The sequence below is a fragment of the Eleutherodactylus coqui genome, chromosome 6 (genome assembly GCF_035609145.1).
Source record: "Eleutherodactylus coqui strain aEleCoq1 chromosome 6, aEleCoq1.hap1, whole genome shotgun sequence".
In the NCBI taxonomy this organism is placed as follows: domain Eukaryota; kingdom Metazoa; phylum Chordata; class Amphibia; order Anura; family Eleutherodactylidae; genus Eleutherodactylus; species Eleutherodactylus coqui.
This window is the reverse complement of record NC_089842.1, coordinates 83,895,040-84,039,218: the sequence shown is the minus strand read 5'-3', so window position 1 is coordinate 84,039,218 and position 144,179 is coordinate 83,895,040. Positions and strand designations below refer to the sequence as shown.

Here is a 144,179-nt window from a genome sequence, read left to right as displayed (position 1 = left end):
GTTCACTCACACGGGCGTAATTGCATTTCGGTCGCACAAATACGCTATGTATTTGCGCAATCGAAAATGGCTTATGCCTGCGTATTTGGGCATGCAGAAAAGAACACAGATGGGCCCACTGAGATGGTGCGCAAATATGCAGTGAATACACAGGTTTCCTGCGCATTCACCACGTATTTGCGCGGCCCATTCACTTCAATGGCCTACTGCGGTGTGTAGTACGTAACAAAATAGGTCATGCTGTGTGAAAATCTACATCATGTGAATGAACTCATTGGAATCAATGGCTTCTATTCACTGCATATTATGTACGCAAATACGCTTGTGTGAACGAGCCCTTACTGTACTGTCTTACAATTACAATCGGCCCTTTGAAGGTCCCCATAAGCCTGATGTGGCCCTCAGTGAAAATGAGTTTGACACCCCTGGTCTATATCCTCTTCTTTGTCTCCGTTGTCTTTTCTGAGTCCTACCCCTAGGGGGTCCAAATTAGTCCACTCTGTTGCCTCTAGTTCTCTGGAACTGCCAGCTGAATACCATACCCGAGGCGTAGACCTTTTCATCTCGTATCCACTTTATGCGTTTGCCATCCTCAATCTCTTGTTTGTGAAGTTGTAGGGAGTTGGTAATCCTTGAACGTTTCTTGTCCCATTCGGATTGAGAAATTTTCTCAAGGAGCTCCTGCTCAACATTCGTCCGTTGTTCGGTATACTGTCGAATCTCAATCTGTAAGAACTCGATATTAAGTAATATAATATCAAAAGCAAATTTATTAATAATTCCCTCAAACTTCTGACAAAAGAGAGGGTTGTTTGCCACCATATAGTGAATGGTCGAGACGCTGATCGGCAGTGTTACTGTGGTTGGCTGTGACGCAATCCGCGTACGCGCGGTGCGCCGGGAAGATTCACCTGACAGTATATCCGGCTGAACATATGAATGGAGACATAGTGGAACGCTGTGTGGAGCAGCCCAACACATGGATGCAGTCCAGGTTTTACCTTAATGTATATGTGTAGAGAACCTTGTCTTTTGTATAGTCCATGTCTGTTTTTTGTTTCATGTGTGTTGTATTACTTACTGATTAAGGAGTTGGAGGAGTGTCCTCCTTGTCTGTCCTCACTATATAAGATGTGTGTTCATGGCAATGTATTAGGCTTGAAAAAGACTTAGATTAAGTCGAAACGTCGCCATTTTATGGAGCAATAAAACCCTTTTTTTATAATCTCTACACCGTTGATGCTGCCGCCTCCTTGGATACCATTGCATTTATTTGGGGTTTGGTTCATGACCCCACAGGTGGCTTGGCATATACAGACTGGAACCTCTGCACTGAAATGCATGTGTTAGGTGTGCTGCGGGACTTTCCTATTTCTAATGATGCAAATGTGAAACCTAGCCAAACACCAGTTTCTGACAGAGTTCCTGTAAAAATCTGTATGAACGCTCCCTCTAGTGGTGACTATATGAAAGCACTAGGATTGTAAGGAAAAAAAGGGGGGGGGGGAGTTCAGTGACAATTTATCTCCAACCCAGGGGCGTAACTATAGAGGGTGCAGGGTATGTGGTTGCACCTGGGCCCATAAGGCTTCTCTTCTCCATATAGGGAGCCCAGTACTATGAATAAAGCATTATAGTTGGGGGGGCTCTGTTATAGGTTTTTGCATTGGAGCCCAGAAGCTTCAAGTTATGCCTCTGTGCAGCATGGTTTAGGTATGGGTATGGGTACGGGTACAGATAGAGGGGGGGGGGCCATCTTACCTTTTGCATCAGGGCCCCTGAGCCTTTAGTTACGCTCCTGCTCCAACCATAGGCCTACAGTTGCCAGCTGGATGCTTCTTCCTTCGTTTGCACACCTTAAGCGGTTAAGGCCTCCTCTATACTTGAGCCTGAATACCACCCTGCAAAGTTGCTGCGGGGACCCTCAAGTTGGCGGACACAGCTGCAAGCCTCCTGCGTCCTCCAAGGCTGGAAGGAATCCACTATCTTCTTCCTCCTTGGCCTCCCTTCCGAGTTCTGAGTAAAATTGCCAGTTGCCACCCATCTAGAAAACCACTGGTAATTTGCTTTAGAGGTTAGTGCCAGTATTTATTTTTATCTGCCATATTAACGAAAGTCAGGAGGCCCCTGTTACTAGCTATGCCAATGAAGAGGGGGTACCATTACTTTTGGAGCTACTGAGAGGGGCTATATTACTGATTGAGACCACTGAGAGGGGTGCTATTAGTTGTAAGCACCATTACTAATTAGGGGGACTAACTTTGTGGGGCCACAGAGGGAGCTATTAGTTCTATGGGGTGATTACTAAGAGGTTTATTAGAGGTAGTGAGAAGATGGGGTGGTACAAGTTGTGGCTGCAAGAAGGCTTAAAGGGGTTGTCCCGCGCCGAAACGGGGTTTTTTTTTTTTCAACAGCCCCCCCGTTCGGCGCGAGACAACCCCGATGCAGGGGTTAAACAAGAACACCGGACAGCGCTTACCTGAATCCCCGCGCTCCGGTGACTTCTTACTTACCTACTGAAGATGGCCGCCGGGATCTTCTCCCTCGGTGGACCGCAGGGCTTCTGTGCGGTTCATTGCCGATTCCAGCCTCCTGATTGGCTGGAATTGGCACGTGACGGGGCGGAGCTACACGGAGCCCCATTGCGAAAAGAAGAAGATCGGACTGCGCAAGCGCGTCTAATCTAGACGCTGAAAATTAGACGGCTCCATGGAAACGAGGACGCTAGCAACGGAACAGGTAAGTGAATTACTTCTTATAACTTCTGTATGGCTCATAATTAATGCACAATGTACATTACAAAGTGCATTAATATGGCCATACAGAAGTGTATAGACCCACTTTGTTTCGCGGGACAACCCCTTTAATGATGTCTGCGTCCTCAAACAGAAAAGCAGATGAAATGTCACCTGTGATCACTGAAACGGACTGTGTAGAACTGGTATACGAATATTATATGGTTACTGCATCATTTAGAGGTGCACTAGTGCTGAGTCAGTGTATCTAAGCCTGCTGTATCTGAGCCCATCAGGATATATTAAAAATGTTTTTGTTGGGGAAAATTCTATGTACACCCCTGACTATAATATATCATATTAGTCCTTGAGCCACCCATGCATATTTATTAAGGCTTCAGCAGCCAATGCTCCACTATGGCAGGTGTCTGATTAGTGCCTCATTACAAGGCCATCACCAGCTGGTCTACAATACAGGAAGAATTGGCAGCTGGCAATTTTTAGTACAAGGGGCCTTAAAGAATAGTGCCACAAAAGAATGGTGACAGTCAGTTGTCAGTCTATACATTTCCAGGTGGAATAACCGTGGTAAAATCATACATTGTGATAAACCATGCCCTAAACTATACCCCGTTTTACCTTTGGTCGGACTTTTTTGGGTGACAGAGGTGGCAACCAGATATAGCTCCAGTGTGCCACACACTGGTTTGGCTTATGGGCAAATCTGGAGGGGACACCTGAGGTACCTCCGGTCTTTACCCATTAACCCTACCAGTAGGCATGTGGGCTTTGCTGCGGGGTCCCCAGGCTGTTGTAGCAGAAGTAGTTTTCGTAATGTGGCAGCTGACGCTACCATAGACCAGGGAGCACTACCTAAGGGTGTAAACTGGAGTGCAACCAAATAATCCAGGTTGGAGTAGGAAGAACTGCAGAACAAGCCAGAGATCAGGATACACCAAATGGTTTAGGACATAATATAGCGGACAGTAGCATGATCAGGACAACAAGCCGGGGTCAGGAGCAGAGACAAAAACACAAGAATAGTTAAAGTCATGAATCAGAGAATCGGGACACCTGAAGTCGCACCTTAAGTAGAACCAAAGGACCACAAACTCTTGACACCTTCCTTAAAGACAGGATGGCTCTTATAGCCAATGGTACCAGATGATTTGGCAGGGAAGGAATTTGTAGGGTGCACACTGGCACTTTAAAGAGTACAGTCGTTCGTGAATGCACGCCTTCTGGACCACTGTCAATAAATTGCTAGATTAGGGGGTCTGCTGAAGAACAGCACTGTGTGCATGCCACAGCAACCAGGAGGGATAAGCTGGCAGCCACAGATGCAAACTGTAGCACAACCCTACTCCATCTAGTGTGACTTACAGCACAACTGCCTTACCTGGTGATGCTCCAGTCATGGAAGGGTGTCCATTGTGGGAGCTCCAATCTGCAAACCCTCTTTTGTTCCTCCTGCTGGTATGGGCCATGCCTCTTGATTGGGTCAATGCCTGTTTGAGGTGCCTGTGGCTCGTTCCACTGCTGTTTGCATAAGCAGTCTGGCTCCCCTTACTGGCTTTGTCCACATTTTGAGGATAAAGAGAAAGTCGTCCCTTAAGGGTCTTCTTTGGGGCCCATTCCTCTTCAATTCATCCCTCTTTGCTGGCAAATGTGCAACACCCAGGATCAGGCCTTGAGTTGGGGAGACAGCAGAGAACAAGATGGTAGGCCATGATGGCTCTACTACCTTCTATACATGTAAGTGCGCTCTGGCCCGGCTGCACGCAGAGGTAAAGCGTTAGCAGACGTGCTAATAAGTGACAATTTATCTGTTCATGTGACGCCAGTGCCTCTTCCGAGATATGACTCATCCGAGCCAAATAAGAGTCCAAAGTGAAGGGTTGTTTAAACAGGAGGCACACTGTATTACTCAGCATTTTCAACTTTTGATTTTCCAAGCATAAACTGCGACCATTCTAGGTAACAATACATCTGGTGTATTCTTCCCATTACAGTTTCAAATGAACTTGCATTACACAGGCACACTGGTCCCGGAGTCCAGTCACCATCAGTTCCAATTATCTGATGGGGGTATTCTTGGTAGAATGTTCCTGATGTGGAAGCAAAAACAGTCCTACCCTAGTCCTTAAACCTTTTCCTCGCTGACTTAGCGGCATTTTGTTGGGTAGTCGCTCATGCCAGAATTGTCCTCCAACTTGCGCCGGCGAAGTCGGTACTCTCCCCCAAACTCTGAAGTTAGAGGGGTTGTCCCGCGATAGCAAGTGGGGTTATACACTTCTGTATGGCCATATTAATGCACTTTGTAATATACATCGTGCATTAATTATGAGCCATACAGAAGTTATTCACTTACCTGTTCCGTTGCTAGTGTCCCCGTCGCCATGGTGCCGTCTAATTTCAGCATCTAATCGCACGATTAGACACGCTTGCGCAGTCCGGTCTTCTCCCTGGTGAATGGGGCCGCTCGTGCCGGAGAGCTGGTCCTCGTAGCTCCGCCCCGTCACGTGTGCCGATTCCAGCCAATCAGGAGGCTGGAATCGGCAATGGACCGCACAGAGCCCACGGTGCACCATGGGAGAAGACCCGCGGTGCATCGTGGGTGAAGATCCCGGTGGCCATCTTGGTAAGGTAAGTAAGAAGTCGCCGCAGCGCGGGGATTCGGGTAAGTACTAAATCTTTTTTTTTTTCTTAACCCATCCCTTGGGTTTGTCTCGCGCCGAACGGGGGGCCTATTAAATTTTTTTTAAAAACGTTTCGGCGCGGGACAACCCCTTTAAGTATGGGAGTGTGCACCATTCTCAGACCGGAGTGGCAGAACCTCTCTCCTGCATCCTCCTCCACAGACTACATCTCTCTCCTTGGCCCCGCCCCTAACCTATCTATCCACACATCACGCTACATCAAGCAGGTTAGGGAGACTGGCATACAGACACCACCAAGTTTGGTGACACCAACATGGAACATTGACCTTGAAGAAACTAGGTAAGCTCAACACATACACCAGTGTAAACGCACACATACAAACACACAAACAATCCACATGCAAGTAGACAAACACAAACTAGAGGGACCCCAAACTCTGGGGTACTACAAACGTTCACTACTCTGGCCTTTGTGATTCCAGGACCATCTGGTGAATCTATATCCACAGCTGACTGGGTTCTTCCCCTCGCACAGCCTAATAAGTATGAGTCTGTTCTCCCTGTAAACATTTAGGTTTGCCTGGTGTGAATGTTCAGCAGTTAGTAGCTTGTGGGGCCCATGGGTTCGTTTCCATGGATCTTAGTTAGGTAGTTGCACAGCTGGTGGCAAGTGTTTGAGAAACATTAAGTCCTGCTGTTCCACTTCCTGTGACAGCTATCATTTTTACTGTGGCGATATAGCAGGAGCTACCAGCCATGAGTACATTATGGGACTGCAGTGTCAACTTTTGGCTACATGAGGGCGCCCACCAGTAAAGAACTGATTTCTCAGACAGCCTGTAAGAGGATACTTGTGACACTTGCTCCTGTATTACACAGCACAGGAGCGAGCATCACTAGGAGATGCTGTCGGGCATCGTTTGCCCGGCAGTTCGTTTTTTGTAAAAAGGAACTTCTGCCACCCGGCTGACATCTGCATAAGTGATTAAGGCAAAATGGCCACCACAGACAATCAATTTTCACATAGTCAACACAATGGACTAACAAAAGAAAAAGGTTAGCGTCATGTGGCTTTAAAGGAAACCGTTCATGTCCATTGCGCAAATTTTAATGCTTAACTTCTGGTAGGTGTATCCAGTGTCCTGGTCTGGATGCATAGGTGTTGCAAATAGTGGAGCAAGTGGAAGATGCAGATTAAGAGGGGACATCAGTGTTGTAAACAGAAGTGGATGATGATTTGGAGGGACAGTCATTGGGAACTGGAAGCCATACCCAAGCATGTAGTCCATAGTGTAGCCAGCTTGATGTGAAGGCTGTGCAGTCTGATTTTATATCTTCATGCAGTTGGCCAAGCAGCCCTTCACTGCTCTGCTCTAAAACACTCTTGTATAAACTGATGCTCCAACATGCATCTCAATGTGAATGCCATGCTCTGTGCAATATGATCAAACTCATGTGGTTGGTATCCTAAAAGTTGTTTGGCCATTTTCTATGCTCTCACTTCTTTTCTTCTCTGCTTTCTTGCGGCGTCTGCTGGTGTGTGTTGATGGCCTTGAGGAATTGGTGTGCTGGTCTCCTCTTGGGTGTGGTTTTCTCTCATGAGTTGTCGTGTTCTGTTGAAAATATTTAAACACATTAGTTTGGCACATGAATCGCTTATGAAAATGATAATACTAATGTACTTTGAGGTATAGCTAGTCATGTATTTCCGCTGTCCAAGGCTTACTGGCTAGCTTGTGCTAAGTGCATGTGTAGTGGTCAAGATTTAGGGCCCCCACAGCACTTGTTTGGCTACCTCATGTGAAATGTCTGTGTACGTCTGTGTCGTGCATTGTTGCAGAAAAGAAGAACCAGGCAGCATTCATTAAAATCCTCTTCTTTATTGGAACAACATGAGGAAGCAAGCAGCCACGTAATGACCCTGTGCTCGAGTCTTTATCAAGCTTGATTAAGACCCGAGCGCAGGGTCGATACGTGGCTGCTTGCTTCCTCATGTTGTTCCAATAAAGAAGAGGATTTTAATGAATGCTGCCTGGTTCTTCTTTTCTGCATTGATGACCAACGGTGGACCCGGGGAGTCAGGACCCTAACTGGGCTATTGCATAGTGCCTTGCACCAGCGGTGTGACTGAACTCTTGGAGTGCTGCTGTAACTCTTTTTCTTCTTGTGGACTGTGTCGTGCATTGTGATGGAGTTGTGTATTGGCCTGCCCAGGTGGCTAAAAGGTCGTTTGTCTGGTGTCAGTGTCAACAAACTTGTATTTGTCTGTACCCCTGTCAACCTAAATTCCTGTGTCTTGTCAGTTGTCCATGGCTGGGTTAAGGAGCGGAGTTAGGTTAAGTAGAGAAGGAGAAGGAAAAATGTAGTCTGAGAGGAGGAGAAATCAATATGATAGAAGAGAAGCAGCATCCACGGATCTTTATCTCAACACTTTAATTATCCAGCATAGACAAAGACCTTTATAAGGTTGAAACGTTGTTTTATGCTGCATAATTAAAGTGTTGAGATAAAGATCCGTGGATGCTGCTTCTCTTCTATCATATTGATTTCTGCTCCTTCCGGTTCAAGTGGATCCAGGACTGGCAAAGAAGCGCGCATTTTGTTTGCCCGGTTATTTCCTCCCTCTCTATATTGAGGTTTGGCGTGTGCTGTCGTCTCTCGTCCTCTGGTGGCGTAGTCTGAGAGGAGGGACGCAAGAGGTGAAGCTTAGGCTCAGACCAGCCAGTCTGAGCCAAGCGCAAGTCAAGGTCAGCCTAATCCTAGGTTGAAACCCCTCCAAGGAGAAAGTGGGATGCAAGTCGTGGAGACAGCTGTCAGTCTTTTTCCTCCCTGCATATGTAAAAATATAAGTCTGGGCAGACCCTGCAAAATCTGGAAGAAGACAGGCCTAGGAATTGTGAGTTTATACTATCGCAGCTAGGCCAGAAGACAGTGTGTCTTAGAGAGAGTGTGACCGTTTTGCTTCTCTTCACTTTTTCACAAATAACTATCCGGAGTCACCCCCACCCACCAGATAACAGACTGGCGGCCGCATCTTCCCTAACAGAGAAAGAGGGAGGTAAAGAATCAACGTTTGTTACTTGTGCTGTCAGGAAATCTGCTGAAGTTATCATTACTTGAGAAACTGCCCAGTGTGAACTGCTTGTGAATTCTGCCAAACGTTGAGTAAACCATGTATCTACAATTTGCCCAAAGTTCTTTGAGCCTGGATTCTTTATTTCAACATTACATCATATTCTGAGGCACTAGCATCACATGGAACTTTTGCTACTTTAGGTAACGGCCATTTTTGTGTGATTAGTCTGCTCTGCAGGCTTTCGTTCTGCTCTCCAGTACAACTTCTTCAGCTCTGTTCATAACGCTTTGTTATGAACATGAGACCCCCTGGTCCCTGGTGAGAGAGGAGGTTATAGTACCATAGTTTGGTTGGTAAATGTCATCTACACTAGCACCAGATCATTTGCTGTTCTCCCCATTTGTTGAGCTCCTTCTTGTAGACCTTATGCAGACTATATTTTGGCCTTCACAACTTGTCGATCTGCTTTTCAGGCAAATGTTTTTGTGCAACTTCAATCAAGTTTTTATAGGCTAAGCCCTCCTTCATCTGGTTACTGTAGTTTGGGCTGGTCACCTTCCATAAGCAAGGGAAGGAATGGTACAAATCCTTAATGTATTCATCACGGTTCATAATTCCCTGGTGGAAACAAAATCAAGAAGTTTGAACAGTCAAACCATGGGGCAGATATTTTTTAGTTTGCGACTTTGAAGGACACTTTAACTTAACACGAATACTGTGCAGTTTTAGGAACTTTTTAAAGGCCAGATTGTGCTGGAGCTGACTAGGTGTACTGCAGAGGTGTTTGTCCGAGGGTGCTGCTCCAGAAAGCAGCTGTGAGAAGCAGCAAGAGACCAAAGGTGCTTTTTAGACAGAACAATATCATTCAAATAAGTGAAAGTGAATAATTGTTCTAAAGCGAGCCAACGACTGAATGATTAACAATCGTTCACTTTTTGTTCTATGTATTATGAAAGAATGCGTCTTGAAATCCTTTTTGATCCAACCCCAACCGTTTTTCACAAGACCATATAACCGTTGAAATTTGGTAAACAGTTACTGGTGACCCCAAGCCGTGTACCAACAGTTGACCTTCCTCAGGATGCTGGGTAGCTACTTGTGCAAAAAAAAAACAAAAAAACACTAATACCACTCTGACCCCAGTGCATTTTATAGACAATAGAGATAAGTGAGCACCAAAATGCTCGGGTGCTCGTTGCTCGAGTCGAACTTTTCGTAATGCTCGAGAGCTTGTTTCGAGTAAGGAACCCCATTGAAGTCAATGGGCGACTCGAGCATTTTTCTATGGGACCGATGCTCCGCATAGCCGATGACTTGTGAAACCCCAGAAAACATCAGAAAGTCATGGAAACACCACAGAAACGGATAGAGAAGGGCAGGTGCAGCATCTGAGGCTCCCAGGTCCCACTATTAAGCCAAAATGGGGGCAAGAGTCTGGCGGTCACTCCCTTAACAATTTATTTGGGACAAACCCTCATTAGCAAGGCACACGCACTGGCACATCTTAGCCAAGCACCACACTACATGCAACCAAGGACAATCACTGCCTGCGGGTGACACCGCTGCCTCTTCTCCTGGGTTACATGCTGGCATTGCTGTCCAAACCCCCGCACGACCTTGCGTCCACAGCGCACACAAAATTTTCCCTGCGCAGTTTTCAGCTTGCTTCATGCCACACGCTTGCTTCATAGCCACACCACAATCATGTCTATTTAAGTAGTGCGTACTGGATGAGGAAGAACTGGAGGCACACACTGCAGAGGGTTGGCAGGGCCAGGCAGCGACCCTCTTTGAAAGTGTGGGCGATAGCCCACAATGCTGTTGAGAATTGATGATAAATTGAAATACGATCATCATTCCAATCCCATGCCACCTCCGTCACAAAATTATCAGGAGCCGCAAACGTGGGCATAAAGGGGACTCAGGTGCCAGCACTTCTACACATCTCCACAGTGCAGCAGCACATACAAAGATTGGTTTGAAGCAGGAGATGTCACAAAAGTAGCCACTACAGGTATACAGTGACCCTGTGAAAGTCTCATGAAATCACTAACGCTTCCTGTGAATGCTCCAATCCTGTATCTCGGATAACTGTGGTAATTTGTAGCATGAGAGATAATACATGCCAACTAACGCAGATCCCCAGACCCCGAGGAGGAGGTGGCATAATAAGCCAGAGAAACCATGACCGAGCTAGGACCCACAATACTCTGTGTGGGAAGCACGTGAGCAGGCCCTGGGTCAGGCTCGGTCCCAGCCTCCACTTTGAGTGACCCAAAGTGCCCTGAGTTACATAGCAATGGGAAATCCATGTGTCCACACACTATTCATTCTGTGTAGGTGTCAGATAGCTCAACACCGCAAGGGTAAGTCTTTGAGTTCCTTGGGCTCGCCTATGCTGTCAGTGCACAAAGATGGTATTACACAGGAAGAAATCAGAGTGCCCAAACATGGCAGAGCTTTGCCCCTCCAAGGACCTTGGCCTCGGCCCACATTTCTGCCCTAGTAAGTCAGTGTATCTGTGCCAGATAGGTAAAACACCGCGATGGGAAGTTTTTGTGCACCCACAGTATAGGCAGACCCCTGTAACATTTCTGTTGCAAAAGTATAGGCAGACCCCTGTAACATTCATGTAGTAAAAGTATAGGCAGACTCCACTAACATTCCTTTAGCAGAAGAGTAGGCACACACCTGTAACATTCCTGTAGCAAAGGTAAAGGCAGACCCCAGTAACATTTCTGTAGTAAAAGTATAGGCAGACCCCAGTAACATTTCTGTAGTAAAAGTATAGGCGGACCCCAGTAACATTTCTGTAGTAAAAGTATAGGCGGACCCCAGTAACATTTCTGTAGCAAGAGTATAGGCGAACCCCTGAAACATTGGTGTGCAACGAGTGTAGGCGCAGGCTGGAAAAATTAGTTAGATAACAGTATAGGCGAGGGCCAGAAAAATTGGTGTACCAAGAGTACAAGTGTACCCCGGACAAATTGCTCAACCGCGAGGGCAGGTGAAACCCATAAAAAAATTTTAAACATACAGCTCGCTGTTGCTTAATTTGTAACAGAGCCTGGAGGCAGCCCTGCGAAAAAAAATTGGCAGTTCAGCGTGATGACATGCTGTTTTAGGAGGAGGAGTAGCAGGAGGAAGAGTAATAATATCCGAGAGTGATTGATAAAGCTAATTCCCCTTTTTTTTCCGGTGATAGAGAATGCTTTTTTCTCTGGTTGCAGCGAAAAGAATCATTAGGTGCTGCTGCTCTCCTCCAGTGGAGAAGAAAAGTCTGGGGAAATCCAGCCTTTGTTCATCTTTATGAGTGTAAGCATGTCGGCACTGGCAGTTGACAGGCGGGTACGCTTATCCGTGATGATTCCCCCAGCTGCACTAAACACCCTCTCTAACAAGATGCTAGCAGCAGGGCAGGCCAGCACCTCCAGGGCGTACAGCGCAAGTTTGTACCACGTGTCCAGCTTTGACACCCAATAGTGGTATGGAGCAGAGGCAGCACGGAGGACGGTGGTACGATCGGCTACGTACTCCCTCACCATCTTTTTACAGTGCTCTCTTCGACTCAGCCTTGACTGGGGAGTGGTGACACAGTTTTGCTTGGGAGCCATAAAGCTGGCAAAGGCCTTGGAGAGTGTTCCCCTGCCTGCGCTGGACATGCTGCCTGATCCCCGCACCTCCCCTTCTACTTGGCCCTCGGAACTGCGTCTTCTGCCACTAGCGCTGTCAAATGGGAACTTTAGCATCACTTTTTCCACCAGAATGCGTCTAACATGAAGTGAGCCAAGTGTGCCAGGGTACCAGTACGCAACACATCGCTGTCCTCTTCCTCCTCCTCCTCCTCTTCAGCCAATACATGCTGAACAGATGAGAGGCACGCAGCATGGGTACCCTCTGCAGTGTGTCCAGCTGTCTCTTTCCCCTCCTCCTCCCCCTCCAAAACGTGCTGAGATATAGACATGAGGGTGGTCTGGCTATCAAGCGATATACTGTCATCCCCCATCTCCTGTTCCAACCGCAAGGCGTCGGCCTTTATGCTTTGCAGCAAACTTCTCAGCAGGCAAAGCAGAGGGATGGTAATGCTAATGATTGCCGCATCACCGCTCACCATCTGGGTAGACTCCTCAAAGTTTCCAAGGACCTGGCAGATATCTGCCATCCATGCCCACTCCTCAGTAAAGAATTGGGGAGGCTGACTACCACTACGCCGCCCATGTTGCAGCTGGTATTCCACTATTGCTCTACGCTTCTCGTACAGCCTGGCCAACATGTGCAGCGTAGAATTCCAGCGTGTGGGCACGACGCACCGCAGTCAATGCTCTGGCAGCTGAAAACAATGTTGCAGGGTCCTTATGGTGGCAGCGTCCGTGGTGAACTTGCGGAGATGTGCGCAGACACGGCACACCATGCCGAGCAGGTCAGACAAGTATGGGTAGTTTTTCAGAAACCACTGAACCACCAGATTGAAGACATGGGCCAGGCATGGCACATGTGTGAGGCTGCCGAGCTGCAGAGCCGCCACCAGGTTACGGCCGTTGTCACACACGACCATGCCCGGTTGGAGGCTCAGCGGCGAAAGCCAGAGGTCGGTCTGCTCTGTCAGACCCTGCAACAGCTTGGGGGTCGTGTGCTTCTTGTCACCTAGGCTGATTAGTTTCAGCACGGCTTGCTGACACTTGCTGTGCTGCTGCGCCACGCGCTACTGACTGCTGGCGACATGCTCACACTTCTTAATTGAGAAGTAGAGGTGGCGGAGGAGGAGGAGGAGGGGGGGGTTTGGAGGAGGTGGCATAAAACGCCGCAGATACCAGCACCGAGGTAGGACCCGCTATTATGGGTGTGGCTAGGACGTGAGTGGTCCCAGGCTCTGACTCGGTCCCATTCACCCAATGTGCTGTCAGGGAGATATAGTGGCCCTGCCCGCCAGTACTTGTCCACGTGTCCGTGGTTAAGTGGTCCTTCCCAGTAACCGCGTTGGTGAGGGCGCGTACAATGTTGTGGGAGGCGTGCTGGTGTAGGGTTGGGACGGCAAACCGGGAAAAATAGTGGCGACTGGGGACCGAGTAGCGCGGGACCGCCGCCGCCATCATGTTTTTGAAAGCCTCCGTTTCCACAAGGCTGTACGGCAGCATCTCCAGGCTGATTAATTTGGCAATGTGCACATTTAAAGCTTGTGCATGCGGGTCGGTGGCGGCGTATTTGCGCTTTCGCTCCAACGCTTGTGTTAGCGACAGCTGAACGCTGCGCTGAGAGACATTGCTTGATGGAGTGGAGGACAGTGGAGGTGAGGGTGTGGGTGAAGGCCAAGAGGCGCTCGTGCCTGTGTCCTGGGAGGGGGATTGGATCTGTGTGGCAGGTTGGGGCATAGAGGAAGAGGCAGTGGTGTGACCCGGAGGTGGTGAATGGCCTTCATCCCACCGTGTGGGGTGCTTGGCCATCATATGCCTGCGCATGCTGGTGGTGGTGAGGCTGTTAGTGGTGGCTCCCTGGCTGATCTTGGTGCGACACAGGTTGCACACCACTGTTCGTTGGTCGTCCACGCTCTCACTAAAAAACATCCACACCTTTGAACACCTAGCCCTCTGCACGGAGGCTTGCCTCGAGGGGGTGCTTTGGGAAACAGTTGAGGGATTCTTCGCTCTGGCCCTGCCTCTACCCCTGGCCACTCCACTGCCTCTTCCAACCTGTCCTGATGCTGCACTTGCCTCCCCCTCTGAAGCCCTGTCCTCAGTAGGCTTAGCAAACCAGGTGGGGTCAGTCACCTCATTGTCCAGCTGCTCTTCCTCCGAATCCTCTGTGTGCTCCTCCCTCGGACTTACTGCCCTTACTACTACCTCATTGACAGACAACTGTGTCTCGTCATCATCCTCACCCACAAAAAGCTCTTGAGACAGTTGCCGAAAGTCCCTAGCTTTATTACCCGGACTCCGGGAACTTTCCAAAGGTTGGGCATCAATCATGACAAACTCCTCAGGTGAGAGAGGAACCATTTTTTCCCACTCATGGCAGGGACCCGAGAACAGTTCCTGTGAGTCTGCCTGCTCATCAGAATATGGCATTTTCATGGAGTGAGGAGGCTGGGAGGAAGGAGGAGCAGCAGCCAGAGGATTCGGAGTTGCAGTCCCTAGGCTGGGAGTAGTGGACTGCTGCGAAGACTGGATGGTCGATACATTGCTGGACGCATTTTCTGCCCTCCACGACAGGACCTGCTCACACTGCTCTGTTTGCAATAAAGGCCTACCACGCGGACCCGTAAATTGTGATATGAAGCTGGGGACCCGAGAAACTTGCCTCTCTCCTAATCCCTCAGCAGCTGGCTGTGATTCACCACGACCAGGAACTTGGCCTGTGCCCACACCCTCACTTGGACGTCCACGTCCATGTCCTCAACCCTTACCCCTACTCCTCGTCATAGCGGATTAAGAATAGAGCAGGGCCCAAATAAATTACCCCACTGTACAGCACTGACAACTGTGGCTTAATTCACCACACACAGAGACTTGTAGATAGCGGAGGCTCTATGCTGTGACTTGAAAAAAGTAACCCGCTGTCTTGTGCTAATACCTAGGGGTAATTTACAACTCGCAGAGACTTGTAGATAATAGAGGCTGTGTGGAGTGGGAGAAGACTGTAAAGTTAGTGGATAGTGCTGGTAATTGCGGCTATCTCAACCCCCCCAATAAAGGGTATTGTGAGATGCTCTGCACAGCGGCAGAGCTGAAATACTTTGCAGTGGCCCAGAAAATATTACAGTACCGTTTACCGGTAACACCTCTGTCTAATGCACTGCAGACACATGACTAGGTACAACGGAGTCGTCGCTGTGACCACTTACCCCCCCATTACCCCTTTTAACCTAGCTTATCTAAAATAAACACCGACAACTTCTTTTTGGATTAAATTTGGCCACAGCAGCCAATTTTATTATAACATACAACAATAAATCCTGAATAACACTTTTTTAACCCTGATCCTAACTACTATGGAGAGATCCTTGGAGTTCCCCACAAAATTATCTGTCGCCTCACCCAAAAAACAAGGAAGATAGGTGTAACTGTCTCCCGTCTCCTAAAAATCCTGACTCGGGAAACCCTATCTTCCAAACTACGCCTCCCGTCTCCAATCACCTGACTCAGGAGACTCGCCATTTACCTCGAGTCACCAACCTCCCGACCCCGAGGCTATCTAGCCATACCCCGGCTATTAACAACCACAACTTTAGCAGGTAACCCCCTGCCAAACAAGAGGCGACAGACCCACCTACAATTTAAAACTAACCAGAGGGGGGAGGAGGTAACTCTATTAACCCCTGCCTCCCCCCTTACCCCCTCTTATATTGACTCCAAGGACCCCTCCCTAACCGCTGCTATGACGATTTACCTAACCCCCTCCTACCCCTAACTCTAAGGGCGGGTGGGTGGGACTCTTCTCCCCGTCCAGGTTCCAGGTCCTTCTTCTTCCTCTGCTGCTCCCGGAATGACTCCTCCCCCTTTTCTTCCCGGTCTTTCTATCCCATAAACCTTTTCTCCCCCTCATTACACCCCCTCCCTTTTAACCTCCACCTCACCTTATTTTCATTTAAAATATTAACCCTTTCCTCCCCGTTAACCCCGTCATGATCGCCTTCACCTACGGCCCTGCGGGCCCCGGTTCCGGCCTCCCTTGACTAGGTACAACGGAGTCGTCGCTGTGACCACTTACCCCCCCATTACCCCTTTTAACCTAGCTTATCTAAAATAAACACCGACAACTTCTTTTTGGATTAAATTTGGCCACAGCAGCCAATTTTATTATAACATACAACAATAAATCCTGAATAACACTTTTTTAACCCTGATCCTAACTACTATGGAGAGATCCTTGGAGTTCCCCACAAAATTATCTGTCGCCTCACCCAAAAAACAAGGAAGATAGGTGTAACTGTCTCCCGTCTCCTAAAAATCCTGACTCGGGAAACCCTATCTTCCAAACTACGCCTCCCGTCTCCAATCACCTGACTCAGGAGACTCGCCATTTACCTCGAGTCACCAACCTCCCGACCCCGAGGCTATCTAGCCATACCCCGGCTATTAACAACCACAACTTTAGCAGGTAACCCCCTGCCAAACAAGAGGCGACAGACCCACCTACAATTTAAAACTAACCAGAGGGGGGAGGAGGTAACTCTACTAACCCCTGCCTCCCCCCTTACCCCCTCTTATATTGACTCCAAGGACCCCTCCCTAACCGCCACAGCCAGCACGGCTTGAAACCTCAAGCCTGCGCCGCCCTCCACAACAACAAGGCGCGCTCCACTCCCTCCTGAACTGCCTCTAACCACAAGTCCAAACCTATCTCATTTAAATGCACCCCATCTTGTCTCCAATAATTCCCCCTGCCAGACTCTAGGTCTATGTGTCGCACCGCGACCCCCCCATTCCTTCCCACAAAGCGAGATACTTCCCTATTAAGCTTTATTCTCGCTTTGTCTAATCCTCTTGCAGTCCGCACAAACTTCCATACCTGCCTAGGCACGATCTCTGACCAGACCACCACCATCTTCTTATGCGCCGCTAACAATCTCAGGATATCATACCTGATATCCCTCGATAGATCCCTGAAGGGCCTTTTCCCCAAATCATTCGCCCCTGCATGTATAACAACTATGTCCGGGGCCCTGTCTAAACCCACCATCCTCTCAAACTCCTCCAACACTTTGCACCACGACATCCCTCTAACTCCCATCCATCTCAGGACCGCCTCTGACCTAGGAAACCTCAACTGTCTCCCGTCCTGCCTTACACTAGCCCTCTCCGCCCCCCAATACACATAAGAGTGGCCCATAATCCACACTAGCGCCGATTGTGGACCTGAAACAAAAAAGGAGAAAACAAAATTGACCAACACCCCTTGATTATCATTATACCCCCTACCCCCCTAACACTGTTACAGCAACTGGGGACGAACATACAATTTATATCTCCCAGATTGCCACCTACCGATTTTTCTAATCGACTCGCCCGACAAACCTTGCACCTGTGCCTCTGTAGCCGCCCCCACCCTAAACGAGTGTGTCCCAAATTGCGACTCATCTAAACCGAGCTCCCTCAGCGCCTTCCTAAAGATCGCTGTAAACTGGAAGCGTGACAAAAACTGGCCCCCCTCATGCTGCAATAAAGGGCCTAATCTCTTACCCGCTACCTCAGTATAACTAACCCATGCCGACACGGGGCACATTATTGACCCGTGAACCCTACCCAATCTAATCAAATGTCCCGGCCCAGCCTGATCTGTTTTTGATCGGCGTATGACCAACTCTAAATGGTCATCAACTTTTCTAACATCCCCCCCCTGTAAACCTCCCCCAACTGATTTACTAGGGGACACCAACTCCCCCACCCTAAATGCCCCAAAAAATGCCAGTGAAAACGCTAACCTGAATAACGATCTTTCGAACAACGTATCGCAGAGGCCTTCCAGTACCCCCCCTAACTTTTCTAACAACTCAAACGAAACTGGTCTACGTAAGTCCACACTGCCTTTACCTTTTCTAAAACCCTTCAACGCTTGTCTCACTAGGAAATTCTTCGTTATATCCCCCACCCCCCTTAACTTACACCCAAATGCTACCCCTGCCATGAACCTGTTCGCTCGTGACACCGAAACATTATCCTGCTCTGCCTTACCCAACCAACTTAACAGCGCCCCCACTCTATCTTCCTCCGCCTCTCCTATCCCAAGCTGACCTACCCAGCCTTCCCACTCCTGCCACGCTGCTATATACGCAGCTCTAGTACCCTGAGCCAGTGACCTCTCGACTAGATGCCCCACTGCTCTCTTACCACACTCCAAAGATGAGACGGGCACGTCCTCCCTCGGTCCTCCGCCTGAGGGGCCAGGGTCCTGAATCGCTCCCACTGAAACCGAGAAAGAGCATCCGCGATTGAATTCTCAATCCCCGGCACGTGCACCGCCACTATCCAAATATTCATCTTCAATGTTTCCAATACCAGGTGGCGCAACAAATTCACCACCGGGGGTGATGAGGCGGTCAAAGCATTGATCACCTGCACCACCCCCATATTGTCGCAATGGAACCTCACCTTCTTGTTCTGAAGGCGATCGCCCCAAAGCGCCACGGCCACCACTATTGGAAACAGTTCCAACAATACCAGATTCTTCGTCAAACCTTCCTCCCGCCATCTGACCGGCCATTCCCCAACACACCATTGCCCCTGGCAAAATGCCCCAAATCCCGCACTCCCTGCCGCGTCTGTAAACAACTCGTAGTCCACATTCTCACTCACTTCCGAGATTATCATGGACCTCCCATTGTATTTGTTTAAAAAGGAAGCCCAGACTGCTAGGTCCCCTTTTAAACTCCTCCCCACTCTGATGTAGTGATGCGGGGCTCGAATTCCCGCCGTGGCCGACGCCATTCTTCGACAAAATATTCGCCCCATAGGCATTATTCTGCAAGCGAAATTCAACTTGCCCAATAATGACTGAAGCCCCTTCAGCGTGACTTTCTTGACTTTCCGTGTCTTTTCTACCTCGCATTTTAAATCCCGCAACTTATCTTCCGGTAATTGACATACCATCGCCTCCGTATCAATCCAGATGCCCCAAAAACTGAAGAGAAGTTGCAGGGCCCTCTGTCTTGTCGGGAGCCAAAGGCACCCCGAACCGATCCGCCACCCACTGTAACGTTCCCAGCAGAGTCGCACACATCGGCGATTCCGCTGGGCCAATACACAAAAAATCGTCAAGGTAGTGAATTACTGACTGCTGCTTTGCAGTGTCTTTCACTACCCATTCCAAGAAAGTGCTGAAGGCTTCGAAGTATGCACATGAGATTGAACATCCCATGGGCAGACACCGATCGGCGAAATACTTACCTCCCCAAAAACAACCAAGTAAGCGAATACTATCTGGAGAAACCGGCAAAAGGCGGAACGCCGACTCAATGTCGGCTTTCGCTAACAGCGCCCCCCTCCCATACCTTCTTACCCATTTTAGTGCCGCATCAAAAGATGTATAAACCACCGAACAGAGCTCAGGGTCTATACCATCGTTCACTGATGCCCCTTTCGGATAAGAAAGATGGTGTATTAACCGAAACTTATTCGGTTCCCTCTTAGGTACTACTCCCAGGGGAGACACTACGAAGTTCCGGAGGGGAGGCTCCTGAAAGGGGCCTGCCATCCGCCCTAAGCTAATTTCTTTTGCCAGTTTCTCCGAAACCACTTCCGGATTCCTCATGGCCGAGAGTAGGTTTTTTGTTGATAACGGAATCTCATGTTTTGGGGGAGGGATGTGAAACCCCCCCCCCGAAAACCTTCTTCCAACAATTTCGCCTTTTCCCTGTCAGGATACCTATTTAGAAACCTGACCATCTCTTCCAGCCTCACCGGCGTCCTCCCTTTTTCCACCCCCTCCTGCGGCCTTTCCTTTTCCTTTCTTAAAGCATTTTGATGCTCCATGTGACCTGCCATTGCAGTGTGAGCAGACATGCTTAAATCTGCAGCCTGCTCCGAATTTGCATTGGCTCTCATTAAATTGCCAACACAAACCGACTCTATTACCCCCTGACTGACCCCCCTGGTTTCCCCCCTGTGAGGTTGAAGCCAGGCCTGATGGCCCGGCTCCCCCGTGAAAAGGCTGCTCAAATCGACTAGGTGCCATGACCCGAAGCCACAGACCAATATCTTTTTGGTCCCAACGGATTGACGGCCTCACCGCCTTACGTTGCCTAAACTGTTCGTCGTACCTTAACCAGGTTTGACCCCCGTAAACCCGATAAGCTTCGCCTATCGAATCTAGATAACAGAAGAGGCCGGAACAGTTCTCCGGCGCCTTCTCCCCAATTACGCTGGCCAATATAGCGAACGCCTGCAACCAATTATTAAATGTTTGAGGAATTAAACGCCATCTGCGTTTTTCTTCCTCCTCCTTCTTGTATTCGGTCCTTTTGCCTTTGTCCAAATTAAATTTCTCCAAAGGCAAGAGGGAGAATATCTCTACAAATTCGTCCCGCCATATCTTCTCCCTCGTTTCCTTCTTAAGATGTGCTCCTAACGGGCCCTCGAAACACACGTATACCTCCCCTTTTGCCCTATCGTCCAACCGCACTGCTTCCCCGTCCCTTTCCGTTTGTACGGCAACCGTCACCCCTGACGCCGTTTCATCTGCCCCCCCCGAGCTGACCCCTAGAGTACTTACCCTACTGGAAGGGGTTGCCATTGAAGTACTCCATGCAGCCACCGGCGATGGCCCCACGTCCGGCCCTCCCGTTCCCCCTGCCTGGACTCCCCCAGTCGCCCCAGCGGGGAAGCCCTCCCCGCCAGACGACACACTACCTGGCGTGTTAAACGCCGTTCCAGGCAAACCGACCGACCCCATTTCCTGCCTCCGCAGGAATTCCCACATACAACCCATAAGTGCCCTCAAATCGTTATCCCCCCCATGCGCACCAGCAAAACTGACCGCACCACTACCTATACCCCCCCCCCCTACAGGCACAGATCTAGCAATAACATTTACAGTGTTTTGTGTGGTAGACTCACCGGGCTGCACAGGTGCTGTGGGCCCACCAGCCGCCGCTCCGTCTTCCTGGCGTCTCATCCTGGGATCCGTCCATGTTCCGCCCGATCCGTCTGATTCCTCCGCCGACTGCCGCCTCTCCGCTGCGCGCGCAGCCGCCCCGCTGGAACTCAAAAAACCGGCATTAATAAAATCCTCCGGACCAGCCTGCTGCTGTCCCCTTCTTCCGCCGAACACCTGCTCCAGCTCCCCTCCCCTGGTCCCCCGGCTAACCCTCCCGCTGGGTCCACACTGCTCCCCTCCAGCAGCTCTGGACCCTCTGCTCTGTCCTGCCACGGATCCTCTCGCCGAACTGGGACAAGGGCGCTCCTCTCTGCTACCCTCACCGCTGGAGCGCCCCCCCCCCCCTCTAACTGCTCCTGGAGCCGACTGTGCAGTCGCAGGTCCCGGCCCCCTCGCAGCCCGGGTACCTGCGCTGCACGCAGCGCCACGCCGCCAATTAGGATTCCTCCCAGCCCTGGCCCCCCCCTGCCGCTGCGGGGGCTGGCCCGGCTGGAGGTTCCACAGATGGGCTCCCTGTGCGGCGCCGGCGCACAGGCGCGTGCTCGGGGCTAAGCCTCTCCGGCGCACGCGCCCGACGCGGCCTCCTCTCCCTCTCTGGAACTGCCGCCGCTCCCCCCTCTCCCTCACTTGCCAGTCTTTCGAGCCACCCGATTCCTCGCTCAGCTGCCGCTGCCCGGATCCTCTCCATCAGCGCTTCCATCTCTTCAGGCTCTTCTTGAACTGCAGTACCTCCGATCTCCACCGGGGGCAATCTTCCTGCTCAGGTCCTGTCACCAACGGTGTTTTGTGCTCCGGTCTTCTGAACAGCGATCTTCCTGCTCCGGTCTTCTCACTAACGGTCTTCTTGCTCCGATCTCCTCACCAGCGGTCTTCCTGCTCTGGTCTTCTCACCAGCGGTCTTCCTGCTCCGGTCTTCAGGTAGGTCTTCTAATTTCTTCTGTCTTCACCCGATCGTCCTCTGCTTCAGGTCCTCCCGATCTTCCTCAGCTGCCACGCTTAAATTCTTATCCTGCTGTCTTTTTTCTTCGGTCTTCACTCTTCTCCCCGTCCAGGTTCCAGGTCCTTCTTCTTCCTCTGCTGCTCCCGGAATGACTCCTCCCCCTTTTCTTCCCGGTCTTTCTATCCCATAAACCTTTTCTCCCCCTCATTACACCCCCTCCCTTTTAACCTCCACCTCACCTTATTTTCATTTAAAATATTAACCCTTTCCTCCCCGTTAACCCCGTCATGATCGCCTTCACCTACGGCCCTGCGGGCCCCGGTTCCGGCCTCCCTGAACAGTATAAATGAAGTCGTTCGCAGTAGGCTAGGAAATATTAGAGAGCAGTTTCATGGTGAGAGCTGGTTGTATGGTACTGCAGCCTGAGAACACTATTGCTGACAGGCTGGGAACAGGCCTAGGCCCTTGATGTGTAATACAAAAATGGATGCACTATAACTCCCAGCAAGCCACAACTATAATGCACACGGTCAGATTTAGCCCTAAGAAGGAGCTTTGGGGTTTTTGCATGGAGGATCAGGAATGTATAGTGTATAACTTTCCCTATAGAAGTGGCTGTGCCCCTACACTCTGTGTCTAATTCACTGCAGACACAGAATGGTATAAATGAAGTCATTGTTTGCAGTAGGCTAGGAAATATTAGAGTGCAGTTTCACGGTGAGAGCTGGTTGTACGGCACTGCAGCCTGAGAACGCTATTGCTGACAAGCTGGGAACAGACCTAGATGCAAAATAAAAATATGGATGCACTACAATTCCCAGCAAGCCATAACTATAATGCACACGGTCAGATGTAGCCCTAAAAAGGACCATTGGGGTTCTTGAAGACAGGATCCTACTCTAACACTTTCCCTATACTCTGTATAATAGACTGCAGACTGAGAACGCTATAGATGAAATGGCCTGCACAGCCCGAGATGAAAAAAATAAAATAAAATGGTGCACTACTGCTTCCAGCCAGCCACAACAGTAATGCACACGGTCAGATGTAGCCCTAAGAAGGACCGTTGGGGTTCTTGAAGACAGGACCTATGCTAACACTATCCCTGAATAAGCAGCAGCACTTTCCCTAACCTCTACCAGCATGTGTCTGAGGCGAGCTGCGGGCGGGACCACTTTAAGTACTGGGCGGTCACCTGATCTCGCCAGCCACTCACTGCAGGGGGGTGGGATAGGGCTGGCACGTCACAGGAGGAAGTGGTAATGCCTTCCCCGCATGTCTATTGGCTAGAAAATGGCGCTGAACATGCGGGGAAGGAAATGCAATTGACTCGAGTACCGCATGGTGTTCGACTCGAGTAACGAGCATCTCGAGTACCCTAATACTCGAACGAGCATCAAGCTCGGACGAGTGTGCTCGCTCATCTCTAGTCTGAGTATAAGGTAGGATAAGGGGTTTTTTTTAACGCTGCGATATCGCTGCATTTTTTTAACGCGATTGTCAATGGGACTTTCTAATGTTAAAGAGATGCATCACGTATGCGTTGTATTTTTAACGTTAGAAAGTCCCATTGACAATCGCGTAAAAAAAAAAGCAGCGTTATCGCAGTGTTAAAAAAAACACAAGTGGGTAGCAGCCTTAATGGTGCCTGTCCACAGGAGTGATTTTGCCGGCGGTTTACCGCCGTCGAGTTACGCCCTCTGAAGCTTTCCATGGCACTGCTATGGAAAGCGCCGGCACACAGCATGCTGCGAATTGCCCTGACTCTCTGCGGTCAGCCTATCTATCAGATATGGCTGACCGGTGGAAATTCGGTGGCGGCGCCGCTGGATACCGCAACGCCCGTGGACAGGGGGCCTTATGGTGTATTGATTAACTTGTTTGCTCATTTAAATTTGATGTGAGGTTAACTTGTGCGTCTCAAAATGCACAAATCTTGCGCAAATTTAGTGCCCCTGTGAAGGCAGCCTAATGCTTAATAAATTGCGGTGGCCTTTTTCATTATATTGATGGTGTCTCTGTGCTTATTTATGTGAAATGTGTATGGAGGTCTAAATTTTAGTTGACTGATGTGCTCTCATGTGGTCCTCAATCAAAGGGACCTGGCAGGAGTTTGGCTTGGGACCCATGTAGCATACACACTTGCCTTACTTGAGATGAATAAACTGTTCTTTACTAAGCGGGTGGCACAACCGGGGAGAACTGAATGGTGATTAGTCCCATTAATCCATCAATTACTAGATGGGATTCTGCTCGCCACAGAGATCCATAGAATTATGTGTTGTGTCTGTGCATATGTATGTATTCTGGTATGATCCATAGTATAGGTTCATACACCATATTGTCCTATTTTGGGGCATTACCCTTTAATAAGTTTCTTACATTTAAATAATCACACAGCCACTGATTCATCATTAGATCTTTATTAGCATACAAAAGATTACATTTTCGGTTTCTAAAAAAAATCTCTCTCTATAGCCGTGGTGGCGAACCTATGGCACTTTTGCCAGAGGGGGCACTCAGAGCCTTCTTTGTGGGCACGTGCATCAACGTCTGGTCACCGTGACAGTGATTACCAGCCAGGGTGCTGCAGCCCCCTGGCTGGTAATCACTCAGCAGCGCTGTTACGGGTACACAAACTGACAGCAGTGTGTGCACCCAGGATCCTCCTTCCCTGACCTCTCCTCCTAGGTTCCACAGTAGAGGAAAAGGGAGCAGGCGTCCGTGCTTTGAAGACAAGGAGGAGGTAAGTATATGGATTTCAGGGGACGCTATTACTACTAGAACTGATATAGGGACATTATTACTACTGAGTCTACTGTGGGGGGGTCATTATAATTACTGGGGCCGATATAAGGGACACTTTTACTACTGAGGCCACTTTGCACATGACAGCATACCTCAAGCTGACTTAGGGTATGTTTACACGTGGCGGAAATGCTGCAAAATGTCTGCAGAGGAGATTTCCGCAGAAAATTATGCAGCATTTCTACATCCAAAAAACAGTCAAAAATTACTGGAAATCTTTTGCATTCCCGCAGCTGATTTCATACTATGCGGTGCTCCCCTCACCTCCTCCATTGGCTTCTTGCTGTCAGCGCTCTCTGGCCTCCGTATCCCAGCAGCCTACTCAGGTGTGGTGCCGCTGGTCAGGTGAGGCCATTATAAGCTGCTGGGAACCAGAAGCGGGAAGCCTATAGAGGAAGTAAGGGGGAGCGCCGCATAGTATGATATCAGCTGTGGATACGCACCAATGGTGCTTCAGCTAGGCAGCAAGCACAGTGTGTTCCTTCCTGTCTATTTTGAAAAAGCCCTGTCCTTTTTGTAACAATAGAGGTAAAATCATACATTTGTGATAAGCCCTGCCTCCTGACGTGATAGCACTTTGCGATGGATAAATGGGTTTTAGGTTGCAGTTTAGGCACTTAATCTCTAAAAGGTTTGCCATCACTGCTTTATAGCATACCCCACCACCCTCTATAGTCTACCATCCGGGGCACTGGCACCACGTAGTACCTAAATTCAGAAACCTTGCTGCTTGTTTGTTTGTAGGTTGCATTAGAACTCTGGTACTCACCATGCAGGAATCCATAGAGGAGATGGAGTTCTGAATACAGTTTGAGTAGTCTGAAAAGACAAGAGCACAGAAGATTCACCAAAAACAGTCATGAAACAATCAGTATGTAAGTATAATACTTAGATGTAAATTACCTCAAAAGTATCTATTGCTGAAACGGTAGTTACCATGGAGCATCCAACGGCTATAACATGTCCACATGAAGGACACTTATAAAATGAACATTTATTTGCATGATGCCAATGTAATTAAATTTCAGACCCAAAACTTAGATGTCTCTAATGTTGTCTCAATATCCCCATCATTAATACACACAGTCCCTGTTCTAGACTATTTAAATAATGTTTGAGACTAAAATACTTCTTACTCGATTTGCTGTTCGGTTCCATGAGATTTGTTCCTCTATTGGAGGGCTAATAGTTCCATCAGAACTAGAATCTTCCCCACTGTCATCTTTAAAATATTGAGATGAAGAAAAGGATGAACTACAAGAAGAACTGTCTTCTTCTGAAGTGGGTGAAGCATCAGCAGCACGAGGAGTTTTAGGGTCAAAGCTGGCCACTGTGTACGGATAACCCTCTTCCCCCAACTTATCCATAGATAAATTATTTAGAAATGGTTATCAGTATTGAAAATCATTCAAAAAAAGCAGACCGCCCCATTGAGTACAATACAAATTGTGACTACACGTTATTTTTTTTTGCCTGTAGACACTGTGTGATTATCACTCAAATTTGATAGTTTGAACGAATTTTGAGCCATAATCTTTAGGTGTAAATGGGCCATTAGCAGAAGAAGAATACAACGGGAATTTATAAATGCAAGGGAAAATTGTTGATTTACATCAATGCAAAAACAGAACCAAAAACAGTCATAAAGCCACCATCGCCAACATTTCATTAGCTACAAGGTTATATATATGTATTATTACATTTTACTACATTGTAACACCTAAAAGCACCATAGATTTTGGTTCTTGAATTACTTGGCTGTGAAGAAGAATAGCAGGTCAAAATGATAATCCAGAGAAGATATCTGAAAACCAAGTGTTGCCCAAAAGTAAAATAGTTTGTACATTATCTAAATAATCACAAATCGCATTACAAGACTAACAAGTAGATAATAGCTACCAGTCACAGAAAATAATAAACTGAAAGAGTATGGCCGCCTGCAGACGGCCGGGTCGGATCCCGCTGCAAGAATTCTCGCAGTGGGACCCGACCTGAGCCCCTGCAGGGACCAGTGCGGCGCTCACCTCTCCCGCGGCTCCGGCTCTGTGATGTGCTGGCTGCTGGCGCATGTGCAGAGCGGAGCCCGGGCACCGGGAGAGACATTTCTGTGCGGGGCTCTGTGAGACCTGCACAGAAATAGAGCATGCCGTGGTTTGTTTTCCGCGTGTATTTTCACGCGGACAAATCGCAGCCATCTGCATAGGATTGGGTTTTGCAATCCAATCCTATGAAGGCGTCCAGGGGCGGAAATTCTGCGGCAAATCCCGCCACAGAATTTCCACCTGTGTGCAGGGGGCCTAAATACGTCAAATAAATATAAATGTTTATCAAATATTAACATTGTAATTTTATGTTTAACTTTCATCTGTATGGGTTGGGGGTTGGGGAGGTAGGTGGCTTCCATCTACATCATTGTATTATTTAGGTAAGCTAAAGCCTGGTTTAGACACAATGATTGTTGATCAAAAAATCTTTTGAGAGACTTTTGAGCGATTTTTGAGTGAAAATCGTTGTGTCTAAAAGGGCCTTAAATCTAATGTACATAACAAAGGTCTATTCAGCAGATACAATCTACACCCAGTACATCACACCAAAGGTTCTCCCAAGTTTCTCTCTATAGTATTCTCATCTTCCCTCCAAAATAGTATGGATTAGAGTTGAGCCAACATGCTCATTCGAGTATTAGCGTACTCGATGGTGCTCGTTACTCAAGCGAGTGCCACCCCTCCCCGTTTTGACCCCTCACTGCCTTACCACTTCCTGCTGTGACGTGCCAGCGTCTGCACGTCCACAGCAGTAAGTAGAGAGGGAGAGAGAGAAAAAGAGAGAGAAAAAAAAAGCTCGGCACCTGGCAAGTCAAATATAAAAATGCTTGGGTCTCCCATTGACTTCAATGGGGTTCATTACTCGAATAGAGCTCTCGAATATTACGAAAAACTCGACTCGAATAACGAGCACCTGAGCATTTTGGTACTCGCTCATCTCTAGTATAGATCCGTTTCTGACTATTCATCTGTTTGTCCATGTGAAGGTAAATACTCCTGTATAAATAATAGTGAAGTGTTATAGAGATGAAACCTTGATTAGCCAACCCCCTCCATAACACTTCTGTCTTTTTACACAAGAGTATTTAACATCATATATATCTTTTGGTTTAGACAGTACTATCTATATAATATCTATAATTGGATAACGGCGATGACGTGACCAGACACCGCTCACCGCGGCTCTTGGTCACTGCTGTAGGCTTTCAGCTACCTTTAGTAGCCAGGAGCAAGAAGATTTTAAATTTCCAGGGCCCTCCCCAGCTTCTGCGCTTAAGGCCACCATGTTGCCAACCGACGCATGCGCCGAAGTTGGGGAAATGTCCATGAATAAGGATCCCGTGGGAGGATATCACCAGAGGCCTTAGGTAAGTAATTTCACCTTCCCTCGAGAGTTGGATCCATGACGGGAGGTAAAATTTTAACTTTTTTTTTTACTTTACATGATCACTTTTATCCATTGGATAACAGCGATCATGTGACCGGAAACTGCTAATATAACTACTAATATAATGAGATCTGATTGTTAACTAATGGGCCATTTACAAAGCATGATTATTGCTCAAAATTCGTACAAATGAACAAAGTTAAGCGATAATCGTGCAGCTTTTGAAAGCTGACTTTCAGTGAGCTTAAAAACCACTGCTGGATTTGGGTTTATCATTCTGTGTAAACGCTCCCCACATGACTTAGAGGGTGAAGCGCTGAGCGAGAAGCCCACGACCCAGCGGTGAAGTCTGTCAATGTAACTGCTCTGCACGAGCGCTGTCGACCCTAGCGGTGACGTCAGCGCCTGTGCAGTTGTTGACCCGAATGTTGGCCCATGTTAGAGGGCCATAAGCCACAAGAACAGACAAATATAATGTAATTAGGCTAACACAACATCAGCTAATTGTTCAGGACTTTCACTGAGCACATTAATGGCCCTTTTACATGATTGGCCCTTTTTACTGCACAGTTCTCGTTAGCCCTAGCTGAGCTGATGATGTCATTACCATGTTCGCACTCGTGCAGCCTGATTAAACAGGCCAATCATTGTTGGGAATCGTGAACTTCTTGTTCAGTTTTTCACATTTCTATGTAAACATTGGCTACTTGACGCACTTAAATACTGATAGGTCAAAGAGCCAACAAGGATTTTTATGCCGCTGAAACTGAATGACGAATGAGGAGCGCACGATTCTAATTTAGTGTTCAGTCATTGGCTTGCATTTAAACTGAACTATTATCATTTACTTTAGTTCGTTTGTCATTCCAAAAATCGTCCACTCATTTTGTCAAACACACCTTTAGGCTGCATTCAGACGAACGTATATCGGCTCGGTTTTCACGCCGAGCCGATATACGTTGTCCTCTTGTGCAGGGGGGGGGGGGGAGGATGGAAGAGCCAGGAGCAGGAACTGAGCTCCCGCCCCCTCTCTGCCTCCTCTCTTCCCCTCTGCACTATTTGCAATGGGGAGTGGCGGGGCGGGGCTAATTCTGCGTTTTCTCTCCGTTATCATAAAAAAAATAATAAAAGTTTTACGATATAGTCTATGTACCCAAAAGTGGCACCGATAAAAACTAGTTCGCCACGCAAAAAACAAGCCCTTATACGGCCGCGTCGACAGAAAAATAAAAAAGTTATGGCTTTTGAAAAATGGAGATGGAAAAATACCAAAAATCGCTTGGTCCTCAACGCCAAAATAGGCCATATCCTTAAGGGGTTAAGGGAACTTGCGCCATTTAATACATTTGTGGCATTTACACTGGCACATAGATCAGGGTGTGAAATGCTGGACTAAGTAAACTAAGTAAATATGCCACATTGTGTCTTTACTGCAATAATAAGTTTATCCACTAGATGGCAGTACTAGTCCTCCAGCATTACTTATGAGAGGTTCCACACAAACAGCAGTTGTACGTACAGGATGGTACTAGTTTCCATTAGATGGCACTGCAGTACTAGTCCTCACAAACAGTGGCTATACGTACAGAACGGTACTAGTTTCCATTAGATGGCAGTACTAGTCCTCACAAACAGCAGCTGTCCGTACAAGAAGGTACTAGTTTCCATTAGACCACGACTCAGGGAGAACTACAACTACAGCCCTTCTCCTCCTCTTCACCAGAGATGCATGAAACTTCAGCCAGTGGGAAGTGACAGCAGGCGGGATAGCCTGTGCCTGAGGGCTGGTATAGGAGTGCCGCTGTAATATCTGTGCCCCATGCGTGGGATGGCTCCGCATCTGGCTGCTGCAGTGCACATAGTATATCCTAGTGTGAATCTGGTTCATGGGTTTGTCTTCTGATGTTGGCTGGGTTTTGTGCATGAGGCCTTATTCACACGACCGTATTCATGCACGTAAAATCGCGACCATCTGAAGCATTGGATTCCAATGTATTCATTCAGATAAACGATTTTTGGGACGGGAAAAATAACACCTACGACCATTTTCATTTGTCGTTTTTTTTACACTGCATGAAAAGGTAGGTCTTGCCCTATCTTTTACAGAGATATGCAGGAAGATCCGGTAGACTTCAATGGAAACTGGAAAAAGGGGAGGGGGAGGAAGTTACCCTGCGTACAATGCTGGGAAAAGAAGACAGACGGCTCAATTTAAGCATTATTGGTCATTCCAAGCATTTTACAGCGATTGTTGGTTTTTATTGCTTCTGCAGATTTTTTTGCCAATGCGCAGCAGCGATACATGTGAATGCCTGAAAATATGGGGCTATGGGTCGGTACTTGATTGTGGCAACTATTCATTCATGCGATTATACGGTGCGTACGGGCAAACTTAAAACTAGCGATAAGCGAGCACCAAAATGCTCGGGTGCTCGTTACTCGAGTCGAACTTCCCACGATGCTCGAGGGTTCGTTTCGAGTAACGAACCCCATTGAAGTCAATGGGCGACCTGAGCATTTTTGTATGGGACCTATGCTCCGCTAAGGTTTTCATTTGAGAAAATCTGGGAAATTCAAGAAAGTGATGGGAACGACACAGAAACGGATAGGGCAGTCAAGGGGCTACATGTTGGGCTGCATCTCAAGTTCCCAGGTCCCACTATTAAGCCACAATAGCGGCAAGAGTGCCCCCCCCCCCCAACAATTTTTACTTCTGAAAAACCCTCATTAGCAAGGCATACCTTAGCTAAGCACTACACTACCTCCAACAAAGCACAATCACTGCCTGCATGACACTCCGCTGCCACTTCTCCTGGGTAACATGCTGCCCAACCGCCCATTTCAGTAATAGTAGCAGTCAAGACAGGCCCCAGTAACAATTCCAAAGCAGCAGTATAGGGGGAGCACAGTATTAGTTCCATTTCAGTAGTAGTTGCAGTCTAGACAGGCCCCGGTAACATATCACTAGCAGCAGTATAGGGGGAGCACAGTAGTAGTAGCAGTCTAGACAGGCCCCAGTAACATATCACTAGCAGCAGTATAGGGGGAGCACAGTATTAGTTCCATTTCAGTAGTAGTAGCAGTCTAGACAGGCCCCAGTAACAATTCCAAAAAAGCAGTATAGGGGGAGCACAGTATTAGTTCCATTTCAGTAGTAGTAGCAGTCTAGACAGGCCCCAGTAACATATCACCAGCAGCAGTATAGGGGGAGCACAGTATTAGTTCCATTTCAGTAACAGTAGCAGTCAAGACAGGCCCCAGTAACAATTCCGAAGCAGCAGTATAGGGGGAGCACAGTATTAGTTCCATTTCAGTAGTAGTAGCAGTCAAGACAGGCCACAGTAACATTCCCGTTGCAGCAGTTTAGGGAGATAACAGTCGCTAGCCGCAGGGCAAGCAAGCACCTCCAGGGCATACAGCGCGAGTTCAGGCCACATGTCCAGCTTCGACACCCAGTAGTTGTAGGGAGCAGAGGCGTCACGGAGGACAGTCGTGTGATCGGCTACGTACTCCCTCACCATCCCTTTAAAGTGCTCCCGCCGACTCAGCCTTGACTGGGGAGCGGTGACTCAGTCTTGCTGGGGAGCCATAAAGCTGTCAAAGGCCTTGGAGAGTGTTCCCCTGCCCACGCTGTACATGCTGCCTGATCTCCGCGCCTCCCCTGCTACCTGGCCCTCGGAACTGCACCTTCTGCCACTAGCGCTGTCGGATGGGAATTTTACCATCAGTTTGTCCACCAGGGTCCTGTGGTATAGCATCACTCTCGAACCCCTTTCCTCTTCGGGTATGAGAGTGGAAAGGTTCTCCTTATACCGTGGGTCGAGCAGTGTATACACCCAGTAATCCGTAGTGGCCGGAATGCGTGTAACGCGAGGGTCACGAGAAAGGTATCCTAACATGAAGTCAGCCATGTGTGCCAAGGTACCTGTACGCAACACATGGCTGTCCTCACTAGGAAGATCACTTTCAGGATCCTCCTCCTCCTCCTCCGGCCATACATGCTGAAAGGATGACAGGCAAGCAGCATGGGTACCCTCAGCAGTGGGCCAAGCTATCTCTTCCCCCTCCTCCTCATGCTCCTCCCCCTTCTCCTCCTCCAAAACGCGCTGAGATATAGACATGAGGGTGCTCTGACTATCCAGCGACATACTGTCTTCCCCCGCCTCCGTTTCCGAGCGCAAAGTGTCTGCCTTTATGCTTTGCAGGGAACTTCTCAAGAGGCATAGCAGAGGAATGGTGACGCTAATGATTGCAGCATCCCCGCTCACCATCTGGGTAGACTCCTCAAAGTTTCCAAGGACCTGGCAGATGTCTGCCAACCAGGCCCACTCTTCTGTAAAGAACTGAGGAGGCTGACTCCCACTGCGCCGCCCATGTTGGAGTTGGTATTCCACTATAGCTCTACGCTGCTCATAGAGCCTGGCCAACATGTGGAGTGTAGAGTTCCACCGTGTGGGCACGTCGCACAGCAGTTGGTGCACTGGAAGACTAAACCGATGTTGCAGGGTCCGCAGGGTGGCAGCGTCCGTGTTGGACTTGCGGAAATGTGCGCTGAGCCGGTGCACCTTTCCGAGCAGGTCTGACAAGCGTGGGTAGCTTTTCAGAAACCGCTGAACAACCAAATTAAAGACGTGGGCCAGGCATGGCACGTGTGTGAGGCTGCCGAGCTGCAGAGCTGCCACCAGGTTACGGCCGTTGTCACACACGACCATGCCCGGTTGGAGGCTCAGCGGCGAAAGACAGTGGCCGGTCTGCTCTGTCAGACCCTGCAGCAGTTCGTGGGCTGTGTGCCTCTTCTCTCCTAAGCTGAGTAGTTTCAGCACGGCCTGCTGATGCTTGCCCACCGCTGTGCTGCCACGCCGCGCGACACCGACTGCTGGCGACGTGCTGCTGCTGACACATCTTGATTGCGAGACAGAGGTTGCATAGGAGGAGGAGAAGGGTGGTTTAGTGGAGGAAGCATACACTGCCGCAGATACCAGCACCGAGCTGGGGCCCGCAATTCTGGGGGTGGGAAGGACGTGAGCGGTCCCAGGCTCTGACTCGGTCCCAGCCTCCACTATATTCACCCAATGTGCCGTCAGGGAGATATAGTGGCCCTGCCCGCCTGTGCTTGTCCACGTGTCCGTTGCTAAGTGGACCTTGCCAGTAACCGCGTTGGTGAGGGCGCGTACAATGTTGCGGAAGATGTGGTCGTGCAGGGCTGGGACGGCACATCGGGAAAAGTAGTGGCGACTGGGAACCGAGTAGCGCGGGGCCGCCGCCGCCATCATGTTTTTGAAAGCCTCCGTTTCCACAACCCTATACGGCAGCATCTCCAGGCTGATGAATTTGGCTATGTGCACGTTTAACGCTTGAGCGTGTGAGTGCGTGGCGGCGTACTTGCGCTTGCGCTCAAACAGTTGCGCTAACGACGGCTGGACGCTGCACTGAGAGACATTGCTGGATGGGGCCGAGGACAGCGGAGGTGAGGGTGTGGGTGCAGGCCAGGAGACGGTCGTGCCTATGTCCTGAGAGGGGGGTTGGATCTCAGTGGCGGGTTGGGGCACAGGGGGAGAGGCAGTGGTGCAAATCGGAGGCGGTGAACGGCCTTCGTCCCACCTTGTGGGTTGCTTGGCCATCATATGCCTGCGCATGCTGGTGGTGGTGGCTCCCCGGCTGATCTTGGCGCGACAAACCTTGCACACCACAGTTCGTCGGTCGTCTGCACTCTCAGTGAAAAACTGCCACACCTTTGAGCACCTCGGCCTCTGCAGGGTGGCATGGCACGAGGGGGCGCTTTGGGAAACAGTTGGTGGATTATTCGGTCTGGCCCTGCCTCTACCCCTGCCCTCCGCACTGCCTCTTCCAACCTGCCCTGCTGCTGCACTTGCCTCCCCCTCTGAAGACCTATCCTCAGTAGGCTTAGCAAACCAGGTGGGGTCAGTCACCTCATCGTCCAGCTGCTCTTCCTCCGAATCCTCTGTGCGCTCCTCCCTCGGACTTACTGCCCTTACTACTACCTCACTGATAGACAACTGTGTCTCATCATCATCGTCCTCCTCACCCACTGAAAGCTCTTGAGACAGTTGCCGGAAGTCCCCAGCCTCATCCCCCGGACCCCAGGAAATTTCCAAAGGTTGGGCACCGGTCACGACAAACTCCTCCAATGGGAGAGGAACCATTGCTGCCCAATCTAGGCAGGGGCCCGAGAACAGTTCCTAGGAGTCTACCTGCTCCTCAGAATGTGTCATTTTCATGGAGTGAGGAGGCTGGGAGGAAGGAGGAGCAGCAGCCAAAGGATTCAGAGTTGCAGCTGTGGACGGCGTAGAAGACTGGGTGGTCGATAGATTGCTGGTGTACTTTCTGCCATCCACGACAGGACCTGCTCACACTGCTCAGTTTCTAATAAAGGTCTACCGCGTGGACCCATTAATTGGGAGATGAATCTGGGGACCCCAGAAACTTGCCTCTCTCCTAATCCCGCAGCAGTCGGCTGCGATACACCTGGACCAGGAGCTCGGCCTGTGCCCACACCCTGACTTGGGCCTCCGCGTCCTCGCCCGCGTCCACGTCCTCTAGGCCTACCTCTACCCCTCAGCATGGTGTATTACAAGTAGAGCAGAAACAGAATGCTGTAATTAAATGTGCCGCTTATTGGCCTGTGGTTGGAGGCTGACTTCGCTTACGGAACGCACAGCAGAGCCAGAAAACAATTATGTGCAAGCCTGTAGTGAGACCTAGGTGCGTATGACTGAGCTAGTGGAATTCACAGGGCAGAACCAGTCAAGTGGCCAAAGGCCAGTGGTAGGCCTTAAGTATTTTGCTTCAATTTTTTAAAATGATGAGGTGAAAAACCAGACAGACACCGTATGCAGCGTATATATGTATACGGTTTCCCTCTGGCGGGATGACGGCGATCATGTAACGGACACAGCAGAGCCAGGAAACAGTTATGCGCAAGCCTGTAGTGAGACCTAGGTGCGTATGACTGAGCTACTGGAATTCACAGCGAAGAACCTGTCAAGTGGCCAAAGGCCAGTGGTAGGCCTTAAGTATTTTGCTTCAATTGTTTAAAATGGTGAGGTGAAAAACCAGACAGACACCGTATGCAGCGTATATATTGTATACCCTTTCCCTCTGGCGGGATGACGGCGACACAGCAGAGCCAGGAAACAATTATGCGCAAGCCTGCTGTAACGCTTAGCTGGGTAATAATGAGCGACTACTAGTACCCCCAGCAGACACGCAGTAAACTGTAGACGGTCACAGGCTTAGCTGTGTAATAATGAGCGACTACTACCCCCAGCACACACACAGTAAATTGAAGACGGTCACAGGCAGCCCAAATATAGTATTTTTTTCCAATTTTGGGGAAAAAGCCCACTGCCTACATAGCCTGTATATGGATTTCCCTGTTGGAGGATGACTGTGGTTATTGAAAGCACAGTGCAGCCAGAAAAAATTATGCGCAAGGCTGCAGTAACACCTAGCTGGGTATTAATGAGCGACTACTACCCCCAGCAGACACGCAGTAAACTGAACATGGTCACAGGCAGCCCAAAGATTTTTTTCCAATTTTTTTGAAAAAGCCCACTGCCTATATAGCCAGTATATCTCTTTCCCTGTACCACTGTCCCTGCCTCACCAGTACTGCCCCTATACTCAGTAAAATGACTGCAGACTGAGGACGCTATGGTCTGCACGCCCGATATACAAAAAAAAATAAAAAATTGCAAAACTGCTAAAAGCAGCCTCAACAGTACTGCACACGGTCAGATGTGGCCCTAAGAAGAACCATTGGGGTTCTTGAAGACGAAGATAACAGCCTAACACTCTCCCTATAGCACAGGGGTGGGCAATTAATTTTCCCATGGGGCCACATGAGAAATTGGAATGGTTTTAGAGGGCCAGACCAACATACGAAGGCTCCATGCACATTGCCTTAATGGGGCCGTATTCCAGCCGCCCAATTTGCGGCCAGAATACGGCCGCCATTGAAAATGAATGGCGCTGTAATACGGCGCGGTGAACACCCGGTGTTTCACCCCGTTTTACGGCGCAGCCCCCGTGTCTGCCAATGGAGAGGGGAGCGGTAAGGAGCACTCCCATCTCCACTCAGAAGTTACAGTGGCATCACTTAGGGCTCATGTCCACGGGGAAAAGAAGAATTAAAATCCGCAGCGGATTTTAACTCTTCTCCCGCGCGCGGATCCGCACCCCATAGGGATGCATTGACCACCCGCGGGTAGATAAATACCCGCGGATCGTCAATAAAAGTGATTTTAAAAAAAAATGGAGCATAAAAAAATCTGGACCATGCTCCATTTTCATGCGGGTCTCCTGCGGGGACGGCTCCCGCGGGCTTCTATTGAAGCCTATGGAAGCCGTCCGGATCCGCGGGACACAAAAATCACATTTTACTTACCTGCTCCGGTTCTTCTCTTCGGCGTCGCGCCATCCTCTTTCAGCCGCGGCCGGATCATTTTGCTTCGGCCCGGCGCATCCGCCGAGCCGAAGAATGAAGATCCGGCCGCGACGAGAGATGACGCCGCCGCGAAGAGAAGAAACGGAGCGGATGGGAGGTGAGTTTATTGTCATTTATTCTTATTTTCAGCGCTCATGTCCGCGGGGCAGGAGGGACCCGCTGCAGATTCTACATGTAGAATCCGTAGCGGGCCCGATTTTCCCCGTGGACATGAGGCCTTAGTTTCGCTGCTTCCCGTTGCTGACACCGGACTCATTGGTGAGTCACCAGGACACTCTTTGCGGGCCGGTCCGAGCTATTCAGCGGGCCGGATGTGGCCCGCGGGCCGTGCTTTGCCCAGGTCTGCTATAGCAGCTACAGCAAGACGGCACTTTCCCTAATGTCTCTCAGCGTGCATCTGTGGCGAGCCGCGGCCAGCTCCTGTTTATATAATTGGGTGTCACCTGATCTCCCCAGCCACTCACTGCAGGGGGGTGGGATAGGGCTGGAACTTCACAGGAGGAAGTTGTAATGCCTTCCCTGTGTTTCTATTGGCCAGAAAACGGCGCCAAATTTTCTGGGAAGAAAATGGAAGTGACTCGAACACCGCGTGGTGCTCGTCTTGAGTAACGAGCATCTCAAGTACCCTAATGCTCGAACGAGCATCAAGATCGGACGAGTACGCTCGCTCATCTCTACTTAAAACGCATACCTTGTGTGAAGGAGGCCTTAGGTCCACAACAGATTTTACCCTTTCAATCGCAGGGGTGAAGTATACTGCAGATCCGCATCAATCATGATTGCACATGTGAACATACCTTTAAGACTTATTTAGACGTGCGTATATCGGCCAGGTTTTCACTCCCGGTTGATATACGCTGCCCTTCTCCGCAGGGGGAGGAGGCAGGATGGGAGTAGTGGAACTTGGCCCCACCCCTGTCCTGCTACTTTTATTGCAAACAGTGGCGAGGGGCGGAAACGCAGGGCACTCCTCCCAGCCTGTCCCGCCTCCTCCCTCTGCAGAGAGAGACAGCGTATTTTGGCCGTGAAAACCCGGCCGATATACGCACGTCTGAATAAGCTCTTACAAAGTATTGCAGGCTGCATACAATATATAATCAGCAAAGCCAGGTAGGTAGGGAGACATGAAACCCTTTCGGCCAATCCTCTATGTTTAGGAGCGCCTGGTATCCTGATTTGCACTACGGCTGCTTTCCTCTACCATGACTGTGTTTGGCCCCATGGCACTAGCAATGCTTTAGAAGGTGGATGATGCTGTCATCAGGGATAATCGTTCACGTAACATTCCCACTGGAACAGCTGCTGCTGTTTGCTTTATATCTCACTGGCTAACCAGGCATATGGCTTGTGCTTTTCCCACAGCTGCCACAAGTTGCATTTGAGTGGGACTACCTACACCCCATCGCAAGAACTCATCATGGCAGTCTGGACTGGATGGAGAAGCGAAAAAGGAAAATGATCCCAATCAGAGAAGACATCACCTGAGTTATTGCATGTTTATTCTGCTTCTGGCTGTGTATGTTAGGTACTATAGTCAGTCATATGGTCTACAATGTGATGAAGGGTGGTAGTATACTTTTTTTTGACAAACAATTCCTAGGATTTATTTACCGTTGCTGATGTTATAATGGGAGTTGCAGTTTCACATGGAATAATCATACAGCAGCTGGATTCGCTACAGAGCGCCCAGCCTACCATCAAGGCGGGACATCTTTTTATTTTTTTTCATTCTTTCTTCGAGCTGCTTTATTAGAGGGTCAGTGGAGATACAGACTGGCGCTATAAGCTGCCATTAGTCAGAAGCTGCCCACACTTATCACAAGCTTCAGTTTTATGTTTTTTTTTTAAGTGAATAATAAAGTTTAAGTTTGAATATTTTCTTCAGTGATTGTGACCATATAGCAGCAAATTAAAGGTGGTTTCACATCTGCTTTGGGGATTCTGCTTTCCTGCGTTCAGGCGAATCCCCACAGCCGCAAGGTTCCGTCTCTGGGTGCAAATCTGGCGGACCTCATTGACTACAGCTGCCCGGCTTTTAGACAGAAGAAAAAGCGCTGCTTGTATTTTCAGCTGGATCTGTGACGCTTCCTCCGGCTAGAGATTCCAAAGCAGATGTGAAACTACCTTAAGCCCCTTTCACATGGGCGTCATTTGATGCAGAATAGGCACGTCAAAATCACGTCTAAGGGCTAATGCTCATGGACGGATTTCTGCCGCGTTGTATGCGGCGGAAATCCGCGGTGTTGCCCCGCAGCTATTAGGTTCTATCGAACCTAATAGCTCAATGTTCATGCTGCGGAATTCCACCGCGTGAAATAAACCGTGGCATGTTCTAAATGCCCCAGGAATACGCGCAGACAGCTTACATTGTAGTCAATAGAAGCTGGCCATCACGCTATACTTCTGCTGTATTACAGCGGAAGTATCGCGTAAATACGCCGTCCACCGCTGCCCGCATCATCTGACATTGCCAGTGCGTCATGCGCACCGTCCCTTCATGCGGGACACATACAGAGGATCTGGAGTGGTAAGTATGAGGGTTTGGGGGAGGGGGTGCCGTGGCAGACTCCACTACGATATTCTGCTGGCGGAGTCTGTCACGGCTATGGGCATGAAACCTAAAAGAACATATGGTCTCCTATGGGTTCTTTGAGATTAACGATTTTTTGACGTGCCTAAACAAAATAAATAAAAAAAAAAAATTGTGCGTCAAAAGATGCCGAGATTTCTCTCCGTCAAACATAGTTTTTCTGCTATTCCTTTTGGCGACTGGGAGTCGGGGATGTAATTTTATACATTTACCCGCTCACCGGATCCTGTGGTGTCCGCCCATGAAGATTACGCCAAGCAATATGACTCTTCTCGAGTGACATGCAAGTCTATGGGAGAGTGCCCACAGGTCATTAAAGCGGTTCTGTTACGGGGAAAAAAAACCAAAAAAAAAAATAAACCACACTCACCTGTGCCGTATACGGCTGGTTACTGGGAGGCTGCTGCTCTTCTCTCTCTCTGGCTGCCGTCCAATCGCAGTGCAGAAGCTGGCAAAGTGCCAGCTTCTGCTCCTGCTTTGACCACTGCTGGACAGCAAGCACTACTGCCCGGGTCAGTGTCGCCCACTGAACGGCCGAGCCGCGTCCAACCTCTGCCGTCCTCGGAGAGTCAACGGCAAGTATGCATGCATCCCCCTTCCTGGTGCGCATGCGCACTCGCCGTCAACTCTCCGTGGACGGCAGAGGTTAGACGCGGCCAGATCGCGCGCATAGGAGCCGCCGAGGATGACCCTTCACGCAGCACCTGAACAACGGAGGGACCAAGTACAACGGGATTAGGCAAGTATGCTGTTTTTTTAACTTTTCTGTTTCCACAGGTTAGACTGTACAGGGATGCAGGGGAGTATAATTTTTTTTTTTATTTTGCTGACAGAAGCCCTTTAATAGAAGAGTTATATCTTTGTGCCCAGCGCAATCTTTAATCAGTAGACACTGCAGGAATCGGGATCGGGAGAGTATATCACGTATGTGACTTTTGTGTAATTCCCCGCTCTGTGTCATAATCGGATTGTGTATGTATCGTCGCCCAAGCGCAATGTATTGAGTATGGACAGCGGTGCATACGCTACACATACAGAACTATAGGGCCCTCGGCAATAGGAGTCACCATGATGTCTCCTAGCTGGAAAAACAAGGTTCAGACGGGCAGATTTTACCACATCTGTCCCTGTTTGTCATGTGATAAGTGGTATCTGATGTGCTGGTCACTGCTTATCTCTACTGCTATTAGAGACACTGGGCCCAGACAGATGTACGTTTATGGGGGGTTGGGAAGCATTGTTAAGGGTTATCTTATGTGTGCAGCCAAATTTAGGGACAGTCCCATAAATGGATGTAAACATTCCTGGACTGCTTAAGCGATATGATACAAGATGGGTCAGGAAAGTAGCCGGCGCCACATTCTTATAGAAGCTGTTCAAAAGAAAATCTGCCTATAGCAACCAATCACAGCGCGGCTTTCATGTCTTATACTGCTGAGGTAAAATGAAAGCTGCGATGTGATTGGTTGCTATGGGCAACTAAAACAGATTTCCTATTAGACGGCTTTCATAAGAGGGTGGTGCCGGGATACTTTCCGTGGCCACCCTGTATAGAGTAGTCATCAACTGGGGTAGGAATTTTTCTGGAGCTCTTCAGACTCATTCCATTGAAGACCACTACAGCCATAACGGATGCAGTTAGTGACCCCGTGGTCTTCACCATAGCTGAAGCTGTAGCCCCTTTCTTCCAACCCTCTGGCCCGAAGTCGGCACAGGCAGACTGCGCTCTGGTTACTATGTGCAAGGACTCCAGGGTTCAGGCAATACTAATGGGAAGAAAGCAGCGTTCTGGGGCAGGAGTCTCTGAAATGGCAACTGAAATAAATGAAACTTCTACAACTGGTCGTTAGAAAAACCACAAAGAGAAGGGCTTCTAGTTCTGTCGGTGTTCATTTGCGTGCGGCAAACAAGACTCACCGATTGAAATGGCTAATTAGTTACAGATGTGGTGTTCTTCCAGCAGAATTACGCAGCATATCATGCATCTCCTTGATACGCCAAAAAAAATATATATATATAGGGCATACTGAGTTTAGTTTTTGATATGTCCAAAATGTGCGCTTTAAGTACAGAAATCAATGGGTTCTATTCTCTGCGTATTGCACATGCACATTTTGCGAACACATATACGCCCGTGCGAAGGAGCCCTCAGGCATGCTGAACTATAGTCCAACCTGATCCATCTCTCTCCTGGGATAAAAACAGTGTCAGAGGTGTCTGGTCGCTGCTCATCCCTATCCTAAAAACCTCATGGAACTACAAGGGATATTGTAAAAAGGGGTCAAGGCAAGCAAACAGGGGGATCTTAGCCATTTTACTGCAGATCCCTCCCTTCCAGTAGACGCCCCCGCTTATGTTCAGCGCCTCCCTTCCACTAGACGCCCCCGCTTATGTTCAGCGCCTCCCTTCCACTAGACGCCCCCGCTTATGTTCAGCGCCTCCCTTCCACTAGACGCCCCCGCTTATGTTCAGCGCCCCCCTTCCAATAGACGCCCCCGCTTATGTTCAGTGCCTCCCTGCCCCCAGCAAATATTCAAGCACAGGCAGCCATTTTTGTTAGTTGTCTTTTATATAATAAATATTTTTATATAAAATACATTAGAAAGTCTCTAGAAAACAATATAAAAAGCACAATTAATGAAGCATTGCAATAGATTAACAAGGACATTATTACAAACATTTCAATATAACAAATTTTAAGTTATTGATCATATAATACCATTAAATAAAGCTTTACTGCCAAGTCCGAGTGGCATCACATGATAGATACCGGTTTTACCAGCACTGACTATAGTACAGCCCCTGAGGAGGTGGGACCTGGAACAACTATATAAATTAAAGGCTAAAAGCATTATTTCTCTAGGACAGTGGGGTTTGCAAGCTGCAGCCATTGTGATACTACAACTTTTGGCACACGATCCTCTAGCCCTTGTGAAAATGTAACTCCCAGAATGCCGTGACAGCTGCCGAGCATGCTGGGAGTTGTAGTGCTGCAAAAGTTGAACTGCCACAGCTTGCAAACTGCTCTGTCAATTACGCAGCAGCATATACAATAAAAAATATTTATCTTGCATTATAAAGATCAAAAAGCTATGTGCAGTGACCAGTAGTCAAGAACATACATTATACATCAGTCAGGAACAATAAATAGTCATACAGCTCATTCACATACATTAAATATTCACGCCCATATAGCATGGTGGCGCTCCCAATGGTCCTCCTGAATCAGAACTACCAAGCTGCCCTTAGAAGTCAATCAGAATTCATGTTTTTGCAATCTGCACAAAAATTGATTCAAGGACTCTGATTGGTTCTGAATGCGTTCAGTGTGAGCGTTTGCCTGAGTTGTTACTGCGCTTTGAGCGCAGTAACAACGCAGGCAAAGCAAGTAGATGGTGTCACCACTTTCAGTTTCCCTCCTGGTGGCATAGAACGCTGCATTGGAAAACACCGTACACAGCGACGGGTGACGCATCGCACTTAAAAACGCTCAAACACTCGGAAATAGAACAGACAGCACTGGAAAAACACGCCATTAGAAACACCGCGTTTGAGCGCTAGTCTGAGATGCCCCATTGAAATCAATAGAGGCGTTTTACAGCGTTTAAAGCGGAATTTCAAACGCGGTAAAAAAAAGTGCGTTGTGAGACGCACAAATATGAACCAAATGGGGTCATAAACATGAGTAATGTTTTCCAGCATGGCACCGTGATGCAGGATAGAAATAGCGGCATGTTCTATCTTGTGCGTGCTCTCGCATCACATCTCCCATGGTGTTCAATGGGGCCGGCAGCAGCAACACACCACATGCTAGGTCTCCCATTGAGAACAATGGGAGAAACTCTGCGATCCCCCGTCACGGTTGACACCCACCATAGAGAATTGCTACATCCCTGAAGTGATGCGAGGCGGGTTTGACATAAAAACGCCTCACCTCCGTGGGGAATTCACATGTTGGCGAGCGCGATTCCACGTCTTACAGTGCGCATTGTGGAAATATCCTACCACCATGAAAGAGTCCTTAGGGTTCCACCCAGTCTGGTGTTCTGCTTCCCAATATTAGACAGTAAGTGGTGTGCCAACTTCCATAAGGTACCAGTACATGGCATCCAAAGGGATTGTCACCATTTTACACATGGATTTGGGATCTGAAGGAAAATGGTTGTAATGTTTCAGAATCTACATCTTTTGATGGTGCGGCACATTCTGTCCGCAGTCTATAGTCTAAACGCTTAATATTGCGAGCTTCATAGAATTCGATGGAAATAAAAATGGTGAGCTGGCAATGGCAAACTATTAGGCACATTGGCTCATTAGCTACCTGGTACCAGGCATTTGCCCACCCGTTACATGGATGAGTTCGTTAAGAACATTACATTTCGGAGGTACTTGAGGATGTCCACTGTGCTTACCCATGAGATAATACAGCACACTACATAGTGATGCCACCAAGGACTGACCTTGCTCAGTGGTGGTTTATGGTCCCCTGGAGTTGGGACCTTATGTTCATGAATATATAAAATTGGCTCATTCATAGCTTTTATTCTTGTTCCTGAATGTTCCCATAAAACTCTTGGATTGTACACAATAGCTGCTCAAGGAGGTCGGCACCATGAAGGTAGAGTCACGTCTTGCTGAAGAGAACGCCAACCTGTTACCTGAGGTTCAGTCAAACTCGTCTTCAAGTAAGTGAGGTTGAAATGTTTTCCAAAGGCAGACGGATACAAAGTCACACTTCAACCTTTGGTGGGGGGTGGCGACTTTTTGGATTTCCATTTCTTTGGAACTCCCCGGGATCTGATGTTGTGATAGTATTTCGGGACCAGGTAGTACAAGGTCATGGGTTGATAGGTTGGAATGAAGCTCACTGTGCTGCCAGGGTACTGGTAGTAGACTGTGGAGGAGGGAGCTGGATTGTAATAATACTGGGCATCCTGTCATTGGAGAAAGAAGAGAACAAAAACATCAATGTTCCAGGTCATCACTTAGAGCATGTCTTCTTGAGATCTTAGTATAAAGTATTCCTTTGTTACAAACAGTTATTGGAAAAGCAGTCTGATAACCAACAGCCTTAGTGATCCTCAACATGCGATTTCACATCCTTTCAATAGTCCGCAACAACACACATGCCTAGATGAGCAGCAATAAGAGGGAACAATGACTATGCCACAACCTATAGGTTTAAATGGCAGCCATGTTGGTTGGCACCCAGTCTTCCCAGTAACTAAGTAATGACAGATCCAAAAACTGTTGAGTTGTATGGTTCTGTCAAAATTCTAATCAAAGGTCAAAATGTTCTCTATGCATCAGCTGAGGCAGGAAATAAGACTAGATAGGTGATTCAGTCCTGACAGGCAGCATCCAGAGTCCTTCATGATGTAATAACCATAGGCTGACTTTGGCATGACTCAGAATGTCCTTCATTATCCTGTAATCACAATATCCTGCCGTGGCACTCATCTCCAGCATGTGCCACCCGATATTATGACAGACAGAATCTCATCACTTCCTTCTCCTACTCACCAACGTGGCCAACAATAAGCATCACCACCATCACTACAATAGGACACCTACACTCTGCTATTCATCTGGGAGTCAGGTGATATAATACCAGAGGAGCCTCATCCTCTTTTGCTTTACAATCCATATCCATAGGTTCTATTTAGCTTATAGACATCACGGGAAGAGGGTCCTATTCTGTTAAAGGAGATGTCCCGAGGCAGCAAGTGGGTCTATACACTTCTGTATGGCCATAATAATGCACTTTGTAATATACATTGTGCATTAATTATGAGCCATACAGAAGTTATAAAAAGTTTTTTACTTACCTGCTCCGTTGCTAGCGTCCTCGTTCCCATGGAGCCGACTAATTTTTGGCCTCCGATGGCCAAATTAGCCGCGCTTGCGCAGTCCGGGTCTTCAGCAGTCTTCTATGGAGCCGCTCGTGCCAGAGAGCGGCTCCGTGTAGCTCCGCCCCGTCACGTGCCGATTCCAGCCAATCAGGAGGCTGGAATCGGCAGTGGACCGCACAGAAGAGCTGCGGTCCACGGAGGCAGAGGATCCCGGCGGCCATCTTCAGAAGGTGAGTATGAAGACGCCGGACCGCCGGGATTCAGGTAAGCGCTGTGCGGGTGGTTTTTTTAACCCCTGCATCGGGGTTGTCTCGCGCCGAACGGGGGGGGGGGTTTAAAAAAAAAAAAACCCGTTTCGGCGCGGGACATCTCCTTTAACCATAGTGGAGAGCCACTTCCCTTCTTGCGGTGTTGACATGTATTGTATGGTCACCTGTTTATCTGAATGGCTGTCATGTAACACTAGATTTGTATGACCGGACAAAACATTTTATTCATGTTGATGCCAACAAAAGTTTAGATGTCATGCAGGGTAGCACAGGCAGTGCCCATTTTTTAAAGGGGACTTACATGTTAATTTGATGGAGCACTCCTATGTACTGCAGTATTTAGGAGCACACTTTAGGAAGAGATATCTGAGATAAGTTCTCCTTCAGTTCCCTGGTTACCTACCTGCAAGCCCCACAAGTTCTAATACTCTGTTCTTCCATGTGCTTACACGTTAAAAGCTCAGCAGTAAAGGGGCTTGCTTGTCTTCCTGCTTTCTAGGAAGCAGAAGTCAACTGCAAGAGTAATTGCCGAACAATAGGAGAGACTTACTAATACTAGGGAATGGAAAAATGAAGCAGCTGGCCATAAGACAACCAGTCAGCTTTCTGTAGGAGAATCAGGTTTTGTCTAAATCAGCCATAATTTTCTCAGTCAGCCATCTTGACTAGTATGGTACTTGCACTACACTATTTGACCCAGATCCACAAATCAAGCTGCCCATAGGGATACATGGGCGTCTACAAGTGAAATAAAATGTGTGGATGTGATTTGCGGACCTTTTGGCCTGGCAAAAAAAAAAAAAAGCATGCACCATTTCACTGCAGATCCCACACGGACGTCTTCCATTGAAGTTAATGGAAGCAGTCTGATTCCAAGGCCATCAGCAATTCAATTGTGGACGGGCCACGGATTCGGCAGGAAAACAGGAGTTTAAAAAAAAAAAAAAACCCCTCCACTGTGCATGTGTGGTGGCACGCTGGCCGGCGCTTCCGCACACATCCGCAGTGAAAAAAAGAGAAGACCCGGCCGGCTGGCAGATCACACATATCACAAACAGTAGCACTAATGTTCCTTGGTCTGGGGCACTCATAGTTATTAATCAGAAAGAGGGTACATGTGGAGTTCAGCCCCTGGATGCGAGTACATATAGACTTCCAGAGTCTAGGGTAATTATAAAGATCTATAAGTTGTACCCCGCTTTGCTGTGCTGGTCTTGAAGAATAAATGCGGTTTTCTTAGACTCGTTCTAAGAATTGGCGATTTCCAACCATTCCAATTCCCGTTTCTCAAAGATGGCCTGATTGGTTATTATGGCCAACAGCTTGACCTTTTACTTGCACTAGTCTTAACAAATCTCCCTCATTCTGTGGGGGTAATGCCGTCTAGGTCTTAGTCCTCACCCGCCTTCATACAGACCAGTCATTATCCCGCAGAACTTACCGTTTTCTGAGTATCAAGCACAGGAGATTTCTTTTGGCGCCCGACAACCTCTTCATCCTCACTGGAGCTTTCTGAAGGAGATCCGCTTATGTCTGAGCCGTCCGAATGATAGTCAGATGTGTCTAGTTCTGGTTTCTCTGAGGTAGTCTTCTTGGACTCTTCTGGAGCCTTTACAATGAAAGGGCTACAGCGCTCACCTAACCTGAGGACAAAGGAAAGCTGCATGAAGACCTCTGGGGGTTGTGCTAAATTAGAGCATCAACTGCCATGTGGGTTTTTTGTAAGATGAACCTCGATAGAGCAATGTTTATGCAAATATACCCCAAAGTGGGGGCTTCTAGGAGGTTTAGTGGGAGTCTCTGTGCAAATCACAGGGGCACTTATATAGGTTCTCACTACTCAGGCTTATACGTCTCATCTAATAAAGATCTACACTATATGGAAACAAGTAGCAGATTATCAGACTTTCTAGATTTTCAGATTAAGGGAATGTAAGAATACGATAATTGTTTCCTGTATGTTTGACTTACCTGCAGCTCACCTCCTCTGGATCAATCCAAATGCTCATGTTTTTGGGGAAAGCCAACTGTGAGCATCGCAGCCCACTCCGAACACAGGCCTGTAATACCGAGTCATCCACCTCCATATTGTGTTCTATTCGTATACACCTGGAATGAGAAGATATGAGAACATTAGATTTCACAGATCAGCTATACCATTGCTGCCTTGTAAGAATGTGTCAGTAGACACCCACCTACAGGGAGATGCTAAAAGTATGTGAACATTTAAAGGAAAACTCCAAGCAAGTCAGAACTGAGGGGGCGGGGCATGACACGGATTAAAAGAACACCATAAGAAAATCCCTGTGTGCGGCTCCACCTCTGTGCTATTCCTTTAAGGGACAACTTCACCTGTATCTTCATTAATATTTGATTCATCTGTACTCTCCCACCTCCCCTTATGCTTATTGACCATTGAATAGGAAAACCATTGATCTGGGTACCACTTCAGTAAGACAAAAGGGGGCACAGACCGCACAGAGTGAGCCTGATACCATAAGGGTTTGGTCAGTAAAGGTTTTCTTCATTTGTTTCCACCTTTAAATCCACATTCTTTTTGCATTCCATTGAATTAAATGGTAATCCGGGTTGTAGTTCATAAGGCATAGATTTTTTCGCATGCGAATTTGAAATCCATGTCACTGAAAACAATTGACGAGTCCCTTCTTGACACGGATTCTACATTGAGCAATCTGCACACGGAGTAGCACCATTGAATGAGGCCAATTCATGCGTGGGTCCACTGCGTTATCAAACTCACAACAGAAAAGCAAAGCCCTATTTCTGCCACATGGGATTTTTCCATTGCAGATTTTATACTCCGAGGGCTTTAAATGTTAAGTTATAAATTTGCAGGGTGTTTAAAGGGAACCTGTCACCGGGTTAAACACTGCCCAAACCACAGACAGCACGAACCCAGGACAGGTATGCCCAGTGCCCCCATGTACGTTATTCTGAAACGCTGCGGTGTTTCAGAGTAAACGCACTTTAAAGTTCGATTTGGAATGGAGCTCAGAAACAAGGCAAGCCGTGCCGCCTCTCACAGCCTCCAGTAGGTTAGGCTGATTGACAGCTTTCTCGCTACACACAAGCATGGAGAGAAGGTGGCAGTTCCGAGTCAAATCTTAAAGTGCGTTTATTCTTTAATGCTGCAGCATTTCAGGATAACTCATACATGAGGGCACTGTGCATACCTGTCCTGGGATGGTGCCGCCCGAATTAGTCACCGGTTCCCTTTACTATTCCCTGTAGTCCAGTCATCTATACCACAGGAGGAGCTACACTGCCAAATACTATACCCATCAAAAGATACAGGAAGAGAATAATGAAGAATATTCAAAAATAACGACTAATCAATTTATAGTAAGTGTTAATTTTTTTTTTTACTAAAGCAGGGGAGTAATAGGCTGAACTGGATGGACGTGTGTTTTTTTGGCCTACCATACTACGTGAGGAAGTTAAAGCTACTGTTAAATTGGCTTCTACAACCCACTTATTTGTCCCTTGAAAGTTCTGTTTTAGATGACATTTGCATCAACTTCCCCTTGAAAGGAGGTCCCTGGGGTCTTTTCTTAGGGAGTTTCAAGACAGCTCACAAGAGGAAGCGATAATCTGAACATACACTATATACACAGGTCTGTCAGATATCTGTGGACCCGGCAGAGCCTACGATAAAGGGCGATAACCCGGTGGACCCGGCAGAGCCTACGATAAAGGGCGATAACCCGGTGGACCCGGCAGAGCCTACGATAAAGGGCGATAACCCGGTGGACCCCGCAGAGCCTACGATAAAGGGCGATAACGTGGTGGACCCCGCAGAGCCTACGATAAAGGGCGATAACGTGGTGGACCCCGCAGAGCCTACGATAAAGGGCGATAACGTGGTGGACCCCGCAGAGCCTACGATAAAGGGCGATAACGTGGTGGACCCCGCAGAGCCTACGATAAAGGGCGATAACGTGGTGGACCCCGCAGAGCCTACGATAAAGGGCGATAACGTGGTGGACCCCGCAGAGCCTACGATAAAGGGCGATAACGTGGTGGACCCCGCAGAGCCTACGATAAAGGGCGATAACGTGGTGGACCCCGCAGAGCCTACGATAAAGGGCGATAACGTGGTGGACCCCGCAGAGCCTACGATAAAGGGCGACAACGTGGTGGACCCCGCAGAGCCTACGATAAAGGGCGACAACGTGGTGGACCCCGCAGAGCCTACGATAAAGGGCGACAACGTGGTGGACCCCGCAGAGCCTACGATAAAGGGCGACAACGTGGTGGACCCCGCAGAGCCTACGATAAAGGGCGACAACGTGGTGGACCCCGCAGAGCCTACGATAAAGGGCGACAACGTGGTGGACCCCGCAGAGCCTACGATAAAGGGCGACAACGTGGTGGACCCCGCAGAGCCTACGATAAAGGGCGATAACGTGGTGGACCCCGCAGAGCCTACGATAAAGGGCGATAACGTGGTGGACCCCGCAGAGCCTACGATAAAGGGCGATAACGTGGTGGACCCCGCAGAGCCTACGATAAAGGGCGATAACGTGGTGGACCCCGCAGAGCCTACGATAAAGGGCGATAACGTGGTGGACCCCGCAGAGCCTACGATAAAGGGCGATAACGTGGTGGACCCCGCAGAGCCTACGATAAAGGGCGATAACGTGGTGGACCCCGCAGAGCCTACGATAAAGGGCGATAACGTGGTGGACCCCGCAGAGCCTACGATAAAGGGCGATAACGTGGTGGACCCCGCAGAGCCTACGATAAAGGGCGATAACGTGGTGGACCCCGCAGAGCCTACGATAAAGGGCGATAACGTGGTGGACCCTGCAGAGCCTACGATAAAGGGCCATAACGTGGTGGACCCTGCAGAGCCTATGATAAAGGGCCATAACCTGGATCTCACAGGTGCAGCAGACACCAATCTCGTATTTCCTGTGGAAGAAAAGCCCCCACCCGATTGCAGTATTCTAGGACCGTGAACAAGCTAAATTTAGGATAGAATTTGCATTGACATGCCGTACAGAAGCGTCCTGAAGACACTGCCGATCCCCGCACAGCCTGGAACTTTGATAAGCTATGTAGCGTTATAATCTCTGACAACTTTGTTCCCACACTGTCGCTGAAAGTAGGAAGAACAGATGATTGAGGTGCCGGGAGGAGGAAAAGCCCCCAGGGCAGTAACCAGATAAAACTTTTAGCTGTGAAACTTTTACAAACTGGATGGGATTTCCCTGATATTTGAAGCTTTATCCAAATTTTTAACTCATTCTGTCCCAGATTCCAAATATCCTGGGGGTGCAGCTGATCCCTTTGCTCAAACCCACCCAGAAGGAGATTATTGTGGCTTTTACCTGTAGGCCTGGCCTTTTTGTGGGCTATCAGGATACCAGTGTCCTTCAAACTTGTCGCATAAGATTGAGGTCAGAGTTTCTGTAAATCGTTTCACCTGCTTGGTGTCTAGTTTTTGGTGCCGATTTAGCAGTCTTACAATGTAAGACGCCCCAAGTTTCACTTCTTCATGCATAGTTTTCGTATACAATCAGGTATTCTCTCCTAAAAAAGAAAAATGTATACACCAAAACGTTAGCATTGTTATAACCCACTTCCAATACCTGGTTTACTTCCATATATCCTGTTCCATAACCCAGAATGTTTTGTATCCAACACTTTTTATAGAAACCTATTTGGAGCAAACAGAATGAATGTATGCGATTACGATAGTCCAGAGTGCGGCCACACGGCCGGGTCCACTGCGAATTTTCCATGTGGAAAGTCTGCCGAATCTACAGTAGGATCGAAGTGGATGAAAAATAAAAAATATCTTCCACAATCTGCACAGAAATTGACATGATGATTGTGTTTTAGATCTGAAGCCGGCCAATTTCTGCGGTGGATTCTCACTACGGATTTCTCCCTCTGAAATGCAAAGTGTGCAAATTTACAGCATTTCTGCAATTAAATCCACAGCGTTCAGTCCAGTTCTTACGGTTGCGTTGTTCAGCAGATACGCTGCGTAGGAACCTTGTATGGTTCCAGGATTAGAACAGAAGATTCCAGGGCGAGACTCAGGCACTACTCTGCTACAAAGAAGCAATATTCAACCAGTCGCTTCAGATTTCGATCCCCCTCCATAACCAAGAATAGACATTATTACTACACGTGCGTCAATAGATTTCAATAGGCGCCACTTTCTCTGTAGCGAAACGAGTCTACACCACCTCCCCTGATTCACGTATAAGTGCTGCCCGTGGGTACATAAAATGTATCTTACCGCTAGAACCACAGTGGAATACCCTCCTAGAGGTCTCTGCACTAGCTGCATGAGCAGTGCTGAATATGTTTTTGGATGTTCATCCGCTTTTACTTTCATTCTGAGCCAGTATGATGAGTGACCATACGTTACCGGGAAGGGCTGCTAATAGGTCACTGGAGTTGGGGAGAAAATTCCCCACATTTCCACAGCAATAAAATAAAAAATCTGCAGAGTAGACTGAAATTTAGATTTAAAGGAATTGTCCACCTCGCCAATAAATTCTTCCAGCATGGCAATAGACTATAACGAATGTTACAAAAACGTCATTCTGCCCCAAATTCTGCCCTGAGACCTCAGCAATAGACCGGCTGACAGTGAAGCGCTGTCTGACAACCTAATGCAAGAGACTGTGGTAGTTAGGCAGTGTATCCATAGAAACCAGACTAGCCAAAAAGCTGAGGACAGACAAGGGGAAGCTTGGCAGTAGTCACCCCAGTCTTCATTCACCAGCAATCACGTTGATGCTGCCTCATTTAACCCCTCACAAGTTGTCACAGCCCATAAAAGACATAAAAGTAAATATGTTTGCTAATTATTGTCTGGACATTGGTATATTCACAAAACGCTATACCCCGGTCATACGAACGCACGACATGTCAACAAGGATAAGGTGATAACAATGGCCAATACCAGCCGCCTGCGACATTGGGCTCACATTGTATTTACTGTCTCTTACATCAGGCTGATAAGACAATGCTGCCGGAACAAGACGTGCTCTGTGCGGGGTTAGGCAAGGTCATGGACTGGCCGTGTTGGAACAGGACGCTCCATCGGCTCCAGAAATGTTTTCTTATGGCTCAGCAGACATCATAAAACAGACCTTAAACATACACATACATCTGTGGGGCGGGCATAAACCGCAGAAAACAGTCATATATAATTGGACCATATTGTGAGGTTCTGAAGCAGCTGAGGTACTAGGAGGTTCTGCAAGGCTACATTCACACAGCATCTTCAGCCTGGTTCAGGGGTTCCGTCAGGATGGCCGAAAAGAAGATAGAATTCTGGATGGAACTATAGGAGATTATTAAAAGGGACACCAAAGCTGCAAAGTCGACTGCACCATTCTGTCCAACCAAAATGCTAGAATCAAACAGAAACTTGCTGAAAGAGACCCAAAGTTTGGTCTCCGCTTCACCAAAGCTTTTTTTTTTTTTTTTAATTTATAAAACTGTCCAGGGCTCGGTCTACATGCTGGAGCCTTATGATGTTCTGCAGCAGCTGAAGTATATTGGTTTCTGCAGTTGCTGCGGCACAGACTTGTTCAGATTGTCATATGCAGGTCATACCCGAGATCCTTGGGTGCAACTCGCATCGGACACCACGCCCAAGTGCTGTCCGATGTGCGGGGACAGTGAACATTGCATGTCCTACCCTCATCCGTGCTACGGATCAGAATAGGACATGCCGCACATATCTCACACGAGAGGGAGCAAGCAGCAGTACACAAAGTATTGCGTGAGAACAATCCCCATACACTATCTTGGCGTGGGGAAGGGATAAGCAGCAACATAGTAGCACCGCTCATCTCTGTGTGATTGTCAAGAGATATGATGTTTATACAATTATTATTTACAAACGTGTCAAGGTAAAAATTCCATGAACCCATAAGAGACCGCATGGAAATTCCGCAAGATTTCCGCGGCAGCTTCAAAGCCTGTATTCCGCTGCGAACATCTCTCTCCATAGAAAGGAGAGATGGCCGCATTGAAATCTGCAAGGCATGTCAGTTTCATCGCAGCTTGGTTGCAACAGCATGTTCACTTTGCTACTTAGTCTCGGGTTTAAGATTGCCAGCGGAATTTCCGTGCGGAAAGTCCGCCCCATGTAAACCCAGCAGAAGGCCAGTTTCACATCTGCGTCGGTTTATATAGGAAAGGTGAAAACTATATAAATGAAGCTGGATTTGCATATAATTCAAGAGTCTGAGCAGCGTGGTAACCAGATAGGGCCAAGGGCCCGGGCAAGAGAGTCCAACCAGAATCATCACACCGCCATCTGTAGAGAAACCCTCTTAATAGCAGCTCTCCATTGTGGCCTGATTGGAGGACCCCCCCCCCCAGATGGCCTCCATATAGCAGATACAACCTATAGGTCAGACTACAGTTTTTAAAAGCCAAGAATGGAAAGTTTTTATTTTGCATAAAATATTTTACCCGTCTACAGCATACTAATACGGCCTTAAGGAAGCCCCTCACCTGTCTGCACCTTCTAATAAGTGCTGATGATTACATGTGTCTGGAGGGTCTAAAGATATGACACAAAGTAGCTGGCTGATCCTGGCTTCAGGGATACTTCAAGAATTCCCATTGAACAGCAGTGCCAGCATTTGGAATGGCTGATAACAGAGAATAAATATATTCAGATGAAGATAAGTCTTTAGATAGAAGACTACCTGCTTCCTTGTTTATGCCATGAACGCTATGTCATCAGTGTTCTAGTAAGCTATTATTGCTTAAGAATATGATGCAAGAAGTACAAACAAGGAAGAAACACCTTGACTGAGAGGAATTCACGTCACACATCAAGATTGGAGTCGGAAGGAATTATTTTCCTCCAATCTGAGGAAATTTGGCTTCGCCTTCCTCTGAATCAACACTGGGGGAGGAGGGAGGCGCAATAGGCTGAACTAGATAGACATACATCTTTCTCTAAGCCTTACATACTATCTTTTTTTTAAAATTAAGTACAAGCAGAAAGAAAAGAGCTAAAAACGTTTTACCAAATCTGATTGTTTTCACAATAAATAAAAGTAAAATAATAAGTCTTGCTATCTGTATGGCCTCCTGCACACGGGCGGAAATTCTGCAGCGAGATTTCCTATACAATTTCCGCCCATGCCCGCTGCCATAGGATTGCATTAGATAATGCAATCCTATGCACACAGCTGTGATTTGACCGCATGAAAACCTCTGCGGGAAACAAATCGCGGCATGTCCTATTTCTGTTCCGGCCCATACAGAAACGTCACGGCTGACGCACCAGCTCTGCTTTGGGCAGGTGCGGCTGCACTCCAGTCGGCACATCGCAGTGCAGATAGAAGATGCTGGACGGGTGTGTATAAGGTGAATGCCGGGGCACGGGTTGTATCCCGCTGCAAGAATTCTCGAAGCAGGATCCGACCCGGCCGTGTGCAGGTGGCCTATAGCACCAACTTATTCCGCAGCGCTTTCAAGTAATTTATTTATTACCCCTCACCAAGCTGGGTTCTCATTTTACCGACCTCGGAAGGATGGAAGGCTGAGTCAACCTTGAGCTGGCTACCTGAACCAAGCGGGGATTTAATCCGCAACCATCAGGTCATGAGCGAGAATTTAGGACTGCATTGCAAGACCATGCCTGACAAACAGGTTCACTCTAGTGCTGGCAGAGCTATAGCTTAAGTAGCAATTCCATTGTATTATGTAAATCTCATGAAAGAGCCACCTGGATCCACATAGGTGTCTGATTAGCCTGGAGATACAAGATTGCATATATAACTACCCCAAGGCTTTCCTAGGATCCTGAATGGAAAATCTTCCTTGTCACACTCACATCATATCACTGCAAGCTTATATAGACTTCCATTCCGGGGTCTAGGAAAGTTGTGTGACAATCCCAGTGGGAGCTGCATTGGAGGTCACCCAGCCTTTCCAGGAACAGATATATTATAAACCACAACTGAATAAAAGGGTCACCGGCCAGGCACTGGGTCGAATTCTGCTGCAGGAATCCTGCCCGTGTGCAAGAGGCCTTAAAGGGATATTCCTTTTTAGGATTGTAATTGGTGAGGATCTAATTCCTAGGAACCCCATTAATCCCGAGACTGAAGGGGATGCAGGACTAATTAAATAGTGTTCACCTGCATACTGACATCCTGGATGCCCACTGTGCATAAAAATTAAAGCACAGCTCCATCCAAATAAAGCGACAGCCGGGCACCCAGAGGGCGCTGGAGTGCAGGGAAAAACAGTGTAGGGGTTGCAGAGTTGTGGCCCCTTGATTCTGTGAATCGTTGAGTGTTCCAGAGGTCAGATCCCCACTGATTATAAAGCAATGGAATGTCCTAGCAGTATGCCATCGCTATAGATGACGGGTATACCCCTTTAACCACTTCATGGTGATATTACGCACCATTTAATTATGGGGGCTCGCAGTACAATGTTGCGAGCGATTGTCACTAGTGCTCTTCTTTGGGGGCGCACCCAGTATAGGTTATTATTAGTGGCGATCCACCGTGATTGGACAGTATAAAAAAATAAATAAATAAATTAAAAAAAAAAAAAAAAAAATCGCTGTAAATGAAGTCCGGGTCTATGGGGGCCCTTTACAGAGAATGATTATCGGTCAAATCATTAAGTTGGGTGAAAATGTAGGACAATTGTTTAGCATAAACTATTGAACAATGAACGGTAATTTGCTCACTTATAGTTAGTCGTTCATTTAACGCAGCCATAAAAATCATCATTGGCCAATAAGATGCGATCATTCAGTCGTTCGCAGACCTTTCCAGACTCCCTTGACAGATCAATGATGGCCTCAACGAGTTCTGATGAAAAAAATGTAAGAAATTATCTGCGTGTGTAAAAGGACGTCGCTTGAAGGTAAACGACTCGTCATCGTTCGCTCGTTCCCACAATTAACTGCTCTGTGTACAAGGAGGAAATGGCGCTTATAGATTAATGTAGGTCCATCATCTTCACTATCAAAATCAGAATACTAAAATGAGCAAATCCTTTTATATCCAAACCCTTGCCCCCCTTCATGGCTCCGAGGAAAGGTCAGCCAAGGTCATCATGTTGGAAATACCTGTGCTGAGAAGGACCTGGATCTACTGGTCTCTCTACCTCTTCTGGAATTTCAGTTTTGCTGGGACTTTCCGAAATGGTAACAGGAAAGATAGTAAAATCCCGTTTCTCCTCCCACACCACCTCTTCATGTGACATGAAAACATACACACAGGATGATGCAACGTGTCACAAGAGCGACGCCAGCACCCGCGGAACGTTACAGCATAAGTGGTACCCAGTCTGCGGCGTACCACCCGCTATTCATTCTAACGCCAGAATGACAACTGGAAGGAAATATCTATCTACCCGACATGTATGTATCAAAGTGTGCAGATCCCGCATTCCAACAGTCCGGCACTGCTGATATTATTGCATAGGAGTCAACACGGGATTAAAAGGAACGGCCATCTTGTACCGGATTAACGTACTGCTGAATTCACAAATTTTAACCAGCACAGACCGATGGTTTCCAAACTGTGGCTCTCCAGTTCTTTCTAAACTACAACTCCCAGCATGCCCTGGCATGACGCAGCTGTGAAGGCACGCTGGCAGTAGTGGTAATCCTTAAACACCATTAACATGTAACAACTGTCACTCAAAATTCGCTTAAACTAACAAAAGTGCGCGATAATCGTTACGTCTAAGTGCGAGCCACAGTGCGCTTTTCATTTGGCGCTTAGTTTCAGCCTCCATAAAAATCATCGTCGACTTGCTCATTTCTCACTATGTCTGAATACTCCCCGCTCAGTGAGCGTTTCTCATTGATGATCTGCCTGTCTAAGGGTGGGTTCTCAGACGCCGGAATCTCAGCAGAAATCTTGCGGTTTGGCCGCAGCGAAAAGCCGCGAGATTTCCGCCGGGAAAGCGCTGCTTCAAATCCGTGGGCTTTGAAGTGGCCTGTCCGCTAGATTTTCTGTTGCAGACGGCACTCACATTGAGGAGAGCGCGGCTGCAGCTGAATTTAAAAGAGAAAAATGGACATGCTGCGGCCGACCAATCCGCTGCGTCGCCTTAACCGCGACAAATTCACCGTCCTGTGTGTACGAGATTTCTGAGAAATCGCGTCCACATCGCTGGCTAACCCTGGGGTTAGCGGCCGCAGGCGGATTTGCCAGGGCAAGATTCTGGTCGAAATTTCTGTGGCAAATCCGCCCCGTGTGAACCCAGCCTAAACATTCTGCATGAGCGCGAACAACTGCGAATGAAATAAGTGACGACACTCGCTTGTGCGCTCAATCAAACGAGTCGGCTCGTGTAAAAGAAGCATTGTTAGGCTTCCCCATTCACCGATGTCTTCTCAATGATAATTGGCTGATGTAAACAGTCAGCCGTTCACGTATGAACTGCCTGTTCACTGTGAATGCAGGCGAGCGGGCATTACGATTTTATACCAGCTCCATCTCCATTCACTGAGGAATTAGCGCTAAATTGGCTGTTGGGTGCTTCGGCACCCAACAATCATTCCGTGTAAAAGGATTTTAATCAGCTGCAGCTTCACAGAGTCCCATAATCGGGCAAACAAATATTCTTATGAACATTTGGACCTGATCTTCAGCCTCTGTAAAAGGACCTTAAAAGAAGGAGGAATATAGAGAGGATCTTCCTTCTGCTACACCTCCTCCTCCACAGCTGACCCTCACCATGCTTCTCATACATTGGATGCAGGAGGAAGCACATGGTAATCTACAATCATAATCTACAGGGTCAAAGATGTACCATTTGGATCTCCTTGGTCATCACCATGTATGTCATAGGAGTCCTGAGGAACCCCAACACTTAGGTCAAGGTTGGATGACAAGTCTGGTCACACGACTATAGCACGACCATCATTTCCATGGGGGAACTAATGTAGTGGGAGCTGTCTGTCAAGTACATGGGCCCAGCTGATCAATGGGGTACGAGGTGGCAGATCCCTGCTGATCTACTATTGATAGGCTAAGGATAGGCCACCAATTGTTTACAGCTGGACAACCCCTTAAAGGAAGGGGGAGGGAAATTGGAAAATATGTGCAACTTTCTTATTTGGGCAACACTGATGGCCTGCCCTGGCCTGAGGGTCAGGCTGTTATCATAACCCCTATAGAGGTCATACAATACAACCTCTCCTACTAATGCCCCCACTGGTCTTTCCGGTCTGGTAACATGACCCCAGGCACATGGCACACAGGAGACGCTCCTTCTGCTTTTAGAAAACAATCAGCCTTTCTCCTGGAGCCTGTCCGATCCGCATCACTTAAATTGCCCAACCTTGTGAGTTGTTGGATGTGAAGCCAGCAGTGAGGTCACCACTTGCCACATGCCCCTTTGTATTGGGTTTTCCTTTTCTTTGTTGCATGTGGCCACCATAAAGTAACATTAACCTCCTATAGGCCATGGACGCAAAAATAAATCAGCTACATTCGCCATCGAACGTGAATGCAATATCTGTGACAATCTACATTTTCATTCAACTTGACATTCACAGTGATATAAATTATTCAAAACAAAAACATAGAATGTGGAAGACTACAAGTCTCAGCATTCCTTACTCTTCTCTCCCCAGGAGTCATGCTGGGACTTGTAGTTTCCAACTTAGTTAAAAACTACTGTCATCACCTAAAGCAATAGGGAAAGTTAATACAAGGCTTCACAGATGTCCCATGTGATTGGAGGACTACAAACCTCAGCAGTGCTTACTTTGGCTTGATGTATAGCCTCCCCAACCACTTGATGCCTATGCCCACCCTTAGCCAATAAATCACATGTACCTTATTCCAGTAGTGAGAGAGTTAACTTTCTTAATTAAAGTCTAAGAAGTTAGAAAGAAGTCGTCAGCAAGGACAATGAGGAGCACATGGAGCCGCGGACATGGCACTCACCCGGCACCGGAGCTGCTGCTGCCTCCCCGTGTTCTTTGTGTGTGATGAGTGAGCAGTGACTGGAGGACTTCCCAGCACAAGCCTCATGACTCACAGGCAGGGGGAGGGAATCCCCGGCCGTGACGTCACACGCCATATATGGACATCCTGGGACAGGCTGAGGAAAGTCACAGCTGGTAAAGCCCTGGCAGCAGGCAGATGGGCATCAACGGTACAGTGAAACCTGCCCGTGCTACGTCATGCCTCCACCTGAATATTATATATGTAGTTTATATATAGATGTCAGCCAGGTCTGTGTCATGGGCAGGGTACAACCAGAAAGCAGCGAGACGCCATATCTAAGGCCGTCTTTACACGGATGGATTTACGCCTGCAATACGCAGAGAATAGATCCGATTGATTTCAATGGGTTCAGTCACATGTTCATATTTTGGCTGCGCAATAGAACGTGCGCTATCTTCCCACATATTTGTGCGCCAAAGGTCCTTATAGAAGTCAATGGGGAGGGGGTGCAAATGTGCGTGAAATATGTAAGAAGATGCGTGAAACACTGCGCAATTCTGCTAGAAAGAGAACACATCTGAAAGTAGTTAGACAAGTAAAGCATTTCAAGACATGCGTGTTCCTGAACCACACGCAAAAAAAAACATGGGCAGAAAAAGTATATTAAAATACGACGCCCGCAGCAAAGCCTCAAACAAGTAGCGGTAAGGTGTTCGCAATTGCGCTTACGATCGGGGAAGCCAGCCTAATACACAGGGCCTGGCAGAAGTGATGCCCTTTTTCCTTTTTTTTAAGTAGTGTGGTATATACAGCAGTTTCAGCTGCTGTATTACGGGCGCCATTGTTATAAAGACCTCAACAATCCAGTAAGTACTCCATTCACAGCCCAAAATACGCCATTGCGTCGCGGGTTTTTTTTTTGCCTATCGGCAGTATTTTTGCGGTGCGGTGCGGACAGGAGGACAGAATACTGGGAAAGGTTTTTGGCCTAGTTAGGTGAGGATGAGAACTTCCCAACAGGATGGCGGTCGGGTAGACTGCTTTCAAACCGAACGGTCACATCAGTCGCTATCATAGTATGTACTGCTGAAATGTGAATCCACACTGTCTTAAGCCACTTTCACGCGGCTGAGAAAAAAACGTATGAGATTTGTGCGTTACCAGATGCACAAATCTCACACGAATATGAACCCCATTCTTTTGCAGGGGGTCATACATATGAGCGGCATGTGCTATCTTTGGGTGTTCCCTTGGAACGCATCGCCCATTGTTTGCAATGGGGATGGCGAAAGCATCGCACGCCGTACGGGGTGCACGTGAGTATGATGCGTGAACACAATGGGAAACACTTGCCGATCCTCCCTGAAGTGATGCATGTTTGGCACAAAAACGCCTCACATCCGCGGGGAAATCACACATTTCTGTAATCAATACCGGGCTGAGTTTCATGGCCCGCTACTGCGCTCGCCATTGTGAAATTAGCCATAGAGAAAGACATAAGCTTACATAGGGTAAGAGTTTGGCCGGTGGTATTAGTCACGGGTGTAACTGCGCCAGTGTTCTGTCAATCAGAAATCTGCTCATGAAAATAAGGTGTTACGTCTGCCGGGCCCTGTATATACATCTTAGCCTGGCGTGGTGCGGCTTGTTATTAAAACAACTCTGCCCATAGCAGCCAATCACAGCGCAGCTTTCATTTTACCTCAGCAGAATAAGAAATGAAAGCTGCGCTGTGATTGGTTGCTATGGGCAACAGAGACAGACTTTATTTCAGACAGCTCTTATGAGTGTGGTGCTGGACTACCATTCTGTCACCCACCTTATAGATACTCTGAAAGCTGTCGAAAAGTAAACCTGTTGCCCATAGCAACCAATCACAGCGCAGCTTTCAGTTCTTATACTGCTGAGGTAAAATAAATGATTGGCTGCTATAAGCAACAAACCTCTTTGATACAGCTTTGATCAGTGTGCGGTGCCGGGCTACTTTTCCGTGGTCCTGCCTGTACTACTAACCTCACATCATCTACATCCACACAAGCGGCACAACGCTACCTCTCTCAATCTCACACACAAGCTGACATCCTAAAATGTACACTTTTTCATCCATCTGCTGAGGTTCCACGAACTGGCAAAATCTTGATTTAACAATTTCCAAACTTTAGTCCTGTGATATCATGGTACGTCCTCGAATATATAACAGCGAAGAGGAGTGCCGAACTGCGCAAGCAGAGAGGAGGAGACAATGAAGAGCCAATGAAAGTGAAGAACAGCGAGCTGCGAGGCTCTAAGTACCTCCATATAAAAATAATATACTATAATCCAAGTCACAGGGTACCGTATACCGCTATAGCACACACACCGCTATACCACACACTGCGTACACCACGTATACCGCTATACATATACAGTACACTGCTATACCGCCCACACCACTATGGCACACACTGAGTACACCACACACTACAAATACCGCTATACATATACCGTACACTGCTATACCGCCCGCACTGCCTACACCACACACTACAAATACCGCTATACCGCCCACACCACTATAGCACACACTGAGTACACCACACACTACAAATACCGCTATACATATACCGTACACCGCTATACCACACACTGCGTACACCATGTATACCGCTATACATATACCGTACACTGTGTACACTGCTATACCGCCCACACCACTATAGCACACACTGAGTACACCACACACTACAAATACCGCTATACATATACCGTACACTGCTATACCGCCCGCACTGCCTACACCACACACTACGTATACCGCTATATCGCACACTGCGTACACCATTATACCGCACACTATACATACCATTATTCTGATGATCAACTCTTGATAGTAAAAGTCCCAAAGGTCTCAGACAATGCCTTTAATATTAAGATTCATGGTGGTCACAAGGTTTAGATAGCAGATCACTTTTGGCATCCCCTACAGGGGAAACTGATGTACCCCGTAGAACCACACAGATCAAACACACTTAACACTTTCCAATCCACTGTCTGACCTGTGAAGACATTATGATTTAAGGCTGTACAGCTCTGATCTTGGAATACGTCCATCGGGGTTCTCTTCCTGTATATTGCCAGCCTCTCTGCTGTCAGAGCCTATCTAACGGGTCACCTCATGCAGTACTGGCTTTAGCCAGCATATAGTGCTGTTGTATAATGGCAGAAAAAGAGTAAGCCTCCTAGGAAAACCAGGATACAAATTGGATTGGAAAGGGTTAAAGCTAGTCCTGGTATAATCTAGCAATACATCACTATTGAGTCTTTTGTATCTCTATGTAGTATTTGACACCATAGTTCACCAACTCCACCACATTACACTCCACTCAGACCAAGTTTCTCCATAATCCAAACCTCCCATCTTCAAGACTTTTCCTGAGCTGCACCAGTTCTCTAGAATGCACTACCCTCAATCAGGTTAATCACCAATATCCACCATTTAAATGTGCCTTAAAAAGACATCTTTTTAGGGAGACCTATCGCATGCCCTAATCTTACCACTTTCATCCCACTGCATGTGTATACAGATGCATACAGGGGGTCTCCAGTGTATTTACAGAGTGTGTCTGGATTGTGCGGAGGCGTATTGAGTGTACAGACATGTAAAGTCATCCACATTTCTCAGAAGACACTGGGTTTCAGTGCCCCTCTACCAGTTACCTCGTCTTTGGCCTGACAAGCAGCTAACCTGGTTAAATAGTACTTTTTTTTTTAAGTTCTATACTCACATCTGTCATTTTCTCAGAGGTGTCTGTTCACTTCCCGGATCTGTGGTCACATGATCCGATCATGTGATAACTACAGCTAATCCCTAGCCAGGGGTTGGCTGAAGCAGTTATATGCCGTTTCCGGCTGCCAGGAGGAGAGCTCAGAATGGCGGGATGGGGACTGGAGCGCCCAATAGGTCCCAAAGAGGTGAATATTGTGTTTTTTAATTAAGCCGGCAAAAGGGGACAATATTACTGTGGTGCCCCAATCCTGGCACAATATTACTGTGCAGCCACAATATTAGGGTTTCTACGGATGGTCATGAGCTTTTTGTGGCCATCTGAGGAAGCCCTAATATTTGCCGCAAAAAGTGGCAAAACTATTTCAATGGTTTTGTTTTGACTAGCAGAATTCTCGTGCGTTAATACTACAGGTGAGAAAAGATAGAGCAGGACCGATCTTCCTGATGACTTTTTTCATTTTCATTTTACCCGTGCACAATAGCGCAAAATTTAAATGGTAAAAAAAAATCAGCAGGAAGATCGGTCCTGCTCTATCTATTCTCACGTGTAGTATTAACGCACGAAAAGTCTGCTGCACTCTGTAGCAGCGAGTGTATTTGCGCATTTGCTCATCTGTTTTACGCCTTACTGTGAGGCCACAATAGTAACATAGTATTATAGTGGGGCCACAACAGAGGCACAGTGTTATAGTGGGGCCACAACAGAGGCACAGTGTTATAGTGGGGCCACAAAAGAGGCACAGTGTTATAGTGGGGCCACAAAAGAGGCACAGTGTTATAGTGGGGCCACAAAAGAGGCACAGTGTTATAGTGGGGCCACAACAGAGGCACAGTGTTATAGTGGGGCCACAACAGAGGCACAGTGTTATAGTGGGGCCACAAAAGAGGCACAGTGTTATAGTGGGGCCACAACAGAGGCACCCGCCTCTACCCCAGCGAGTGCCTGCTCAGTGAGCAGCAAACTCCTTTCCATGTTGCCAATGGCTCTCAGTGTTGCCAGTTGCTCATTTAGATCCAGGTAGGTACAATCAGTTTGAAATAAATGGGGTGGGGGTGGTACAGGAGGTGCAAGGGAGGGTGGGGGAGGAGTGAGGCATGGGGAATACAGGCAGTAGGGAATTTCATATGGAAATCAGTTTTAGAAAGCAAACGGGGTGGGGCGGTAAGGAGGTGCAGGGGTAGAGGTCCTTTGCCATAGGCAGGGTGAAAGGTGTGGGGAGCCATAGGGAGGGGCGGGGGACTAGGTCAGGAGATATGGTATGCTTCCCTGAAGAGGTGCGTTTTTAAGGCAGATCTGAAATTTCGTGCATTGGGAATTGTCCGTATGCCTTGGGATAGAGCATTCCAGAGGATGGGTGCTGCTCTGGTGAAGTCCTGTAGGCGAGCATGTGAGATTCGTATTACAGGGGTGTTGAGTCTGAGTGTGTTAGCGGATCGAGTGAGCGGGCTGGGTGGTGTACTGACAGGAGGGAGGCGATGTATGGTGGTGCGGCGCCATGGAGAGCTTTGTGGGTGAGGTTGAGGAGTTAAAATTTAGTTTTGCAGTGGATGAGCAACCAATGCAGCGACTGGCATAATGCAGGGGTGTCTGAGTAATGGCTGGATAGAAAAATGAGCCTAGCTGCTGCATTTAGTATGGATTGGAGTGGAGTGAGTCTGGTGCGGGGGAGGCCAATGAGTAGTGAGTTGCAGTAGTCAAGTCAGGAGTGGATGAGGGCGACCACAAATGTCTTTAGTGCCCGTGGTGAGGAACGGACGTATTTTAGCAATATTTCTGAGATGCATGCGGCATGTTTGGGCCAGAGATTGGATATGGGGGGTAAAGGAGAGGTCAGAGTCCAGTGTGACCCCAAGGCATCGGGCATGCTGTTTGGGGGTTATGATGGTGCCAGACACTGGAATGGAGATGTTGAGGGGAGGTCAGTTGGAAGGCGAAAAGACGACGAGATCAGTTTTAGAGAGGCTAAGTTAGGGTAGTAGCAGCATTGGTGCGAGCGTGTAGAGATGAGTCCTGACTAGAGATGAGCGAGTATACTCGCTAAAGGCAATTGCTCAAGCGAGCATTGCCTTTATCGAGTACCTGCCCACTGGAGACGAAAGGTTCGGGTGCCGGCACGGGGGAGCGGTGAGTAGCGGCAGTCAGCAGGAGGGAGCGGGGGGAGAGAGGGAGAGAGAGATCTCCCCTCTGTTCTGCCCCGCTCTCCCCCGCAGCTCCCTGCCAGCCGCCGGCACCCGAACCTTTCGTCTCGAGCGGGCAGGTACTCGCTAAAGTCAATGCTTGCTCAAGCAATTGCCTTTAGCGAGTATACTCGCTCATCTCTAGTCCTGACTAGGAGTCTTTATGAACGTCTGGGCCCTGATAGAGAAGAAAAGAAATTCATTCCAGGGGTCACGGTGTGTATTGCCTTGTGTGCCAAAGAAATAAAACAAACTTGCCCACTTTTCCCTGATTAGTATACAAAGTGGCTGGACCATTGTACAAAACAAGCTGTTTTACCTTGAGGCTGCCGTATCTCCTTGCCCAGTAGATTGTAAGCTCTTGTGAGCCCTCACACCTATTTGTTGATTAGTTTGTACTCTGTAATGTCTGGTTTCGTTGTTCATGCTCCCTCTGATTTCTAAAGTACAAAGAATATGTTGGCGCTATAGAAAGATTATAACACACTTTGGGCCCCTCCACCACTGTTGTGAATTCTTCTAAAAAGTGAAACCCGGCTCCACGTGCCGCAGCACTCTCACTGCAATGTTGTGCCGGAGCAGCAGAATGTGCCGTGACTCACAGGCGTGTTTCTGTACGTCTTGCATAACCACAGCACATCCTGTTCAACGTCACACGTTGTTACTATCAGAGACTAGAGCGTCCAGAGGCGGAGGGAGAGTAAACTCCACACGTCTCTTCAGTGAGATCATGAGACCGAGATCAAAACAAACACACCAGCAGAGATATGAATTCGGGAATGTACGGAACACCAAATTCCTGCAGGGATGACCGGACCGGGGTTGTCGGGATAGCCAACAGATTCTAATACAGGAAAACATGTAGTAAAATATACAGAGTTGTCCTAATATACATGATTTAACAATTGTAATATATCGTAGACTGTATGGATATACATCCACAATTTGAAATAGTGCCGCCAAACTGTTTGACGCAAATTTCTACAACTTATACAGCAGCAAGTGATTGCCATTCACAGCTATTCCATGTCTATATACCACTAGACAGAAGTGATATACAAAGAGAGGCCAGTTACAGATGAGCATAATGTAACATTTACAGAATTCAGACCCATATTAGATGTTACAGATGACATTACAACCTTATATCATCAGTATTCGCCTCCATATTTACTGCTGTCTGTTGTATTTTCTACTGAGCAAATACCAATCTATACAACAGCCACTTACAGTGAAGGGAGGTGGCGGGGGGAGAGCGCTCCCCGGCTGGCTGTGCGAACAAGCGATAATCGCTCCTGTGTAAGGCCGCCTGCAGACGGGCGAAAGTTCCTGCAGAATTTCCGCCCGTGGAAGCTGCCATAGGATTGCGTTAGAAAACACAATCCTATGCAGACGGCTGCGATTTGTCAGCGCGAAATCTCGTGGCATGCTCTATTTCTGTGCGGGTCTCGCAGAGCCCCGCACAGAAATGTCACTCCCTGGCCGCTGGCTCCGCTCTGTGCATACGCTGGGCGGCAGCCGGCACTTCACAGAGCCAGAGTGCTGTGCTGGTCTCTGCAGGGGCTCAGGTGGGTACCGCTGCGAGAATTCTCGCAGCGTGATCCGACAGGTCGCCTGCAGGCGACCTAACAGTACAGGAGCGAGCTTCACTGGAACGCACTGTCGGGCATTGGTTGCCCAATAGTTTGTCCCTGCGGGGTTTAAGGGATCCCCTGGCATGGCTGTCACAGCCGTGGAAGGAGATCGTGATTATCGCCCATGGATTTCAATGGGGCTGGCGCTGACCCCATTGAAAACAATCGGCAATATTGCAAAAAGTAAGAAGATACTACGATTTTTTTTCACGCAGCATCACAGGAGTGAAAACATCGTGAATGAGAATGAAAGCATTGAAAATCGTTGGTTTCATAATCATGAGTTTTCACTCACTCTTTCATCACGAGAAAATTGTGCAATTTTCTCGCCAGTGTGAAGCCGGCCTAGAAAGAATAGGATCCAGGACAGACCCTTGTGGTCACCATGTGTAAAATGATAGTCCAGAGTAGATTCTGAACAGGGACAGAGGTTTAGATGGGTATCAGAGGATCTACAATTATCTATGAGCTCTTTATATGGAAGTTTAACAAAGGCTTTACAAAATACACAAGTTGGCTTCTCTCGGCAGCACTTACCAGGCTCTGGTCCCAGAGGGATGAGACGTAGCCAAGGCCAGAGCAGGATTGGAGACCACCTTTGACACCCCTAGGATAAGGAATGCCAATAAATGGTTTGATGGGGGTAGTAGTAGTTATCACTCGTGACGCCACAGTTCCCACGCACGGCTATGCTACGCAACGGAAAAATAACAGACTTGTATATAGTACCTCGGGTCCCCAGGAACGGTTAGGACCCCGGTATAACTTTACTTGAAGAAATAACTTGTACAAAACAATTATTCAAGGCAATACAGGTACAATTCTCTTAAGTGCAAGTAAACTAAAGCTCAGAGGTAGGGAGGATACGCAAGATGAAACCGGGCCTACAGTCCACGTTATCTGTACAGCACCGCTCCTGGACTGGGAGCACTCCACAGACAATTATTTACATGGAGGCTTAAATAATAACACCCTGCACGGCAGGCACGTGGGTGTGTCTCAGTAGCATACCTCTGTGCGGTGGTCCTGACTAAGGACGGCCACACAGGAAAAGCAAGTAGTGTGAATTGGTACCTGGACGGTGGGTTCCTCTATACAGAACTATTGGGAGCTGCGCTCACGCTCTCTCTAGGATCTTGGGACTCACTCCATTCACATCCAGAGTCCACTTATTACGGGATATCTCTCCTTTTCTTTCTCCTCCATCTTCACCTCCATTGAAGTTGAAGGTGCTGCCATGTGGCTTTGTGTTAGTGCGCTCTCAGCAGAAGATGGACTCCCAAAGCAGATGAATCTCTTTTCCCGCTCTCAAGCACTCCTATTTATACCTTCTCTCATACCACATGACAGATTGATACATTCACATTTAGGCAAAGATTTTATTAGAGTTAACCCCTCAAGCACCACAGCTGAGCAACACACTGGATATGACAGGACAAGCTTTGTACGGTGCATCTACATAGGACAAACATGTATGACATTTATGGAGAGAGCCAGGATGGTGTTCTGGGCCACTACACTTCAAAATGTATCAAAACTCAAGCCCCTGCAGTTCTACTGAATCAAATTGGATCACCATTGACCCAGACACCATGTGCAGCTTTCTTTGAAGCACCCTGCTATTAAGGAACTTTAAGGTATTTAAATAGTAATCTTAACTGACTTTACTGCTGCAATTCATATGTAAAACAGACATTATTTTAACGTTCTAGTATTGAAGACAACTCTCCATAGGAGCTGAATACACATGGTTCAGACTACAAACAAGCTCTGTGTGGGGTCTGATTTTAGAGTTGCATATTAAGCCCCCTCAGATTATCCTGCTGTTTTAATGCATGCAGCGATAGATTTATGGTCTGCATGAAAGAGGCAATTGGCAAATAGTTGGTCAGCTGCGGCATCAGTTTAAACAGTCATTCATTGAGTGCCTGTTTACTGTGGATGGAGGTAGGCATTCAACAAGCGATGATCCTCCTGTATAAAAGCACAATAGTGATCATCACCGTGAGGGCAGTTAGCTGTGTTAGTCCCTGACAGTCAGCCCGTGTAAAACTGACCTATCCTATGGATAGAGGGGAGAAGGCTAGAATCTGCTGTGGGCCTCTCGCATGTGGAATCCAACCCATTCCTGTGAGCCCAGCCTTAGGCAGCCTAAAGAGCCCTTTAAACTTCCCCTCTGCAGGCAGTTGGCTAGCAAAGGGGCTAACTAGATCTATGTAGGTCTAAGCACTGGAAACCCCCATACCACCACAAACCCCAGCACTTAATCCTTTGTCCATCTGGGAGACTGAAGGTGTATGTTGCTCCATGCATTTGGCAACCACTGTTCCATTAACCCCATAGTGCCAAAGCCTGTTTGCACCTTAGTGACGGAGCCAAATTTTGGAAATCTGACGTGTGTCACTTAGCATATCATAACTCCATAAAGGCTTTGCATATCCAAGTGATTCTGACATTATTACGCCACATGTTGTACTTCATTTAGGTGGTAAAAATAGACCCAAAGATTTGTGTATATTTATTAAAAGTACCAATATTGGGAAAATTTTAATAAAGGCTCACTTTTGCAACTGTAATATCTCAAATATGTGCAAACATACTGTACAAATTTTTGCTCATATATTTCCATCTGTTCACTTTATTCTGGACGCATGTTTGAAAAACTTTTGTTTTTTTAACCATTTAGGAGACGTACAACATTAATCAATCAACATTTTGAGGAACACTTTATTTTCCAGCACCAAGCCAAGATTGCAAAGGCTCATGGGTGTCAGAATTATAGATACCACAAATGACCCCATTTTAAAAACTACACCCCTTAGTGTATTCACTGAGGGAGGGCTGTAGTATTTTGACCCCTCAGTTTCTTTTCAGGAATTAATGCAATTTAGAGTAGAAAAAATAAAATTTCATATTTTTGCAAATACATAATTTTAAACACAGGATTTTTTTTCTATAGTGCACATAAAAATGAGGCTTTACACGTCAAAATGCATACCCCCATTTGTCTAGTGTTCAGAAACATACCCATTGTGGCGCTAATCTTCTGTCCATATGCACAACGGGGCCAAAACGGAAAGGAGCAGCAGGTGGTTTTCAGAACAGACATTTTGCTTGAAGGTATTTCAGGCTCCATTGCCCACTTGCAGACCCCTTGAGCGGCCAAAACGATAGAGAACCCCCCACAAATGACCCCATAATAAAAACTAGACCCCTTAACGCATTTATCTAGCGGTGTACTGCGTATTTTGACTCCACCGTTTTTAAATGAATCGAAGCAAAGCAGAAGAAAAATTACAATTTTTGTTTTTTGGCAATTGTCATTTTAAAAATAGGTTTTTTTTGTACAGCATACATAGGAATAAAAACTTACACCCCAAAACGGATACCCCTATTTGTCCAGTGTTCAGAAACATGCCCATTGTGGCCCTAATCTTCTGTCTGGATGCACAACGGGGCCCAAACTGAACAGAGCATCAAGCTTTAACTGTCTTAACTTTTACATGATATCCATTGGATAATGGCAATCACGTGACCGAAGACGCTCACTGCGGCCCCCTGTGACAGCTCCAAGCTCTTGGCTACCTTTAGGAGCAAGGAGATTTTAAATATCCTCTTGCCCTCCCCAGCTTCTGTGCTTGCGTCCGCCATTTTGGCAAAGGGTGCATGCGCCAAAACTGGGGAAAGGTCTGCGGATAAGGATCCCGTCAGTGGCCTTATTTAAGTAATTTTACCTCCCCACACAGATCTGATCCATGACGGGAGGTGAAAATTGAGCTTTTACTTGATCGCTGTTATCCATTGGATAATGGCGATCAAGTGACTGGGAAAAGCATACCATGGCACCCCATGAAATCTCCAGGGTCTTGGCTACATTTAGTAGCCAGGTGTGGGGAGATTTTAAATTACCCCGCCAGTCTGTGGCTTTTGTGCATGCATCCGCCATTTTGGCAGTGGACGCGTGCGCAGAAGCCGGGCAAGGTCCGCAGATAAGTCTGGGGGCTTTAGGTACCCAATTTCATTTTCCCTCATGGATATGATCCATGAGGGGAGATTTTTTCTTTCACTTTTTAAACTCTTTTACATGATCACTGCTATCCATTTGATAGCAGCGCTCATGTGACCGGGAATTGCATACAGCGGCTTCCGGTGACAGCTCCCTGCCCTCTGCTACTCATACTAGCCAGGAGTTTTTGAATTTCCCAGGCCTCCCGGCTCTCTTCGCATGTGCGTGATGTAATGCGTCTGGAGCACATGTGCAGACGCCGGCAGCAGGGCCGGGGAGAGGAAAGAAGATGCCGGACAGCGCGGTGGAGAGTACTGTCAGCTCCCCTTATGGATCTTATCCGTAAGGGGAGCTGAAACCTTTAACTTTATGTACTTGTTAACGCAATCGCCGGCAATACCGGCAATCGTGTGACCGGGGGTGGGGTCCCGCAGCCCAGGATGACAGCTCCATGCTGTCGGCTACCTCCAGTAACCAGCAGCATGGAGCTAGCACATCCTGAGCTTGCAGGGTTTACATTCCTAGAGGATGCATATTTCTATGTCCTCTAGGAATTAATCCCAGCAGGCCAGGATGTAGAATCCCGATGGGGCCATCACTAAGGGGTTAATATCAATTGGAGTGGTTGTGTTCAAGCACTTAGTCTCTGGCACTCAGTTAATGGGATGGTGGATGACTATGTATGTTGCTGCTCCATTTGCCAGTCTTTCAGGGGACATGGGTCCCACACTCTGGTGACCATTGGTCCCAGTGGTTACACACTGATCTAACTGTATCCTCCATCAATAGGATAGAGAATACTGAATGAATATTCTTTAAGGCCATGTCCACATGTTTTGCTACTGTGGATTTGAGGCATAGTCTGCCCATCACCTTTAGTGGGAATCCATGCCATAGACTACAGAGTGAGTTTTTCCTGTGCACCATTTGAAATCCACACACAGAAAATGACATCACTTGACAGATTCCTTATTGGGAATTCTGTATGTGGATTTGCCTATTGAAGAGGGCCAAATCCTCAAGGAGATCTGTAGCAGATCTGTGCTGCAGTTCACCCACAAGTTTCTGCCAGCTTGAGGTAGACTTTCACCTAAGGGTTTTTGTTCCTATGCAAAGTTTTCCAACTTGTTCAGTAAATGTTGTAGACAGTTCTCCAACATCAGCACGTATCACAGTATAGATTACGGTAGTTATCTACCAATATGTACTCCACTTGTGTGAGGTCTGTAATCACATACCTGTCTATGCCCTCATTTACATACCCAAGTGATCATAAAGATCACTAAGGCCAGGATACTTCTATGCAGCTCATGTGCTCCAAGAAGGTCAGACTAGATAAGGGCTGGACAGATGAATGAATATTTACTCATCCTGCTACAGCAAGAGACTCTTTTCAATTGTCCCACTTAGGATACTCACACTGGTGTTCAAAAACCATGGTGTTTTAAAGCATTTTCAAGTGCATTCAGGCGTTTAAGTGCACCTCCATCGTTGCAATGTGTGATGAGATGCATAATAAAAATTTTTTTTAAAAACCCACACACATCTGAGAAGCCCCACTGAAATCAATGGTGGCGTTTTACAGTGTTCAGTGTGCCATTTGATACTTGAGGTCCGGGAGAGTGGCCTTAGATGGGATGACAGTCTAAATGACCACATGAGCGCTGGTGTCACTACCAAGTTATACTCAGTGAGAAGCTTGTGATGATTTTTATGCTGGTTGAAAGTGAACGACCTTCAAACAAGTAGCGCACGATGGCTGTGCACTTAGACAACGATTGTGAGTTCTTTTGAGCGAGTTTTGCATCATCCTGTGTAAATGGCCTTAAGCAAATCTTATATTGCAGTTTTAGGTACCATTAAAGAAAAACTCATACAAACAATGGACCACTTAAAAGATTTATTCTACAAGTTATATTGCTTATCAGGTGACTGCAAACTAGTAACTGATTATATACAAAAGAGTCATCTCTATTGACAAGTTCGTTCTTAAGAAGGACTGGTCAAGAAGTTGTCTCAAACTTCTAATGATGATATGGCAGCATAAGTTACAATTTACCTTTAAATAGAAGACAAACTTCCATAGAGGGGACATGGAGACAAATTGTTCCTTTAGCCACCATTTTAATGTATTGCAAGTCTGAGAAATGCTGTTGAAGAATCAGTTGTGTTTAATAATGACCAAATCCTTAAAGGGGTTTTGTCATTAGAAAACAAATTCTATACTCCCCTATTCCTCCCCAGTCAGTCTTCTTACTGCATCTTCTCCTGCAGTCCCCCTGGGTCACCTCACTGCAAGCTGGCTGATTCTTCTGGTGATGAAGCAGCCATTCTCTGCAGTCTCCTTCCTGTAGGGCTGTGTAAGCTATGTCACTAGAGACATAACATTCACAGCCCAGCAGGGAGAGTCAAGCTATTGCACAGCCTACACATGCACTCTTTGCAATAGCATATGGACTCACAGCAAGACAGCACACATGCTCAGCAATAGATCGGCATTCCTTCCTAAGCAGTGAACGTCTCCAGTGACTAACCTACATAGACCTGCCAGAAGAATGCAGAGAATGGACGCATCATAAGAGGATCCGGATGGCTTGGAGTGAGGTGACCCAGAAGACTGGAGGAGAAGATGCAGTAAAAAGGCAGCCTGGGGAGGACTAGGAAAGTGTTTTTTAAAATGTCAAAACCCCTTTAATACAAAGTCAGTCTGCAGTAGGCCCAAATGTAGTTTAATACATCTATTGAGGGCTACAATCTGCTAGTAAGACATTGGGCCATCCATTAGAAAGTTAAATTGATGATGTATCTTGTAAGAGATTGTAGGAGCCACAAAGACATTTGATATTAGGCTAGGGCTACAGGGACACTTGATTGTGACAAACAAGACCATTTAGCCCTGTGATCTCACTCACATTAAATGAATGGGGTAACAAGGTGCAGCTTGGGAAAAACCTTAGATTTTGGCAAGCATTCCATTAATAGTGAGTGCAAGGCTACATCGCAGTTTTTTGGTTGTGCAAACCCCCACTATGGCCAAAAGTTACTGTGTAGCCCTAGCCAAAACCTTGAAGAGTCTGTCCAAGATGAATGGGGCTGGTAACCTTTCAGTTTAGTAATCTCAATGCAGGAATCTTCAAGGTTTAGGCTAGGATTACTTGGCAACTTTTGCCAGTGAGGTTGCAAAGTTACTGTGTAGCCCTGCAACCTTACACTTCCATTAAAGCAAGCTAATGCCCATGGACAGATTTCTACTGCGTTTCCTGCAGTGTAAATCCACAGCTATTAGGTTCTAAACCCATTAGCTATTAGGTTCTAAACCCATTAGCTTTCTGCCTGCCAATGCTCACTTGTGGAATTCCACAGTGGGAAATAAATCGCGTCACATTCTATTTGCCACGGATTAATGCTGCGGGAGTTCTCCATTAACATAGCATATTATAGAGACCATGGAAATCCGCACAGAATATGAACAGAAAACATGGCAGTCTGATTATGCCCTTACAAGCCTTCAACATACATGGTTGTTCATTTTGGAACTGGTGGATATGAAAAAGTTCCTTGCTACTCATGCTGTATACCTTGTACATACAGAGTATCTAAAGCTGAACACAGATCTTTAGTGTAATGGACACTGATAACTGGTTAGTCAATAGCAAGCCATAAAGCTCCTCCATAAATCAGTGCAAAACCTAAAGCCAAAATAAAAGTTCTCATGTCAATTACAGAGAAGAGTAGTCTAAAAAATACTAAAAGTAATAAAAGTGCTAAAATGTTTTACCAGCAACTACAATAGTCTGGCTTAGATCTCCTGCACATTGCGATTTTTGTGCAATGCATTTTTAACATGGAACATCTCACTTTTGGGTGAGAAAAAAAAAATGCACGCAAGAAAGACGCAAGTGCGCTGGAGCCCTCAGGCAGAGAACTACAGTTAATACTTCAAGATCAGTTATGTTGACCATTTAGCCAGTTATGTACCTTAACACCCTCGCCGTGAGGAATAGGGTCAGGCTAAAGATATATTGACCTACCCCCAAAATAATCAAGCAACTGCTGATCGTGCCAGAACAGTCCCACCAGAAGTTGGATGGCAGTATTCCTAGCATTACTCCAAGAATGTGATCTTTGATCTTTTACAACAGTTTACAGCCTGAAGCGCATCTTGTGTCAATAGGTAAAAGCACTGCAGTCCAAGGAAACAAAGTTGACACTAGGGAGCTTGTTCCATTCATCTAATAGCGACTCACCAAGATCCAGCCTCCTCTATTGGAGAACATTCCCCCCCTTCTTGTCCAAAAATGGAACGTTAAGCCTCCAAGTCAAATCTATTCTATGAGCATTAAAATGTTAGCACATAATTACAGGGCTGTGATTTGATTAAGGCGCTACAGAGAATTGATCTTGGGCAGCGCTCTCATCCACGTCTGAGCCAGGGCAAGGATTCTCATCCACGTCTGAGCCAGGGCAAGGATTCTCATCCACGTCTGAGCCAGGGCAAGGATTCTCATCCACGTCTGAGCCAGGGCAAGGATTCTCATCCACGTCTGAGCCAGGGCAAGGATTCTCATCCACGTCTGAGCCAGGGCAAGGATTCTCATCCACGTCTGAGCCAGGGCAAGGATTCTCATCCACGTCTGAGCCAGGGCAAGGATTCTCATCCACGTCTGAGCCAGGGCAAGGATTCTCATCCACGTCTGAGCCAGGGCAAGGATTCTCATCCACGTCTGAGCCAGGGCAAGGATTCTCATCCACGTCTGAGCCAGGGCAAGGATTCTCATCCACGTCTGAGCCAGGGCAAGGATTCTCATCCACGTCTGAGCCAGGGCAAGGATTCTCATCCACGTCTGAGCCAGGGCAAGGATTCTCATCCACGTCTGAGCCAGGGCAAGGATTCTCATCCACGTCTGAGCCAGGGCAAGGATTCTCATCCACGTCTGAGCCAGGGCAAGGATTCTCATCCACAGAGTTCATCAACTCATCCACTGGAGTCCCAGCATTAGAAACTCCAATAGCTTCATCTGGCAACAGCTTATCTTTAGTGGTGGTTCTCTCTTCAGAGATCTCATCATCAGATGAGGTTTCAGAAGTTGACCCAGATGAATTCTCTGCAGAGGAATAGTCTGAAGTCTCCTTTTCTGAGTAGTTGGGGACTGGCTCTGTGTCAGTTTGTTTGAATGTGGCAATTATGAAGTAATCTGCTTTTTCTCCAAACCTAAGAGTAAGACATTTGAGATTAAACAGAGATGGTTGCTTATCAAGTATAATGCAAGCAAAATAAGGTATAAAGAGAATATAAACTCACCTTCCACAAACTTCAAAGGGATCAATCCAGAGGGTTATCTCATGTGGAAGAATCAGCTTTGAGTACTCTATGCCACATCTTTTACAGGACTCAAGCAAGGACTCATCAATATATTGGAAAGGATTAATGCGTATGCACCTGCAGAGACAACTGGTTACAGACTGTGGCCAGGCTTCATTACATATAATCAAAGAAATACATTTGTTTAATTGTGTCATTCCTATGCATACAGTGATTAAATGCACCATAACACAAGAGGAACATGTCCAAGATACAAGAACCAAAGTTACAAAGAGTTAAAAAGGTGACTTAACTGCCTCACTCATGTGCTTTACACCAGAGCGACATTTAAGTGGAGGCAGAGTGGGCCAGGGATTGTTCAGCCTGCCTCCATTCACAGTAAAGAGGAGTCGATCATACATTGAGCAAAAAGTTGCTCAGCAGTTCTTTTAATTCACCAAAAATGGGGACAATTATGCAACTTATCGCTCAGTACCCGGTTGGCAGCCGTGTTCACAGGCTGACAGTCACCTGAAACCGCTCATTTAAGTGATTTGGGCAACTATCAGCCCATGTGCAGATACCTCAATTTTCAGAGCAGTAGGCCAAAAGGTGGTAAACATTTTAGAGAACTTAAGGCGTTGTTCCATTTAGAAAGCCCCATCTACATATATTCCATTAGGGTATTTTGAGTCAGAGAGGGATCTCTTGCTCAGGATCCTTCATTTTAGGAATATGGAGAGCAGCAACACACAGATGACTGAAGACCTCATGTATTAGACAGCCCACTGATTTGAATGGATCTTATGTAGTTATTGCCCCTGTGCCGGTACTGCAGGAGATCCCTAGCAGATCACTGGGGGTCCCAGCAGGGAGACACTGAGTCAGAGTAATGAACCTTTTAAGTAGAGATTGCATAAGATAACCCCATTTATGTGAATCTTAAGGAGAAGCTGTATGCAGGTTAACCAAGAGGCCCCTCAGTGTGACTTTGGGAATACTCTGGCTTCAGCTAAGTACAATCCTATCCCAATAAAAGATAAATACATAACCCTTGTAGTGTTGTACTTATTGCAGCCCCTACGCTGTGCTGGCAGAGACCCACCTACAGGCTACAATATGCAGTAAGCCCAGGATTCTGACATCAGACATGCGCATAGCGACTTTCTTCAAATTCCATACTCTGCAGAGCAGGGCTCTGTACTAAACGCTGCCCTCACATGCATTGCAAGGGGACAGCATATCAATATGGAGCTCTTCAAGGGGTGCGTATGAAGCGCTGGGAAAGAGCACACTGCAATTTTTTTTTCTCCTGCGTTTTATACCCAGTGTTCCCTTGCAGCTCCAAAGCAGGTGTGAAGGGAAGAATGAGAGTCCATAGACTTTTATTGCCTCCATTCACTGTGTTAGGCCGCCTGCAGATGGCCTGGTTGGATCGGCAGCGAGAATTCTCGCCGCGGGACCCGACCCAAGCGCCTGCAGAGAGCAGCACGTACTTACCCGCGCCCTGGATCTTTCATGTGCCGGCTACGGGGCGGCCAGCGCATGCGCAGACCGGAGCTTGGTGAGTTATGTTTCTGTGCGAGGCCCTGCGAGCCCCGCACAGAAATAGAACATGCCGCGGTTTGTTTGCCACTCGAGATTTCGCGCGGCTGTCTGCATAGGATTGCGTTTGTTAACGCAATCCTATGCAGGCTTTCAGCGGCGGCAATCCCGCAGTGGAATTTTCGCCCATCTGCAGGGGGCCTTCAGCAGAGGAAAAACGCATGCGTAACACACGGTTACAATACGCCCATACTGAACGAGCGTCAACTAGCACCAATCTTCCCAGAGGGCCAGAGAAAGCCTGCTGAAGCAGACAGGACCTTCTGGCCCTCTAAACTGCACATGAGCAATACACTGCAGTGCTTCTACTACTGTCTTCCCATCATGCACTGCTCACAGGATGTTGGAGGCCATGAACAGGGGAGGAAGTAGCAAATGCTGACGAGATGTCAGAGGAAGGGGAGATATTTTTGAGTGGGTGTCATGTGACAGACCAGGTACAGCGAACCTATTGCAATATAACTGAGGAGGATTAGATTAAGATGTTAGTCTTAAAGGGGTATTCTGGACACAGACTGAGTAGGTTAGTCTACGTATTTAAGAAGTGTCCTTTAGAGGTTGAAGAACAGACTTACCTAAATGCTTGTCCCCTGGCCGGATTGTCTGGGTACCAGTGTCCTTGATATTTGTCACACAGTAGGCATACAAGGTTCTTGCCCAGAGCATCCAGTAGGCTTGGCTTCAGAGTTTTCTTCAAACTTAGTATCTTCAGAAGGAAGTTAACAGCAGCATTGACTTCTAGATGCATTTTCAGGTGTAGTTGGGAGTCTGGATAAAGTGGTAGCCTTGTTAGAAACCAAGAAGCCTATTGGATTTTTACACAAGTTTATCATCAAGCTAGGCCTAATGTACAGAATGGTCATATGGATTTATGAGTCAGTGGGAATCTGAGATTACACAATCCATGAGCTCCAGGGTCTGTTTGGCAACAGATGCTACAAAGTGTTCCGAAGAAGCCCCTTCGTTAGGCAAGTACACTAAAACTAGTGACAATCATTACTATATACATTCAAACTTCAATGAATCCCACATGGCAATGGCCAGAGGTCAACCAGCACTACTGATAGGGAGCTGATGCACCAAACTAAACGTGCAGCAAATAAAACGATTTGTTGACCAAATAAATGAATAGGTGCTGTGTATAAAAAGATTAAAATTGCTGCAATCCAAAGAGTCACTGAAAATTCAAAAACATTGAAATAAGTTTTATATTCACTGATATGAACAAAACTTAAGTGAAACCAAAACAATCTGAAGATTCTAGAATAATTATTCCCATGATCTATGTAATTTGTCTGCAATCAATTTGAGAATATCAAATCTTAAATTGTTAATCATCTTCACCACTAGATGTCACCGTTGAGTTCAATCAATCTCCTAGTAGTCATTTTGTTATTTTACCACTAGATGTCACCAAATAAAGATTAGCTTGTACTGTTTACAGACAAGTATACCTAGGCTCCCAGGTAAAATTGGGGCTCTTATATGTTATAAGATACTCCCTTCTCCCCTGCTGGTCCCATCAGTGGCTCTGATCTTCTGGCTGCCATCAATTTACAGGCAACCCAAGCCAGTCTGCAAACAATCAGCTCCAGTCAATAACAGCGCTCAGCGATGATCTTAGTAGTCATTGGCTGACTGCAGCCATAATGCTGAAGCTGGCTTCTTATTTGTAATAAGTGTTATTTTCTTGAGTATTAGACAATATTGCAAGGAGAGGCCTTGAAGAAACTGCTAAAGTGGCCTTAAAAAAAAAAAAAGAAAAAAAAGCACAAACGTGGGCACAAGTGTGAGCAACCTAAAGTGTGATTCAAAGGGTTAAAGGAGTTTGGGCCACTGATCTAATGCTGTCAGCATATGAAGGGAAATATCCAACCTTGAATAGTTGATTTCATCCTGACCCAGAGTGGGTCTGGGCATAAGAGCTGGCCCAAAGTGGGCAGCTACTTTATAATCTGAAAAAGTAACTTGGGGTTTTGAGGGGTTAAATTTAGGACACAGATCTGACACTGATCATAGAGATGTGATGCCCTGCACCATAAACAGCCAAGTTCAGCCTGGTCCAAAGTTGTTCTGGGCATGAACACATCAGTTACCTGTTCAGATTAGTAAAATGTCCTTTTGACCATGTCGATGCCAGCTTTGTGCCCAGAACCACTTTGGGTCAGACACACATTAGCTGTATTTCATCAGGGCATCACCCTGTGTTGGCAGTGCTAGAACAGTGGCCCAAACTTATCCAACCCTTGAAAACATTAGCTCCTTTGGCAAGTCAGTAAAAAGTGTCTCTATACCCACTTTGGTTGAGGGCATGAAAGCTGGCATCAATTGGGCAGGGTGCTCTCAGTTTGATGAGGGACATCATCCTCAGTGTACAGGCAGTGCTCTATCAGTGGTACATTCCCATTTAACCCTTTAAATCTCACTCGTTTGTACACTTTGATGCCAGGCTAGACTGAACTGTATTTGACGCACAGATTCGTCACCCATATGCTCAGTGTTAGACGAGTGACGCAAACTCAGTTAACCCTTTGAAAACATCACCTATTCAAATTGGTAAAAGGTGTCCGTTTGCCGATGCAAACTTCATGCCCAGAACCAGTTTGGGCTCGGCCAGTGGAATTCTGCTAGTTTTATGCAGGGCATTAATAGGTTTACTGACTGTTAGATCAGTGGCCCAAACTCTTAACCCTCTGAATCACTTTTGGGTGTCCACATTTATGCCCATTTTGTTTTTATGAGGGGAAGGGGAGGGGGGAGAAAGACACTGCCTTACAGGACCTTTGCCTACGAAGCATTCCTCCAGGCTCAGTTCTAATTTCTGGTCTGCAGCAACTTATTAGACTAGGGCTCATTCACATTAGTGTTAGGGAGTTCTGTTTTCCTGCTCTGGGAGGAAGATGGCACCTCCTTAGCTGAGCGGTTCCATTATAACTGAACTGCACTGAACAGACCCCCACTGACTATAAAAGGGTCCGTTAGATATCCAGTTAGGAGTTTGGCATTTCGCTGGAGTTCACAGAACAACCTGGTGCTGCATATTGGGCCATTCCATCCTGTTGTCTTACAGACAAGTGATTGAGAACTGAATTATTTATCTACCTGTATGACCAGGCTGCACAGAGACTGTCATCGGTCGCTTATTCCAATGCCAAGTCACTCAGTGTAAGAAGTACCTTTACACTTGTATGTGTGCATTAAAGGTGCTCGCCTTATGCTCCTAGCAGTTAATTTTGCTACAGGGAGCTGCAGGACATGACAGCCATTAGTTTCATGGGTGGGGGTGGGGGGGGGGGGGCAATAATGGGATTCTATCAGTAGCTGACAGCTAAGCACATGTCACTTATAACCCTTTTATTATGATTTTCCAGCGTCGTGTAAAAAAAACAAAACAAAAATAAAAACACCACATCAATGGGATGCCTGAAAATTGAAAAGACAGGACATGTCTGAGAAGCCCCATTGAAGTCAATGGTAGCATTTGAGAGAGCTTTTATAATAGTGTAAAAAACAAAACAAAAAAAAAAAAAGCAAGAGTGGCCGTAAGGACTTCACAGGAGCATATAATGGCCACTTGTCACGGCCAGCCGATATATGCTACCATCTGAGCTGTATTACCCCTTCCCTCCTGGTCTCTCCCCTCCGGCTGTTCGCAACGGGAGGGGGGGGTCAGGACAGGGGTGGAGTTATGCTCCACCCCACCCCTTCCATTGCTGATGGACAAGGGGCAGGAGCTTAGCACCACCCCCCTATTGCAGACAGCTGGAAGGGAGGAGAGTCAGGGGAGGGAACGGGGTAAAACCGCTCAGATGGTAGCGTATATTGGGTGGCCAGATACACGCTTCTGTGAATAAGCCCATTTACATGTTTGTATGAGTACTTTAGTCAAACATCCAGCACATCAGCTGGGATACATGTATTTCAGTAGTTTATTTCGGCCCTACCGTCAGGTTTTGGCATGCATAACTAAGCAGCACATTTACACGCGGCCATTATTTTGTGGCACAGATATGCAGTGTATTTGTGCTGGAACATCTCCATACATAATACACACCAAGATAGAACATGCTGCATATGTCACCCGTGTGAACGCACCCTTGTAGTAATAGGCCATGCAGGTAGGGGTCCTTCAAGCCTGAGAGTTACAGCAGCAGATTGTGGTCACATTTAGAGCTCCTGCTGTACCTGCACTACAGCCAGTCATCTGCCATAATCCAGCACCTGGCAGGAGGCATCATCAGATTTAGGCCCTCACCCCACTAGCAATATTCCACCACAAGGAGCACTATCAGGACTCTGATAGGCTCACTGTAGCGTGCCACGATTTAAATCCCACGAGCAGAGAGTCACTATGATTCTCCGATTGTGGACGCTGGCATTGAGTTTTCAATACCAAAGTGTCACACAGCAGGATCCGCCGGCAATTCACCACCAACGGATCATCACCCGTGGACACGCAGCCTAAGGAAGTTTCACTCTATATGGAAGTAGCATGAAGTAAGAGAATGCATGACTGATGCCAGTGTAGACCCATGTGGGGTCCCATGAAGTAAGATAGGCAGTATATTATTACTGCAGGACCCCAGGCTGTACCCCCAGATAGTTCATCTAGTTCCCAACACAAAAGCCACAGTTCTGGCTCACAGAATTACAAGCCCTTTGGCCACTCCATCCCATACAAGAAGCACCCAGTCCTCCAGGACTTACCTCTAGGACAACAGCCACAGAAAGCAGATCATACAACCATCCTCTCTGACGGGATTTTATAGGGCGGGGGGGGGGGGGGGGGGGAGGGCGGGGGGGGAATGAGTGATTACCATCAGCTGACCAATTAGTGGATCCTTACTACAGGCTACATAAGAAAGGCTCAGATTGGTCGCTATGCCTCCATTCACACAGGGCAGTTCGGTTGCAATTAAAACCGCACCAAAAAGTGTATTTACAAATCTGGTTGCGGTTTTTGCCACATTTTAATACAAACATAGTAAAAACACACCTGGTTTTAGCAGTGCACTTTTTGGTGCGGTTTTCATTGCAACTGAACTGCCCCGTGTGAGTGCAGCCTAAGGGTGCGTTCACACGAGCGCATAAACGGCGCGTTTTTGCGCCCAATCGTATATACGTGACCATCTGAGGCGTTGGTTTTGAATGTATTCGTTCGCACGGGCGATTTTACAACGCGTAAAAACGGCAACCCAAAAAAAAAAACGGAACATACGCGACCGAAATACGCGCCAACGCATATTCGATGGCCGAAAAGATAGTTTGCAAAGTAGGAACAAACGATAATACGCTTTCTAGCTCTGGTCATGATCGCCGAAAAACGTTCTTTCTGGCGATTATACGCTGCGCACGTGCGAACGTAAATACGCCTACGCTCGTGTGAACGCACCCTGAGGCTGCATTCCCACGAACGTATATCGGCTCGGTTTTCACGCCGAGCCGATATACGTCGTCCTCGTCTGCAGGGGGGGGATGGAAGAGCCAGGAGCAGGAAGGGAGCTCCCGCCCCCTCTCTGCCTCCTCTCCGCCCCTCTGCACTATTTGCAATGGGGAGAGGCGGAACGGGGGCGGGGCTAATTCGGATAACTTAGCCCCGACCCGTCCCGCCTCCTTTCATTGCAAATAGTGCAGAGGGGCGGAGAGGAGGCAGAGAGGGGGCGGGAGCTCAGTTCCTGCTCCTGGCTCTTCCATCCTCCCCTCCCCTGCAAACGAGGACAACGTGTATCGGCTCAGCGTGAAAACCAAGCCGATATACGTTCGTGGGAATACACCCTTAGGCTGCATTCCCCCGAACGTATATCGACTCAGTTTACACGCCGAGCCGATATACGTCCTCCTCAGCTGCAGGGGGGGGGGGGGGATGAAAGAGCCAGGAGCAGGAACTGAGCCCCCGCCCCCTCTCTGCCTCCTCTCCGCCCCTCTGCACTATTTGCAATGGGGAGAGGCAGGACGGGGGCGGGGCCAATTCTTGAAACTTAGCCCCGCCCCCATCCCACCTCCTTTCATTGCAAATAGTGCAAGAGGGGCGGAGAGGAGGCAGAGAGGGGGCGGGAGCTCAGTTCCTGCTCCTATCTCTTCCATCCTCCCCCCCCCCTGCAGATGAGGAGGACGTATATCGGCTCGGCGTGAAAACCGAGCCGATATACGTTCGTGGGAATGCAGCCCACAGGTGCATTCAGATGACCGTATATTGGCCGGGTATTCACGCCGAGCCGATATACGGCGTCTCTCTCTGTAAGGGGAGGAGGCTGGAAGAGCCAGGAGCAGTGCACTGAGCTCCCGCCCACTCTCTGCCTCCTCTTCACCCCCCTGCCCTATTTTCAATGAGGAGAGGCGGGACGGGGGTAGAGCTAATTCCCACCACTAAGCCCTGCCCCCACCCCGCCTCCTCTCATTGCAGATAGTGGAGAGGAGACAGAGAGGGAGAGGGAGCGGGAGCTCAGAGCACTGCTCCCGGCTCTTCCAGCCTCCTCCCCCTGCAGAGAGAGACGCCATATATCAGCCGGCGTGAATACTCGGCCGATATACGGTCATCTGAATGCACCCTTGGGCCTCCTTCACATGACCGTATGCGGGTTTACGTTCGCCCGCAAGCAGCGTATTATGGCATGAATGACTTTTTGACATAATCACTTCCCGATCTTCATTAGCGTATTTGAAGTCATTCGCACGGGGCGCTGCTGTGTGTATGTTAAAAAATATGCAGAAGCGATGGCAAGCAACGATCAGCGAAAATTCTCAGAATGGCAGTAAAATGCTAATTAGGGACAGTCGTCTTCTTTTCGCAGCACTGTATACAGAACAACTCCCTCTACCTCCCTTTGTTTCAGCTGCCATAGAGGTCTATGGGAGCTTGCTGCCTATCACGTTGAAAGATAGACCTGTCTTTTCACGCACCCTATAAAACGGTCATGTAGGTCCTATTTTTTTTACGCACGTATATTTTACGCAAAAGAAAAACGTTTGTCAGACATTTACATCCAATGCTTTGCATGGTTGTGTTTAAGGTGCGTTTTTTTTACGTAACACCTGTGTAAATACAGTCGTCTAAATGAGCCCTCAGGCTAACTTCATGCGCACAAGCGCAATATGGAGCCTTGAATCCCGCCCCATATCGCGCTCACCATCCATGTGAAATTCCCGTGGGTGCGAGGTGTTTTTATGTGAAAGCAGCCTCGCTTCACTTCAGGGATGCAGGGATCCTCCGACTCTGCTGTCACAGCCGCGGCAGAGGATCGCGGAGTACAACCCGCGCTAAGAACATGCAGCAAGATAGAACCCCCCCCCCCCCCGTGTTTTGTTTCTCGAATTGTATAGCGGTGTCATGCTGAAAAATATCGCTTATGTGCATTACCCCATTCAAAAGAACGGGGTTCATATTTATGCGTCTCACAACGCACAAACCTCATGGGATTTTATCTAACCAGACTAAGGCTGGTTTCACACAAGCGGATGTGACTCAGTGCTGATGCTTTTTGCGCGCGCATCAGTATATTTTACAGTACTTTTTGCGCCTGCAAGGTATGCTCATTTGAACGCAGCAATCAAATGCACCAATTGAAATGGCTAATTAGTTTCACATGTTCTTTTCCCAGTGGAATTCTGCAGTGTTTCATGATTTGCCTTGTGTATTGTGCATGCATTTGCACATCCCCTATTGACTTTGGTGGGTATGTATACAGAAAACTAAAAATGTGAATGAACTGCGGGCAGCGTCTTCTGCGTAGTAATAGATAGGGCTTCCTCCGCAGCTTGGTTCAGTCTCCTCCGTTTTCTTGATTTCCTCCACTCAGAACATCAGAGGGGAGGAGACTCAACCGAGGAAGCACTATCTATTACCAAACAGGAGATGCTGCCAGTATTATAGTATCTTGACGCCACTGGAAGCTAGGGGTTTAATAGGAGGAACGCCCCTGTCACCCCCCCAGCTCCCGATTGGGTCAAGGCAGCAAGGTCCTAGCAGCACAGTGTGGATAGATTACAGTCAGCGATGCAGCCTTAGGCTGAAGGTTTCTTTTCTTCTTGGGTTTACATTATTACTTGTTAATGCTGCCATCTTTCCGCTGTTACATGGCAGCATTAACATGTAATAAAGTAAGGCTAAGAAGACAAGTTACGTTCAGCCTAAGGCTGCAGCGGTGGCACAAATCTATCCACACGCTGCAGCCAGTAGTGTCCGCGCAGCAGCCGCCCTCCACTTCCATATGTTCAGGGTAAGAGCTCACGCCTCTGTTCCGGCAGCCGGCTGTCACATCCCTGCCGGCTCTGTGCAGCGTCCCGCCAGGCAGATCTCACCTCTTTCCCGGGCGCCAACTCTCTGCTTTGTCCTGCAAGGCGGGTGTCACCTACCTGCCAGCTGCCACCGCCTCTGTCCTCCCTGACGCCCGTTCACATCTTGAGAGGTCCCAGTTCCAATGCTGCCACTGTCCGCTACTTCAGTTCTGTTGCGGGAAGGAGCACACTTGTGGGCCACAGCCGGCGGCGAAAGAGCTTGCTGCTGCAAATCCGTAGTACCCTTCCAGGACCTGCAGGCTAACGAGCTCTGCAGCCAATCAGGGGGCGTCACCTCCCTGTCAATCTTGACTCCACCAGGACTTCCTGGTGGCATCAAGATACAATAATACCGATACTGCCTGCACCACGCAGAAGACCGTAGCATTAAACTGTGCGGTCAGTAAACATTGATTTCCATGGTGTGCAATAACTTGTGAGCGTTGCAGGACCACTCACGGCACAGTGCTCACATTCACATCACTTAGTCATAGAGATTTCTGCCTCCCCAGAGCCAAACACTGGATCAGGAATGCTATCTTTTCTCCTTAGGGAGAGCACCTAGAAGGTGAGTGAGGAGACTTTTTGTTTCTCTGGGTAATACGTAAATAAGGGAGATGAACTGCAGTGTAACAGTGTAAGTACCGTGTTTCCCCGAAAGAAGACCCTGTCTAATATTCATTTTTGCACCATAAAAAGAGGGACTAGCTCTTATTTTCGGGGGAGGTCTTATTATACTTACCTAGCAGGCTTGGTCGAGGTCTGTCCCGCTGCTCTCCACAGCTCCGACGTGCTTCCTGCAGTCTTTCGCCGATCATACAACATCACTACCTGGTTAGGGAATTCATAAATCCCATTTCCAGGAAGCGATGGTTGTGATTGGTTCTTCGACTGCCGCTCAGCCAATCAATACAACGCTGGATGAACCAATGCGATGGCTGTGAACCAATCAACAGCCATCGTGTTGTAGAGGCCGGATTTATGAATTGGCTGAGACGCGGCCAATCACAGCCATTGTATTGGTTCATCCAGTGCTGCATTGATAGAAGAACCAATCGCAGCTATCGCTTCCTGGAGGTGGGATCTATGAATCCTGTAACCAGGAAGTGATGTTGTACAAGCGGGTGATGATTGCGGGAACCTCTAGAGAGCAGCAGGAGGGACCTGGACCGAGCCTGCTAGGTAATGTATTCCTTTTTTTTAATGTAGTGTAACTAGGGCCTATTTTTCAAGCCTCCCCGAAAATTAGGCTAGGGTTTATTTTCGGGTTAGGTCTTATTTTTGAGGAAAACGGGGCATTGACTGAGAAGGGAAGGGGGAGCACCATGATGTGGTATGAGAGGTGGATGCGGACAAAAGTAACATTCTGAACCAGAAAAGGGGAACCTATGTGATAGGGGAGAACTCTAGGTTCCATCGTATGTAGTTAGGAAGGGGGAGGAAGAACTATAAGGGACATCCTGTGTTCTGAGAGTGGAGGGGGGAGAACTGTAGGGGGCATTCTGTATTATGGGGGGAAGGGAATAACTATAACAGTACTTTCACATATAGCAGTGGAAAATCCACATCAAAATCAGCGTAATTTCTGTGTCAAAATCCGTACCATCGATATGGAATTTGGCACGGATTTTGGTACGGATTCACAGCTGATTTCACCCTTTCAATAGAAGGCATGATGTCTACTGTGGATCCAAACCAAAATCCTTATTAAAATCTGCAGTGATGGTGTGGATTTTCTCTCAGAAATGATGCAGATTTTCCACTACACGTGGGTGTACCTGGAAGGGCATTCTGTGTGATGAATAGGGAAAGGCTGAACTATAAGGACCGTCATGTATGACGAAAGGGGAAAAAATATAAGTGACATCTTATATCATAAGGAGGAGGGTCTATGATAAATGGGGGTAGCATGAGGGGCATTCTGTGTGATGAATAGGGGAAGGCTGAACTATAAGGACCGTCATGTATGACGAAAGGGGAAAAAATATAAGTTACATCTTATATCATAAAGAGGAGGGTCTATGATAAATGGGGGTAGCATGAGGGGCATTCTGTGTGATGAATAGGGGAAGGCTGAACTATAAGGACCATCATGTGTGATAAAAGGGGAAAAAATATAAGTGACATCTTATATCACAAGGAGGAGGGGCTATGCTAAATGTGGGTAGCATGAGGGGCATTCTATGTGATGGGGAGAGGGCAGAATCATGAGGGGTTTCAGTTTTCTGTGAGCGTGGGCAGTACATGACCTTTGTGGTCTGTGAAGGAGAGGTGGTGGAGCAGTCTGTTGGCACTGTTAAAGGGGGCAGCAGGATGGGGGGGTTGTGGGCATGTGCTGGAAACGCATGGAGCCATAGATGTCTGTGTTGTAAATTCTGCAGAAACAAGTGGTAGCTGGTAAAAATTGTTAAGTCATTCTGGGCCGAACAGAGATGTAAACCAAAAGTAAACAACGCTAAACAGAGGAGACACCACCTGTGATCACTGGAGGTAACTGCACTGTACTCACTATCACTGTGTAGAGCTGTTATCTAAATATTACATTCTTATTTCTTTGACAGCTAGGATGACAGACCCTGTTCCTAGGATCCGGGACGTTATGACAGGTACAAGGTTAAAGACCCAACAAGAGATATAAGATAGAGGAGACCCCCCCCCCCAGCTGGATCCTGGTATCAGTACTTGTAAATGTGTCACTACATTAGGTCTTTGGGTAGTCTGCAACAACTGGGGAGACCAATCACATCTTTTCAAGAAGATCTGTATCTTAATCCCGAACACCCCATTGACTGTCTCTTCTCTCTATAAATGGCTACTGGAGATGGATACATCTGGAGGAAACAGGACATTAGAGTTGACCTGGGAAAGAGAGCTAGGAATAGATTTTTCGGCAGAGTCATGGTAGAAGGCTTATGTCATGACCCACAAGTTGAACGTCTCCAGCAGACTACAGGAGCTTAGCTATAAGATTCTAACTCGATGGTATAGGACCCTGGCGGGACTAGCCACAGTATACCCCCAGTGTCCGGATCTCTGCTGGAGGTGTCTCTGTGAACGAGGGACCTTTGTCCACTTGTGGTGGTCCTGCACACTAATTCAACCACTGTGGTGGGAGGTGGAAGCTCTGTACACAATTATTTGTAAAAGCTCGCCCAACCTTACCCCTGAAATGGCGCCGTTATCCATGATCCTGGGTTTGTTGTCACGAGCAAAAGGCTCCTTATTGCGCTTTTTTTTACTGGCAGTAAGGCAGATTATTCCTAAAAGATGGAAGTCCACAACTCCCCCGTCGCGATTGATATGGCTGGAAGCCATGGATAATTTAAAGCATATGGAGAAACTTTGTGCCAAAGATGAGATGAGATTTTCTAAATTTTATAACACATGGGCAGTTTGGCTACAGTTTCGGGCCTCGCCTGAGTTGGGTGCTTGGTTGTGTAATGGCGCTGGCGCCCCCTAAATGACTCTGACACACCCTCTATTATGGTCAATGTGTTCTAGCCTGCTGGTGAGATTGCCTCCCGGGTGTTCCCAGACTGGACAGACCCCCCCTAATTCCCCTACCCTTCCCTTTCTCTTCAGGGTCTTTCCCATCTCTTTATATTTCTAATCTATTTCTTATTTTAGTCTTGATATTTTTATTTTCCTTCTTAAGCCCCCAAATAATGGGATGTTCGGCGATAGATGTAAGGGGGATTATGGCTATGTTTTGCTATGTTATGTTTTCCTATAAAAAATCTGTATGGAATGTTGGGTAATTGTGGAATATGCAAGAATGAGGGAATGTGGCTTGGTCCTGATTATATTTTGATTATTTCTGCAATTGTACTGTTATACGAGGGGGTGCTGATAAGTATTCAGCCTTACCCAGAAAATATTGACCTAGAAAGCTGAAACTGCCGCACTACTCTACATATTCCCTAAGGTTGTCAATGCACTTGTGACATCTCTCCTGCAGCTTTTTAAGTCCCTGCAAATAGAATTCTTCCAACTGCTGTTCAAACCACTCATTTGCATTATTAGTTGCCTCCAAAACACTCCTAAACTGTTGTCTTTTTAGCTGTTTTATGAGATTGGGGAACGGATATTAGTCAGACGGAGCCACTTCCAGCGAATAGGGTGGATGGGACATCAGTAGAAAGCCTAAGGAGTAGAGATGAGCGAACGTACTCGTCCGAGCTTGATGCTCGGGCGAATATTAGGGTGTTCGGGATGCTCGTTACTCTTAACGAGCACCACGCGTTGTTCGGGTTACTTTCACTTTCATCTCTGAGACGTTAGCGCGCTTTTCTGGCCAATTGAAAGACAGGGAAGGCATTACAACTCCCCCCTGTGACGTTCAAGCCCTATACCACCCCCCTGCTGTGAGTGGCTGGGGAGATCAGGTGTCCCCCGAGTATAAAAATCGGCCCCTCCCGCGGCTCGCCTCAGATGCCTTGTGAGTTAGCTGAGGGAAAGTGCTGCTGGTGCCGGAGCTGCTGTAGGGAGAGTGTTAGGAGTGAGTGTAGGCTTCAAGAACCCCAACGGTCCTTTCTAGGGCCACATCTATCCGTGTGCAGTAGTGTGGAGGCTGCTGTTAGCAGTGTTGCCCTTTTTTTTTTTTTTCAAAATCGGCTGTGCAGAGCATTGCGCCCTGCAGTAATACTACAGGGACAGAAGTGGTGGTTAGGCAGGGAGAGTGTTAGGAGTGAGTGTAGGCTTCAAGAACCCCAACGGTCCTTCTTAGGGCCACATTTAACCGTGTGCAGTACTGTGCAGGCTGCTGTTAGCAGTGTTGCATTTTTTTTTTTTTTTAAATCGGCTGTGCAGAGCATTGCGCCCTGCAGTAATACTACAGGGACAGAATTGTGTAGGCAGGGCCAGAAGACATATATTATTGATTGAATATAGTCAGTGGGCCTTTTCTTTAAAAAAAAAAGGGAAACATTCTATTTGGCCTGCCTCTGACAGTCCTCAGCGTTCTGGGTACGTGTGTGGTGGGTGGAGAACGTAAAGAAATCATACGCAGCCAGCAACGTTTAACAGCAGGCTTGCGCCAATTTATTTCCTGCCTGGGAAAAATCACCGCTCTGCTGTAGTTAATAACTCTGCAACCCTGCAGTTCTGTGACACATTTGCAGGGCCAGAAGACATATTTATTATTGATTGAATATACGCAGTGGGCCTTTCCTTGAAAAAAAAGGGAAAACATTCTATTTGGCCTGCAGACTTGCGCCAATTTATTTCCTGCCTGGGAAAAATCACCGCTCTGCTGTAGTTAATAACTCTGCAACCCTGCAGTTCTGTGACACATTTGCAGGGCCAGAAGACATATTTATTATTGATTGAATATACGCAGTGGGCCTTTCCTTGAAAAAAAAGGGAAAACATTCTATTTGGCCTGCAGACTTGCGCCAATTTATTTCCTGCCTGGGAAAAATCACCGCTCTGCTGTAGTTAATAACTCTGCAACCCTGCAGTTCTGTGACACATTTGCAGGGCCAGAAGACATATTTATTATTGATTGAATATACGCAGTGGGCCTTTCCTTGAAAAAAAAGGGAAAACATTCTATTTGGCCTGCAGACTTGCGCCAATTTATTTCCTGCCTGGGAAAAATCACCGCTCTGCTGTAGTTAATAACTCTGCAACCCTGCAGTTCTGTGACACATTTGCAGGGCCAGAAGACATATTTATTATTGATTGAATATACGCAGTGGGCCTTTCCTTGAAAAAAAAGGGAAAACATTCTATTTGGCCTGCCTCTGACAGTCCTCAGCGTTCTGGGTACGTGTGTGGTGGGTGGAGAACGTAAAGAAATCATACGCAGCCAGCAACGTTTAACAGCAGGCTTGCGCCAATTTATTTCCTGCCTGGGAAAAATCACCGCTCTGCTGTAGTTAATAACCCTGCAACCCTGCAGTTCTGTGACACATTTGCAGGGCCACAACACATTTATTATTGATTGAATATACGCAGTGGGCCTTTCCTTAAAAAAAAAGGGAAAACATTCTATTTGGCCTGCCTCTGACAGTCCTCAGCGTTCTGGGTACGTGTGTGGTGGGTGGAGAACGTAAAGAAATCATATGCAGCCAGCTACGTTTAACAGCAGGCTTGCGCCAATTTATTTCCTGCCTGGGAAATCACTGCTCTGCTGTAGTTAATAACTCTGCAACCCCGCAGTTCTGTGACACATTTGCTGGGCCACAACACATTTATTATTGATTGAATATATGCAGTGGGCCTTTCCTTTAAAAAAAAAGGGAAAACATTCTATTTGGCCTGCCTCTGACAGTCCTCAGCGTTCTGGGTACGTGTGTGGTGGGTGGAGAACGTAAAGAAATCATACGCAGCCAGCAACGTTTAACAGCAGGCTTGCGCCAATTTATTTCCTGCCTGGGAAAAATCACGGCTCTGCTGTAGTTAATAACTCTGCAACCCTGCAGTTCTGTGACACATTTGCAGGGCCAGAAGACATATTTATTATTGATTGAATATACGCAGTGGGCCTTTCCTTGAAAAAAAAGGGAAAACATTCTAATTGGCCTGCAGGCTTGCGCCAATTTATTTCCTGCCTGGGAAAAATCACCGCTCTGCTATAGTTAATAACTCTGCAACCCTGCAGTTCTGTGACACATTTGCAGGGCCAGAAGACATATTTATTATTGATTGAATATACGCAGTGGGCCTTTCCTTGAAAAAAAAGGGAAAACATTCTATTTGGCCTGCCTCTGACAGTCCTCAGCGTTCTGGGTACGTGTGTGGTGGGTGGAGAACGTAAAGAAATCATACGCAGCCAGCTACGTTTAACAGCAGGCTTGCGCCAATTTATTTCCTGCCTGGGAAATCAAATCACTGGTAATACAGCATGCTGAGGGGTAGGGGTAGGCCTAGAGGACGTGGACGCGGCCGAGGACGCGGAGGGCCAAGTGAGGGTGTGGGCACAGGCCGAACTCCTGATCCAGGTGTATCGCAGCCGACTGCTGCGCGATTAGGAGAGAGGCACGTTTCTGGCGTCCCCACATTCATCGCACAATTAATGGGTCCACGCAGGAGACCTTTATTAGAAAATGAGCAGTGTGAGCAGGTCCTGTCGTGGATGGCAGAAAGTGCTTCGAGCAAGCTATCATCCACCCACAGCTCTGCGCCGTCCACTGCTGCAAATCCGAATCCTCTGTCTGCTGCTCCTCCTTCCTCCCAGCCTCCTCACTCCATGAAAATGAGACATTCTGAGGAGCGGGAAGACTCCCAGGAACTGTTCTCGGGCCCCTGCTCAGATTGGGCAGCAGTGGTTCCTCTCCCACCAGAGGAGTTTATCGTCACTGATGCCCAACCATTGGAAAGTTCCCGGGGTCCGGGGGATGAGGCTGGGGACTTCCGGCAACTGTCTCAAGACCTTTCAGTGGGTGAGGAGGACGATGACGATGAGACACAGTTGTCTATCGGTGAGGTAGTAGTAAGGGCAGTAAGTCCGAGGGAGGAGCGCACAGAGGATTCTGAGGAAGAGCAGCAGGACGATGAGGTGACTGACCCCACCTGGTTTGCAACGCCTACTGAGGACAGGTCTTTAGAGGGGGAGGCAAGGGCAGCAGCAGGGCAGGTTGCAAGAGGCAGTGCGGTGGCCAGGGGTAGAGGCAGGGCCAGACCGAATAATCCACCAACTGTTTCCCAAAGCGCACCCTCGCGCCATGCCACCCTGCAGAGGCCAAGGTGCTCTAAGGTCTGGCAGTTTTTCACAGAGACGCCTGACGACCGACGAACAGTGGTGTGCAACCTTTGTCGCGCCAAGATCAGCCGGGGAGCCACCACCAACAGCCTCACCACCACCAGCATGCGCAGACATATGATGGCCAAGCACCCCACAAGGTGGGACGAAGGCCGTTCACCGCCTCCGGTTTGCACCGCTGCCTCTCCCCCTGTGCCCCAACCTGCCACTGAGATCCAACCCCCCTCTGAGGACACAGGCACTACCGTCTCCTGGCCTGCACCCACACCCTCACCTCCGCTGTCCTCGGCCCAATCCAGCAATGTCTCTCAGCGCACCGTCCAGCCGTCGCTAGCGCAAGTGTTTGAGCGCAAGCGCAAGTACGCCACCATGCACCCGCACGCTCAAGCGTTAACCGTCCACATAGCCAAATTTATCAGCCTTGAGATGCTGCCGTATAGGATTGTGGAAACGGAGTCCTTCAAAAGTATGATGGCGGCGGCGGCCCCGCGCTACTCAGTTCCCAGTCGCCACTACTTTTCCCGATGTGCCATCCCAGCCCTGCACGACCACGTCTCCCGCAACATTGTACGCGCCCTCACCAATGCGGTTAGTGGCAAGGTCCACTTAACAACGGACACGTGGACAAGCACAGGCGGGCAGGGCCACTACATCTCCCTGACGGCACATTGGGTGAATTTAGTGGAGGCTGGGACAGAGTCAGAGCCTGGGACCGCTCACGTCCTACCCACCCCCAGAATTGCGGGCCCCAGCTCGGTGGTGGTATCTGCGGCGGTGTATGCTTCCTCCACTAAACCACCCTCCTCCTCCTCCTCCTCCTCCAACGCAACCTCTGTCTCGCAATCAAGATGTGTCAGCAGCAGCAGCGCGTCGCCAGCAGTCGGTGTCGCGCGTCGTGGAAGCACAGCGGTGGGCAAGCGTCAGCAGGCCGTGCTGAAACTACTCAGCTTAGGAGATAAGAGGCACATGGCCCACGAACTGCTGCAGGGTCTGACAGAGCAGACCGACCGCTGGCTTGCGCCGCTGAGCCTCCAACCGGGCATGGTCGTGTGTGACAACGGCCGTAACCTGGTGGCGGCTCTGCAGCTCGGCAGCCTCACGCACGTGCCATGCCTGGCCCACGTCTTTAATTTGGTGGTTCAGCGCTTTCTGAAAAGCTACCCACGCTTGTCAGACCTGCTCGGAAAGGTGCGCTGGCTCTGCGCACATTTCCGCAAGTCCCACACGGACGCTGCCACCCTGCGCACCCTGCAACATCGGTTTAATCTGCCAGTGCACCGACTGCTGTGCGACGTGCCCACACGGTGGAACTCTACGCTCCACATGTTGGCCAGGCTCTATGAGCAGCGTAGAGCTATAGTGGAATACCAACTCCAACATGGGCGGCGCAGTGGGAGTCAGCCTCCTCAATTATTTTCAGAAGAGTGGGCCTGGTTGGCAGACATCTGCCAGGTCCTTCGAAACTTTGAGCAGTCTACCCAGGTGGTGAGCGGCGATGCTGCAATCATTAGCGTCACCATTCCTCTGCTATGCATCTTGAGAAGTTCCCTGCAAAGCATAAAGGCAGACGCTTTGCGCTCGGAAACAGAGCCGGGGGAAGACAGTATGTCGCTGGATAGTCAGAGCACCCTCCTGTCTATATCTCAGCGCGTTCAGGAGGAGGAGGAGGAGCATGAGGAGGATGAGGAGGAGGGGGAAGAGACAGCTTGGCCCACTGCTGACGGTACCCATGCTGCTTGCCTGTCATCCTTTCAGCGTGTATGGCCTGAGGAGGAGGAGGAGGAGGATCCTGAAAGTGATCTTCCTAGTGAAGACAGCCATGTGTTGCGTACAGGTACCCTGGCACACATGGCTGACTTCATGTTAGGATGCCTTTCTCGTGACCCTCGCGTTGCACGCATTCTGGCCACGACGGATTACTGGGTGTACACACTGCTCGACCAACGGTATAAGGAGAACCTTTCCACTCTCATTCCCGAAGAGGAAAGGGGTTCGAGAGTGTTTCTATACCACAGGACCCTGGCGGACAAGCTGATGGTAAAATTCCCATCCGACAGCGCTAGTGGCAGAAGGCGCAGTTCCGAGGGCCAGGTAGCAGGGGAGGTGCGGAGATCGAGCAGCATGTACAGCACAGGCAGTACAACAGTCTTTAAGGCCCTGGACAGCTTTATGGCTCCCCAGCAAGACTGTGTCACCGCTCCCCAGTCAAGGCTGAGTCGGCGGGAGCACTGTAAAAGGATGGTGAGGGAGTACGTAGCCGATCGCACGACCGTCCTCCCTGACGCCTCTGCCACCTACAACTACTGGGTGTCGAAGCTGGACACGTGGCCTGAACTCGCGCTGTATGCCCTGGAGGTGCTTGCTTGTCCTGTGGCTAGCATCTTGTCAGAGAGGGTGTTTAGTGCGGCTGGGGGAATCATCACAGATAAGCGTAGCCGCTTGTCAACCGACAGTGCCGACAGGCTTACACTCATCAAGATGAACAAAGCCTGGATTTCCCCAGACTTCTCTTCTCCACCAGCGGACAGCAGCGATACCTAAGCAATACGTAGGCTGCACCCGCGGATGGAAGCATCGTTCTCTCTCACCATCCAAAACGGGGACATTTCTGCTTCATCAATCTGTGTCTAATATTCCTCCTCCTCCTCCTGCTCCTCCTCCTGAAACCTCACGTAATCACGCCGAACGGGCAATTTTTCTTAGGGCCACAAGGCTCACTCATATAATTTTTCTTAAAAATTTTTATACGTTTCAATGCTCTTAAAAGCGTTGAAACTTTAACTTGAACCAATTTTTCGTTAAACTGGGCTGCCTCCAGGCCTAGTTACCACTTAAGCCACATTAACCAAAGCGATTAATGGGTTTCACCTGCCATCTTGGTTGGGCATGGCCAATTTTTTCTGAGGTACATTAGTACTGTTTGTACACTAATTTTTTTGGGCCCTCACCTACAGTGTAATCATAGTAATTTCTATGTTCTTCGCCTGCACTCATGGTACAGAAAGGTGTGTGTGGTTGGCCTACACTTTAGCTACATAAATGTAACTGGGGCCTTGTCTATACTGCAGCTACTGAAATGTGAAAGAGACTGTTATCTCCCTAAACTGCTGCAATGGGAATGTTACTGGGGCCTGTCTTGAGTGCTACTATTACTGAAATGGAACTTTGACTGCGCTCCCCCTATACTGCTGCTAGTGATATGTTAGTGGGGCCTGTCCCTAATGCTACCGCTGAAATGTTAATAATTCTGGGCTCTGCCTATACCGCTGCTAATGGTATGTCACTGGGGTGTGGAAACAGAGGCTTCACAAAGACATGATGGTGGCGAGGCCATTTCCCACCAACGCTGTTACTGTTAAGGTGCATATAACAACGGACACGTGTAGAGGACACATAGTGCCTCCAAAACATCCCCCTCCTCCTCCAACAATGAAAACATTCTTGGCAAATACCGTTGCATTGGTCCGTCTGGTGGCAGTCCAAGAATTTCACCTTTAACGACACAAGAGAGCACCACCACCATCCCCCCGCCACGGCCCACTTAATCCTGGCCACATTCCGAAAACCAGCTACATTAAACCGCGCTACCAGGTCCGCAGTCACCACCACATTACCACCAACGAGGTTACTGTTAAGGTACATATTACCAGTCAGACTGGGGCATGCAGTGTGGGCCGAAGCCCACCTGCATTAAGCACAACATTACTCCCTCAGCTGTGTTGGGCAATGCAATGGGATATTTTTATGTACCGCCGGTGGCTTCCTGGCATCCACCCATGCTGTGGGTCCACAGGGAATTATAAATGCATCTGTTTCCACTTCTAAAGAACCCCAGTCAGACTGGGGCATGCAGTGTGGGCCGAAACCCACCTGCATTAAGCACAACATTACTACCTCAGCTGTGTTGGGCAATGCAATGGGATATTTTTATGTACCGCCGGTGGGTTCCAGGGAGGCACCCATGCTGTCGGTCCACAGGGACTTGTAAATGCATCTGTTTCCGCTTCTAAAGAACCCCAGTCAGACTGGGGCATGCAGTGTGGGCCGAATCCCACCTGCATTAAGCACAACATTACTCCCTCAGCTGTGTTGGGCAATGCAATGGGATATTTTTATGTACCGCCGGTGGCTTCCTGGCACCCACCCATGCTGTGGGTCCACAGAGAATTATAAATGCATCTGTTTCCACTTCTAAAGAACCCCAGTCTGACTGGCACATGCAGTGTGGGCCGAAGCCCACCTGCATTAAGCACAACATTACTACCTCAGCTGTGTTGGGCAATGCAATGGGATATTTTTATGTACCGCCGGTGGGTTCCAGGGAGCCACCGATGCTGTCGGTCCACAGGGACTTCACAATAGGGAGTTGTACCTGCCTGTGTCTATGAATTAAAAACCGCGGTCTGACTGGGGCATGCAGACACCTTGACAGAATGAATAGTGTGTGGCACATAGGTTCCCCATTGCTATGCCCACGTGTGCAGCTCCTGATGGCGGTGGCACAGAATTATATTTCTCATTGCTTCTGTACAGCATTGTGGGCTATCGTCCCGCCCCTTTTAAAGAGGGTCGCTGCCTAGCCGTGCCAACCCTCTGCAGTGTGTGCCTGCTTTTCCTGTGGCAGACGCACTTATAAATAGACATGAGTGTGGCGTGGCATGAGGGCAGCTGAAGGCTGGGCAGGGACAGTTTGGTGTGCGCTGTGGACACTGGGTCGTGGGGGGGGGGGTGGTTGGTCAGCATGTAACCCAGGAGAAGTGGCAGCGGAGTGTCATGCAGGCAGTGATTGTGCTTTGTTGGAGGTAGTGTGGTGCTTAGCTAAGGTATGCATTGCTAATGAGGGCTTTTCAGAAGTTAAAGTTGTTGGGAGGGGGGGGGGGGGCCCACTCTTGCCGGTATTGTGGCTTAATAGTGGGACCTGTGAACTTGAGATGCAGCCCAACATGTAGCCCCTATCCTGCCCTATCCGTTGCTGTGTCGTTCCCATCACTTTCTTGAATTGCCCAGATTTTCACACATGAAAACCTTAGCGAGCATCGGTGAAATACAAAAATGCTCGGGTCGCCCATTGACTTCAATGGGGTTCGTTACTTGAAACGAACCCTCGAGCATCGCGATAATTTCGTCCCGAGTAACGAGCACCCGAGCATTTTGGTGCTCGCTCATCTCTACTAAGGAGGTAATTTTTTGCAATACTGGCACCTGCAGTGTGTGAGACGGGGCATTGTCATGCACCAGGATGGCACCATTGGACAGCTGTCCTCAATGTTTTTCCTAAATATTTTGCCTCAGCTCTGTCAATCACGAACAGTAATATCTTGCAATAATGCTTGACCATTTTGGGAGGTAGTCCATGAGCAGAACCCTGTCTTTATCCCAAAAAATGGTAGCCATTTGCTTCTGCGCTGACCTTTGCACACAGAACTTCTTTGGCCTGGGGAAACCACTGTGCCTCCATTCCTTAGACTGTTCCTTTGTCTCTGGACCATAACAGTAGATCCATCTCTCATCACCAGTTACCAGTTTGTCCAGGAAATCTGACATATTTCTTGCAAAATGCTCCAAAATAGCCACCGATGTCTCCACACGTCTCCTCTTCTGTTCAGTTATCATGAGTTTCGGGTTCCACTTGGCTGTAAGCTTTCTCATTCCCAAGTTGTTGTGGATAATGGCACCAACTCTCTCCCATGATATCCCCAGATATATAGCAATACTTTCGGCTGATATTTGCTGGTCCTCCATGATCATCTCATGGATGGCTTTCACGTTTGCAGGCAAGGAGATGGAGACAGGCCTTCCACTGGGTTTCTCACATTCAACACCGAAATGGCCAGTTTTAAAATTTACAACCCAACGTTTAACTGTTGCATATGAAGGGCCGCTGTCACCCAAAGTTTGTGACATTTCATCAGGGATCTGCTTTGTACCCGTCCCTTGGAGAAACAGGAACCTTATTATGGTTCTATGCTCCTCCACCCTGAACATCTTTGGAGATGCTGTCATGTTCACTTTGGGCCAAAAAAAAAGATAAGTTGATTTTTGCATCATTGATTATAAACAGATAGACAAGTACACCCTGCAATCTACAGCTTCCTGGCTTATTTTTTTCTGGGTAAGGCTCAATACTTATCAGCATCACCCCCCCCCCCCTTCCGTATCTGATTCAGCTAATAAAATACTTTTGAACCATAATTTCACTACTAAAAGTGTACTAGAGCTAAACTGCTGTATTGGAACATGATGTGCTATAAAAGGTATCTTATGTTATCTCCATTGTGTATATTATTATGCTGTCTCCAATGTGTGCGCGTGTATAATATATACTGATTGTCAAAAAAAATCCATTCCCTAGAAGGAGTTGTCGGAATCAAATAAAACTTTCTATTTGTGATTGTACCGTTGATGTAAGTGAGTGGTTAGAATATCAGAGCAAAAGGATCATTTACTGGGGAAAACTGAATAGTTGGATACAAGATGCGATACGGGGGCATGGTGGCTCTAGTACCCTGTTGTACCGCCTCCAGCTTGGATACAAGATGTGATACAGGGGGCATGGAGGCTCTAGTACCCTGTTGTACCGCCTCCAGCTTGGATACAAGATGTGATACAGACGGGCATGAAGGCACTAGCACCCTGTTTTACCTCCTCTAGCTTGGATACAAGATGTGATACAGGGGGCATAGAGGGTCAAGTACCCTGTTGTACTGTCTCTAGCTTGGATACAAGATGTGATACAGACGGGCATGGAAGCACTAGTACCCTGTTGTACCACCTCTAGATAAAATATGTGATATGGGTGGGGATAGAGGATCTGTTGGGCCACCTCTAGCTTGAAAACAAGATGCGATACAGGCAGGCACGGATGCTCTAGTACCCTGTTGTACCACCTCTAGCTTGGATGCAAGATGTGATACAGGCGGGTATGGAGGCTATAGTACCTTGTTGGGCTGCCTCTAGCTTGGATGCAAGATGTGATACAGGTGAACATGGAGGCTCTAGTACCCTGTTGTACCACCTCTAGCTTGGATACAAGATGTGATACAGGCGGGCATGGAGGCTCTAGTACCCTGTTGTACTGCCTCTAACTTGAATACAAGATGTGATACGAGCGGACATGGAGGTATACAGGTTCCATATAGTATCCTGTGGCATATCGGTCCACATTTGCTCTAGCAGACTCTAGATTGTGCTTCTCATGAGCTGTAGAAGTTGGCAACCCACATGGTCTCAAACATGTTATATTGGTGACAAATCTGGTAATTGGTTAGACCACGGAAGTGTGACAATGTTGTGGAGACATTCCTGTGACCCCTTGTGTGTGCAGCCGAGCATTATCCTGCTGCCTCTTGGAAGCCGCCATGAGAGGAACACATGTGGCTGCAGGATGTCCTGAACAGATCGCTGAGCTGTCATTGTCCCTCGTACCACTACTATGGGTGACCGCCTGTTGTATGCAATGACCCCCAGACTATCACACCAGCAGTGAGGGTAGTGTACCGCTTCACACCAAAAGCAGGATTGAGGCGCTTACCCCTAGGTCTCCAGACAAAAACAGGGCCGTCAACAGCGTCCAAACAGTACCACTCTGTAGCGTCCAGTTTCGTTGTTCATGATACCACTGCAAACGGAGGTGACAGTGGATGGGTGTGAAAGGCAGTACATGTAATGGACACTGTGAGACCAAGCAGCCAGGTGTCTAGAAATGGTTCTGACAGACACCGGGGTGTAACGATGGTGCCATCTGTTCCTGGATGGCGGACAATAAAACAGTTGGAGCTGCTCATTTTTGTTTGATGATCAGACTGGTGGTCTGTTGAGGGCATCCTGAGCCTGGTTGCCTTGTGTGTGCCCTCACACATCCACTGGTCCCAACACCTCCTACCAGTCTGGTCAGAATGGCGCAGGTGGCTGCAATTCATCTATACAGCCATCCAGCTTCTTGCATTCCAATAATGTGCCTCTCTCAGATTCTGGTAACTGGGCAAAATCTCTTCAATTGCTTCACAGAGACATGTCTAGTGGTCAACTAGTTCTACACAAGCGGAAGAGGTCCACTACACACAAGGAGCCTCCGAGAGCCTGGTTATAACCACTTTATATGTATATATTTTTTTTAGATAATTTCCTTATGTAAGGTGAGCAAAACACATGTCTCTAAGCAAATGTACCCCAGCATAACACAGAGCCTGTATGTCTGCTTGCCCGGCTATATCTCATCATGTATTCAGGCTAGAGGTAGCCCAGCAGAGTACTAGAGCCGTCTTTGATTTGTACAGTTTTCCCCAATTAACTCCTGCTTTCAGTATATTATTGTAATCACTTATATCAATGTTACAATTTCATATAAAGTTTCATTCGATTCCAACAACTCCTTCTTTGTTTGTCAATGGAAGGATATTGGATGTGGAATAGGTCACCACCTAGTGGTTCACTATATATACCATTCAGGCCACACTGTTCCTTCTGTGTATGTGAGGACATGCTGGGGATTGTAGTTGCACAACAGCTGGTGAACCAGGACTTGCAGACTACTGCTCTTATGTATGTTTACATGTGTGGAGTAAAAATCGTGTAAAATCTGCTGTTGCAGTCGCTGTTTCAGCGCACTTTAGTTTTCTTTTAGTCACTTTTGAGTTGCGGTAAAAGTGCAGCATTGCCGTCACTGCAGCGTCTCCCTACGGCTGAGTCCACATGCAGCAGATTTTTTACTACAAATATGCGGCAGCTCCACTGCAGAATCCACACCCTGGATGTTACCGTTGCATTCAAAGGGTTGAAATCCGCACTGAAAAGCCGAATCGCAGGGCAATCTCTGTGCAGAAAAAATCCACAAAATACGCATGCTTGTGCGTGAGATTTGTTAAAATGTCATCTACAAGGCTGATACTGTAATCCATTATGGTTTGCACCTAGGCAAGTCCACTGGTAAAATCCGCAGCCTATCCAATGGATGTCGCCTTACCCTATGAGGGAAAAGTCAGGTGCGATAAAATTGTGCAAGATTTGTGCTTGCGAGAAGCACAAATCTTACACAAAGATGAACCCCATTCATTTGAATAAGTTCATACACATGAGCGGTGTTTCTGCTTGACACCGCATTGTGATGCTATGTGAGAAGCACATCACAGCATGTTCTATCTTCCTGCGATATCGCCCATTGTTTTCAGTGAGGCCGGTGGCAGCAGCGCCGACCCCATTGAAAGCAATAGGAGAACTCCACGATCCTCTGTGACTGCAACGGCAGGGGATTCCTTCATGCCCGCAGGGAATACCTTCAGACACTGCCACCCCATTGAAAGCAATGGGATGAAGGAATTCCCTACAGTGATATGCGTCTGTTTTCACATGAAAACGCCTCGCATCCATTGGGGAGCGCCTCGCATCCATTTCACATGTTGGAAAGTGCTATATTGGGCTGTGAATCACGGCCAGATATCGCCCTTGCCTGTGTGGAACTAGCCTCAGTGGCAAGAATTCCAACACTAAAATCACAATAGTGAAGGGATTGGAATTTGCAGGGGTAGTAGTTAAGGCTCATTTACACGGGCCAACGTCTAAACAGCCGCGATAAAACACAGATGTGAATAAGGTCTTACTTGTTCTTTCGGTCCTGGGTGCCACCACAGACAATGTCCTGATGCCAAGCAGCTGCTGCATCTGTGAGCGCTGAGTGCAAACAGCATGAAAAAGGAGTGTATCTGCATACAAAGATCTGGAGTTTAAAGGGTCTGGGGTTTGCACTTGTTTAAGTGTTCTGGTCTTGGGTGACTATTAAGCAGGGCTGGGCCTGTATTTCTTAGGACTGTTTCCATATGGGTAGGTCAACACATTAAAGTCTCATGCACACGCTGCAGTTTTTCCGCATGGAAATTGACCTGCGATACACATATTTATGTTGTGGATGGGTAATACATGTGTTTAGTGGAGAACAACCCATGGTTGTATGATATTTTTCAATATTTGTGAACTCTGAATAAAGCATCATGAGCTTGAGCAAGTGATGACTTGTTGGCACAATGTGGCATCGCTTTATGATTGGTTGGAGCCAACTTGAATGCACTCGTACGGCTCGCCTCCTTCCTCCCCACAACTACAGTGAAAGTGACAAAGTATTAACATGGTGCTGCACTCCCTTCATACTCAGGCTCCCCTCACAAGTCATACAGTGATGGCATTTCCTAGCAAAATGCCATCACTTTACAAGATGGGAGTAAAGCCCCATCTATATGAAAAGATGATCGCTCAAAATTCGCTCAAAAGACAGTTTGAGTGATAGTTTTGAGCAATCATTTCGCATAAGCTGCTAATGGGCACTAATGCCTATTAGTAGCTTATTAGCTTCATTTGCATTTAAATGAAGCTCCCTTCGCTGTATGCAGATAACAGTGGGTGGTCTGTTAGCTGCATACAGATCCATTGTTCTCCCGCGGGACAACAGCTGAAAACAATGTTATCAGCGCTCCCATGGAGAATCACAGCATGCGGTCCCTGCTATCAGCTGCCCGGCCAAAGGATGGTTTTTATGCTGAACTAAAAATCATTGCTCGGACAAAAAGCTAATGATGATAGCATTTACATGCAACAATTATTACTCAAAATACATTGTTTGAATGAATTTTGAGCGATATTCGTTGTGTGTAAATGGGCCTTAACCCTATAACTGCAGGCCTGATGACTATGTAATGACTGGAGATTAGGCTTTGTTAACAGCAGCATTATGAGCCCATTACCACTTTAGGTGTACTGCTCTGTTATAGGAGAACAATAAAAGTAATGGCGGTGCTGGATCCGTCATCTCGTCTGGCATCTCACCAGAAACATTGCAGGCGATGTTCAGGCTCCCTCTAGTGGCTATCAATGAAAACATTGTATAAAATCTACAGGGTAGGCAGTTTGAGGAGAATTTACTAATACTGCCGTTTGATACACCCAAGTGCTGGAATGGGATATGGCAGATTTAAGAGCTGCACATCACTTTATATATTTTGCATCTCTTTGGCTATCCCTGCAGCAGAAAATTAATTCTACGCCAGCTATGAATTGGAGTAGATTTGAGCTACAATTTTTGCCAGTTTGTGGCATAACTGAAGTAAAATCGTCTGTCAGCGGGAGACCCGGCCTCTTCTGCCAAACTAACGAACATTTTTAAAATGTTCTGAGGGCAATATGAAGTCTTAAAAAGTTGATTTTTTTCCCCCATAAAAACAGAGTGCCCAAAATTGATTTTTTCGTTATGTTACTCAAGCGACTCAAAGCCTTCCATTGTGTGCTTCTCTTGTGGCAGACTATTTTAATTTAGGGTACATGGCCTAAAAGAGGGTAAAAGGTTTTCCTATAAACCAGTAAACTGTTGGCTGACCTACACCATTTCTGAAGGTTACGTTCATTCAAAAATCTCTCAGCATTCCCTTCTGGTTCAGTGTCTGGCCAAAGCAGACACTGAAGCCAAGGTGCCAGAATGCTGTCTGATGACATCTGCTGACTGTTTCCAATAACATTTGTGACTGCAGCTCTGGAATATAAAGCAGGATGTAACTCAGGATCAATACAAGATAAGTAATGTATGTACACAGGGATTCCGCTAGCAGAATGCGGAGTGCAGCTCTGGGGTATAATATATGCTGTAACTGTATTTACAAAGTAACAACTTTTATTCTAGATTTTGCTGCATCTCTTGTACACAGTTTTTTTTTGCTCTGCCTCCCTTCCCATACAGACTGTCAGGTATGGGTCCCCATTTCCAAATTCTGGGATTTGTTATTTTTCGTTAGTTCAAACAAAAATCTAATTATTTATTGCTCTAATTTTGTACTTGTGCCCACAGCAAGGCCGGTTTCACATCGGTGAGGGAACCTCCGTCCGGAGGTCCCGTCACAGATCCGGCTCAAAATAGTTTAAGAAAACGGGCTGCATACACATGGGTATATCACCTGGTGTACTCCTATAGCATAGGTGGGGAAAATGGTTCTTCTCTACTTAGTGGTCAGCAGCCCTGAGCTCCAACTAGTAAATATAAAGCGCCTGATGATGCACAATCCATCCCACGACTTAAAATTGCTTCACAACTGCGCTGTCCTTCCTGATTGCGGCTGACCAGGAAATATGATTGTGCAGCCAATCACTGGCTATAGACAGTCACTACTGTGAGCAGTGATTGGCTGCAGCAGTCACATGTGTTGGTCAGCAGCAAGCATGAAAAGATTGGTTGTAAACCCCTTTAAATCTCTAGCTGAGGCCCCCATAAGAGCATCATACCTTGTAAGATCATTCTCCTGCACAGGACCGGTGTCCAGCTACTTGTAGTCAATGGGCTGTTCCCCCATTGCAAAACTGGTAGTGACAGACAGAGTAGGACAGCTTAGACTCCATGACTGGACGTTCTTTTATTGCAGGCAAGTGCGCCAAACACCCAGTAAACAGTCCTTCACTTTCTAGTACAGGATACAAATTACCGCCTGTGGTAGTGGCACTTCAGCATTAAGTTCACTGAGGCCCGTTTTTCTTCGGGCTCACATGGGCTTCAACTCCTGGCACCTTGTGGTTTTCCAGTTCCCCGGCCTAACTCTGCTGGCTGAAATGCCCACACTTGTGTCTCGCCGACACGCTGCAGGGCATATACCACAATGGTTGTAGTCTGCAAAGTATACGGATGCCACTCACTGCTGTACCACACTACACCCCACCAACATGACGGGGATAGATATATAGATACCGGTCACCTTGGGGGGGTGTAGTGCTGCTCATGTAGGCCTCGGCGGAGAATAGCCGGTCATACTAAACGCCGGCTGTTGTCCACCAAGGCCTACATGTGCCACCTTCTTACCATCTGAATTTTGCACCTATAAATCACATTTCATTGTACACAGATAATATGTATTGATGTAACTAGTCAGAGGCATTTTCCCACTCCTTTACATACTAGCACTTAAATGGTCACTACTAGAGATGAGCGAACGTACTCGGTTCGGGTGTTTTTGGACTCAAGCACCGCTTTTTCCGAGTAACTGACTACTCGGACGAAAAGATTCGGGGGGCGCCGGGGGTGCGTGGGGGGTTGCAGAGGAGAGTGGGGGGGCAAGAGAGAGAGAGTTCCCCTCTGTTCTCGACTGCTACCCCCCGCCTCCACCACGCCGCCCCCCCGAATCTTTTCGTCCGAGTAGTCAGTTACTCGGAAAAAGTGGTGCTCGGGTCCAAAAACACCCGAACCGAGTACGTTCGCTCATCTCTAGTCACTACCCTTGCAAACAACTTGTGCTTATATAATAGCCATCATGATATCTAGCAAAAGCACAATTTACTTTATTTACCTAAAATAACATTTGCGTTGAAAAATTGTTCTGAGGTTTTGGCCACTCCGGGTCTCCCCTTCTTTTAATTTACTGTACCATGTCTGTTGTCAAGTGATGCAGCGGCTCTAGTAACAGAGATAACAGGAGGTGAAGCAGGGTGATAATTCATGCTGCCCACAGAAGTCTATAGACAGAGGAGGGCAGGAAGGAATGAGGAAGCTGAGACTTACACAGACATGCAGTTAGAGCTAATGGTGAGTTATTTACTGCTATTTATTCACCTCTCCACTGTTCAGTACTTCACTAGTATACTCCCCAGTTATGCTAATTAGAGAGCAGAATCTGCAGTCCTCTTTGTCTACAGTATATAGAAGGTATCATAACAGTAGGCTCCTTCTACCAGTTCATAAAGTACTGAAAAATATAGATACAGCTTGCAGAGGGAAAAAAGTGATAACAAATTCAGCAAACAAGTCAAATAATGGCCAGATCCAGTATTATTCCTCATGTAGACACACATAGCAGCTTATTCTGAAAAGCTACCTCAAAGTCAGGTACTCTTTAAGGTAGAACGCCCCCTCCACCGAGGAGCAACAGTAAAGCACGTGTTTGGGCATCTGTGACTGACCCCCTTCTTCTCTCACCACCTCCTAGTTGTGTTGTTGCATATTCACAGTTAGTTCAATAAATGACGACAATTCATATTAATATAGATAACTGAAATTTATTGGAAAGCACAAATATATAATCAAATAAGCATATAAAAAACACTGCAATAACCCGATTCCCTAGCCATCTCAGCACTGCTTGTTCAATTATGTGGGACCTAGTCTAACAAAAACCTCTGAACCCCCCCAAATCCCTGTCTATAGGTATGTGCGTTCTGGTGTTAGATAATAAAGTAAATGTATAATAATGTAAAAATCCATCACAGCTGAAAGTTTCCCCAACTACATCAACTAAAATATAAACCAGAGGCCCAGAAAAGGCAATCAGCACCCCCACTTCTTAAATACATTTTAGGGCTGTAAGGTGGTGTCCGGATCCCTCTAGGCTCTACTATAATGCGGGTGAGGGGTCTGTTGTGGGGAACCATAAGTGCAGCTACTATATAGGCACGTTAAGTGGGTGCAGTCTATCATTATAAGGTGCCATATAGTAACGGGACATGTACAAGGGAGGTGACAAATTTGATTTGCTATGACCTCCTTGATCTCTTGTGCTGATATGTATGACGGTCGCGCTGGGAAAATCTTGCAATCTTGACATTTGGACTGACAGCTGGTTACTGCAGCATCACTATAATTCAATATGAATTTGTTCCTGCCCTCTGTTCCCTGATCCGGGCGCGGAGCTCGTTGGGGACTGTCAATCACTAAGTAGATGCTTAAGAAATCCACGGTGCTCTCAAACAATTAATTCAAAGTCTTTACTTAAACCTCATAATATCCAGAGTTTGGCAGGGAGGTATCGCAGGCAGGATTAATAAATCTGTTAGGTTAGTATGAAGTTCCGGACCGTCAGAATGCCCTTGTTCAACAGTGTGTGTATATATATATATATATATATATATATGTATATATATGTATATATATATATATATATATATATATATATATATATATATATATATATATATACACACACACACATATACACACACACACACACACACACACACACAGCTCTGCTTCTTACAACCAGTATAGGCTGTATATATATATATACTGTTGAACAAGGTCAGCGTGACCGAAACATCCGGTACTTGGGACTAACTTAACAGCCTTACTAGTACTGCTTGTGATACCTCACTGTCTAAGCATGGATGTTATCTGACTTAAAGGGAATCCAATCTTACATCGGGCGGACTCCTTAGCGCACCGCTCACCACATACTGGGAGAGGTAAGTATAACATTTACATCCCTGGAGTCAGCGGATCACCTACTTTCAGCCCGTAAGCTTAGTTTATTGGGCTACAAACAGGTGTCAGAGTCTCATGAAGTGAACATTTTGAATTCATTGTATTAGAGAACGCTGTGGAATTCCTTCTCATCTGCATCACTACAATAATCTGACTGCCGCATCAGAGCATTTTACTCCTTCTCTGCTTTGACCACCACAGGTGGTGACCATTCTTCTTGGTCATTTCCCCAATAGGACCAAGATGTGACTACCTCAAACCCATGCACACTAACAGTACGATGCTGTGGGAAGATTGGCAGGGGAGGATGTATTTTGCAGGAGCATTAACAATGCAATCAGTCACATTGTCTCAATGGCCATTCATATTGGTCTCTATCGTAGTAGTCATTCATACTAGTTCCTAATCATACTTGCCATTCATAATGGGCCCTATCCATTGTCACCATTCATACTGGTCCTTACCCATGTTTGTCATTCATGTTTGTCCCTATCAATGGTTGATATTCATATTGGCCCCTATTCTTAGTCATCATTTATATTGGCCCCTACACATGGTTGCCTTTCATGTTGATCTCTATCCAGAGTCCTCATATTACTCCCAAGCCTCAGTCAACAGTCATAGTGGTTCCTATCCTTTTTTCATCACTTATATTGGTTCCTATCCACTGTGGTCACTTATATGGGTCCGTGTCCCCAACAGTCACACATTTTTGCTTGCATTCATTTATTCATTCATCACTAACCCTATTGGTCATTCACATTGGTCCTGCACTCAGTGGCCGTCTATATGGATCACTTTCCTCAGTGGTCACGGATCCCATTGTTCCCACTCTAATATCCATGTAAGCACCGCAGTTAGTTTTCTCTTTTTCGCTTACTTTTGAAATGTTGGACAAAGTTGGGAGCGGCAGTCATAGGAGGCGGCTGTGAATACAACAGACGGGTGTTACTGCTTGCTGTCCATATCTGCAGTGCTATACCGTATGCTGCCATATTGTCCTCAGTCACCTTTAGGACAGGATGGGTTTTCATCTTCCCCATCTCCTCCTCCAGCGTTGCACTGATACACGACACCCGGCTCCTCAGAACCTCACCTGTGACATATTTTTTCCTCACAGGTTAAGGGTCTCAGGGACAGAGAGATGTGCTGACAAGACGGCTGATTAGACCGTTACCCCCTTACCTTGGTGACGCCGAGAGACCTGGAGGGAAATATAAAAAAGATACATATATCAAGATGGGATCACTGAGAATAAGAGGGGAAAGAGACAGGGACTAGAAAATATTGTATAACTGAGTCTTTCTATAGACGTGAGGGTGCGTTCAACATTACATGTATAAGATGCCCAGACAAGTAGCAGCTCACCTAAAAACCAAAGAGACTGTCGGCCGTGTAAACAGGCAGTTGTTCATCTATGAACAACTGCCTGTTTACTCTGAATGGAGGCGGGTGGTCGGAAGATCTCCGGGACGCTCAGACTCTATTCAGTGAGTGATCATCGATCCTGTGGAAAAGCACGGGAGCGATAATCGCTGGGTCGGCTGTTGGGCACTTAACCCTTTCCAATCCAATTTTGGATTTAGGGTTTCCTAAAAGGCTTTAGGATTGGCTGGCAATAGACAGTAAGAATACCCTGTCGGACGTCTTCTGACATTGGAGCTTTACAAACTTCAATCAAATGTAGGAAGACGTCAGACAGTGGATTGGAAAGGGTTAAACACCCAACAGTCAATCCCTGTAAAAGTAACTTTAACTTTTCCAGACATAGTCAAGAGTACCATTAGCATCCCCTAGCTTAAAGAGTTTATCCAGGACTTAAAATACTGAGGACTTAGGTTAGCTGATCAATATCATATTGGTGGGATCCAACTCCAGGCACGCCTGCTAATCAGCTTTTTGAAGAAGCCATGATGCTCAGGTGAACACTGTGGCCTTCATTGTATACCAGGCTTAGCACTGTACACTGCCTAGTGGCTTTGCCTGGCATTGCAGCCGAGTCTCATTGTTTTGGAACAAAGCTGCAAAAGGCAATGTAAGTGATGGATGTGACTTCACAGGCCTGAGCGCCGTGGCCCCTCAGAAGGTGATCGGCGGAGGTGCTTAATAAAATAGGTCATGAATATTTAAATCCTGGATAACCCCTTTAACCCTGTAAGGGCGCCTACCCACTGGCGTTGCCAATTTTCGTGCGTGTAAAACGCAGCGTTTTTCCGCACGTTTTCTGCGCCTTTTTCGTTTATTTCCATTGACAATCATGGGTGCATTAAGAGAAAAATAAGGAGACATATGCAACTGACAGCTCCTATGTGAAAAATTGCAACGAAACGAAAAAAAAACCCCAAATGGACAAGAACACATTCTATGCTAATTGCTCTTCAGAAAAAACGCAAAACGCAATTTAGCATCGCAGGAAAAAAAAAAATCGCCAGTGGGTAGGCACCCTAAGGGTGCCACACATCAATGGAACACAATGCAGTATGTAAGAATCCTGAACATTTTTGTACATGAATATTTGAAATGAATGAAATATTTCTCCTACATCTTACATGAATGACTAGGATTGGGGTAAACTTAACCCTTTCAATATCGTGCTGATCTTATTATATATACCCTATAGATATTAGAGGACTTTTTCCAGAACTAGATGTTTCTAGAAGACTGGATCTTAAAGTCTGTGAATGTTAGCCATCCATCTATATGATGCATGCACTCGTCTGCACGCCTGGGATGTTACAAAGGTCACCTACATCATTTGCTTGGACGCAGATGTTTATACAAGCAGAACCGCAAACTGTGCCTCCTGCCCCAAGATCAATCAGCCTTCACTGGGCCCAAATGCTTTAATCTGAAGGACGAGCATCATGTATCATGCTGGCATAGCATTATTAAAAAGTATAGGACCCCTTTATGGAATAAAGAAGGTTCCTGGGTGGATAAAGTGACATGTTGGAGGCGAGGACTGTGAAACAAGAAAAGTAAAAATATTCAGTAAGTAGTTGACCTAAATTTCACAAGTACAGTGGGAAAGTTTCATGAAGATGAAAATAAATCCCTGACGTTGCTCCGGGGAATGGTGGTATTTCAAAGGATTTATAAAGATTTGATACCACTGCTTAAACGTGTTTCTAAGGGCTCATCTACACAGGCTTATGCAATTTCGGTCCTTAAAAAAATGCAGTGTTTTCTCTGTATATGTGTCCATGCATTCTTGCTGCCTATGTGCGGTTTTATATGCTTGTGTTGCATCCGTTTTTCACTTAAGCAAAAAAAAAAAAATATATAAAATATATATATATATATATATATATATATATATAAGAAGGCCCAAGTAATGTCAGTTTTGTCACAACCTAGAGAAAACAAGGTGACCCCCACAGTGAAAATAGATGCATTTTTTGCACCCATAAACGAGGACTGTGGACCAAAATAGGACAAACTGCAACTTTTTCATGCGCGACATCGGTCCGTGTAAAAATACGCATGTCTGAATACACCAATGTACTTTAATGCGTCCGTGTGCTGTCTGCATTCAGTAAGAAATACGGACTGAGTACAGACAGAAAATACGCCCTTAACTTCACAAAAGTTTCAGAAAAGTTTATTCTAGATTGGGCTGTGCAACTTCCAAATGGAAGCTATGGATGTATGAGGTGACTGAACCTAAATAACATGAGGGCCCAGGGGTGAACTACAGGGCCTAAGACTGTGATGGGTGGCATCACATATTGTGACACCTAAGCTGGTCAAGTGGTGGAGAATCAATAGCCTGCCACTCCACTGACAGCTACAGATGGGTGCCATGCTTAAACAGAGGAAGGAAGTCCTTCAGCTCTCGGACCCCCTGCACTTATCAATGACACAATACTCGGTCCTCTCCTGGATCATGAATTGGAAAACGCATACATAATTTAGTTGTGATGTGACTTTCTAGCTTTCCCTCACCGTTGGTTAGCAGAGTCGAGTTTGGCACAACTAGTGGAATATTCTCTACTATTTATAGTGAAATGACACTTTTAGTTGTGCTATATTGGTATATAGCGCACCTCGAGATACGGTAATTAATGGCCGTGCAGCAGATGTGGCTGAAGACACCCCAATATTACAACCTTCTACAGGATTACCAATGAACCAACTACTTTATCTTACAGGGGTTTTCTGCGGCATCACTTAGGATGAGGTGCAGACAGAGCTGTGTTGTCTGCATATAACAGCAGGTGTTATATAGCAGAATTGGGGCTGAATCCATCGGCTTTAGGACGTTAGTCTCTGCAAACCATATTCTGCTTTAAAGGAGGCCTAAAGATATTACCCTGCAGGATCAGCTAGAACAAGGGACCAGTAAGGCTGGGGACACAACTGCATCCTTTCTTCAAAGATGGTTTCTAGAAGACGCAGACCAATGCAGAAAATAGTCCCGCCACCCTTCCAATAATTCTACCCGGCAACAGTCACAAAGTCCCCTGTTCAGCTTCCTAGTAAAATCCAGGAGGCAGAACGATTCCGGGGGAGGTCATGTATGTACCCACCATGGGGACAGGGATAGAGTGTAAATCGGTTATAGAATAGAGAACAAAAAGATATCTGGACTTTTCCTTTCGGGTGCGTTCACACATGGCAGAAACACAGCAAAACCGCAGATTGGACTTACAGTACAAATACAGCAGGAAATCTGCTATGGAAAAACCGCAGCATTCCCACAACGTGTAAACGCACCTTTAGAGGGGTTGTCCAGGATTAGAAAAACATGCCTGTCTTATTTTAGAAACAGCGCCACACCTGTCCATAGGTTGTATCTGGTATTGCAGTCTGCCGTGATCACTTGGTTCTTATTTTACATGTAGATTTAATGTCATCGGATTGACTACCTGTTGCTATAGCCCCGGCCACATTAAGTAAGTTTTGTCCCTGAAGAAGAGTTATCTGGCACCTCCCACTTCTAACATCCTACCGACATGGAGTAGTTGATGATTGGCTAGGAGTCCTATGGAGTGCCCAAAATATAAGCCTTTTTAGGAAGCTGTGTGCTCAAGAGGCCTGCAAGTCATTTGGCTGAAAATGTATGTATGTATGTATGTATGTATGTGTGTGTGTATGTATGAATGATAGATAGATAGATAGATAGATAGATAGATAGATAGATAGATAGATAGATAGATAGATATGAGATAGATAGATGCCAGGATCCAACTGGTTAAAACTAGAATTTACAGCATTAAAGCCGCTCTAATGAGAAATGAAAATGAATCTATAAATTCTGTCATCACGCAGCCGGCGCAGTTGCAGAACCGTTGCGTCCCAGACAACAATAGAGCGGACATCTTGTCTATTGTCTGGCGCAGGACTGTGGCGTTGGAGCTCAGGGGACAGCAGACAGACGTCCACACCTTACCACATCCCATTGTCTTACCTCTCGCATCTTGTCGCCCCTTCTTTTTTCTGGAATTTTCTCCAGCAGTCCCCACCTCCAGTCTTGGGCTCAGATCTAGGATGAAACGAGTTAAGGACAATTCAGTACTACAGTAATCAACTGGCAAGACACAATGGGTTAAAATGTCTTCTGGCAAACATTTAGCAAAAATGAAACCCCCTCTCCATAGCCGGCATCATTAGTTTTTCCATTTGCTGCGCCAGATCCTCCGTCTTACATTGCAGAAGAGGATCCACTCTGCATTATGTGAGAGGAGCCATTTAGCAGCATAACAAGTGTCAGAAAATGGCCCTTAAAGGGCTCCAGCAGCAGCGCACCCCACTAATGCGTGTCCTCGTTTTGCCCTGTCTGTATTAGCAAGCAATTTAGGGAGTGGTTGCAGGAAGTGCAGGCTATAATTGGATGGCCTGGTGCCATAATACTTCTTCACCTCCAATCTTCCTCTGTATGTCTGGGCCACCAGATCTGGACATACAGCCTCATTTACATGCCTGACATACACATACTGTAGTTTATGCTACGCACGGTGCTTGGGGGGCGCAGACAGTGGTGTAATGCTCTGCAGATGATCGCTACAAGAAGATGAGCAGTAAATTCACCGAGACTCCTGAGCTCATCTCCTACCTGTCCGCTCGCCGACAGACTACCACCTGCATGCGGGGAGATGGGTGACAAAGGAAGGCACAGACATACAACGTAACAGGTGCCTCGAAAATGGCGAGGATTCGTCCAGACAGACGACGGCGCAGACAGTGCGCAAAATGGCGACTCCGACCGCCGCAGAATATTAATCAGCGCCTGACCCAATACCGAGAAGCAGATTTAGGCAGTGGCCCTGAACGCACCAGTCTGCAGAAACCGAAAAATAGCAGGAAAAAAAAGTCGTACGGTGCAAAGGAAGAGAATGCAAACCCAGAAAGCGGTGCGCAGGAGACGTACAGGCGACGCTTATCTCATAGATATCAATCTTAATGCTAAACCGAACCTCAAATGAGCAAGCAGATGTGTAGACCCTCCTCAACAAAAGAAGATACAAGTAGGACATTTCTGCAAACCGCACATGCAAAACAGGCAGGTAAAAGTGACAAAACCACAAATAGTCATCGATCCGATGGGTCTGCCATCCCTGTATGTGACCTCCAGCTGCCACTCTCCCCACTGCTGTCTGTCTGTCGCCATCCTTAGTCTGTGCCACCCCTCCTTCCCCACTGCCCTCACATACACTCTCACCCCTCTACATCGCCTGCTGAGTGCAGCTAATCCATGCCGCTTGTAACAGGTAGCCCCGCAGGCCTCTGGAGCACCTGAATCTGCAGCCTCCCCCGTGTATAGTCTCCTCATCCTCCCAATCAATAACTGCCTCCGCTGCTGGAGCGCTCCGTCACTTTCACCTTGCATTATCTGGCTTCCTTTTATTGTTGCAGTGGATACAATCGCTGCGGCTTTCCCTTCATCTGCCTTTGTGTTTGTGCATTCCTCTGTACCTTTATCCATCATACACCTGCCGCTCTCCTCCGCTACCTCTTTGTCTGCTCTCCTCTGTCTGCCACCTCTTGCCACACTGACATGGCACTACGCTGTCACTGCTCTTTGTCTGTGCCGTCGCCAGCACCGCCTCGCTGCGTCTAGACCCCACATTTTTTTTGATGTTTTTCCTTTTCCCCCCTTTACACCTGTCTGCCTCCAGCATTTCTTCCTAGACTCCTTTTTTCTTCCACCCTGTAATTCGTCGCTCCCCCGTCCGTCCGCCACCCAATTTGCTTAGTTTTTGCCGGTTGGATCCCATTGTGCCGTTTTCCCCCCAATACCTGTTCGCCGTGTTCATTTCCTTGTCTGACCATTCTCTCTTCCTTCTTCCTCACTGCTCTCTTTCACCATTCTCCCCCCTCCTTTTGCCGTCGCTCTCTCTCCATTCTCCCCTCGCTCCAGCCCTCCCCTCCCTCCCCGGCTCACTCTCCGCCTCCTGGGCTGCCTTTCATTTCCAGACAGGCAGAAAGCGCAATGCGGTTCTAGTCAGGATGGGGGGGATTTATTAAACTTGTCTGGCTCAAGACACAGAGGGAGGGTCTGTCTCTGTGTGTGGGGTGATGGGACAGAGGAGACCCTGATAGGGAAAAAAAAGGAGGGGTGGGTGGGGGGGCAGGGAAGGTAGCAAAATAGTAAAGGTGGGTAGATATTCCCAATCGTTTGGATGCTCGATAGGTCTAAATAGATTAACTCTTCACTGCCAGGTGATGGTGGCGCATTGCAGAGCGCTCTCGGATCAAGAGTTAATGTGGCGTACGGAGACAACACATCTAATCCAGTGCTAGTTTATGATTCTAGAGCCATGCCCGGCGTCTATTGCCACCTGTTATTAGTCTAATCCGTAGTTGTAACATCTGTATGTGCCAGCCATGTGCCACCTGTCTGGGGTAGATTTAATTGTAGCAGCACATATTTCAGAGTCTTAAGGTAAGAATGTACATGGCATGGCCGTGCGTCTGACCGGCCATAAATCTTCTCTTTTTTTGTCCTCTCTCCCATCTTCTGTCTAGACGGGGACGTGTTGGGCTATTTTGGAAGCTCTGAGAATATGTCTGTCAATACTAATGAAAAAATTAAACGCCGGCATTCATCCTAGTAAACTATATAATAAGACTGGAGGCGTCCGCTGCCGTAAATACCCCAACAGCCTTCATATGGGGTCCTCGTACGATAAAACCTAACGAGATACAGTCCGGACCGGTGTGAACCCTAATGGGTGCCGTCGCATTTTCTTTCCGGTCAGCATCCGTTCAATTTGTACAGCGCAAAACTATTACCGCATAATGTCCTAGAAGCCTGTGTAGAACTACAATGGCCAGCATGCTTTATTAGCCTTTGTCTAACAGGATATACTAGAAGCTCTGTTCCACAATGACTGGAGATGTTTTCTGGGAAGCTAATATTGTGTTTGTTTGGAACATATGTCTGTGCACATATAAAACATTATTCAATGCAAAGTTATGATGGTGCCCAATATTTCATCTCAGTTTCAGCGCCCGTCTGTCTCACTTGGAAGATAGAACAAGCTGAGAAATTCAGCATTCCGAAGAGTTACAATGCAGCTTCCTCCAGAGGGCGCTGTTAGACTATTCCCTTGCAAGGTGCAGCTGAAGTCACTGAAGGCCTGAGGTTGGGTAGCATCCCTGTGTGGTGCTGCCGTCAGAACAGCAGGGGACGCTGCTACACCGAGGAGACAATCATCAGGGCTGCGTACAGACTGAAAAAGCATGCAGCCACCCACTGCATGGCAATACAGACACAAAAGATTAAAAAATGATCCTGCAGCCTATTGCTCTGCAAATCAATCGCTATCGCCAACAATAGCCGATCATGGATATGTAAAAAAAAAAAAATCAACAATAATGGAGAGACTAGGTAAAAATACAAAGGTTTCCGCAAAACAGGCATAATATATAATATCTTGATTAAAATCGGTTACTGTTTGTCCATCCTTGAAGAGGACACATAAAGAATCCTAATGAATGTCCTGCTGACTTCTCTCTCATACGTATTTATTATTCTGACCCCATATTGCCCACCAACCCAAAGACCCCGAGGGGTATGTTCACACAGGGAGGATTTTCTGCGGCTTTTCTATGCAAAAGCTCTGCAGCGTTTCCGCATGTAAAATCTGCTTTTCAAATCCGGGGCCAATGTTGGGGATTTGTTGATTTTGCTGCAGATTATTTGCGTATTTTCCACAAGGAAAATCAGTTGTGGAAACCTGCACCAAATGCGGCGCTGCTGTTGCAGGATTGGTGGGGATTTGCTATGGATTTCTGCCTCTCTATTGAAGTCTATTAGCAGAAATCCGTGGCACATCCACTGCTATAGATGGCATGCTGCGTATCCACAATCTGCTCTGCAGTCCATTTGCACATGGATTTTTGGCAGATTTTTTTCTGCAGTGTGTGAATGAGATTTAAACATTTTAATTCACTTTGCTGGGACTATAAGTGCTGCAAATTTTCAACGTGGATGGTCCGTCCGGAAAATCTGCAGCAAATCCATCCTGTGTGAATATAGCCGAAGAGTGCTCTTACACGGGACAACTATCGTCAGCTTAAGCGCCTGACAGTCGTCCCAGATGACTGTCGCTCCTGTGTTTTCACAAATCAGCAATAGTAGTTTAGTGAACGGAGGCGAAACGCGCTGAAGATCTCTTCCGGCCGCCCACCTCCATTCACAGTAAATAGACAGTCGTTCATAAACGAACAACAGCCTGTTTACATAGGCCTACAGTTGCTCGGTTTTAGGTGAGCTGAAAACCGAGCGACTCCAACACATGAGCGACTCTCACTCACTCGCTCTGTCAGGTCCCGTGTTCACACTGGACGACAGTTGTCCGTAATTACTCTTCTGAGCGAAGGCTTTGGACACATGGTTGTGTGGATTTAAAAATCACTGCCATTGCCCTTTAAATCTGTCGGCAGTCTCAGTGCTGTATTTCAGAGTCCGCTGTCTGCCCTTTTGCTCAGAAATTAATATTGCAATGGCAGTGAATTGGAAACGCTCCTATGGCCTTGTATATACATGTCATGGCTGGTACACTCTTGCTGTGGGATTAAATTCCAATATTGTTGGGTAAGTAATTCCCTAATTCCCTCTGTGGGGCTCATTCAAAAGTGGTCCAACATTTTAACATCTTGCTGAAACAAGTTGAACGGAAGATGGGTCACTCATCATTGGTTGGCACCCTTTGCCCATGAAAACAAATCCTTCTTTTCTTACTTGCCTGTAGAGTCCAATGTCCGAGGGCTTGATGACCGTTGTGATGTCATGGTGAAACCTCAGGGAAAGATAGGAGGCTGTACAGTTATCTCCTGTGGTGTTATCCTCAACTATACAACCTACTACCTCATCCTGGAGCTCACGGAACAGAAGTCTCCTAGAAGCCGAGGTGTTCATGAGTCCCTACTAAGAAGAGCAGGATAAAGAAAAGAACATAGAAATCCACGGAGGAAGATGCACATTCCATATAGTCTATACTAGCCAGATCTTATTTAGGATATGAGTGAAGCAAGACATATTGCTCGATTCAGTAATCCAATGCAACCTTGTTAAATATTGAGCAAGTGCCCAAAATGCTACAAAGATTATATAAACATCACTCGCCGCCGTAGCCAAGCCGACACAGACCCGCACACTCGAGCTTGTGAGAGGGGCACAGCACAAGTTCGGATCTACGGGTTTATGGCAACCAGCAGAACATCTACACTGAATTAAACTCGATGTACGTTTTTACGATACATCTAGAGTAAAGGAAACTTTTTGGAGTTGATTTTGAACCAGCAGGTTGTCGTATTGAGTCTTAGACTCAAGAGCAGAAGAGCATTCTCCGACATTGTAATTAACCGAGGGATATTAACACAGGGACAAAACAAAGGAATATGGCCACTGTCTCACAAAGCAATTACCTATCACTATTACAATGTCCAAGTTACCTTATCGGAGGCTTGTTATCACCCCTAAAAAGTCCTCGCCCCGCGTACAGTCGAGAAGTAACGGCCATGTTACATGCTGCTTGGTGTGGGCGGATGTACTGGGCCCCGTGCCATGACACTGAAGGCGGTGTTGCATTTTTCGTGGCCTCTCTTTCCTTCCTCCCCCTCTCCATGGACAGTCTCCGGCGCAACTAAAAGGAACAAAGAAGAGAAATGAACACATAAATGCAGGTTGCATGTTGGCACAGACTGGTAGATCTGCTTGGCAGCAACTGGCCTTCAGGGAAGGAATCCCGTCTTTTTAAAACGCTTTTGCTTGCCTTGTGTCTGTCTGCCGTGTTTCCCGAGCATGAATGAACCTATGATATCCCCACCTCTTTATACACTTTATCTACCCTACCAAAATTTGCCTGGATGTTGCCGTACCTCTTCCTTCTAGTTACAAATGTCGCTCTTCTTTCACTTTTGTCCTGTTGCTTTCGGAGTTTTATTTTTTTCCCTAACGTCCAGCTGACCGTTAACGAAAAAATTCTGCTTTCTTGGTTTCGAGACCACGATCTTACCTTTTTTTTGCCTCTATCCCCTTCCATGGTCACTTTGACGATTCTTTGTTAATTATCGATCCCTGGCTGCATTCCTCTCCCGCCCTGATTCTCTTCATTCATTCCACTCCTCCTTTTTTAACACTGCCTCTTTCTTCCACTCCACCCTACTTCTCGCTTGTGTCTCCCCAGACTTTTCTTCACTGCATTCTCTTAAACGCTCATGTCCCTTTCCCCACCCGGCTCACTTTATCTCCCTCCCTTTCTCCACCCGTCTCTCTCTTTTCCTAAATACCTGTGGACCCTCCATTTTTTCTTCTGGATTTCCCCACTCCATGCAACTGAAACTTTTTTTCCCCACTCCGAATCAATATAACAGGGATGCCGTTGGCATGAATGACCCCTGTATCTTTTGCCATTCCATATGACCATGAAGTGTTACGTATTCATGTATCATTTTATAGCTCTCTGGTATCTCCTGCTCTTGGTATGCAAAATGATCAAAAACTATAATTGATTTAAGGCGGGAAGACAAGACCAAAGGGCTCAACCTCGCCTGCAAAAGCCAGCAACAGTCTGCCGTCTGTTCCGGTACAGTACATGTTAAAATATGAGGCATTCTCCAACTAGTGAGCCCGTGCCAGACCTCTCAGCATGTACAAGTTGCAGCAGAGCCCAACAACATTTGCAAGGCTGAAGATCAAATGAAAGTAATGAAGGGAAAGATATCCGATTATTATTTATGTATCCCATACTGAAAGTCAAATGCTCTAATTTGAAGACGCTTTCCGGTTCTCGTTCCTGATAGGGTTACTAGCGCATAATTTAAACACATCCACAGATACTAAAGCTCTGTTGAATTCGTTATCCTTATTGAGTTGGCAATACTGACCCTGGTGAATCCTTTGTTTCATAGCACTGGTGATGGTCCGAGCTCATGAACCCCCACCAATGTTACGATCTTTGACATCTGAGACAATCTGGAAACATGGAGATGCCTTTTAACTACCGAACTTGGTGTTAAAAATGGTGTATGTGCCATCTTTCATTATAGTATTGGACTGGTGTGGGTAATGCTTGATATGTCTAGGAATACCAAACCTAAATAAGAATTACCCTGCCTAAGTGCTAAGACTCCCCACAATCATATAGGGTTGAAAAGTCCACATACCCTAATGATGTCAGAATGGACTCCATTGGCACAATATCATCCATGTATTTCCTAGATGGCCCAGATCTGCCACAGAACAAGCTTCAAAGCATCAATAATGGAAAAAATAATGACTAACCCATTATTGTTTTTGGGTATACCGTCCAACCAGTGCCTAATTTGCCATATTACCTGTCTGCGCCTTTAAGCCCATGTCATAGACTATACTGTACTTGCATCTTGTTGCAGAAAACACGTATCTGCAAGTTCCTAAGGCTTTACATCGATTAGAGGAGGATACAGTTGAATTTCTGGGTAATGTTCATAACATGTATGCATAAGTGAATTCTTGACATTTCTTGTTATTTGCATGCGGTGCTAATACACTATGTGGGGACAAAGATAGCAGCTGTGGATGGAACAGCAAGTAGGGCTATCAAATTACAAACAGGGTATAGCAAAATGTTTTAGCAATTATTGCAATAGGGTTCGTATTGGACAAGAAGCAGTACTCAATATCAGGTAGCTGCTGCAAAAGCCATACAAAGTTAGGAAATCTAGAGGAAATATATGAGAGATGCGATCGCAGTTTTACTGTTATATAAGCTATTGAGAGTATTGTTTTGTCAGATCACGCCTGTTTTTTCCTTCACAAAATGTTGTGTTCTGGGGCCCTAATTTGACAAATTGCACTACTGGAAAGAGCTGCTATAAAACTTAAGTAGCTGAAAACAGAACTTCATCGCCTTCCTCACTTCTTTAGAAACACATTTTCCCATGGTTGCCCTCATTACAGCACATTCTCTCCTTTTCCATCTGATCCATAACGAGATCTAAGTGTTATATTTTTTTGAAACCCCACCCCTCCCCCCAGGCTGTGTAAGCAGATGCAGTTGGGGGAACAGTTCATGAGAACAAACAGCAGTAGCCCACAGCAACCATCCACACTGCAGTAACCAAAAGCACTTCCAAAAACTAGTTTAAATCAGAATGGTTACAATAGGCAGAGGTTAAAGGGCCACTCCGGCGACAATACACTTTTCCATCCCTGCCCTTCTCGCCTGACCGCCTGTCACACTCTGGAGGTCTCCTATATATTGTAGTCACTTCCATGTAGTGCAACCTCCAGTCTGATGCCTTTCAGACATCATCTTGATGTTGAGATTTCTCCCTACTTTTTTTTTTTCTTTCACCATTCTGTGCTATCAATCCCTTGATGCATCAGCACATCATCACATGACCAGGTAGAGCTAGTACCTTCTCTGCCTGCTGGGAGGACACTGCAATTATCATTACCTTCCATATTCGCCTAAATAAGCTAAAGACCAAAAGTTTAGAGTCAGGAGGATGAAAGGTCATCCTCTTTATTATGACTGTGTGATAGGAGTCTCTAATCATCATCAGCAGTAAGTGATAGGAGTTTCTGTGTCCTCCTCTAAAGAGCTTGTGTGGTAGGGTCCATCACACAGGAAATATGCTAACTAAAAAACTGACTTTTTGAGATGAACATATAGCCAGGTAATTCCCAGGTGGTCAGAATGAGATCACATCAACCAGCTAAGGAGAGGGCTCCAGGAGATTTCAGAAAGAAAGGCATAACTAACCAAGGTAACACTATAGCCTGTCTCATGGAGAGAATGCATTGAGTTTATCACTCCGCCGTTTGTGGTTGGGGGATTGGCCACCTATGACAGACGTCACTGGTGTTGATCACGTGACCGTCTCTGTTAACTGGAGGAGAGGCGTTGGCTATCCAGTCACTCCAATAAACAACCACAAATGGCGGAGTGATATATCGCTATCAGCTGCATTCTCTTTGCAAGACAGACTATGGCCAACTTATAAATACTGGGGGACCAGTTAAACAATGAATGAAAAAAGTGATTTCCCCCAAAATAGCCCATTAATTTTTTTCCCCACTAGCTTTAATAAATCCCACCCATTGTGCCTGTCGTTCCCGCTTTAAGCCCCACACACAATGGCATTGTGGGCCACTCTGTGATATGTGTATCTTACGAAAAATGTTATTTTTGTCTTACTGAGGCACCTATGAAATCATAATTGTTTCTGGTGTAAAGAATTTGGTGGTCTAAATCAACATAAAAGAGGAAAAGCCAAGTTTAATAGGGTGTAAAGTTCCAGGTTGTGAACTGTATTTTATGTAAAGGGTCTGAGCCGTAATGGTTATTAAAAACATGTGTTACTAGGAGTGTTTGGGTTTAACTGAGTTATTTCCACTTGTTCTGTGGTTACAACATAGAGCTCCGTTGTATGCATCGGAATATGACGTAGCTGAGCTACATTCGCAGTTTATAACGAAGCCTTCTGGTTGTAGAAACAGCAATGTTCTACGGATGCTGGTTGTACTGCTGGCCATACAGAGTTAAAGTTTACTGTAAACTGGGAATCAGGGCCTTTAGGGTCGGAAGTGTTCATTATTGTATGCAAAGAGGTCCCCGCAAATTGGCTTGTCTCTGCATGGTGTACCCCAGCACTCTGGTGAAGAACAGGAAGATACCTCATGGATTGTTGATGCCGGTGACCCCTCTGCCAGCCTATGGTTGTTGTGGGCCCCTAAACAAAAGTATGGGAGCCTTCTAATGTCAACAACGCTATGTTCATGAGTCCTATGGCTGACAACTACTTGTGGTTTCTGGTCCAGCTCTTTAACAAGCCCTCTTATCGTCAACAACTTAGATGTTCTACAGCAGTGGCCAACATTGAGTGGCAAACTAGAATTTATAGGAGCTTCATAGGGAAGTTGCGAATGAGCCCAAACTTTGACCTGGATGGACTGTAGTGTCATATAATAGGATGGAAAAACCACATTTTTGAAGGGTTTTCCCGGACTTTACTATTGATGACCTATCCTCAGAATAGTTGATCGGTGTGAGTCCACCCCTCGGGATCCCAGACGATCAGCTGATGTTGGGCCAGCTTTCATTGCAGATTTGTCTGTCGTCCAGCAGCCCAGTCAGCTAATGCAGACACAGTACTCTATTCAACGGAAGATGCGCCTGCAATACCAACCTGGGCCGCTTCACTACAGTAGGGCTCTCTACTTCTGGCTCTGTCCATAATGACAGCTGGCCCGATATCAGCCGATTGGTGGGGATGCTGAGTGGCGGACCCTTCTCTGATCAACTAATCATGACCTATCCTGAGGATAGGTCAATAGGCCGGGGTGGAAAGAGATCGTACAAACTATGGATGATTATTATTACGCAACAATTTTTTTGAATTACAAATTTTGAAAAGCAGAAAAATGTTCCTGATTTCAGGAGTAATTTCCATCCATCACGGCTCACCGCTCTGTAGAAGAATGCTGATGGCAGCACAAGGTTATACCATTTGATATTTCAGGGACTGGTTTCCCTAGGCCGGGCTCATGCAGGCATAATTCACTGCGCACCGCCAACAAGAGACAAACGTGAGGCAAGCACAAGTATGCAACGATAGTGAGTACCCGCTGCGTGCCGCCAATCGCCATGCACTATCCTGGCTTGTATCTGCGCAAAGATAGAACACGCTGCACTTTTTCTTGCAAGCATATTTTGCACAATTTATATGAACGGCAACATGGCAGCCAATGGCAGATTGGTACAATGTATTGTGCCCGTAAAATCCGCATGCGTAATACGCTGCGACCGTATGCTCGTGTGAGCCTGGCCTGTGTCAGGGGATACATTGCAAAATGTATTCCAAGTGACCTACTTAGGAATGATCATTATCCTGCGTGTAAATACATTTTACCTGATTGGCTAGAACTTTGCAGCAAGACCACATGTCCAGTTAGAATGCGGTCCTGCTTCTGTGGTCCACCATACTTACTGGCATTAGGGACATTACAGAGAGCACTGCAGGCATGGGTCACTATTGGGCCTTTCAGGCTGTCCCAAGCCTTGAAGCTTTGGACATGCCCAGAAGGGAGGAATGTGTCGGGGCCCATCCACACTGCACGTGCGCGAGAAATACGTACATTACAAAATGTGGAAAAACGTACAATTTTTAAAACGTAATCATATACTTATAATGCTTATGTGTGGTGTAGGTATTGATATGACAACCATGTAGGTTTTGACCAAATGTTTTTTTTTTACACTAACAAAGTTTTGTAGTTCAACCCCTTTAAAAAAAACGTATATGTTAAGCGTATGGAAACGTATAACCATTTGTTTCCGTACGTTTTTTAATTGACTACAATGTAAAAAAAAAAAGTGTACGCTTCCATACTTTTTTTGCGTGGGACAGAAAAGCATAGCAGGCCATGCTTTTCAATCTCACAAAATAGAAACGTATGCCTTAATAAGCGCAGTCGAATGTACTATGTCTTACCCGCTGTAACCCGTAGGTCCGTTAATCACTACATTTTCATCCAAACGCGTGCGTTTTACAGATGACCATATAACAGTGCGGACGAGCCGTCAGCGCCATGGGGGGGGGGCCCTTCTTTACAGATGCTGGAACCCTCGCTGATGGGACCTTTATAACAATTCAGAAGTTTAACCTTCTGAATCTAGAACATGTTAGTGACGCCGAGGGTGTAAATACTATAGGGGCCAACTGTGTGGTTGTTATGGGCTGCTCGAAGACATGGAGGCTCAACTTAGATATGGTGCCTGCCCTTTCCTATATGAACCCGTACATAGCATTCCCCTCCCCTCAATCCCAGCAGCGTTAGCAAACACACCAATGGTGATTTGGCCCAAAGCTAGGCAGTTCTTAGTGGCAATAACTAAAGTGGTGGGGGGGGGGGGAATTTTCATTTTTGTAACAGGGTCCCTTGTGCGTACAGAGTACCATCTTTGATGCTATGCAATGCTTCTCCTTGGGTTGACCATACCAGTTATATTTTTTCAGTAGTCTGCTTACCATAGGATGAGGCAAATACAAAAATGTTTCTTGTAAATGACAATCTTTGTAGCCAATGAGTACCAAACTATTGCTGTCATTTGCAATGACAAACCTGTTCTGTGGGCTGCAGGCGAGCTAACTGGGTCATGGATTAATAAAAGGGTTTGAAAAAAGTTTCCAAGGACAATTTTTGTAGAAGGTGAAGACGAGGAGATATCCATAACCTGCAGAGCTCTATGAGAAGTTCTCTGTGCGGAGAGGGTAGAAGGTGGCAGAAGTGACTGAAAGCTCTGAACGTAGTTCTGATCCCTGTTGCTATGGGAGCCGAATCATACTCCGCCGCTCGACAATATATTGGGCACATGCCCAGATATCTCTCCTCCTTTGTCTCTCCCTCCTTCTCTTGCTCCCCCTCCCGAGACAGGGTCTGCCTGCTTCTTGTTCCTCACACCTCTGCTGCTTCAGAATATCACACCTTTGTGTCTCGCACATCTTTCCGTTATACCTACATTTGCCTTCTTGCAATTTCTCCCTAAAATTCCTCTATTCGTCTTTCCTTTACCCGTTCACCTTTAGCCGCTCCTCTTCTCAAAGCATCGCCCGCAATTTGCCCGCTCTTTCCATTTTGCGTCTCATCTAGTCTGCTCCCTATAATATTTATTTCTTCATTCCTTTTCCGTCTCTTGCCTACCCCCCATTGCTTGCCTCTCCTTGTCTTTCTCTCCCTCCCCCTACTCTCATTAATTCATAACACGCAGCACTGCGTCTGATGCCAGGATACCAGGCTGGCACCCGCCATGATGTTAAAGCTGTGCAAAGTGCTACAGAGACCCCGGCTATCCGCAATGCCTCCATGAAATCGTCTGTCTGCTAATCGTATTTTTTCTATTTTCGCTATTTTTCTTTTTAATATCTAAAATAGTTGCTCGTAGCACTTTATGCCCAAATCGATGTAGAGCTCTGCCAGTTGGCTAGCACTGCAGGGGTTAACTCTGTATGACTAGGACTCGGTCTTGTAGGGATTAGTTGGCAATCTCGTACTCTGTCACACACCGTTAGTCCTTTTTGAGTTATTGAGTCTGCTGTGATTGCCACAGCCAATTCCGACCGGTGTACTTATCCCCCCCCCTCCGGGACGTGCAGTTATCTGTGCCCAGGAGGACCCGCGCCGACCTGCGGGAGCTGGCATTTCTACAACATACTAGACGGTTTTACAGAAAGGTTCCCAGTGTTATTGTGAGCTTGGGAACCCAGGTAACTATAGATTTGCAACCAAGTGCTCTTGGGCCATAATTATTGCTAAATTAGCCTTCCAGTTTAGAAATATGGATGACAGATAATGGTACTTTTTTTTTTCTTGCTTTGGAATGCTATCGACAATGATAAGCGAAACGGACGTCCTAGTGGTTATGCTGGGAGTTGTACTCCTTCAGCCTCTGGTTGCCACAGATGCCCCTCCTATAGAGTGTGTGTGATATATATATATATTACAGACTCTGAGCACATACTAAAATAATAGATTTTTTTCCCTAACGGGGTGTCAGCCTCTCGCCCCACGAAGTCCAGTATTAATTGACCGCTCCTTAATTTCTTTACTCCTCCCCAATAGGAAAAAAAAAAGCGATCTCGCTGCTTGAACGCGATCCAGAATTGGCAAGGTTTTGGCTCTGAAGCAAGGCAGATGTTAAAGTCATATCACAATATTGTACTGGCCTTTCGGAAGGTCGATACTGATGATCTGCTATTATATTGCATGAAAGCAAGGACAGGCGATACCGGTTTAGTGGCTTACAAAACACACAAGGGATTTTTTTCAACTTGCTGTGATTTCTACAGTTTTTCCTTTCTGGTTCGCTGGAAAGACCCTTTTATCTGCCCCCAAAACCCACCTTGTGCCCTGCTTTTGTCCTTGTTGTCCTGGGCATCTGCCAGGAGCCAAGTCCCAAGTGTGGTTTGATCCTTATTATCACCGTCTATTCTTCGCCGGTTCTCTACGCCCGCAGTGCTGTCGATTTAAAATGGCGCCTTTTAATTATTTGGCACGGACGCAATTCATACACAATTTACTCTTCATACATATACGGGTTTACTGAAGGAAAGTAAGAAAAAAAAAATACCTTCACGCCATCATTACGGTGTCATGACAACGGGCTGTCGATCTCTTGTTTCATTGTCCACTTAATGTTTTTCGTTTTTTGGTTAGTTTTTTTTGCGACGGCCCCTCCCACCGAGCCTGACTTCCTGTCCACCCGGGTACAAAAACTTCTTCCTTGCGTCTACAAAAGGGTATTATGAGAAATATGTTCTAAATACGGGGGGAAATGAGAAGGGTAAACGTACTGTGTAATGGTGGCGAGTATCACCCTGTGCCATAATTACTGGGGCTCTTCCTCTTGGTTTTCCCTCGCTCTTCGTCTCGTTTTCTTTCTCACCTCCCCCCCCCCCTCCGCATGCCACCGGCTGGCGTGTCAGACTGCCAGGGGAGCCAGCTCCCTGGCAACGCTGAACCCTGGCACATCTCCCACACTCGCTGACTCAAGCTGTGTTTAACACCTTCAAGCCTGAGCTCGCTCTGCCGCCCAGCCAGCAATGCAGCTGCTTGTTTACAGGCGGCGGCTGCATCTTGCAAAATGAGAAAAAATAAAAAGATCAAAAAAAGAATTTCTATAATTAAAAAACAAAACAAAACAGCATTGTGATTCTCTGCACTGCGAAGAAGCGGAAATGCAGCCACTTCCAGAGAGGAGGATCGCTCGCCGTATTTATTAACCCAAGCTAGTCCAAATAGTATTTGATTCATTATGGCATAGTCAGATGAATATATGGGCACCGATGAAAACGTTCCCCATCGCGGTCCCACGAAGCCACTCTTCCGTAAAAAATACACCTAAAAATCTAAGTGGGACTCCTAGACAGCTAATAAATGCTGAGTGACAACCACCAAGACCCACTGGGATCTGCCGCCGGGGGTTTGCACACAGTTTTCTACAGTCCTCAAAGGGTAGATCATCTTAACTGCTTCCAATAATGCTTCAGAGTCCAGAGAGCCGGGGTGACAACCCTCCTAGAGTGGCAGCCATTCATGTTGTCACATTTACATTTCCAGCATCTTTTGGTCCAAGATAATTCCAAGAGAGCCAATAATTTAGGTATTTTTGTGAGAATTGGTCTTTAAAAGGATATTTTCGGATGTCATTTTCCTTTAATATACCAATCAAGATTTTATAGGAATTGTCCAATCCAGCATAACTATTCATCCAGTCAGTGTCAGGGTGCGTTCACACAGGGAGGAAATGCTGCGGAATCTCCACAGCGGCAAATTACACACCCAAAAATTGGCTCCATTGGTGCGGATTTTGACTTCACCTTCCAATTCTTCATGCCATTGGTGCAACCTTTCACCTGTACCCGGCGACCTCCAGTGAGCGCAGCTGGTCAGGTGATGTCGAAGTGGCATAAAGCTAAAAAGCTGCGATTGTAGCGCGAAGAATTAGGGGCTGATGGAAGGGCTGCGGATACGCACCAATGCTACTATTTTGACGCAGACATTCCGCAGCATGGCCGCCCTGTAGGAACCTACTCGGCTCCTTCACACTTTGTGACATTGCTACTGACATTTCACAGCTGAATACCCGCAGCAATTACACAAGAAACCCACGGTGGTGAAATTCACACATCATATGGTGCAGAATTAGCTGCATTTCCGATTGCGGATCAGCTGCGGAACCCCTGCAGTTCAAGGGTTGCATTCCGCTACATTAACAGACATGCTGCGGATTTAGAATCTGCAGTGTTTTTCAAAAACGCTGCAGATTTGTTGTGGAAAATGTCTGCAGTGTGTGAAGATTTCTGAGATCGCCTCCACTTGGCTGGTATTGTGAAGGCTGTGGAAGTTCAGCCGCGTTTACAGCCTGCGTGAAGGCAGCCTAAGAGTGCGATCACACGGAGCGGAATTCGCACCTTTAATTAAAAGGATGAAATCTGCTACGGATCTGTGGCAAAATCTGCGCCGGATGGTCTTTATTTTTATGTGGATTTTGGCGCGGATCTAAACCAAAATACACAGCGCAAAATATGCTGCAGATTTTGGTGCGGAGCTATGCCAAAATCCCCTATGTGTGAGCACACCGTAAGAGTACACTCACATGATTGGAAATGTGGCGTATTTTCCACAGTGGAAAATCCTCATTAAAACAGTCAAAAATAGCAGCAAAATCTGCACGGTTTCTGTTCTGGATCCACAGCAGATTTCATCTGTTAAGTTGAAGGCGTGAATTCTGCAGTGGATGTGCAACAATGCTGCGGGTTTTGAGGAGGATTCTGCTACGGACAAGCCTCATAATTTCTGCTACATATGAAGCCCAGCTAACTGAAGCTCCCCATTCACATTGGATGACCTTCAGCGCAAACCCACAAATTTCGGCTGGGCCAGGCGGTCAGCTAATGTTTATGGAGTTGTCCGAATAAGGGAGATGGAACAATACCTCTGGAGCACCACCTATTGGAAGGAAGTATTCCTGCAAGTCAATGTTAGACTCCTTATACAAGCCTTGTAAGACTCTTCCAGGATGTCAGGAAAGAAGGATCTGTCATGTTGGATTTCAACATGTCCGATCCTTTGTTCTCATGGAAGATAAGTGGCGCTCGAGGTGTCCGGAGGGGACAGAGGTGCTTAGCAGTTGCTTATACCCCTCACCTCATTGAGAACACTTCTTGATCGATTCAAGCATACATGTGTATGGGGGAAGCTGGTGGCGAGGAAGAGCTGTCAGCTAAACGAGCTTGGTTCACTGACAGCCATCTAACATGTCATCATGTTAAAGCAGAGAGCCTTGTCCAAGTGGTTTTCTTCCCAGGTAAAATCTATTAATGCATTGGCACAGATACATTGTCTAAAATGGCCCAAATTAGACAGTCCCTTAAAATTAGATTAGTTTGCTATGCTACGAATGAGGGGGGAGCTCTTCAACAAGCTCTCATTCATTTCCACTTTTTATTCACTATTACCAATCAAGCTTAACATAACCACTGACAAGTGAATGACATGGATTATCTTGCGCAATGGCGCCTATAAAGCGGTGGGATATATTAGGCGACAAGTGCAGAGTCCATTCTTGAGGTTGAGGAGTTAGAAGCAGGAAAAATGGGCAACTGGAAGGATTTGAGTGACTCTAAGAGGATCAAACTGTGATGACAGGACCATAGCATCTCCATATGGCAGGTCTTGTGGGGTGTTCCCAGAATGCAGTACTTAGTACCTACCCCAAGTGGTCCAAGCTATGTCATCAGGTGGACCAGCAACAGGGTGATGCCCCGGGAAGAGAAGGCTAGCCTGCCTGGCCTGATCCCACAGGACTACTGCAGCATAAATTAATGAAACAGTTACTGCAGGCTATGATAGAGATGTGTCAGATCACATGGGGCATCGCAGCTTGTTGTCTACTTGCAGACCAATCAGAATGCCCATGATGACCCCATCTACAACTAATAGCTCCTACAATGGGCACATAAGCATTCACGCTGGCGCATGGAACAATGGAGGAAGGTGGCCCATTCTGATTAACCATACTCTCTCTTACATCATGTGCTTAGAGATGGCACTGGGTGCACTATAAAGAAGAGGCAGCGTTATGCTCTGGGCAATGTTCTGCTGGGAAACTTTTGGCTCCTGGCATTTATGTTGATGTTTTTTGGGCATGTACTACCTACTTAAACAATATTCCACCTCCTTCATTGCAGCGGTACTCCCTGAGGGTAGTGGCCTCTCAGGAGAATAATGCGCCCGGACACACTGAAAAAATTGTTCAGGAACAGTTTGAGGAACATGATAAAAGTATTCAAGGTGATGATTCGGTCTGAAAAATCCCGAGATCTCAAAAATCAGAACGGGCGACTGTAAGAACACGTCCGCCCCATGGAGGTGCGCCTCACAACTTACAGGACTTAAAGAAGTATTCCCATCTAGACTTTTATGACATAGCCAGAGGTGCAGGTCCCACCTCGTAGACTTATCTTGAGTTCTTGCCCCCAATCTAACTAAATGCGGTGGCTGGAGGTGATTGGGAATGAATGGAAGCTGAGCAGGCAGTGAATAGGAGTTCAGGATACATCATAGCACAGTTAGCTATAGTGTTTCCATAGCTCCTGAGCTATGGAACAACGTCACTCACTGTGCTACACGGTTTCCATAACTCCTATTCCCTTCTATGCAAGGGGTAACTACACAACATAAGCAGTTGGTTTCAATGTAATGGATGATTAGATCACATTTTTTTTTCTTAGAGAATAACTATGGTGACAGTTTAGGCTGCAGCTAGTAATTCATTGTCGCTCTGTACCCCTGGATGCAGACCGGTGGTCCACTATTCATGCCATTCCACTAGAGACTTCACAGCATTGAGTCAAGAGGTAGGAGGATCCTCATCAATGTCATCAATGGGGGTATGTGCGTTATTGCTAAGCGACGGCCCAGGAAATCTAAACAAACAAAAAAAGAAATGTACTGCGCATAACCGCCTGCGTGAGTATGTAGCCATGCGCAGTGCAATTACACGGCCATACGCAGGGTCACGGCTGGGCAGCGGATTCTGCATCTATAGGCTTTTTGCTCAGTTTGACCTTTCTTTCTGACTCCTACATAAAGACGTGGGGATCATGGGGTGGCGGCTCTTCTTCCCGTGCAGCTCTACTTTATAAAATATTACACAATAAATAGTGTAGCAATATGGAAACCCTCCGCTACCTGGAAGCTGTGCGGGCTCTGTATAAAGGCTTAGACCCTCAATAACGGAGCTGGACTGAGTGGGCCAGCATTATAGCAGCGGCACGGACCACTCATCATCCCCTCTACAGTAGCGGGTCGCGTTCACAAGGCCTCTGAAGGGTTTTTTGACAAAAATCGGACACTTTAATTTGCTGCAGATTTTCATGCGGATCGACACGCAGATGTCACCCCAATGGGGCCTATCCATGTCTGGTTGCCCGTGTCAAGAACAGACAGGCCAATTCTTTTTTTCTGTGGTGGTATAAACAACCGCACAGTATATAGTTATATTTTTAAAATTGCATGTGTAGTTTATTTTTTCATACGTTTTTATATGAAAAACATGTAGGTTTTCACTCTAAGGGCTCCCACACACTTGCTTTTTCCCCCCCCCGCAAATGTCAATGGGACTTTCTGATGTTAAAAACACATCGCACAAAAATCGCAGAAGCGCAAACTTGATTCGTTTTTAACATTAGAAAGTCCCATTGACATTCACGTTAACGAAACACAAGTGTGTGGGAGCCCTACACTCTTTTTACATTAGGCAATCTTTGTAGTGCAACACTTTTTTCCCCCTTGGTCACAAATGTATAAGTTAGGCGTATGGAAACGTACAACCATACATTTCCATAGACTGTATCCGTTTCTATAGGTTTTTTTGGTGGAGGAGCAAAGCACGGCACACTACGCTATTTAATCTCACAAAAGAATGCACCAAAACCGTATGCCTTCCTAAATGTGACCAAATGTACGTGTTTGACTACGTCTAACCTACAACAGCCCATGGGTCCTCTAAACGCTGCGTTTTCATGCTTGCATAATACTTCTGTTATGATTAGGGGCTCACATTGAGTGGGCAACGTGCCAGCTTGCTGGTTTTATGGTCTGCATACCATGAGTTCTTAAACCAAGTTACCAATAAAGAATACGGTTTTAATTTTTCTTTCAATCTGTTCCCTAGCTTCTTACTAGGAAGGCTACAGATTCAAGGGGTGCACCTCTGTAAAGCCCTTATGAGCCATTCATGACAAGCAGAGTAACATTTTCACCACCACTAGGGGGAGCTCACAGAATATGAATTTACTATAAAGTTCAAAAGAAAGTGTATCAATTCCCATGTAGTGAGCTCCCTCTAGTGGTAGTTGCAGGCAGACAGAATTTTATTATGTAACTATCACTATTAGAGATGAGTGAGCGTACTCGGAAAAGCACTACTCGCTCGAGTAATTTGCTTTATCCGAGTATCGCTGTGCTCGTCCCTGAAGATTCGGGTGCCGCTGCGGCTGACAGGTGAGTCGCAGCGGGGAGCAGGGGAGAGCGGGCGGGAGAGAGGGAGAGAAAGATCTCCCCTCCGTTCCTTCCCGCTCTCCCCTGCAGCTCCCCGCTCCGTGCCGGCACCCGAATCTTCAGACCCGAGCACAGTGATACTCGGATAAAGCAAATTACTCGAGCGAGTAGTGCTTTTCCGAGTACGCTTGCTCATCTCTAATCACTATGACAAGAAGCTGGGGGTTTTGAGCACTGTATTAGAGAAACTATTTTGGAGCTATTTTAGTTAAATGGGATTAAATTCTAGGTACATTTTATGCCACAGGCAACATCCAAAATCCATACACTATCCTATAGCACCATGAATACTAGGTGTTTTCCACTCTCCACTGTGGCAGCTGTTGTAATTGGAAACCCTCCCATTAAAGATTCTGGGCTTGCCCCGAGTCAAAAAATTATGTGGCACTTCTGCATAGAGAGTAGTGCAGCAGCATCACTGGAAAGATTGGGGTCCAATTCTTATCCCCTTTGGCATCAGTCTAGAAGAACCTTATGCCTGAATGTCCATATATGATGTATATAATTTATTCACCAGCCATTATAAGATTGTGAGCAAACTTTTCCACTTGGAAATCCAGCATGTATTCTTACTTCTAATGAGTATTGTCAGCTGGTAGTTTCATCCCCACGGCCTGCAGCGCTGCTGTCCTGGACATTACCGGATATGTAGTTGTATGCATATACCTTGATGCCATCCTTCAGATCACTGCTTTCAGTGTAAAACCTGATCTGGAAAAATAAGAGCTGGAATCTGATTGGTTGAGGGCACTTATCCTTTTTCTTATAATAGGTGTAAGGGTCAATGTCCCTATGAGAACACTGAAGCACTAGAGCACAGACATACAGGAGCTGCAGGCCTTTAACTACAAGAACTCACGAAAGCTAAGGCATTACAGAAAACATTGTCACAGTTTCAGCAACAATAACCTAGTGTACACGCTGTAGGGGATGAGGAGGACGACTACAAATAAGCTTATAGTATTTTAATACATTACTTGTTACCGTGTTTTCCAGAAAATAAGACCCTGTCTTATATTACATTTTCCCCCAGAAGAGGTGCTAGGTCTTATTATACTTACCTAGCGGCTTGGTCTGCGTCACTCCCGCTGCTCCGGCAGGCTTCCAGCAGTCCTCGGTCGCCCACAGAAGATAGCTTCGTGGTTAGAGGATTTATAAATCCCGCCTCCAGGAAGCAATGGCTCTGACTGGTTTTCGAGCAATGCTGAACAGCACTCGAGAACCAATCACAGCCATCACGTTGTAGGGGCAGGATTTAGGAATTGGCTGAGCCGCGACGTTGATTGGCCAATTCATAAATCCTGCTTCACAACGCAATGACTGTGATTGGTTCTTGAGTGCTGCTCAGCCAATTAATGCAGCGCTGGATGAACCAATCACAGCCATCACGTTGGTTCATCGAGCGCTGCATTGATTGTTTCTTGAGCACTGCTCAGCCAATCAGAGCCATAGCTTTCTGGAGGCCAAGAAGTGATCTTTTGTGGGTGGCCGAGGACTGCAGGAAGCCTGCCAGAACCCCAGAGGGCAGTGGGAGGGAAGTGGATCGAGCCTGCTAGGTAATGTATTGTTTTTTTTATTAGTGTAACGCAGCTAGGGCTTATTTTCGGGGTAGGGCTTTAATTTCAAGCCTCCCTGGAAATCCCAAATATCAGGGTGGGGCTTATTTTCCGGGCAGGTCTTATTTTTGGGGAAACATTATTTACTCACTGAACATAAAGTTTGGTTTTTTAAGGGTATTCCCACCTTAAAGCGACCCACCAGTTTCAGGACAAAATTCTTTCCTAGGACCGGAGGAAAAAGGGTGTATTTTACCTGCAGCTGTTCTTTGCCGGCCCCCTGATGTGCCAGTTCTGGGTTCTGTTTCTAGCGGTCCAGGATGGCCAATACAATCCTCAGACAGTGCATTGGTAGTGTTAAACTACTAATGTGTTATACCTGCTCTCTGATTGTCCAGGGATGCTCACATGATCAGCACTGGATAGAGAGCAGCGCACAGTGTGCATCAGGTAGTCAGAAAATTGCAGCTGGCATCTTGGACTGCTGAAAATGGGACCTGGAATCAGCGGATCAGAGGGACAGCAGAGAATAACAACTGCAGGTGATATACCACCCTCGCCCTCTGGTTTTGGGACAGAATTTTGGCTCCAAAACAGGGTCTTTTTAAACATTTAAGGCATAATCACAGGGAAATTCCATATTTGCCTGGCAGGTAGCAGTCCCATCTCTCGTAGTGTCTGCATGTATCAAGAGAATGCCCTTTCCATCAAAGGGGAACCTGACCAAGTGAATTAGCATACAGAGAAGAAGAGATGGCAACGTCATGCGCCAATATGTGCAACGAATTAGTTCATTCTCCAGGGGGCCCCGTAGAGCATCGCTGAAATGCTGCACATATGGAGAAATAAACTTTCTATCTGTTCTTCGCTTTATCAGTTTAGAGAACTCCAGATGTTTTTTCAGTTTTAATCATATGCACACACGGACGGTATCTGAAGGTCCCCAGCTATCAACTCAAATACACTTGCTTATTTCTTTTATAGAGATAGATAAACAATGTAGAATTTGAGAAGACCAATCCGAGATAACAATGACACCTCTTTCATTTAGAAACAAGCCCCTTCCTTTAGGCCTGGGTTCCTGGAGGTTGTCTACCTTCTATTTAATCAATAATCTAGAATATGGGATAAGTGGTAAGGAGGTTTAGACTGCATAGCACAGTGGGACATCTGCCCATGTGCGGGGTCTCACAAACTTATTAGGAAGACAAACTACAAGGACCTCATGCCCTCTAGTGCTGAGACTGGGAAATGCACGCTTAACAAGAAATGAGAAATTTTAAATATTTACCCGGCATGCTGATGAGAGCGCTCTGCTTTCAGGTCACGTACTGAACACGTCACACGGGGTCTTCAGCTCTGTAAGAGGTAATGAAATAAGCAATGAGAATGAGATTCCACAGTTCTGGGTTGTAATATCAGGTTATAGTCATTAGATCCTTTTTTGCCGGATTACGAGTGTTTGACTACAAGCTGAACATCTATGCGATGTTATTAGAGTGGAAAGGCACAATCACAATAAGCTATGCAATTTGTTGTTTTTTTTTTTTTCATGGAAGGACTGCCACTAGAAATAATGGACATTACATGTAATAAACGCTCATACGTAGTCCGTGCAGCTGCAGCAGCGCCCTACAGGCCATCCTGCCCCTGTGATGGCACAAACTAGCACCAGCATAGGGTTTAGAGTTTTTGTAACAAGGCCCCTCGGATCAGTTCTTGCAACATTTTTAGAGCTTTATACAAAGTTCTGTAGGTCCGCTGCAGAAGGTTAGCACTGATACTTATGTGCAATGAGTTATTAACGGGAACCGGTCACCAATCATAAACACCATCAACTAGAACCATATAGATGAATGGGAGTGTGCGCACACTCCAATCTGAGGACAGTGACCCTTGCTATGTGCGCACTGACTCCGCCGAGGGACACCACAGGATCGGGGGGCTGGGTAAGTATGGAAACAGGCTCTCCAGACTCCACGTCACCTAAACTACTAGCATCATAACTTATTTTATGGTGCTTATAGTTGGTGGCATTACTACCCAAATCTGTTTGCGCCTTAATGGCCAACTAATTTTTCTTTTTTTTCCCCATTGTTGCACTCCAGGAGCCATACGTTTTCCATCAACATAGCCCTATGAGAGCTTGGTTTTTGTGGGACAAGTTGTACTTTTTTAATGGCATCATTTTCGGGTGCATATAATGTATAACTTTTAGTAATTTTCAGGGTGATTGGGGGGAAAAAAATTCCATTTGTTTTTTGGGTGTCATTTTTATGGCTTTTGGCGTGCAGCATAAATAATGTGACAACAATTTTCTCGGGATCAGCACGATTCCGCCGATACCACGTTTATACAGTTATTTTAGGTTTTGCTGTTTTTGTACACAAAAAAAACACTTTTTTTTATTCAAATATTTGCTTTTGTGTCGCCACATTCCAAGAGCCAAAGCATTTTTATTTTCCCAACGATGGAGCGCTAACGAGGCTTGTTTTTTGTGGGTTGAACTCTTCATTTATCCCATTTATTTTGATTGTAATACATTTTGATCACTTTTTATTCTACTTTTTTAAGAGGCAAGATTAACAAAATCTGCAATTCTGGATTGTTCTTTATTTTAAGCAGCATTCAGTATAAATTATATTAAATTCATTCTGCGGTCAGTAGGATTACTTGGATACCAAACGTCATTTTTTTTTTGGCAACTTTTTAGGAAAAATTTATTTTTTTAATCACCACATCCGAAGACCCCTAAGGCTGTGCTCCCCCCACAGGGCTGATTTCCAGCAGAATGTCCGCGGCAGACATCCCGCTACAGATCAGCCGCGAAATGCTGACATCCAAATCCGCTCGATTTGGGGCGGGTTTCAACACAAACTCCTCTAGGAATTTACCTCCTCATTGAGAAGGGGTGAATTCTGCAACGGAGGCGGTGACATAACTGACGTCGCGGATTTTAATTTGTGCCGCAAGTCACTCTCTGCACGGGTTTTGAGCAGGTTATTTACGCAGTATGTGGACGAGCTTTTCAAAATCTGTTCCACTTTGCTGTCACTATAAATGCAGCTGAATTTCTATGCAGAGATCCGCACGGAAATTCCACCCCGTGGAAGTGCAGCCTAACGTTGCTGCGTGAGGGTTTTTTGTGGGACGAGTTGTACTTTTCACTGGTACCACTTGTTGTACTAACTCTTTTCTGTGGGTCATTATGAACGTGACAATACCAGATTTGGAAAACCGTTTGGTACCATGCTAGCCAATAAAGCAAAATGTGATTGTTCTCAGGAAGAACTCTGAGTAGGTTTGAAAGCTTGCTGTAACATCACGTATTTTTGTTAGCCATTAAAAGGTATCATATCTACAAGATTGGTTTCTCTTACTGAGAACAATCACATTTTAATACCAGATGTGTGATGTTTTATTATTATTTCTTTTTACATAGTAAAGGGGGAGACATGGGAGTTTTTCAAATACTTTAACTTTTTATTTTTGTCCCACTTGAATATCACCACACTTGATTATTTCTTATAATACACTGCTATACTTCAGTATAGCAATATATTCTCTGGCAGACCAGGAGGCCATATTCAAGACTCGGGGGCATAGCAACCCATAGTGACTCAGTAATCATCACATGGCGGGAGTCCGATGGCTGACAGAGGGAGTTCCCTCACTTTGTCAGTCTTTTACCTGCCACGGTCCCCACTGGGTGAGCAAGTGTCCAGCTTCTGATGCAGCTAAATTAAAAGGTACGCACATCAGAATAAGGGCACTTTACGGCCGTTGCTAAAAGGGTGGTGTTAAGGGGTTAAAGGGATTTTCCAGGAAAATATTATCGATGGATGACCTATACTTGGGATAGGCAAACCTATGCGGGCCACTTTGTAAGTAAGAGCTAAAAACCTATTCTATGGTTTAATGATTGAACTATTTTGCCAACCATGTATAGACATGAGCTCGGACCCCAGTTGGTTCATGCTGCTATTTACATACAGAATGTGCATGCAAGTTTTTATTTGGAACAACTATTATTGTGTACACTGCTACACTATATATACTCAGGAGCCTGAGGCCAAATGCTGACGGCCGGGTCGGATTCTGACTGCGAGATTCTTGTAGCGGAATGAGACCAGTGCCCCTGCAGTGACCTCCAGTTTACCTGTCTGACGTCTGCGCTCTACGGACATGCCCAGCTGGCGCACAGCCGCACATGCACAGTGCAGAGCTGGCGTGTCAGCATTCACGTGGCTGTGCGAGCCTCGCACTGAAATAGGACATGTCGCAATTTTTTTTAGCGCGCGAGTTTTCCGCAATCATAATCGCACCTGTCTGCATTGGTTTGCGTACTCTAATGCAATCCTATGGCAGCGTTTAACGGTGGAATTTCCGCCCATGTACATTTGGCCATAAAACATTTTTAGCCTGCGAGGCATGCACTGCAGCAGAAGCAAATACTGTAGATTAGGGTGAAACATTCAGCGGCACCACCGCTCCCGGGGCCTACAGTACCTTCCCTGCCTGGATTAGCACTCATGTAAGTGACCCCATGCTGTGCAGGGTGGCCGGTCACATGACTATTGTTCACTAAAGATCCTTTACCCTGCACAATCATGTCATGCCAGCTGCTACTAGCAGTAAAGTTTAGGCCTTACCACTAGTGGCGGCTAGCATGATATGATCGCAGACTGTAACATGACTAGCATGTCAAGAGGCCACTAACTAGCCTCTTGCCAGCATAGTCATGTCACAGTCCGCCAGAAATCCTCTACCCGGCCGTATGTGGCCCACAGGCTGCATGCTGTGCGGGCCTGGTCTGGAGGGAAGGAGGTTTCTACACCAACCAAAGTGGATGACAGTAAGGGCTTATACACAGGAGCGTATATCGGCCGCCGTTTTCACAGCCGGCTGATATACACTGCAGTCTGAGCTGTGTTCCCTCTCCCCTCCCGTCTGGCTGTTTGCAAAGAGAGGGGCTAAGCTCCACCCCTCCAATTGCTGGCTGCAGACAAGGGGCAGGGAGCGGGCGGGAGCTTAGCTCTGCCCCCTCCTATTGCAAACAGCCAGAGTGGAAGAGAGTCAGAGAGACGGCGAGGGGGAGGGAAGGGGGAACACAGCTCAGATGACCACGTATATTGGCCGGCCGTATAAAAACGGCGGCTGATATATGCTCCTGTGAATAAGCCCTCAAGTAGGTACTTTACTGTAAGACCAGTGAGCGTATGGTACGTTCTGCCTGAGGATGTGGTGATGGCGGCAAACTCTCTAAAAGAGTTCAAGAGCGGCCTGAATGCCTTTCTTCAGTGTTACAATATTACATGTTATAGTCGCTGACTACTTCAGAAGGAGCGTTGATCCAGGGATTTATTCTGATTGCCAGATCTGAAGTCAGGGGGATTTTTTTCCGCCATTGACTTCTAATTGATGGTCTTTTTCCTTTCTCTGTATACACATTGCTGGATAATAGGCTGAACTGCATATACTTACAGTAGGTCTTTTTTCAGCCTTACAAACTATGTTACTATAATAGGAAAAAAAAATTAAAATTCCAGAGCGACTGCATCTAACCCTGATGACCACAAGCCCCTCCACTCATAGGGACTGAGGAAGCTGAGACTCAGGGAGCTGTATGTCTGCCTATGATATGGAGGGAACCCGACGTCGGAACCAGGCTGTAAGCTGACCTCCCAACACTGATGAGTGAGGGCACAGGTGAACTAAAGAATAACATAATTGAGGATTGTGTGAATAATAGTCTGAACTTAAAAATAATTAAATAACAAAAATAATTGTGGATTGTTTCGTTACGACAGGAAATCTAGGCATGAACACTTAAATATGGTTTGACAAACGTAAAGCAGGTTTACTCAGATTGCCAAGGCCCACCCAAGACCTGTGGGCCCAGCATCTTTCTAGGTCTGCCTGGTGACGATATTGGCACTTGTCTAAGGCTTCATTATGGAACAAGAAGACTGAAGTGTGAACAAAGCCTAATATCGATGGGCATCATTAGTCACCCATACCACTATAGGCTACCTAAGCATGCCCTTGCCGCCTGTACCGGTTGTACATTGAACATATACAGTGTTGCCGCCGCTCACTATGGATAAAATTCAGCAATCGTGTGTAAAACACTTACTTACAAATCAGTGACCCGACCTCCAGTTGTGGCATTACACTAGGGAATGCAGATACAGACAGAATATTACATGCAGACATAGGCTGGTCGATTGGTGGCGGTATAGCAACCATTTCAGCTGAAGTCTGGATGGTTTATTGGAAGTTCGTCCTCATCAGTGTGAATGTCATTAATTGGAAGACAGATTGGCTCATTAACTGCGAGCCGCACTCCAGTGAGATAATTAGCTATGCACATACTACATTTGGCATGATTGGTAGAATAGCACACGGCGCCTTTTCTCAGCCTCGCTGTCAAATGGCTTTCATATGTGTTATACTCATTGGCTTCACTCATTGTAATTAGGTTCTCCAGTTCCATTTAGAAGCCACTATGATATCCCACCTCTTAGGGTGCGTTCACACGAGCGTAGGTGTATTTACGTTCGCACGTGCGCAGCGTATAATCGCCGGAAAGAACGTTTTTCGGCGATCATGACCAGAGCTAGAAAGCGTATTATCGTTTGTTCCTACTTTGCAAACTATCTTTTCGGCCATCGAATATGCGTTGGCGCGTATTTCGGTCGCGTATGTTCCGTTTTTTTCGGGTTGCCGTTTTTACGCGCCGTAAAATCGCCCGTGCGAACGAATACATCCAAAACCAACGCCTCAGATGGTCACGTATATACGATTGGGCGCAAAAACGCACCGTTTATGCGCTCGTGTGAACACACCCTTAAAGGGAAGCTTCACCTTAGAGCCATGTAGTCTAATATGTTAGGGAATGGTGCAGGCAGGGATTCCTCGGTATATTCCAGAAATCCTCTCTTTACTAAATTGACCCCTTCCAACAACAATACTGTCTATGTGCTTCCTGAAAGGTGCAGGACACATAACCTGGTAGGGAAGAGCTACAGAACTGGATTCTCCATCACCAAGGTCACTGATACTCTGATGGATTTCTTCTTTAAAGGAGTTGTCCAGTTGTAAACTCTTAATGGCCTGTCATCAGGTTAAGTCATCGATAGTAGATTGACGGGAGTTTGTCGCCCAGGTCCCCAGCCGATTAGTTGTTCTCTGGGCTGATGTGCTTGTGTACTGAGCTGATTCTTTCAGCAGATAGCTCCGTTCTCACTGCAGTGGCCAGGCTTGGTATTGCAGGCCAAGGTCCCATGGAAATGAATGGGAACTTTGCAAGTAATACCAAGCCTGGCCGCTGCAGTGAGAACGGAGCTGTGTGCTTCCTGAAGGAATCAGCTCAGTACACAAGCACATCAGCCCAGAGAACAGCTGGGGTTCTGAGCGATAGACTCCTGCCAATCTACTATAGATGATTTATCCTGAGGAGAAGCCATCAATAGTTTACAACTGCACAACCTCTTTAGGGTCCAAGGGCATATACATTATAGAGGGGTCCCCATCTCAGAACCTGCCTCTATACACCAGAGTGCAATGCTGCTTACAACAACTTATCTCTCCTGACATCTGCTGCCAGGGAAGGTTTGGGAAGCTCGCATACACATTAGCTGATCGTCTGGTCCCACTGAAATCGGCAGGTTCAGCTGATACACATCTACGGTCGGTGACAAACCATCATATTTCGGGTGTGTTTTTGGTCTGACTGTGGTTCTCCTTACCCAAACTCCGAGCATCATAGGAATCCCGCAGTCCGGCCAGGACACACATCCATATTACGGGCACAAAAACGTGGGCAAAATCTGGTGGTGTTACCAGCGTAATGTGTATGTGGCTAGCCTCAGTCACATGACTGCATGTATGACATGATAATTAGCACACAGGTGACACATTCCCTGCTGTATGAGAAAGAAAACATGTCATGGAGACGGCAGCAGCGAGGTGCTGCAATGCAGAAAACATACTGTAACACTGAGCATATTATATTA

The 144,179-nt window shown here is 46.9% G+C and overlaps 2 protein-coding genes across 3 annotated transcripts; both read right to left on the bottom strand.

Annotated features, from left to right (window-relative positions):
• Nucleotides 1-41,861: 41,861 nt before the first annotated feature.
• On the bottom strand, nucleotides 41,862-65,645 carry LOC136632290 (protein BTG3-like). Of its 2 annotated transcripts, none has more exons than XM_066607070.1 (5): nucleotides 65,627-65,645; nucleotides 50,772-50,973; nucleotides 47,389-47,526; nucleotides 46,859-47,060; nucleotides 41,862-44,230 (listed from the first exon to the last, which is right to left on the bottom strand). In XM_066607070.1, the coding sequence occupies exons 2-5, from the start codon at nucleotides 50,942-50,944 to the stop codon at nucleotides 44,033-44,035; spliced, it is 711 nt and encodes a 236-aa protein (XP_066463167.1). In that variant the 5' UTR covers nucleotides 50,945-50,973; nucleotides 65,627-65,645; the 3' UTR covers nucleotides 41,862-44,032. The 2 variants fall into 2 exon arrangements, with proteins under 2 accessions (XP_066463167.1, XP_066463166.1); XM_066607069.1 differs by lacking the exon at nucleotides 65,627-65,645 and adding an exon at nucleotides 59,361-59,411.
• Nucleotides 65,646-73,294: 7,649 nt separating this feature from the next.
• LOC136632289 (clumping factor A-like) lies at nucleotides 73,295-108,708 on the bottom strand. Its single transcript, XM_066607068.1, has 4 exons — nucleotides 107,141-108,708; nucleotides 78,430-78,622; nucleotides 76,250-76,387; nucleotides 73,295-76,159 (listed from the first exon to the last, which is right to left on the bottom strand). The coding sequence occupies exons 2-4, from the start codon at nucleotides 78,600-78,602 to the stop codon at nucleotides 75,325-75,327; spliced, it is 1,146 nt and encodes a 381-aa protein (XP_066463165.1). The 5' UTR covers nucleotides 78,603-78,622; nucleotides 107,141-108,708; the 3' UTR covers nucleotides 73,295-75,324.
• Between the last annotated feature and the right edge of the window lie 35,471 nt (nucleotides 108,709-144,179).

Bases quoted from the DNA above. Each gene is read 5' to 3' on its own strand.
- LOC136632290 (XM_066607070.1), bottom strand. From the start codon at position 50,944: ATGCATGAAGAAGTGAAACTTGGGGCGTCTTACATTGTAAGACTGCTA. The intron at 47,527-50,771 runs GTAAAAGCCACA...TTCTCATTCCAG, and splicing joins CAAAAAGGCCAGGCCTACAG to GTGTATACGAATAGAACACA. The intron at 47,061-47,388 runs GTAAGTCAAACA...CTTTGTCCTCAG, and splicing joins CCAGAGGAGGTGAGCTGCAG to GTTAGGTGAGCGCTGTAGCC.
- LOC136632289 (XM_066607068.1), bottom strand. From the start codon at position 78,602: ATGCATCTAGAAGTCAATGCTGCTGTTAACTTCCTTCTGAAGATACTA. The intron at 76,388-78,429 runs GTAAGTCTGTTC...TTGTCTCTGCAG, and splicing joins GCCAGGGGACAAGCATTTAG to GTGCATACGCATTAATCCTT. The intron at 76,160-76,249 runs GTGAGTTTATAT...TCTTACTCTTAG, and splicing joins CCCTTTGAAGTTTGTGGAAG to GTTTGGAGAAAAAGCAGATT.